A 139,614-nucleotide genomic window follows, 5' to 3' on the forward strand; every position below is an offset into this window, starting at 1 on the left:
ATTCATTTTGAAACCTCTGGCATTGAATAAAATTTTTAAAATGGTAGACATCATTTGAATTCTTGGAACAACTTCTCCATCTGAGCAATCGACTAGTCATGGGAAAAGTAAATGCCCGCCTGGCCTTTTGGTGCAGTCACCCCTCCTCCACTCTTACCCTTCCTGGGTCCAGACATAGGGAGCCACAGTGCGGTGGGGTTCCTACCAGGCCCCATCAATCAGCCCAGCCTGGCAGGTGGGAGAGAAGGCTGAGCTGGGGCATTTTCTGTTTCCATTTTCAGACGATTTCACGCTCTGGGGAAAAGTGCTTTGAAAGGAAGCCTTCTCCTGGCAGCCCTTCGGCAGGTTCGTTTAGCTTCGTAATTAGCAATCACAATATGAGCTGGTATAATTATCCCCCAAAGTCCAAAGAGAAACACAGATGTTTTCAAAGCTGCACAAGTGGAGAGCTTGCCTTCCGATGGTCATAATTGAGCACGCAGTGTGAATGCAACGCCGGCTTTTCCTGAAACTTCATTTCCCAGGTAGGTGAAGGAGAGTCCTGCCGTTTTTCACAAGCAACAGTCTTGGATGGGAGTGGGGCTGGCGGTCTCCAGACCCGCAGGACAATGTTCGAGATTTTGCAAAGAACGAGGGAGGTCGGACTGGGGAGCTTGGTGAGTGTTGGCCCTTGGAATTTGAGTTATAGCTCTCTCACAATAGAAGTCCTGAGAGATGCTACCCTGGGTGGTAATGCAAGCCTGCAGGTGTGTGCTCGTGGCTTGGCACGGGCACGTGGCATCCAGGGCAAGGACTCTGAGTGAGCTGGGTCTGAAAAGAATGAATGGCTCCCATCCACTTGGCGAAGGCTCAGGGGCTGTCTGCTCTCCCTCCCAGGCCTTCCCTGCAGGTGCCACTCCTTGTTGCTCATCACCATTCCTCCGAAGTGATGTAGAAATATGTATCAGAGACAACTATGCCACCAGCCCATCCCTAGAATGCAACCAAAGGAATCAAACGTCTTTGGGGAGGCAGGGGAGCTGGACCAGCGTGTGGGGAGGGCTCTCGTGGTGTTGGGTCAGCCTTCAGTCTGCCTGTGGTCTTCCTGGAGGTGCCATGCTGTGCTGCCCAGGTGGGACTTTAGTAGGTGGCTTCATCGCCCTGAGGGCTCAGGTTAGGGATGTGGCCCCCAGTTACAGACTCACTGCTGACTTCATTGGGTGCTGTGGGTAGACCCTGTCCATTCAACCTCTTGGTTCATCCAGCTCTTAAATGGATTTTTAAAAAGAGATTTACTTTATTTTTACTGGAAAGTCAGATATACAGAGAGAAGAGACAGAGAGATCTTCAGTCCATTGATTCACTCCCCAAGCAGCTGCAACATCCAGAGCTGAGCCAACCTGAAACCAAGAGCTTCTTCTAGATTTCCCATACAGGTGCAGGGTCCCAAGGCCTTGGGCCGACCTTGACTGCTTTCCCAGGCTGCAAGCAGGGAGCTGGATGGGATGAGGGCTGCCAGGATTAGAACTGGTGTTCATATGTGATCCCTGCATGTGCAAGGTGAGGACTTTAGCTACTAGGCTACTGTGCTGGGCCGTAGATGTGGGCTTTTGTTCATTTTCCCAATCTGTGTGCTGTGGAACTCCGGGTCCAAGAGGTGTTAACAGGGGTTACCGTAAGACACCGAGAGGACCTGATGGACAGCGCCCTTCTATGGGGCAGAGAGGCTCACTTGGACTGCCTTTGTTTGGATTTTCACTTAAAGCTGCTCCGCATGAACCCTAGCTGCTGGCACCACAGTGGCAAGCATAGGGGTCCTGGCTCTGGAGGAGAGGAGAGGAGAGCCCCGTGGGTAGGCAAGGAGCTGACAAGGCTGCGGCCTCTTCCAGGGATTGACTGTCGAGGAGCTCTGGGCTTGACTTGCAGCAGCGCTGTTGTCTCTGGCGGCAGGAGGCTGGGCCCCTGTGCCCACCTCAGAGTCCACCCAACAGCAGCCATGGAGTTTCCTGGAGGTAGGGACGCCTGTGCCTGTTGGCAGCCAACATGTGCTGCTTCTAAGCAGGCTGCGTGGGCAAGTGGAGAGGGCCTAGGTCAGAACCAACAGCCTCTGCTACTGTGTATTGTGGTGTGCAGGTCCTCTGGCGTCTCAGGAGGCAGGAGCAAGGAGTGCTCTGGATTTCCGTGGCCTGCTTGGATCACAGGGGACCCCTTTATTAGAACCTAGTAGGGGTCTGGCGGGTGAGCCACGCGCTCTTTCCTGGAGCTCTCTGAGAGTTCCTGGGAAGTGTGCCACCAGCAGGTGTCTTTTTGCTTCTTTTAGTCACTACTTGGGCATTGAAAACTTCCCTCCCCAGCTTTCTGCCATGTTGCAGCTACAGGTGGATCATGGGAGACCATGGGCATCAGGCCATGCTGGGGAAGATCCTGAGAAGAAAGCCACCTGCTGAGCATCCGTGTGGGCCAAACCCCAGACCCGTGGCTGCCTCTTAGGAGCTGCTCATGGTCGCAGAGAATCAGGCATTCTGTCCTTTGCACTCTTCCTCAGATGGCCAGATGCCCCCATCCAGGTGGAGGGAGGGGCAGGTGGCAGAGTAAACAGGTGAAATATGCAAAGACATATTATTTAAATAGCCTTATACTCGAAAACATGTGGCTTTGATTTGGAGGCCAAGGGAACATTCTGTCCCTTAAGCCCTGGTCTTCCTCCCAGCCTGAGCCCTGTGCCGCCTTGCAGCATCTTAGGGGTGTCAGCTATAGTCTCCCCATTGCCACCCCATGCCAACTGCGAGCTGGGAAAGCAGTGCTGCCTTCCGACAGACCAGGGAAGCAGGCACTGACTGAGAGTCAGACTTGGGCTTCTATGGGGCTTCTGGAAGCAGCTTAAGCCCCTCCACATTCTCTCCTTTCTGTGAGCAGCAATGGATTGTCAGCCACGTAGGGTAGTCCCCATCCCCAGGCTTTCTAAAATGATAAATAGCAAGGAGCATCTGAATATTTAGCTCTGCCTACCTTCTGAAATGGGATAAAGTCTTAATGTTTGTGTCAGATTTCTTTTTTAAAAGCTTTATTTATTTATTTGAAAATCAGAGTTACAGGGTGAAGGGGACACACACACACACACACACACACACACACACACACAAGATCTTCCAACCACTGGCTCACTGCCCAAATGGCTGCAATGGCCAGGGCTGAGTCAAGCTGATGCCAGCAGCCAGGAGCTTCATCCAGGTCTCCCATGTGGGTGCAGGATCCCAAGGCCTTGGGTCATCCTCGACTGCTTTCCCAGGCCACAAGCAGGGAGCTGACTGGGAAGTGGAGCAGCCAGGACATGAACTGGTGCCATGTGGGATCCTGGCACTTGCAAGGGGAGGATTATCCAATTGAGCCACCGTACCAGGCCTGGGTGGTGCTGGTTTAAAACCCAATGTTTATGAACGTTCGCCTAGATGAGGTAACGTTTTTTGCCAATCTATTAGAAGAAAAATGATTTATTTGTTTATTGGTGTTTCAAAGCAAAACATCAATAGATAGCTTATACCTTGACTTGGCTGTGATGAGCAAGGAATAGGGGCTCTGAGATGCAGAGCAGAGGGGTGGGGTGTGGCAGCAGGAGAGAGCAAAACAGGAGCAGGCAGCAGACAGGGTGGGGAGTGGGGCCTGCAGGGCCAGTGCAGAGGAATGCCTCCTCCTGCCAGCTCACCCTGCCGGCTCACCCTGGGCTGCTGGGCCTGGGTCTGGCAGGCCCCTCGCGCTGGACTCCCGGAAGGACACAGGGCACCTTAGTTTCAGCTGGTTCATGTGCAACTTGAGTGCGAGTGACTGTTCTGGCTTCATCTGCTTGGAGATTGGGAGCTCCCCACAAGTTTCCTGCAGGAACTGGGAAGACTGAGTGTGAGCCCCCCAGTAACTGCCCCTTCCTGGGGAGCCCCGCCTGTGCCTTGGAAACACTGCTTTCATTAGGGGCACTAGCTCTTCCCATCTTCCGACGCCCTGGCCAAACACTCGAGCTGCCTGCCTACCCAGCCTGTTCTCCGCACAGGTTTCACTGTTTAGGCAGTGGGTTTTCAAATTCTGATTCCCTGATAGGGATGAGGAAGGAACCCACCTCCTCCCAGCCGGACTGGACTGCACTGGTCTAAGGCACCATCTCCTGCCCTCTCCTGTCCCTGCTTCTAAAAAATTTCCAGCTCAGCTAAACACCAAGAGTTCATCAGGGAAGAAGTTCAAGGGGTCGGAGCCTAATGTGTTCCTCATTTCACAAATCACACTGCTAATTGCTCAATTTAGAGTGATTTGGTGGCAGCCCTTGGCAGCCGGATGTGAATTGCTTCACACACAAAGACAGCTGGGGATGTTTTCCTTCAGTGGGGCGTGCTCACAGGAAGTCCCCATCACCCCCACGGGGGCACCAGGGGCTTGGGACACGGCCTGGGGGCGCTCTTGACCGCGGTTGCCCTTTCAGCCCTGTGTATGTGTGTGTCCCAGTCCTCGTTGTCAGCAAATGCAGAGGACAAGCCCGCAGTGCTGGGCTTTCATTTCCTGTCCCACACAAAATGGAATTGTTTGCCACAGTGCTGGGTGCTAGGTACATGGCCTCCACGGCCCCCAGCTTTCTGGGTTCTCTCTGCACAGGACTCGGGGTCCAGAACCCCGTGGGAACGCTGCTGGCTGTAAGTGCACAAAGGACTCTCCCTGGCTCTCCACACTGCCATTGCCTTGCCTACAGAAAGCAGAAAAGTGACCCAAAGGCCTTTATCTCTGATCCGTCTATGCTTTTATTGCAATGGCTGACAGCTGCCACGCATTCTGGGCGCCAGGCTTGTCTGGGCACTGCTGGCTTAGGCTCCGCGCACATGTGAATGTCCATGTGGTGGCCACCCAGCTGGTCTTCGGCAGGTCTCCTGGGGGAGGAGCCCAATGCCTACTGTCCCAGGTGCCAGCCACGTGCCCTTTCTGGGCTTCTGCTGTGATTGAGGGTGTCATGGCTTATGTGGCTACAGGGCACCGACCACACCCATGAAGGGGTGGGGAATGGGCATTTTGAGCAGCGGCTGCCAGGCCAAGATCAAACATGCAGGCGGGAATGTCTGTGGAATGATGCTATTTATTGCTCTCTGGGCTTTAGAACTAAACCTCAGAAGCAGAAGCCGCAGAGTTCTGCAGCCCCCAAAGATTGCTTTCCAACCATGACAGCTGGTCCAGGGCTGGCACCTTCTCCCACTGGACACCACTCATCTGCCATGAAACAGGGCTGGGGCTCCGGACAGACACCTGTGGGCCTCCGATTGCAGCCGAGGCAAAGCCCACAGACGGCTGAAACCACTGGGGGAATGAAAAGCTTTCAGAAACTTTGATTTCAAAATTTGCACAGAATCAGTGTCACCCTGGGTCCCCAACCCTCTCAGACTTTGGATGACATTGGCGCTGGTAACAAGTCACCATTGGACGCCAGCATTTCCTTGGATGTCATGGAGGAGGCCATGTCCGTACCAAGCAGCTTGCCACCACAGATGGCCTAAGCAGGCCAGCGTGGACCTGGAGCCCTGTGCTCACAAGGCTCCCTGCCTTGTTTTCATGTTTGGCCACCACAGTGCTTGAACGAGGGACTCCACTGCAATATGACACATGTTGGATTTTAAAACCAAGACACAGGACAAGGAATACAAAAACTTGAGAAATCCACATTGATGCGTGAGCACACCTCTGCTGATGACGCAGGGGCCCAGGGAGTGCAGGTGTAGGATTTGTCGCCCTGTATGTAGTATACTTTAATAGATGTTTGGCACATGATAGACAGTTATAGAAATGTATTGCATAGTAAATTTTTAATACGGTCCTAACCGATACCAATGACTTCATACCCATTACTACAGCAATTCAACTGAAAGTTATCAGTAAAGTGATGAAGTTAGGTCTGGCCTGGAAATGGGTAGGGTCCTCATGTTGGTGTCTCCTTTCCACAAATTCACATGCTGAAATTCTGTCCCCTAAAGGTGATGGTATTGGGGGGTCACCAGGGCGGAGCCTGCAGAATACAGCTGAGATCCTTTTGAGAAATCCTTCACTGTTTCCGCTGGCTCAGGGCACAGCACAGAGCAGCTGCCTGATCGCACAGGAGGTCCTTCCCAGACACACATGTGGACTGCCTGGCTCTCTGTCAGTTGCTGTTTCTAAGCCACAACACTTCATGGAATTTTGTCACAGTAGTCTGATTGGACTGAGACATGTGGTTTGAGACGTTGTCAAGTGACTCGTACTGAAGAGAAAATCACGCCTGAGATCGTGAAAGTCAGAGCTAAACCAGAATGAAAGAATGCTGTGCAAAGCCTGCGGGGTGTGGAGAGGCAGCACTCGGACAAAATGCAAGCCTGAGCTGTAAAAGGTTAAGCGCATCTAGGAAAAGATGGGAGGAAATAGGAATAAGATAAAGGAAGAATGGAAATGATAACACAGGAGAATAAATTGATTTAAAAAGCAAATTATCATTACTTCATAAGCATATGAAGAGGGTTCTGCTCCCCTCATCCCCCTCCTCCACTGACAAGATTAAAAAACAAAAAATGTCAGCAAATGAATCATAAGCGTCATGTCTAGTGGGCATCTTCCCCTGAAGAACATACACCGCTATGATGCTGCTCATCGCCTATCCGCAGTCGGAGCCTTGAGGACTGCTCAGTAGGCACTTGCAAATCTAGTGAGAGGGGTCCTCACTCTGCCACCTACTTTGTGACTGAACAGATTGCTGGTTCAAGCCTCTCCTTCCCCACCTGTCAAATGGGAGCGCAAGGCCTCTGTCCGGGCTGCTGAAGGAGTGCTTCAGCTCAGCTGCTTTAAGCTCGTGCACAGTTCCTAGCCCAGATAAAAGGGTGATGGATGGAGCCAGGGGACCAGCGCAGGTGCTGGGATGCACCAGCTCTCCAAAAGGCAGCTTCCCTGTGCTGTGGAGGTCCACAGGGGGGCAGGCTGGAGAGGGAAGGAAACCCAGCTGGCCCAGGTGACCAGGGTAGAGACAAGGCCAGACTATGCAGAGGAGGCCAGCGTGCCCACTGTGCCCTATTCCTTAGGTGGAGTTCTCTCCCCTGCATCTTTGCATCTGTGTCTTGCCCCAGTCACTACGTTGAACTCAGGTGGTTTGCCTGCTTGCTGTAAGATATGCCTTCCACTTTTCCTGGCCCTCTGGGCATCACAGGGTGGCAAACAGTTTATATTTCCTTAGGAAAAATGCACTTTCCAGGCTTTCTGGTTAGATTCAGCTGGTGAGAGACGTTGATGGCAAGATGGAGGGCAGAAACCAGGGTATAGTCACTTCCCCTATTTGGGGGCCATCTCCAGCTGTGCACCATGGTTCCAGATTCTGCTGGGCTGTCCTGTCCTCCTTGGTGCTCCGGCCCTGGAGCCCACTGCTTCCCTTGTGTCTCCACCAGTCTGCCAGTGGCTACTGGTAATTGATCTGAGTGAACCCAGCGTGCTGTGGTGTTTTCTGCCCACCGGTGCTTTTATAACCAGATCTCTATCATGAAGCCCTTTCCTGAACTATCAGGTGTAGAGATGGCTCTTTCTTCCTTCCTTCCCTTCTTATTTTCAAGATTCATTTATTCATGTGAAAGGCAGGGTTACCAAAAGAGAGGGGTGGGGAGAAACAATGAGATCCCCTCCCTGCTGGTTCACTCCCTGAATGGCCTCAACAGCAGGGGCTGGGCCAGGCCTCATCTCCAGCCTGAGACTCCCCCTGAGTCTCCCACATGGTGGCAGGGGCCCCAGCACTCAGCTCATCTTCCACTACTTTCCGAGGTGCCTCAGCAGGGAGCTGGATCAGAAATGGAGCAGATGGGACCTGAACCTGTGCTGTTATGGGGTGCTGGCATTGCAGGCCATGGCTTAATGTGCTATACCACAGCACCGGTCCCACTGTCTGCTTTCTTGATGGGAGACTGCCTGAAGCTCTGAGGAACCAACCTTCCACATCCTGCAGGTGCCCATGTCAGGCCACCCCTCACTGTGCTTTGTCGCACTGGCCTGTCCCCCCCCAGCGAGCTCTAACACTGAATGGTTTACTTGCTCCTTGTCCTCCTTCCACAAGGAAACAGATCAACTCCCTGGAGGTAGGCAGGCATTGTTCCTCATGGCATCCCCAGCGCCTGGCATGATGGCATCCCTGCGGTGAGGGTTCATGGGGTTCACAGCCCGTCTACTGTAGACTAGCTTGGGCTAGTCCATCAGTTTCAGTCCCCAGTCCTGGCATTCTCATCAGGAAGAACTGGGCCTGTTGTTCCATAGCTGATGTTAAAGGTCTGGAATTCAGAGACTCTGCCTCGCGATTACTACCATAATTCAGCCAATTTGGAGATAAGTCAAAATGTCTAATGACTTTGCCCACAGTTGTCAGCTTGGCTAATAAGAGTCAGAAATCACAGAGTCCTCAAAGGGCTTTGTTCTGCGAGAGGGCTGTTCATCCAGGGATGCAAGGGGGGCAGCGGTGAAGCCATCCGTCAATGTGACCACACGGGCAGCCTGCACCAGCCGCTCCAAACGCCAGGAAATACGTGATTCAGGTGTCAGAGGCCTGTGGAGCGCAGTCAAGTTCCTGGGGCCTGTCACTCTCCACCGCCTTGTGTAGCACACGGGAAGGGCCAGAGCTGCTGTGCTGTGGGCTGGCTAGCAGTGGCGTGCTGAGTGGTCCGCTCCATGCGGGCGTCCTGCAGCACCAGAACGCTTTGAACAGAGTACCTGGGATTTCAGCAGTGCCCTCACTCCAGTCTAGACCCCTCCCAGCTTTCGGAAGCCCCTCTCTCCTGCCTCGTTCTTGAATCTTTCATACCTCCGTGGGATGCTGATAGGATTGAGCCACCCACCCAAAATTACCCCCCCAAAAGTCCTGTGGCTATGGGGGGAATGGCGTGGTCCCTCGCACGGCACCCTGGGCTGCTTTGTTTATGCCCAACAGTCTCTGCAGCCTTCACTCTAACCGCCCCTCCTGCTGGGCTGTAAGCCCCACACTCCGCTTGCTCTCCTCCTTCTGCCCTGGATCACCCCCACTGTCTTTGGCCACGCTCTCCCTCCCTCCTGAAATCTTCCTTCCTTCCTTCTGCTCCTGGTGAGAACTCAATACCTTTTTTTCCCTGTTCTCAAACTTTTAATAAAACATCTGGCACCCAAGAGATACAAAGAATATATAAGCAAGCTGAAGAAACGGGTTATATGAACACAGCCAAGGCTCTGCAGGCCCCTTCCTGGTTCTTTCTCTGCTTCACCCACATAACCCTTGTTCTGAATGGCTATTTGTCTTTTCTAGAAAGTTCTTTACCTATGGATGTGTGCGTTCATTTCTCAGCAATGTGCACTGTTCCAAAACGTGGCGTAATGATGCCATGCTTTGCATAGTCCCCTGTGGCTGGGTTTGTGATGTCAAATGTTGATGCGTGGAGCTCTGGCTGATTCGTTTTCCTGGTGCTGCAGCATTTCGGCACACATGCTTGCACTCTGTTCCCTATGTCGCTTCCCTGCTTTTGTGACCGGTGCTATGCACACCTGCTGGGCGCAGCTCCCCACGCCCAAGGGGGAGAGATGCTCCAGGAACCAGCGGAAGTGGTTTGAAAGTTGCAGGGCACGTTCACCTCCAAGTTCAGCAGATACTGCCCACTTGTGTGTCAGAGTGGTGGGGGCTGGCCACACAGCCTGTGCATTCTGTGGACGCAGTGGAAGTTTCCTGACCGCAGAGGGGTATCCAGGCCAAGGCAGTCCTCCGCTGTTCCTGCCTGGACCGGGCTCCTCCCCCAGGAAATGCCCATGTGGAACTTTTGCTCCTTCTATGTCTCATGATGTGAAGAAATTTTCAAAGATATCTTGGGTAAGCGGTATAAACATCTTTTCCCGGGTTTTGGTCTGCCCTTTTCTGTTATCAGATTGACAAGAGTTTTGCTTATCTAGTTAAATTGTTCTCTTTTTTCCTTCTGTTTTTCACTTCCTCTTCTCACAGAGCCTGCGATAGGAATCCCCTCCTTTCCATGTAGCTGGTGAATTTCCCTGGCACCATTTGTCTAATAGTCAGTCTTCCTTTTATATTATTCAGTTTTTTCTGTTGACTAGAAGCAATTATCTAAGAAAGCCTCCCCAGAAAGGAATGATGACTCATGATTCTGAAAGGAATGACTGAATGCTTGGCTGTCAAATTCATATTTGTATAGTCTTAGAAACTTGATTTTATGCCATATTAATTTCTACTTTTTCCCAACACCTGGGGATTTTTGTCATGATTGGGTGCTAAGGTTATCTAATGCTCTAGCCTGCTATTAATGAGATGCTAATGCTTTCTTTAATATCTGAAGATAGTGAAATTACCAATAATTTGCTTAATAGTAAACCACCTTCCAATGCAGCGGAACCCGCTGAGGTGATGATAAGCGCTATTGCATTCAAGCACTGGTAAATGAGACTTGTTAAGAGCCTGCTGGGGCGTTCGCTTCCTGCTGGGGAGAGCCGCCAGTCAGCCAGCCCCTTCCTGCCCCGCCCGGCTCTGGGATCCAGGTGAGGGAAGCCTGACAGTGTTCCCTCTCTCCTGCTCTCTGGAGGAGTTGCTGTAAAGCCGGGGTGAGGAGTTCAGCAGAGCTTCTCTGTGCTTGTCTGGGCCTCGCAGGTTTTAGTTGCCGATGAGTTCAAAGTATGCAATGGCTGTAGACCTGCCCAGTTACCTATTTCCTCTGTCAGTTTCTGAGTGAAATTGTTAGGACTTACGCTAGGCCCGGGTGTTATATCCTTCGGGAAGCCTTCCGTGACCACCCCACTTCACCATCCTATCAACTCCTACATAGCGCAGTTCAATCACTCATTGGCCCCTTCCAACGGCAGCTCTGGAGGGTCTGCCATCTGCGGTGTACCAGGGGTGGGGAGGACCCAGTGAGCACAATGGCTAGACTCCCTGTTCTCCCAGAATGTGCATCTTAGTGGGGGAGAGAGTCCACAAACAGTGCAGGTGGACGAGTCAGGCCATATCCTGGGGCACGCAACCAGCAGAGCAGGGGCCCGAGGAGTGCCAGGCCATGCAGGGGGCTACAGGCCCCAGTGCAGTCCTCAGCGGTGTCGCTGTGCACTCTCAGTTCAGAAACACTTCCTGAGTACCCACTGGGTGCCAGAGCCAGATTAAAGTGGAGAACAAAGGCAATCCCATTCCTGCGGTGGGGAGTTCATCTCTAGCGGGAAGACAATGGCGCACGATTTATCCATCATGGAGGAGACAACAGGTGCCGTGTGCACGGGCCGTCAGCCCTGTGTCCAGCTCTCTCAGTCACCACGGAGCTCACGCCCATAGCCCAGTGACAGCCACACATGCCTCGTGTCCAGGGGTTTGCAAGTGAGGGAATGTCCTCTCTGAGCTGTGTGTGGTGCTCCCCTCTCCTCACCTCCTGGCGAGACCCGTGGGACGTTTGTCACAGTCCTCAGTGGGGCAGGATTGGGATGAGGTTATACATTTTGCCTAATGCTTCACAAGAGAATTAAACATGTGCAGTCAGGAAATAAACTTTTTTTTTAAAAAGATTCATTTATTAAAGGCAAATTTGCAGAGTGAAGGAGAGACAGAAAGAGCTTCCACCCACTGGTTCACTCTCAAATGACCACAATGGCTGATGAGCTGATCCAAAGCTGGGAGCCAAGAGCTTCTTCCAGGTCTCCCGCGTGGGTGTAGGGTCCCCATGGACTTGGGCCATCCTCCACTGCTTTCCCCAGGCTATCAGCACGAGACTGGATGGGAAGTGGAGCAGCCAGGACATGTGGGTCCCATATGGGATGCCACACTTGGAGGTGGAGGATTAGCCATTTGAGCCATTGCACCAGCCCCAACAAACCTTTTGTTTTTATGGATTTATGTATTTATTTGAAAAGTAGGGTTAGAGATCGATCTTCTATTCACTGCCTCATTCCCCAAATGCCTGCAATGGCCAAGGCTGGACTAGGCTGAAGCCAGGAGCCTGGAGCTCTATCTGGGGTCTCCCACATGGTTGCAGGGGCACCTAGGACGTGGGCCATCCTCTGCTGCTTTTCCAAGTGCATCAGCAAAGAGCTGAGTCAGAAATGGAGCCACTGGGATTCCAACCTGAGCTCCACAAAGGAAGCTGGAGTAGTTAAGAGGCAGCTTCATATGGTGTGCCACAATGCAGGTCCCCATCCCAGAGAGGAATCTGTGACTTCCCTATGCTGCTTGCTGTCACTAGGTGCCCTCTCCTGCCAGCCCTGAGCAGAGGGGTCCAGTGTTGGCACTGGTCCTTACCCCCCCATCCTTGAATCTCAATACCCAGGCTGGCTCCGTCTAGGTATTTCCCACTGGAACGATGCTGTTGTTTTTCTCCTGAGACTCCAAATTGTGGGATTACACTAATCGGTGGTTTGGAAACAAGCAACTGTGAAAAAAATGTGAAAGTTCCAAAGCTGCTTTCAATGGTATTGCTATCTTCAGAACGAGGCCACGCACACAGGAGGAACTCAAGAAGCATTTACGCATGAATGAATGGAAAAAGTTAGCTCCTTTGATTATGGGGAAGGAAAAATGGCCATGCGGCAGGTGACTGTTTAAATATTCTGCTGTAGCTCATTCCTGTTTGAAGAGAAGTGCACGAGGCAATGTTAATTTTTAATGGGGAGGAACTTCCAAGTTTCCGCCTGAGGCTGGCAGGAGCTATCAGGGGTTCCCAGGAGAGCTAGCAAGAGTGACAGCGGAAGGCGGTGGGAATAGCTCCGGCTCTGAATCAGCAAGGGCTCCCATCCGGGGCTCCCATCCCGGCCATCCGGACCGGCTCCTGCTTTCACGCTTTGAGCTAACTCGTTTTTTTCATTCTGTTGCATGAAGTTTCCAATCTCCTGCCACCCCGATCATGTCCTGCTTTTCTGACTTTGTGTCTGTTTACATGGAACCAAAACATTTTTAAAAAGATTTATTTATTTATCTATTTTAAATTGCAAAGTCAGATATATAGAGAGGAGGAGAGACAGAGAGGAAGATCTTCCGTCTGATGATTCACTTCCCAAGTGACCTCAACGGCTGGAGCTGAGCCGATCTGAAGCCTGGAGCCAGGAGCGCTTCTGGGTCTCCCACATGGGTGCAGGGTCCCAAGGGTTTGGGCCGTCCTTGACTGCTTTCCCAGGCCACAAGCAGGGAGCTGGATGGAAAGCAGGGGCTGCTGGGATTAGAACCGGCATGCCCACATGGGATCCCGGCACGTTCAAGGCGAGGACTTTAGCACCTGCTGGGCTACCCTGAGCCTGGTGACTGTCCACGTTGGCCCATAGCCTGCCCATGCTCCCTCAGGGCTGTGATGCTCTGAGTCCCCACAGGGCTGCCTCAGTTCTCTTGCTCAGTCAACTGAGTCTGTACCATGTTGTGGACCCTACCCTTCAGTGCAGTCACTTCACCTGGACTCAGAGAGCCTTGCTCTAGCCTCTGCTATGGCTCCCATAGCCCCATCATGTCCCCCAATCCCCTCAAACTTTCCCCGGATCCCAGCAGATCACATCTGAAAGCAGAGTCTGCTGGGTGTTTACTGCAGAGAGGGGTGGACAGAGGAGGTTGGCATCCTCACCCCTGTCTCATACTGCCCCTCCAGGGAGCAATGGTACCTCCTCCAGCCAGTGAAAACGGCCGCCCCTCCCCATCTCTCAGTCTCTCTCCAGCAGGGCAGGCAGCAGATGAGCCTGATTGCAGCTCTTAGGTCAGAGGGGGAAGATGACATTTGAATAACGGCTCTGAGTGCTAGGTGGGACGTCCCCAGGTGTGACCTTGTGAGACTCTCTGGAGCTCTGGGATGCACTTAACACCTGCCTGTCCAGGCTGCCGGGAGGACAGGGGACTGGATGGGAATGGCCCTGGGTGGAGGGAACTGGCTGAATCGAGTTTGTGCTGCCTGCTTCCCTGGTCTTGGCTTTAAACAGTATGCTTTCATGCATGGGTACCCTTGGAGGCCAAGAATCACCTTGGAACAAGAGGAGGGGGCCCGGCTAGGGACCCAGGCCTGTGGGGGAAGCCAGGCAAGGCCCTTACGGGGGGCCGTGGTTGGGATCTGGGGGCTGCTTCCTTTACTCCCAGTCGCTGCACATGCCTGTACTCTACCTACATGATGTGTCTCTTTGGCAATGAGCAGAATAGGAGCAAGTGGGCTGCAAGGAGGGCACAGGCTCTAAAGGCCCGGGACTTCTGGAAGCATCTCAGGCAGATTTGCTGGGGATCAGAGCTGCCATGGGGATCGTAATCGGAGGCCTCTTTATTACATTAATTACCCCTCTTACAGCAGCGCTTCCCAGGAAGCTTTTAACATCCTGCATTATGGCCACGGCCCTCCCAGGGCTCCACAGGAGAGAAACAGATGCCCATCAATTATATATGGGCTATGCAGATGGGTGGCTAAGCCAGCACCCACCCCCAAGTGGCTCCCTTCTGGCAGGCAGTCCTCGCCATGGCGGTGCCTGGGCATGCAATGTCCCCCATGCCACTGGCTACACTCCCAGTGCCCAGCCGTCCTAACCTTGCCCCTTGCTCGTAGGTGTCAGGCCACTCCCCAGGAGTCCCTTGGCAGTGAACCCATCTGAGCAGGGAACGTTAAAAGGGGAAAACAAGGCACAGGATTGTGGCGGGCTCTGTGCGGACTGCGATAGGTAGGGCGTCCTTGTCCTCAGAGGAGGATGCACAGGAGGGAAATGCCGACCACCTGAGGTCACCCAGGGATTGTGTGGGTGCTGAGCTTCTCTGTGGGGTTGGCGGGGATGGAGGGGTGATGGCTCCCTGTGCGAGCTCTGACCCTTCCTCCCGAGGGTACATTTAGCTCACATCAGTCTGGGAAGTCCACCTTCCCCCAGAGAGGAAACCCTGGGCCATGGTCAGGTGGCAGTGGTTGGCCAAGCTGGCACTCAACCCCGGGGTGGCATCCCTAAGCTTTCCCTACACCTGCATGAAGCCCAATGACCCCTGATCTGTGCTTCGTTGGTTGTCACCACAAGTAACCTCAATTTCCCAGCTGCCTCTACTGCCGTGGGGCCAAGGTTCTGCGCACTGAGCACACGGGGTGGGATGGGGACTGGGCATCCTATCGTCTTGTCGTGAGGTCTATCAGGGTGGGTCGGGGGGCTTTGGAAGTTGGGGCTGGGCCCAATGCTGGCATGGGGGAGAAAGGGGTGTCAGAGCTGTTTCTGTGAACCCAGAAAATGGCCTCCTGACCCTGCAGTCCTACTTAAAACTTCCAGAAGCTTCTCATGAACATTGTCCTGGGGCCAGCAGCTGAGTCCCTGGCATGGCCTGGGGGCTGGCTGCAGGGCTGGCTGAGGGTGAGCCTCATCTTTGTCCTCCCTGACTCTCCTACTGGTCCTGGGTGCCAACCTGCCCCTGCTCCCCTGTGCCTCTCCTGTGCTGTGGGCCTCTGCATGCATGTATGGGTCTCTGCCTTGCTTTTCCAGCTGGACCCTTGTACCCTACGGGGCTCAGGGTCCCAGGAAGGAGGCGTCACCTCTGAGGAGGAACTTAAGAGCTGTGCAGGCTCCTCCTCTTTCACTATGGCGCAGACGCCCTCAGCAAGGCCTATGTCCAGCTTGGGCATCCTGCCAGCCGACAGACAGGAATGGGGACGGTGGCTGTACCCCAACAAGGAAATGACATGAAGAGGGCAGAGGTTGGGAGGGTAGGCATCGGGTGCCATGCTGAGTGCCCTGGGTCCCTGCAAGGCTGGAGTGTTGGCATGGGGGTGGTGTGTGCCCCGAGGGAGATGTTATAGGCCTGCTGGGTGTCTGCTGCAGAGTTGATAAATAATTCGGAGGTTTGCCACATTTCCCCATGGGCATCACCAGCTCCAGCCCTGGGCTTCTCTGGGTCTCCTGGGAGAGATGATCCCAGCCCTGACCTCTGCCTTCTGACAGGGGCTGTCCCTGGGTTCAGATGGAGCCTGGCCTGAAACACACACACACCTGGATTTCCTGTAGGCAAGGTGACTTGGGCCTCTCAACCAGGACCCAGGGTGGCTGGTGATAGGCCCAGGTCACTGAATGCCAGTTGGGGGGACTACAGAAAGTGACCACAAGGACCAGAGGGAGGGGCTACATGGACAGCAGAGTTGGGGGAATCTCTGTGGCCCGGCGCTGGTCCTCACAGATCCATGTCTGAGCCTAACTTGTTTCATCACTTTGTCCTGAGACCCGCCTGTGAGTTTCAGGCAGTTGGGTAAGGACAGGACTTAGATCAGAGCAAAGGGGGCAGGTAGGTAGGAGGTTCCTTCCTGAGAATCAATTGCACCCCAAGTTGGGAAGCCCCAGGCTGTGAGTTTCCTTTAGAATCATCTAGAACATACTAAAAGCCAGTGGAGCTCCCTGCTGAAAACTCAAGCTCTGCTCCAGAGGGAGTCCAGTGGATGACTTCCAATAGCACAGAGGAGTGGCGGGGTTCTGGGCAAAGACTTGGTCCTGGGCAGGGAGGAGTGGCTGTCCACAGCTGCTCTGGCTCTCTGTGAACTCGTCTCAGTGCGTGATACCTGGCACACGAGGAAGGAACCTGCATGCTCGGCTCCAGGGCAGGTGGACCCTGAGAGTGTGTGCTCTAGTCATGGGCTCTGTGTTTCCCTTTCTAAGATTGTGTGGCTGTCCCAAATTCCACGAGGATCTGGCGACAGGGCTGCCGGGAGGTAACAGGTAGTCGAGGTGCTGTGGGTAAAGTCTCCTCAGTGGGATTGGTCACTTGCAAGCAGAGATATCGGAGAGCTCACGTCCTCTCTGTCCTTCATGCGAGGACATAGCATAAAGCAGCTGTGTGCAAGCCAGCCAGAGAGCTTCACCAGAACCCCCCACATGACCGTGCTGACCTTGGACCTCAGGCTGCGCTGCTGTTGGAATCCTTACTCATTCAGCTAGCCAGCTGACAGCATCTTGTAACTGAGTGGAGCAGCAGCTGCCTGGTCTTCACTGATCTCCAAAGTGCTTCGCATCGTACACAACCTATCTCAGAGACAAAAATACACTGGCCACTGATATTTGGGTTGACCCAGCACGCAGCCCCAGGCCTCCTTTTTCTTGGAGGAGGTTTTCTCCTGTTAGAAGCCCTGAGGAGCCAAGCTGACCAGAGAGTCCGTTCCTAGAAGCATAATAGTGGTAGACACTCTCAAGCGTCATCCACAGACAGGGGTTTTTGGATACAGTAAATCCCAGTGGAGTCCACTGTCCGCTGTTCTCCACTGTCCGCTCCCTTGCCCACCGCCTCAAGATGGCCAGGATGCCAGGAGCTGGACTAGGCCTACAGAAAGTGTCTGGTGAATACAGAACAAAGAAGATAGTGGGGCACTAGTGGGAGAAACCTCTGAAGTTCAGGCTTTGCAGCTGATCTGCTCAAAGCCTCTCCCTGGACCTCCAGCTCTTCTCCTCCAGCCTGCTTGCTTGTGAGTGTTCCTAGTTATAGGCATTTCTTGCCATCCCAGAGTGCATTGGCTGCATCATCAGGCATCTCGGGAGCCTACAGGATGGCCTGATGTGTGGAATCCCACACATGCATGGGATTCCAACAAGACACCCCATTGGCTCACTCTAGGAAAGAGCTGCTGGGCCCTGATGATCCACCAACAAGCTCAGTGCGGCAACAGAAAGAAGATGAGGGTTCATGGGACTGCCTGAATCACCAGCATCCAACAGAGGTGCCAGTTAGAGGCCAATGTAGCTCCCTGCTGATGTGCCTCGGAAAGCACCGAAAGATGGTCCAAGTGCTTTCCACCCATGCGGCAGACCTGGAGGAAGCTCCTGGCTCCTGGCTTAGTCCTGACCCAGCCTTGGAGGTCATGGCCAGCTGGGGAATGAACCAGTGGCTGGATGATTCTCTTTCTCCCCATCTCTTTCTCTGTAATTCTGGTTTTCAGATAAACAAATCTTAAGAGCAAAAGATGAGAGTTTTGAGCTCAGAGGGTAAAAAGCTCAACTCAAAATGAGAATGGATTTGGTGTCTGGCAAAGATACAGTATTAAGGAGTAATTTTTTTCAGTTATAAACCCATTAGGAAATTAAAAACATCAGCTGTTTCTTTAAATTATGGAACGCAATTTTCTTCCAAGCCCCCTAGGTAATTTTTTTTTACATGATAAATGCAGAAATCTGGTGAATCTAAATCTGCTCATTGAGGGTAATGTTCCCAGAGGCCCCTGTTGTGCTCTGCCCACTGACTTGCAGCTAAGATCATATTTTTAGGAAAAGTTAGCAGAAAGTCTGACAGCATTGGTCCTAGTCTGGGGCTTGCAGCCGTGGTGGTTCACAGATATGAGGAGATCCCTACTGTGCGCATGGCACTCAGGTGCTGAGCATCAGCAGAGAGCAGATGCAGCAGGCGGACTCACAGCCCTTGGCATCCCACAGCTTGATCTGGGAGACCCAGCTGAGAGAGGAAGAGTATGGAGATGGCTTGACAGAGGCACACACCACCCATGGCCAGGGGACAGAGCGCATTACAGACCATCAGGCCTGCCCCACAGCCAGGCAAATTAGAGGGCCTCCAATGTGTGAATGTACACAATCAGATGTTCAGCAAAGCTGGGTCTGGATTTGGAGCAGAGCAAGTCTCTGCCAAGCTGGCCCTTCCCTGGGTGGGAAGGACACCCCAGTTCTGCTAAGGCCCAAGCAGGAAGGGCTGAGCTCTCAGGCAGCGTTCAGAGGAGGGAACGCGTGGCAGGGCCAACACCCAGCACAGGTGCAGTGGCATTTCCCAGTCATGTCCCCGGGGAGGATCATGAATCATCCAGAAAACAAAGTGTCCTGTACTGGAGGGAGAACCGCAGAAGCACACAAAGCCTGCTGCCAACCAGGGTGTTGGCCAGATGTGGCCCGAGAGGGACAGCCCAACATGGCTGAATCAGTTTGCTACACATTTGCAGCCGTGCTGGGAGCAGGGTGGGCCTGACTTTGGCTAGGATCTGCTGAGCTCTCAAAGAGTGCAAGTGCGGGGATAGAAGGAACTTCGAGATGGCAAAGAAGGGATGTTGTAAGAGGGAGAAGCACAAACAAATTTGACTCCCAGAATCAGACAACAGTGCTATCAGAAATACCTTTGCATAATGTGGTTTCATTTAAGTCCTATCAACAAAATGGCATTTTCCTGGTAAAAGCCCCAGTTGGACTGTTGGAGATTGAAAATGTCACAGGACTGGTAGATGTGGTCCCCCAAACCTATATTGTGATCAGTGGGCTGTGGGGTGGCCCAAGGTCGAGTCCTCTCTGCACCTGACTGGTTGTGTGATTTTGTAATGATGACCTTGGAGGGGCTCCATCTCTATAAAATCTAGAGGTTTGGTGAAGGGGTACCAGGATCTCCCAGCATGTTTGGTGGAGAAGCGCACTCCCCATAGCTACCAGCTCAGGACATCTGTGGTAGAACTCAGGGGTGTCACAGAAGCACCCCCCATGACTGCAGTATGAGTTGATAATGGTCAATAAGTGTAGTTTCTTTGCTTTTTAAAAAGATTTATTTATTTGTTTATTTGAAAGGTAGAGCGGGAGAGAGAGAGAGAGAGAGATCTTCTCTCCACTGGCTCGCTCCCTAAATGATTGCAATGGCCAGGGCAGGGCTAGATCAGGATCAGAAGTGAGGATCAGAAGTGAGTCTCCTGGGTGGCAGGCGCTCAAGTGCTCTGACCACCTTCTGCTGCCTTCGCATAGACATTCTCAGGAAACTGGACTGGAAATGGGAAAACTGAGACACTAACCAGTGTTCCTACAGCATGCCCGCAATGCAGGTGGTGGCTTAACCCAGCGTGCATCAATGCCACTTCTGATGATTCTGGCTCTTAGGATACACAGTGTTGCAGATCTCAGTGGGTCAGCATGATCGGTTAGTTAGTTCCCATCCATGTAACAGTGCAGGCCAATGTCCCAGCGGCCACCCTCCATGTGTGATTTGGTTTTACTGCTTCTCTGTGTCTCTGTCATCTGTAACCGGATTCCAGGTCTCCCTGGGGGTGGGGCTCCTCCATTCCAGTGAGCAGAAAGGGAAAGTGCCTGGAAGACGCCCTACAGATCTTCATGGGCCAGGCCTGGAAGTGGTGCATAGTATGTCCGCTTACACCCCGTCACAGGGCCACGGGGCAAGGACAGGTGGCCCTAACAGGTGGTGACCCCAGTGTGAACTGTCTGTGTGGTCCTCAGTGGCAGGAAAGTACATGACTTTACCTCGTATTGCAACCCCAGTGAGGCTGCAGAGTGAGTGTCTTCCTGTTTGCTCCATGAGTGTCTATCTCTGTCAGAACCCACGACCCGGGGACTTCCCCGGGGACAAGGACAACATTTTATTCGTCATGTTTTCTGCTCCCCAAAACACCCAGCTCACTAATTTGCATAGACTGTAAACCCAAACAGGTCAATGGTTCAAATACATGATTTTTTTTTAAGCTCCTTAGTCTGGGTAGGAGGTCAGTAGCTGAGGTGTCTGCAGACCCAGGTCCTATCCTGGCAGCTCTGGGTGGCAGTGGAATCAGTCCATCAGAGAACCAAGCTTGTTTGGTTTTTAGGAGTAAGTCCCACATGCAGTGTCTGTCACAACTCAAGAGCCCCATGTTGATCCCGTTCAAAGCCAGACGGGCCTGGCCAGAAGTGGTCTGATCAGAGCCACCCAGGTTGTATTTACAGATGGCTGGCAAGCTCAGCACCCTGGAAGACAGCTACCAGGAAGTTTGGCGTTCTAGTCCGGGGTCTAGCTGATGTGTAAAATCCTGGAAGAGCAAGACTTTTGCCATTGTCACCGCAATTCCTTACAATCATGCAGCACTCAGAGGGACTCATGGATCGCTCACAGCCGCTGTCCTGGTTCAAGGTTTGGCAAACTCGGTGATGTTGGCTTTACAGGCCAAGTAACTGCAGCCCAGCCTGGCGGCTCTGCTGGGTTTGGGCAGGAACAGCCAGGGACACAGGGGAGGAAACCGTGTGGTTGAGTTAGTTCCCTTGGGCTTCCCTTGCACCTGACAGCTTGTAGACTAGCTAAAGGTTTACATGGAGTCCTGGCATTGGGGGTTTCTGGGTGCAGCAGCTGATCGGACCAGGGTGGCATCCTTTGGCCACTGGCCAACTGAGCTCTTCCCCCTCCAGCATTGAAAATGCCAAGTAAGGTCCAGGGGCCAGCATGCTCTGCTCTTCCTCAATGCCAGGCTTGTGGTTGGCACCTTAATGAGTGGACCCTCAACAACTGAAGGACTGGACTATTTGGACAGCAGGAGTGGGGGGCACTGATACTGCATCACCACCCACCCTGGGGGTGGCTAAGGAGAGGACTGTGGTGACCACGTAGGTCACAGAACAGAGAGAGCTCTAATGACCACCCCACTTGGCTTGAACCCCGTCCCCTGGGGCCTTGAGACCCCCTCACTGAGCTCTCCTGACAGGTTCTCCTCTAGGTCAAGGCGTGGGTGGCAAAGGGCAGGATGTAGGCCTCCACGACTCTCCCTGGCCACATCTAAAACCCTGGCCTGCCCCGCAGTGGAAGCAGAAACCAGCTTTCCTAAGAGAGCTGGCAGTGGCCTGCACACCCTGGCCTCACAGTGTGTTCCTCACAGCCGCCTCCCCATCCCAAGGTGCCCCCTGTCTGCAGACCCCAGGGATGCTCTCTGACCCCATTCCCATCCGTGGATGGAGCACATTCCACGGCCTGTCCACGGGCACCACACACCAACACACACACCACACCATATATACATCAACACACACAATATACTCTATACATGTCAACACACACCCTACACAGCATACATATCACACACCACACTACATAGTACACAGATACACAACACATGCCGCACACTACACACATCAGCACACACCATACCCTACACACACATATACCCCACATATATCAACACACACACCACACCCTACACACACATTGCACACCATGCTACATGGAACACAGAAACATCGCACATATGCCACACACATCACACACTACATACCACATACTACATACCACCACATACCACACAACACCTCTCATACACATTACACAATACACCCCACATACACCAACAGAAACACATCAGACACAGCACACACACCATATACTATACACGGGTGCTTAGCACAAGTCACAGGCACAGCACACACTACAACATATACCATGCATACTGATACATACATACTAGTCAACACATAGGTACACCACAATACCGTGCACCAGGCATACTACACAGCACAAATCACACACATATATCATACATCACCCAGACACACCACACCCCGCAATACACACACACTACACATACCACAGCATACACACGCTACGTACCATACAACAATTACATGCCTGCCACACAATATCACATGACATGCATGCAAAACATACAACACAGACACCTGGCCACACACACCAAAGCGCACTCCCCACAGACTCCACAGCACCACAGGCACTTGTGCTGCTCCCTGCTTTGCTTCCTGATGGAGTCCCTCCCACTGCCTCCTCCTGCCCAGCGGCTTGGGAGCAAGGGCTGGGGAGATGCGGGCAGCAGCCTCAGCCCCCCTCATTTTATCCTACTGTTTGGGGAAACAAGTCAGGGACGTGCCTGTGGCAGGAAATGGCTGCAGAATGGCTTGCTTGTCAGTTATGTCAGGCCGGATGGTTGCCTTGTGTCCTGAAGGAAGTGGGTGGCGGCTCCCCTGGGAGACTCTTGCAGGCATTTGTGGCTCACCCCTCTGTGCCAAGCACCAGGAGGTGCTGGAAGCATGAGAGGGCCCTGGGCGTGGCCCGAGTCCAGGAGGCACAGACCATGGGCAGGTGGGGGATGGCACCGTGTGCCTGGGGCTGTGACACCAAGTCTTTCCTTCCTGCAGCCCTCCCGGTATGTTCTGTTCCACACCACGGTGGGGATAAGGAAGTCGAAGCTCTTCAGGACCAGCACAGCTGGCTGAGGAGGGGACAGCGGACTGTGAACCCAGGCCCTTAGTGGCCGGGCCACCAAGCAAAACCAGCAAGACACATTGGCTGCTCACAGGCATGAGCTGGGTGCACACCAGGGCTTAGGGGGCTCCTGGCCAAGGCAGGCGTGAGGGAGGTGGAGAAGGAGCTGGACCTGCGTTGGAGGATGCGCATTCCCACAAGGAGCTCTCAGGGCCGGTGGCCACACATCTGGCTGTGCAACAGGGACCATCCTTCTAGCTCAGAAGGGGGCGAGGCCTTTCACTGACTCTGGCACTCCTGGCCTTTGCCTCTGGGTCTCCCCAGTTCCTAGGCCTCGTCTTCCTGTCTCCTTGCAGGCAGAGCAGGTAGGTATTGCCATGCAGGGTCTCTTGAGTTCTGGGTTGGCTCAGACATGAATCCGATTCTGCAGAGAATTGTGAATTTTATAGTAAGGAGAGAGTCACCTTTCTCAGGTGTATGGAGCCAGGTCTTAACTGCCATCCATCAGGGTGCCTGTGGGTAGGAGCAACTGACTTGCCCATGCACCCGCTCACCTGCTCACCCAAACGTGGGAAAGCAGAGGGATCTGGGTGGGTGGAATCCTAGCGTGGGCACCAGCTCAGTGACTAAGTGGGCTGAAGGTTGTGGCCTTGGCAGAGCCCTTGATGTGGCTGCCCTATCCCAGCAGCTCCGCACAGAAGCCGGGGTCCTGCTGGGCTCTGAGGTGAGCTCACCATGCCATCTTGGCACAGCACTCCACCTCACCTCTGTGCCTCAGTTTCCCCACTAGGGAGGTCTGTGAGGCATGTGGACAAGCCAGGGGCTGAACAGTAGCACGCCTCGGGAGCTTGGCACCGCAACCAAGTCCAGCTCCAGCCCCAGCGACTCTGATTTCATTTGCTAGGGGACGGGACATGGCTGCTGGCATGTCTGTACATGTCCCCAGCAGATCCTATTGTGTGGCTGGCCATATTGTGAGACTAGGTGAGTGCACTGATCCCCTCGCAGGTTCACATGTGCAAAGCACACCCGCTTGGGGATCAGAACTCTACTCTTGCTCTTGTTTCTTGGCTTTGTGGGTCAACCTGTGAGTGAGCAGGTGGCTCCACTGAGATCCTCGTCTGATTCTGGGGCATGGGCCATGGAAGCACTGGCAGCCAGAGGCTAGTAGTGTGGTTACTGGTCAGTGTGTGCCCACTCAACTTTAAATAGGAAGAATTAATGGGATAAAAAACCCACATTACATGCCCACAATGTGACTGGACAGCACAGCTCTGCTGTGTGGTGAGCCAGGCAGTGCAGTCTACTGGATGCTGCTAAAGTGCCCATTTTACAGATGAGGAAGTACAGGCTTAAAGAGGCTAAGCAGCCACCCTGGGATCTCAGTTTGGGAGTCTTGGGGTCCTCGTGTTCTGGGCCAGAGAGGAGCTGGGGCCCTCCTGGCACCTGATGGGAGCCCAGGTGTTTACTGACTGAGCAAAAAAAGAACAGAAAAAGGGGAGTGCCTGGAGTGAGCGGGGAGGGACCACAGGCAGAGCAGCATAGGAAGGGGCAGCCACAATGCAAGGAGGCCAACCTGGGGACTCACAGCACACTGGGACCTGCGGATCCTGGCGACATCCTGCGGCACAGAGCCGAGCACTGTGGGATGCTCTGCTGTGTTTGGGGCAGGACATGTCTGCCCAGACCCTGGCATGGCATCTGCTGCATTCATGTGCTTGTGGAGGTTTCTGTGTGTCCCGGAGGACTCACCCACCCGGTTTCCTGGCAGGCTGGAAACCTGGAAGAGTGGGCTCCCCTCTGCTGAGCAAGGATTCACAGAGCAGGGAGCAGCTGTGTTGTGGATCCGGTGAGTGTTGTGTGTCAGGTGTGTGTTCCGTGTCAGGCGTGTGTTGTGGGTCAGGTGTGTGTTGTGTGTCAGGCGTGTGTTCTGTGTCAGGTGTGTGTTATGGGTCAGGTGTGTGTTGTGTGTCAGGTGTGTGTTGTGTGTCAGGTGTGTGTTGTGGGTCAGGTGTGTGTTCTGGGTCAGGTGTGTTGTGTGTCAGGTGTGTGTTGTGGGTCAGGTGTGTGTTCTCTGTCATGTGTGTTGTGTGTCAGGTGTGTGTTCTGGGTCAGGTGTGTTGTGTGTCAGGTGTGTGTTGTGGGTCAGGCGTGTGTTGTGTGTCAGGTGTGTGTTCTGGGTCAGGTGTGTGTTGTGTGTCAGGTGTGTGTTGTGTGTCAGGTGTATGTTGTGTGTCAGGTGTGTGTTCTGGGTCAGGTGTGTGTTCTCTGTCAGGTGTGTGTTGTGTGTCGGGTGTGTGTTGTGGGTCAGGCGTGTGTTCTGTGTCAGGCGTGTGTTCTGGGTCAGGTGTGTGTTGTGTGTCAGGTGTGTTATGGGTCAGGTGTGTGTTGTGTGTCAGGTGTGTGTTGTGGGTCAGGCGTGTGTTCTGTGTCAGGCGTGTGTTCTGTGTCAGGTGTGTGTTCTGTGTCAGATATGTTTTCCTGGTCAGGTGTGGAGCAGGTGGCTGCTTCCCCTCTTTCCCCTCCTCCAACAGCCCCTAGCCTTGTCTTGGCCCCAGAACATGCAGCCTGGCAGCATCTTCACACGAGATGCTTGATGCTGTCAAGTGTGGCTGCCCTGGCCAACTGCTGGGCAGCCTGTCGCTAGGTTCCCTCCCCTCCAACAGGTCTCCTCGGGGAGCCTTTGGGCCTGGTCTTCAGGTTGCTTGGGAAGCTTTGATGGAGAGTGCATCATTAGCATAACCTTAACATTTTTAAAGTGTGACTTCAATTTCTTTTTTCCTTTGAAATCTCTGGGGAACATATGACTATTAACTTTTTTCTCTCTTGATATTCTGGGAGCTGAGCAAGACAATTACAGCAGTCACTTAGAAGGCTCCACCCCTTGCTATGAAAATGCTGCATTAATGGCAGTGAAATGAGAAGCTCTGGAAGCTTCCTGCTGGAGGGAGAGAAACAAGGCAACCGACTGGCTGAGCCTGGCTCTGATCTGTGGCAGGCAGCCGCCTTGGTGCCTGCACGGTCAGGAGGTCATGGGCAGTGAGGCAGAGCTGTGCCTTGCATCCTTGAGTCCGTTTTGGCCTCAGCATCTGCTGAGATCCAACCCTTGGGGCCACATGCCTTCTCTTCTCTCACAGGTCTAAGATGCTGTTCTAATAATTTCCACCTCCTTTTCCAGCGGCAAGGTTTTCTTTCTCTTTTTTATTCCCACCATATCTAGAATGCTGTGCTTTCTCCTGGTAAAGCAAACCTCCACCTGTGACTTCTTCGACCTTCACTCAGCTCCCGGCCGCCACAGTTGCCCCAAGGGAGACCCTTGTCCACCCTTCCTGACTCCACTCTCCTCCCATTCTTTCATTTTATCCTTCCCCTGGTTGCTTTTCCCTCCTTGGCTTTGCTATAAGCATGTTGCACATTTCACAATCGTCCCCCCAGTGTCCGAGGGCATCATTTCTAGTGTCTCCCAAAGACGGCAAAAATCTGCACTCAAGTCCTTGATGTCAAATGGCTTGGTATTTTCAAATAACTTACGTTCATCCTTTTGTCTGTTGTAAATCACTCCCAGATTACTTATAACTCCCAGTGTAGCATAGATGTTACATAAGTCATTATTTTGTGTTGTACAGAATATAAGTACAAGAAAAACTGTATAGGTTTGGTGCAGAAGCGATATTTTAAAATACTTGCTCTTAAGAATTATTTATTTGAGGGGAGGGTAGACCAACAGAGAGAGAGAGAAAGAGCTCCCAGCCACTGATGAATGCCCCAAATGCCCAGGTTGGGATCTGGGAATGCAGTGTTACCCGCTCCATGGGAGGCAGGAACCCTGCTCTGGGGTCAGCACCACTGCCCCCCGACTGGGGTCTGCTAGGGTCGGGAGCCAGCTCTCAGATACAGGCTCTCTGCTGTGGGATGTGGGCGTCTGTAGCCTGTATCTTGTCTATCAGGACCAAGTCCTGGATATTTTAGAATAGAGAGTGCTGGAATTGACAGCTGTGAGACTGGTAGCCATGCAGAGCCAGCTGCACCTTCTACTCGTCTGCATTATCTTCGCCCATCCCACTAGCCAGCAGCTGCTGAAGGCAGGACGCCTGTCCCCCAGGACCTGGAACAGAGCTGGTGGAGGCAGGGTCTGTGTAGCCAGGCCTTAACCCCTCATGGCTGACTGGCTGCCCTGGGTGTCCACAGCCATCAGGGAAGTCGGGGTCCTCGTACAGAGGCCTGCAGGCTGATGAACTCCCCATGGTCACAGACTCTGGAGGTTAATGAACACAGCTCTGACTCAGTGCTTTGCCCTTCACCCACAGCTGTCTGCACAGAAAAGTCTCCCCACTTGTGTTTGCTGAAGCCCCCTCGTTGCGAGAGGATGCCTGTCCGCTGTCTAGGAGTGAGAACAGAATGGGGCCCCGTGAGCCTCCAGGAACCCTCCTGCACAACGGCCAGGTGCCACCTTCGCCACCCAAGGCTGATGTCCTGTCCCCTTTGGACTCTCCCTCATGCAGCAAAACATCGACTGCATGATACGTGGGGTAAGATGTTACATTTGGGGGTGTAATAAATTCAAAGGCAATTAGGTATTCAATATTTCTTATTCTGCCTGCCAAGAGGAATTAATAAAAAAAATCTTTCAATCAGCAACAACCGCTCAACAGTCTCTAGCCCCCAAGATAATCAATTTAACCCAGGAGAATGTTCTTCTGTCTTGGCAACCTATTCATTCCTGGAGATTTCAAAACCAGAGGACCTCGCTGTCCATGTGCAGCTGTGGCAGAAGCCCTGGCCTTTCCCTCACCGCCAACTTCAGCAGGACTCATGCAGTGGCTTTGCTGGACGTCTGGTTCCATGACAAGTGCCTGGCACCAGGAGGCTCCGCAGGGCACCCTGTGGGGAGGAGGTGAGTGATGTGTAGCCTTGGGTGCTGCCTGCCCTGAGCCTTATGTCCACAATTGCTAGGGCAGTGATGGGAACCTAAAAGTAAGGCACCATTCACCGTTCCCCTTGGGATACGTCCTGCAGCCTCCCTGGGCCAGTGCACCTGGCATCCTCTCGGGAGCACTTCTGGGCAGTTGTTAGCACCTTTCTTCCCTTCTGCCATTCCAACCCAGCCCCGGGGCTGATCTCTGCTTGTTTTCCTACCATCCCAAAGATGAGCATCCTGCTTACTCAACAAGTTCCTGACATCCTGTCTGGGCCTTGTCAAGCCCCTCTCCCAGGAGGGGACCATGAGGGTCAGCACATGGAATAAAGATCCTACTTTCTGTGTGCAGCCACCCCCTTCTCTGTGTCTCCACTGATTCTGTTCTTAAGCCTGCAGGGGTTAGGAGAGGGGCTCATGAGCTGTGTCCATGATGGGAAGAGAAGAGATTTTTTTTATTATTATTATTTTTTTTTATTGGAAAGGCGGATATACAGAGAGGAGAGACAGAGAGGAAGATCCTCCGTCCGATGATTCACTCCCCAAGTGAGCGCAACGGGCCGATGCTATGCCAATCCGAAGCCAGGAGACTCTTCCGGGTCTCCCACACAGGTGCAGGGTCCCAAAGCTTTGGGCCGTCCTCAACTGCCTTCCCAGGCCACAGGCAGGGAGCTGGAAGGGAAGCGGGGCTGCCGGGATAGAACCGGCGTTCCCATATGGGATCCTGGGCGTGCAAGGTGAGGACCTTAACCACTGTGCCACCGTGCCAGGCCCAGAGAAGAGATTTTATTAGTGAGTAGGGACAGCTGGTCTCAGATCCCCACTTACCTACAGCATGGCAGGAGAGAAAGAGGCCAATCGAATAACAGAGAAGCCAAGAATATTCTAGAACAAAGGCATCTTTTGTGCTGATGTCTTGGCTGGGGGAATCCAGGAACCATAGTCATTTCTGATCTTTTAGGCTTTACCCTCTGTTCATGAAGACTCCAGTGCCCAGGGCTTCATTGGGATGCTGGCTGAGTAGACAGCTGTCTTAGAGACACCCATGGGAGTTTTGAAAGCTGCTGGGAAAATTGCTACCTAAACACCTTTCACCAAGGGAGACCTTCCCACCTGCCCCAACTGCTGCATGAAGGAAGAGACATACACAGGGCTTCAGAAGGTTTGAAGCTGGGCGTGAAGGATGAGGGTGTCTCTGTGCCCAGGGGAGTTGCTGTGAGTGCTAGTGGGCACTCCCACTCCCTGGCTGGGAGGAGGCCGGTCCAGGAGAGTCTGCACAGCTGGGGCCCATGCTGGCCGGGGGGCTCTGTTACATGCTCACAGCTGAGCCAGGTCTCCGTGGGGCTCACACCCCACCAGGGCCACACCCAGGGATTCTCTATTTCCATCTCTGAAAGAGAACGAGATGTCAGGAGGCGGAAAGTCTTGTGTACCACCATTCCTTCTGATGGCCGCCCCACATCCCCTCACTCCATCTATACCCCCTGCTTGCCCCGCTCCTCCCCATTCCCCGACTGTCTCTGAGAAATGGGGAGACTGACGTGTGAGGAATCCAAGGCCCCCTGCAGGGCTTTCAGTCCTGGAATGACCAGGACTGTGGGATTCCTGGTGCCTCCCAACAGGGATCCTAGGCCACTTTGGATCCACTTCCCAGGAGCAGGCTGGTCCCTAAGCACCCGGGGTAGTCACTTGGTCATCTATTCACCAAGCACTTCAGGAGCTCCTGGGGATCCGGCCACTGCCCGAGCAGGAGGAGCTGAGCAGCTGCCGCCCTGTGGCCTGCTGGGCTCTCCATGCTGACATCCCTCGGCCTCAGATCTGAGAGCCCTGCTCCTGTTTCTCAGGGAAGGGAGGTGATCCCTGTGTTTATGCTGTTGCGTTTTCAATTAAACACTCTCTGAGGACTGTGTTGACACAGCCAGATGCTGGCCTTGTCTCTGTGAGTGGGGAAATGTGGGGGGAAGTTGTGACTCCTGTCAGCAGGGCTGCACTTGTGGGGTTCAGACTGCATAGGCTGTCAGACACTTCTAGCTTCTGGTTCAGACTCTGCTGCTGGATGGTCGGAGGCACAGGAGTGGCTTTGCAAAAGTGTGGAGATGGCATGAGCCACTGGTCCCCAGCTTTTACTGCCTTCCAATTCTTCCTCCTCCTGACTTTGAACCTCCTTCTGAAAGACTGTTTTCTTTACAGCAAACTTGTGCTTTCTGCTCAGGCAGTAGCCTTCCTTCTATCCATCAATCCACCTGTCCATCCTCCCATCCATCCACCCATCCATCCTCCCATCCATCCATCCATCCACATGTCTTTCTGACCATCCACCCACCCATCCATTCATCCTTCGTTCCTTCCTTCCTTCCATCCATCCATCCATCCATCCACGTGTCTTTCTGTCCATCCATCCATCCATCCATCCATCCATCCATCCATCCATCCATCCTTCCTTCCTTCCATCCATCCATCCACCCATCCACCTATCCATCCTCCCATCCAACCATCCATGTGTTTTTCTGTCCATCCATCCACCCACCCATCCATTCATCTATTCACCGACCAGCACTCACTCCTCCCCATTAACCCCAGGATAAGTCTCAGGTACCTGGGGCACCAAGCTGGGGTGGTTTTGTACTAAGGGATAGAAGGCCTGTACTCCAACTCGGTTCAGCTCTGAGGACACTTACCATCTCACAGTCCCAGAGCTCACTCCAGAGAAGGTGGATCTGCTCATTCTCACCCTGGGTTCACTTTTCCTTTGGCCTAGGAAGGAAAGCAAGTGATGTCATGGCTCCCTTGTGTGAACTATGATATCAGAGACAGGGCTGCTGGGATTGGCCTCCAAGCTCCTTTCTCCACTCCTGCTCTGCATTCACGACTCAGGGGCCTCCTCAGCATGTTGTCGAAGGGATGTGAGCTCTCAGTCCCACATTTAGCCAGGGGCATCGTGAGGAAGTGATGTGGGCATGCCAATGGACGTTAGCCAGACCTCTGCTTTGGCCACTTGTACCCTCCTGCCCCAGTATCTGACACACGTGGGCTTTGTCTGTCCATACACAGGCCACATGTGATGCCAGGTTCACTTCCTGCGGAGTTTGCGGTGACCTTGTCCCTGAGGGGCAGCCAGAGGTATTTGGAGAGCTCCTGCCTGCTGGGCCAGGCCTCAGCCTGCCAGACACAGCCAGTGGCAGGGCCAGGAGGTCTCCAGCTGGCTTCCCTGCAAGGTGGCCCAGAGGTGCCTGTGAGCAGCTGGGTGTTCCAGGAGCAGGGAGTGTGTGCCACGGCATGTGGGGGTAGAGAGGGCAGGCACAAGAAGAAGGCCATTAGGGTGGGGACGTAGAACAGTTCAGATTCTTGCAGAGATGAGAGCAAGGAAGGGGTACAGTGTAAGAACCCAGAGCCAGGAGAAGACAGTGGCTGGGGCTGGGGTGGGGAGCAGGTGGCACTCTGGGAAGATGACAGATGTGGGTGGGAGCAGGTAGGCTGGCCTTCTGCCCACTGGCCCCCGTGCCCCACTGTCTGCAGAATTCCCACTGCAGGAGGCTCTGCCACCTTCCTCTCCCTTCTGTTCCCCCAAGCTGAGGTCTGCACTAGACAGTCCCTCCAGACGGGCCCCAGCCTCAGGAAGTGTGTGTTATCCCACAGTGGTGGTCCTGGAGCAGGTAACCGGATCCCAGTGCTGGCAGACTCAGGCCTGGTGGTGCTTGGGTGCCATGAGGCACATCACGTGAGTAGCACATCACGTGGGGTTTATGCTTGCAGCAGTCAAGGCCTTAGAAATGTCATGAACCCCTCTGGTCTTTGGAATTTGGAATTCAGCGTGTTGTAAACAACTCTCTCTTTTTAAAATGTTCTTCCTTTTAAAAAGATCATTCAAAAAGAAGAAGGGAGAGAGAATATGAGCGAGAGTAAGAGAGAGAAAAACCTTCCATCCCTTGCTTCACTCCCCAAATGCCTGCAGCAGCCAGCTCTGGCCCAGGCTGAAGCCAGGAGCTCCATCTGTTTCTTCTCTATGGGCGCAGGGACCCAAGCACTTGGGCCATCTTCTGCTTCTTTTTGCAGGAAAGCTGAATCTGATGTAGAGCAGCTGGGACTTGAACTGGTGCCCACCTGGGGTGTTGGCATGGCAAGGGGTGGCATGGGGTGTTGGCATGGTAGTTTAACCAGAGCCTCTGCTGCTATGCTCTGTGCTGGCTCTCTGGCCTGGCTGACAGACGAGATGGTCATGGTAGAATGCCTCCTGCCAGGCAGGGCCAGGGGTGAGCAGAGGGCTCCCTGTGTGTCCTGCGATCCTTTGCCCATCTTTGTGGGGCTTCGGTTTTGCAGAATCTACTCTTACAATCACCTCAGCCACGTTTGAGTCCCAAAGAGGGAGTCCCAGCAACCACTGGCCTCACTTCTGGAAAGAACTGAGCTCCTTGGAGATGAACTACAGGGTGCGCTCTGCCCTCAGCCAGGCCTGCGTTTCCTTGTAGCCATTTTGCAGGTGTGCAAGCTGAGGCATGGAAATGTTGACTCACTCACCTCTTTGACCCAGCAAAACCACAGGAGGGTGAGAATAGGAACTGCAAGTCCCATTGTGGTTGATTAGGTTTCACCCCCTTTCTGCAAACCAGCAGCTGGGGAAGAGGCCCCGAGGAGCCCCCAGGCTCCACTGCGAGGCCCAGTGTGTTTTACTAAACAGAGGACGAGTCAGCAATCAATATCTCTCCTGCAAGGCCTGAGAACTTAGCACAATTGGCTGCTTCCCAGCCTGGCTGAGTCAGCAGGAAGTTAGCCAACGTGCAAAAAACCTTGTATCAGTGGTCTTGGTGTGTTGATGTTTCTTAACACACGGGGCCGGCAAACCTCAAGGCCAAACAACATATGTGAAGGAACCACTTTCGTGGGTGCTTGACCCTGGGGTGCTGCAGAGCTGCAGCCAGGGACTGAGGGGGGCCCTGAGGAGGTGGGGCATTGTCACAACGAAGCCCTTGTGCCCTACAGTGTCCCTACGGATAGGATCAAATCGTGGCTATCACTTGGCGAGGTTAGGGCTCTGTGGTTTTCTAAGCGCACAGGAGCATGGACAGCTTGGATCTACTTATTTATTTGGAAAATACATGTGTCATTTATTTAAAATGCAGAGAGAAGGAGACAGAGCTCTCCATCCGCTGGCTTACTCCCCAAACACCCACACACAGCCAGGCCAGAGCCGGGAGCCACAGCTCAATCCAGGTCTTCAGTGTGAGCTGGCAGGGCCCCACGTCCCAGACCCATCACCTGCTGCCGCCGAGGAACACTTTAACAGGAAGTTGGAGTCAGGAGCGTGAGTTGGGACTTGAACCAGGCTCTTTGATTCGTGATGCGGATGTTCCAAGCAGAGGCTTCATTGCTAGACGCAGTGGCTGCCCCTGAACTTGGATTTCGATCCTTCTGTGTCAGCCACGACTGGAGCCGAGAGTCCCATTTCTCAGCCTACTGTGTTGTTTGGAAAACATGGCATTCAGATTTCCTCTAGGAGTCTTTTGGAGGCGGGAGCCAGGCCCAGAGGGGTGTCTGTCGGGAAGTCCCAGGGGTATGGCAGCTGGGAGCGATTACGCAGCCACTGTGACCCTGTGACCGCAGCACCTGGGCTGGGTGGGGGTGGGCTGCTGTGAGACCTGGTTTATTTGGGCTCTACGCTTTCATGTGTCCCACAGGCGGTCTGTGTGGAGTTTGCTGGAGAGGATGGCTCTGTGGGTCCCCACACCAGATGAACACTTCCAGGAAGGATCATACAAGTGGGTTTGTAGTCGACTATCTGATTCCTCGACTGTCAACTGAACTGAAAGAAAAATTCAGTCTTGTTGCCATGACTTGCACTGGGCTGGATCGCAGCCTGAGTGAGGACAGGAAGCTGAGGTCCCTGTCTCATCGTTGGTGGCTGCTGAAGGGACACCAGAGCTCCATTGGGGATGAATCCTAAAGGAACCAGCAGCTTGGCTGTGCAGTGGCATAGGGTGTTCGCCCCAGAGCTGGTTTCAAAGGTTTCCCACCTGGAAGGCGTGGGGTGAGTGCTGGACACCCCAGCATGGGGGTGGCAGCAGCAATGGACCACTTGGCATCATTCCAGCACCCCCACGTTTCCAGGGAGAGTGATCCTGGTCCCGAGATAAAGATGAACCTGTGAAAGGCATGCTGTGAGCATCCAGACATCTGTCTTCTGGAATCTCTGATGTGTGTGGCCACTCCCAGGGAGGGGCCTCCAAACCAAATTAGAGCAAAGGACCTCAGGGTGTCAACTGCTCCTCCGTGCCTGCGTGGGGAGATCCTGGGACTGGGGACCCTCTCTTTGGCCAGGTTCTCACGGATACAGGAGCAGCATGCGCCCGCTGAGCTGGCTTCTCCACGTCCTGGTCAGGTGTGGCTCCTGGCGCTCAGCTGTCTGGGTCTTTTCAGCTGGTGGGCTCTGGGGGTGAGAGCTGGGCAGATCCTGCGGGCTTCCAAGTGGCAGCCCTGGAGCCTGCTCAGCAAGTGAAGAAGTGGAGTGAGCTAGCTAGGTGGATGGGAACAGATGCTGGGTTTTAAGCAGCCTCTGGAGTGGTTGTTATTATAGGGTAACCTGACAGGGCCATAAGTCAGCTGGGTCCTGGCAAATGTCACTCTGAGGTGTGTCTGTGAGGTGTCTTTGGGGGAGAATAGCATTTGAATCAGGAGATTGAGTCACACAGAGCATGCATCCCCGTGTGGGTGGGGCCCTCTGATGCTTTGAGAGTCAGAGCAAATGGCCAAGGGAGGGAATTCTCTCTCTCCCCCCCCCCCCTCTCATCTCCATCTGTACCCTGACTCTGTCTCTTCTGCCTGGCTGCCCTCCAGCAGGCACATCGTCTCCTGCTTTTGGAGCTGGGCTTGGGGCTTGGACCCAGGCCCATTCCACTGGCCCTCCTGGGTCCAAATTTCTGTCTCCATAGCCACTCCAGGTGATTCCTTGCCAAGCACCCACCCATGCATGCACATTTCCGGGGAATTCTGGCCATTCACACTCGACACTTGTGACATGCCTGTGAAACTTGGCAGATGGAATGCAGGTTGCTAGTCAGGGGACCTTGAGGGACACGATCCTGACTTTTCCCAGCTGGGATGGAGCAAGGACAGGTCAGTGGAGGGCAAGGGCCGCGGTCCAAGGCTGAGAGGACCCAGGTGCAAACTTCTCTGGGCCTGTGGATTGTGGGTGGGTGGTGATGCTTGCTGAAAGTCAGATTTCCAGGCACCACCCTCTACTATCTGATCCCTGCTTCCAGCCTAAATTCATCAAAACAGAATCTTTTAGTAGGGACTTGGAAATTTGCATTTAAAAAAATTCCTCAGTGTTTTTCCAGGCTTGGTAGGAGGATGGTTGTTAACTGGAGCTGGGGCCCTCACAGGGCTGGGGCTGTGGGATGGAGCAGGCCTGGGGCTGTGGGATGGAGCAGGCCTGGGGCTGTGGGATGGAGCAGGCCTGGGGCTGTGGGATGGAGCAGGCCTGGGCTGTGGAATGGAGCAGGCCTGGGGCTGTGGGATGGAGCAGGCCTGGGGCTGTGGGATGGAGCAGGCCTGGGCTGTGGGATGGAGCAGGCCTGGGCTGTGGGATGGAGCAGGCCTGGGGCTGTGGAATGGAGCAGGCCTGGGCTGTGGGATGGAGCAGGCCTGGGCTGTGGGATGGAGCAGGCCTGGGCTGGACCCAGAAGGGAGGAAGTAAATTGCATGACTGGCATGTGCCCTTCCTCGCGGCTGTCATCCTTGCCAGCACGGCTTTGTGACATCTGACTGCGTGGAAGCTTGAATCAGAATGGGATGCACTGAGAAGGCTCAGGTATTGCACATCTAGGACTAAAGTTACGGAGCCACCAGCTCATTTAGCTGTGGGGTGGGTTGCAGCGAGTGGAAATGCTACCAGCTGTAAGCTTCGCCTTATTGGCAAAAGGTCTGCAGCTTAAAACAGCCAGTCAACAGGCACTGTCCTTTAATATCCGGTAGCAACAGCCTCGGGAGGGGTAACTGAGGTTTGGTCTCTTTTATCACCCACTGATTCGTTCGCTCCTGGTTTCAGAGACTGTCGCAGAAGCAGGTGCATCCTTCTGCACTTTCAGGAACCCTGTTAGATCAGCTAGCGTTCAAGCGTGCATGAGCTGGACGTTTACTTACAACCTGGCACCACGCAACTGTCCACTGAAGATTTCAACGCAGAACCCCGGTCCCAGCCTCGAGGAGCAGCTGGCTGTTTTTCTCCAAACTCTGGTAGATGGTATAGACTGGAGGTAGGAAATTTTCACATGGACCCAAGATTTCATGTCGATTTGTGATGGATTAGCATTCCAAAATTGCTTCAGGTGCACTTAGTGGATGCATTACTGTAGAAGGGATCCGCCTAAGCAGAGTATTTCTGAATTTATGCAATTGAAATACTCTTCAAGTTTCCAAGCAGTCTAAATCTGTCAGTCATGGGGTGGGAACAGGTCGGTGCTGGTGGCAGAGGTGCTGGAAACAACAGTGTCTAGGCCTCGCTGGCACTCAGGCACAGCCTTTCCCAGTGGCAGAAGCAGAGCCTGGATCTTCTGAGCGCTCCTAGCCTCCTGCACAAATGGGTGAATGAATGCCTGCAGGCTGCAGGCAGGCCCTGGTCTTCTCACTCTCTGATATAGCCTTCACTTGTCTTCCATGGTATCTTAATTACAGGCACATTTGTTCACTGAATCAATGAGTCCATTAGCAAACACCATGTGATGCTCATCGTGACATGATTTTCAACAGGGTTACTACCAGAAACTTTTCCGCTCTTGTTGTCATCCAGATGTTGTCTCCAGTTCTCAAAGCACCCACCGAGGCCACATGCCTGTCAGTGGCTGCCCTAGGAGTGCTGAGGCCGCGACCCCAGTCTTCAGTGGCCCAGGAGCACACGCCTTCCTGGTCCCCCTGTTTAAGCCTCTGCAGGTGGGCGGCAGCCACTGTGAGTGCGGGGGCAGGTTGAGTTCGAATCTATCCTGCGTGTGCGCATGTGTGAGCCCGAGAGGCAGCTGCGCCTCCAAAATGCGTGCAGGCAAGTTCAGTCCTGCAAGCACATTTCATGCCTCTGACCCACTTCCAATCTGTGATGGCTCAGGGTCTAAGGCAAGTTCAAAGCTAAGGGGTGGGGGAAGTAGAGCCGGCACAGCTGGAGGCTGTGCGGGTCGTGGATGTGCCACAAAGCCAGGGGAGGAAGAATTCCATCCACCAGGGCAAGCACAGAGCTGTTCTGCCCAAGGCAGAAGCAGGATTTGAACCCAGGAGATTGAATTCCATGGTGATGGGGTGTCAGAGTGCCATACATGCCTGCGCATGCATGCACACACGAGGGGGAACTATTTGGCTTCCTAGATTATCCACATACTTTCCCGACTCACCTCCACGAGTCACCTTGCCCTGTTGGCCTCTGCCTCTCTAGCCCGTCTGCAGGCTCCTGGACATTTCAGCTCTTACTATTCACATGCCCCTGGACGACTCCAGGGTCATCTTTCGCAGTTCACGTCCAGGGGCGCTTGGCAGTGGGGATGATCCTCTGGGTGACCTCGGGCACGGGGAGGAAGACACCAGGCAGTCCCCAGTAGAATCCCAATTTAGGCAACACTGTGATTTTTCTTCCAAACAATGTGCCCCACGTCAGCTGCCATTTCCGACACCTGTGCAGGACACCAACCCAAGGCTCCCCGCGCCCGGCTCTAGGACAGGCATGTGTCTGTGGGAGGGAGAGGGAGGAGGCGAGCAGGAACTAGGGCCCTTACCCCTCTCGGGCATGGGATTTCCTTCTCCCTGCAGCCACAGACCCGGCCCTGTGTTTACCCGGGGCACACTGGGGTCTGACAGCTGCCTGGCCCAGGGCCTTGCTCGCAGACGCGTGGACAGCCTGGCCTCCTGAACAGCAGCCTGCACTGTGTCTCCCTGTGCCATTACTCCCGCATATAAACCTCACTGAAAGGCAGGCTTTTCTGGGGGAAACTCATAAATAAGCCCCAAGCCACAACGTGGGTGAGACCTTGAAAAATGGCGTCGACATCTATCGGGGATTGTGAACCTTGCAAAAAGCAGTTCATTGTATTTGCAGAAGAAGGTTTTTGTTTAAAGAAATAATAAAGGACAAAACCCGCCAAGTGGAGTCTATGTGGAAAAAAAGCAAGCTGGGCTGGGCCTCCAGGGCTGGCCTCTTTGCCGTGCAGTCTTTCCTTGCAGGTTTTCTGTAAAGGGGCATTCTTTGCAGGGAAACGCTGAAGCTTCAGGGAAGGCAGGGAAGGCCCCTCCGGTGAGTGCTCCCATCTGCAGTCAACAACCTCTGATTGTGGTCTCTACAACAGATGGTCGGAATGGATGCTCAGCTCAAGTTGAGGGCCTTGGGGTGGCTTTTGCATTCTGGGAGTAGAAGGAGTCGCCAGCCGTACAGGGGAGAAAGGGAGAGGCAGCGCCAAGCGTCACCATTCACACCATGGAGCCGTCGAGCCATCGAGACCAGCACTTTACCTTAGCCAGTTTTGAGTTCCACTGCCTGAAGCTTTGAGGCTCTGGCTGTGGCAATGTCGTCAAGGGGCTGCAGGCTCTTTGCCTGTCCTTCTGATCTGTTAACTAAAGGCGGGTGTCTGTGTTTGTGTGGGTAGGAGGGGTGTGCTGCAAGCACCCTTCCCGCCCCAACCCTCTAGGGTGGGAAGTGTCTCTCTTTAACTCATTCCTGGCTGGAGCAGGCCGCCTCCTGGCCAATGCGACAGGCTCTGGCGCTTGGGGTCTCGCAGGCACCAACAAGAAGCCAGGCCAGCCTCCCAGGGATACAAAAATGCAACAGAGGGCGCCCAACATCCCCCGCCCCCGCCCGCGCCGTGGCCTTGAATCTCAAGGTATAGGATGGCTCCAGACCGCCAAGTTCCTTAAAAATGTCCCCGGTGCGTGGTCCCTGCCAGGCCGGAGGGCTTTCGGTTTGCCTGTTTGCAGCGCACCGCACCCCACCAGCCGCCTTTCCTAGGAAGGGGAGGGGGCGGGGTCCTGGCCTCGCATTCCATGCGCGGGACGCTGTGTGGCCGCGCGACACAGGCGGGGGGGCGGGTTCTCCTCGGACGCTGCGTTCGCCATCTGCACGTCACTCCCAAACTTTTCCAGCCTGCGCTCCGGGAGCAGGTTGACGCGCCTTGGATGCGGGGCTCCAGGCGCGGGGCTGGGCGCGCTCCCGCGGAGCCGGAGCCGCAGAGGCTCGCGGGCTGGAGTCGGGCTATCCAGGTACGCGTTGGGTGCCAGGTGCCGGGGCGGGGGTGGCGAGGGGCTGGCTTCGGGCTCGCGGGTCCCGGGCCCCTCCGGTTCCGGGGGAGCGGTGTGGCTGGCGGCCGGCGCAGCGAGTCCAGCGGAGACTGCGCGCAGCCTCACTTCCCGCGGCGCTGCCGGCGCGGCGGCAGAAGCAGCGGCGGCGACGGCGGCCCAGGCAGACAATGAACTTGCGAGCGCGCTGAGCCCGGCAGGTCTGGGCCCCGTGCCCCTCGGCCCGGCTTCCCCGAGGCTTTCGCCGTCCCCGGCGGCTGGAGTCCCCTCGCGGCGGGTCCAGGCCGAGTTCCGGGCGCCCAACGCGATTGGGGACCCTGCTGGAACGGCTGCCCGGAGGCGGCGCCGCCGCTGGGGCTCACACGCCCCCCTCCCAAGCCCTGGAGAACGCGGCCGGAGCTCGGGCACAGCGGGCCGGGCGATGGCGTGGTGGCGCTGTGGATAGCTGGAGACTGGCGAGGGACGCACGCCGCCGGCACGCACCGGCCCGCTGTCTCGCACAACAGCCCCGGGAGTCGCAATCCCGCGCCCCCGCACCACCCGGTCCCAGGAGCTGCAGGTGGGAGCCCGCAGACCCCGTTGTCTTCACCGTGTGGGAGAGAGATTCGCCTTGGTCGTGCGTCCTCACCCCCGCGCACTTCGGGGAAGTTCCCAGGCGTGGTTCCAGGCAGGTAGGGGGCATCTGGCACGCTCTTCCGGGGCGCGGGCTCAGTGCCGCCTCGGGAACCCTACCCCGGTCCTACGGCCTCCCTGGCAGGGAAGGAGAGGGGTCTGGGGTGCGCATGGCTGGGGGTCCGGTTCCGGGAGCGGAGCCCGGGGGGGACGAGGTGCGGCCGAGCCTGGAGCGCCCTGAACTTTTGCTCCCCGCCTCCTTGTCCACCCTCCTCCGGGTCCCCCATCCCAGTCCCCTCCTCGCGCCCCGCCGCGTCTCCTGAGGCAGCGAGACTCGGGAGTTGCACGCTTCTCCGAGGCGTCCCCAGGCTGCCTGGGCGCGGCGAGCCGAGCAAGGCAGGTCTGAACCGCGCTCGGGGGGGCGGCGCTGGGGAGGCGGGCTGTGGGTGGGGGAGCTGTGGGGAGTTGGGGCTGCGGCGGCCCCCGACCTGGCTGTGTGTGCCGGTGGAGAGGACGCAGGGGCTTGGGCGACGGGTGGCGATCGTGGTGCAGTTGGTCCGGGTGGGGCCCCCTGGAATCGCGGGTAGGCGGCCCCGGGGCGAAGGGAACCTGGCGCGGGGGGCAATGAATGGAGCGCTACGGCGGCGTCTCCGACTCCTCTGGGGAACCGATTGGCCGGCCCGTGCGCGCCTCTCTGCGTGCCGAGCCTTTGCAGCCGCCTGCCTCCAGGCAGCGCTGCGTGGCCACCCGGTCTCGGTCCCAGTGCCCACGCTGCCTGCTCGCTCTGCGCTCCGAGTCCCCGGCGGGGCGGCTGGAGCAGCACGTGTAGACGTGGACTCTGTGTTCCTGCTGGCCCCTGGAGGCTCCTGGAGCAGCACTCTCCCCGACCCTGCCGTCCCTGAATTCCTGCTGGTGGGCCCAAACCGCTGGGTCAGTTGGGTTTCTTGGGGTGCTGAGGTTTCAGGAATGAAGTTTTGGTTCTGGAAGCATCTCGCTGAGGCTGCACGTGGGGGCTCAGTCCCGTCTCCCAGTAGGGGTCCCTGAATGATGGGAAATACCTCTCAGGTGTGGGTTGGCACCCTCCCGAGGGCGCTGGAAGGAAACTGAGGCCTAGGGATTTGGGGCAGAATTTCTGTCGGTCCTTACACATTATTCATCTCCATCTCATCCCTTTCCTAGTTGCAGAAGCAGGACTCCTTCTTTTCAGAACGCTTATTAATTTTGCAAACTGTGTAGAACCAGGATCTCTTGATTGATAGGTGAAAGTGTCGAGAATATCTGCGACTTTGTTTCAAACAGCCAGGGACTGGAAACCCCTTTTAGTTGGATTGTTTTAAGAAAATGAGTTTCTCTCTGTGAGGCTCATCAGAGAGTTGGCAGAGGATTTTTTTTTTTTCTTTCCTAGTCACCTCCTGGCTGGGAGACTGAGCAGGTTCATTGACGTGGCCTGCCAGGCGTCTATCTGCCAGGTGAGCTGGGAGTGGAGCCCCCGGCCTGACTTGCCCTGCAAGGTTGCTGGCTGTTGGAGGGAGCAGGTGCCAGGGTCCCTGAAGGAGACGGGCAGTGTCTTTGCTGCTTGTGGGTTAATCCACCTGGGCCCTTGTACAGGGTGTGGGGAAGCAGGTGTGCCCTGCTTTGCTTCGATGATCAGAAGGCTGGTGCTGGAACCGTGGACCTGGCCAGGCGGTAGTGAGCAACCTGGGAGGAGAACAGTATGGAAGGAAAACAGCTGCTGCGCCAGAAGCTCGAGTGACAATGCTGGGTCCCTGGCCAGGAGAGGTGGGGGCCTGTCAGACCCGTGCCAGAAGGCGTGGGGAAGAGGCCAGGCTGGGGCTTGACAGGGAGTGCTGCTTGATTAGACAAAGTGCAGAGGAGAAACTCCGCATTGGTCCTGGGCTTTGTGAACCTGACCTGGGGAAACCATCACTTAGTGTTGGGTTGGGTACTGCCTGAAGCTGGCAGGTGCCCTGCAGATGGAGGGGCTTGGGGAAGAGGCTGGCCTGGGGCTTTCTGGAACTGACTGCCACCTGCAGGGGCGGCTTGCACTCAGCTCTGGGCCTGTTGGAAACAAATGGACAAGTCTGGTTAAAGTGCAAGAGAATTTTGCAGCTTGTATATGTCAGCATGGGCCAAAATTTTAATAAGGGGTTGGGGTGACAGCCTTCTGGGGTTGTCTGCAATGTTCCATCTGGCCTGGAAGGATATGCTGGGCACTGGAATCACAGTCCCACAGGCCCAGGGACTAAGCCAGAACGGGCACTGATGGTGCCTGGTCTCGGCTGGAGGCAAGAGATCAGGCCTTCTAGATTTCCTCTCACCCTTGGCTCCTTCCGCAGCTCCTCCGTAAATTCCTGCTGTGTGCGCCAAACTTTTATGGATTTTGCCAATTAACCCCACAGTTGAGCCTCCTGAGTTAGGTTTGATGGCATCCCAACGCTGGGTGCAGAGTGGCTGAGAAGGCTGGTAGCAGACCATGGACAGGTGGACAAGGGCGTGACGCACGGTGCAGGGGGAGTGGGAGGAGCCTCCTTTTGTAGATGTGGAACTGGTAGCTCAGCGCATGGAGCCTGGTGTCCAGGTTCCCCGCTGGCTAAGTGGAAAGTGGGTGCAGTCATTGGCTGTAGAAGGTCTGCTCCTTTGTCTCCGCCACATTGGCCTGGGCCTCTGAGAAGCTGCTTAGAGGGCTGCACACTCCCTATGGCTGGGCAGCTGTCCCCAAGGTCAGATGCTGAGCCTCCCCAGGCATCTGCAAAGCACCATGGCAAAGGTGCCCTTTGGAGGCTGGGGAGGTCCAGCTCTAAAAACCAAATTTCAAGTCGTGGCTGACCTGGGAGTGCTATTGTGGGGGACTATCAGTGTAGCCACATAGAGTCCCACCCCCAGGTCTATCTCTGGGGTGATGATGTTACCTCCAAGGCTAACTCTGTTGTCCCTAACTGTTAGGGTCTGCTGCTTTGTGGAATGGAGTCTCCTGTAGCAGCTGGCCTCGGGGTGAAGTGACTGGTATGTCCTCCTGGCTTGCGGTGAGGCATAGAGGCAGCAGTTGGCTGGAGTGGGAATGTCCTGCAGGAAGACGCTGGGTGTTGTGCTGCTCCAGGCCAGGATGCAGCTCTTCCTGTGGAAGTGTGGGTGTTGGGGGAGGAAGACAGCATTATGTGCTGTGGCGCTTCCTGTTTGCAGCTGAGCGTGTGCTGGGCTTGCACAGGTGTGTCCCTGGCGTCCCGTAGAGGTGGGGTGGGGGATGCTGTCGGAGATGGTAGCAGGAAGACTCCAAGACCCACACTGTAGGAAGGGGGGGAATGAGAGGCGGGTGGGCGGCAGAGAGCAATTTTGGCTTCTCAAGGGAGGAGGCAGGCATGAATCAGCAAGTGGTTGAGTTAGGGGGAGGAGGCAAGTGGGAAGCGGTTTCTCATCCTAATGCCTTTTGGAAGAGGTGCGGAGGAACGGGCAAAGCAGCGGCAATGTTTCTGGGTCTCCCCGGGAGCCCACGGGGCAGAGAGCAGATCCCCCTGCACAGAGCATAGAGCTCAGATTTGTGGGCGGGGTTGGGTTGGTGCAAGTCACAGTTACATAACACGGCTGCCAGGCGCCTTCCAGGGGCCTCCGGGGAGCCCTCCGGGCACCTGGGGTGGCGACTTCACCCCGTCCCTGGCGCTGGGAGCACTGCCGGACAGTTGGTTCCTGGGCTGTCCTTCAGCCCTGGAGCTCATGGCTAGCAATGGAGGGTAGCGTCCAGGCCAGAGATTGTATGCAGTTTATATATAAAATAGTACTTCCAAAAGTTCGCGGAGATGGAATTGAAAGATGGATGTGTTTTGCTGCAAAGAATTTTGAAGTCCAGGCGTGGGTCTTTGTAGCAGATTTTTTTCACGAACTCTTGGGAGGCTCCTCCCACAGGCATGTCTTTAGGAGGGAGGCACCGCTCTCAGCACACCTACAAGGGTATAAGGTGGGAAGCCCCTGGGTGCTGGGACTGCAGCTGGGTCAGCTGGGCTGGTAACTTCCCCTGTCTGGCCACCCATGCGTGAAAGGCGGTGGTGGACCAGCAGCTGCCACCCCCTCTGCTCAGTGGATGGTACAGGTGGGCCATGGGGGTTAGCCGTGTTCCACATGAGCTGCTAAGCAGTAAGCCGAGTGGGCAGAGACATGTTGGGGGCTCCTGTCTGAATGTCTCATTCCGAATGCCTCTCTGAGCTTGAAAGGAGTTCTGAGCTGAGTGTGGTGGGAGTGGGGTTGGGGGCTCTTGGCTGGGGCAGGTGCTCCCAGACACCCTCTCTTAGAATTTCTAGAACTCCTCCTGGTGCTGGCCTTTTAAGTTGCTGAAGAAAGCAGGGCTGGCAGCTCCTCAAAAGCAGGAGGTGTCATTATAATGGAGACTTGGAGCTTTTCCAGTTTGTGATGGAAATACTGAAGCCGGCAGCCCAGGCTCCCAGGTGCCTGCAAAACGCTGCGCCGCGGGTGGGACATTAGACCAGGCCGACCCTGTTGTGCTTGTCTTGTGGTCTGCTGCTGGCTTCACGTTTTCTCTTAAAACGGGATCTGTGTCAACCAATCTGGCTTTGTTCCCTGTGGTTAAAATGAGGACAGTGGTTGTGCCCAGGTTGGGGGGCACCCAGGACGGGTGGTGGTTCTGTCTCTCCCGGGGGTGGCCACAGGGCCCAGGGCAGTTCCTTTCTGCTCTGCCATGGTCCTGTGGGGAGCTGCCTGCTGAGTGGTTGTAGAAGGCATCGGATGTAGCATTGACCCAGGCGTTATTGCGAGTGGCCTTTCTTCCCCTCAGTTCCTGTGCACTGCAGGACAAGCCGCCAGCCCCTCCATGTTCTACGCAGCTGTGTGCTGGGTGAACAAGGCCTCTTTTAGCCCAAATGTTGGATCCTGTGGGCACTTAAAGGAGCTTCACACTGGCATGGATTCAAGTCTTCTTTCCACTCTTGAGACTTTGGATACTAAAGTGACTTGTGCCTCAGTTTCCCCATCTGAGAAATGAGACAAATAAACTCTACCTGGTCAGGTCATTTGAGTGGTAGAATGGACACAATTCAGGACTCCAGGGAGCTACCCAAACTGAACTATGTCTTCTGGCTGTGTGAGGGGAGCCCAGTGGGGTCCATTGTGTTGGTTCCTGGTTGAAGCTGATGGCAGTCAATGTGACTGACCCAATGCATCAGGTGCGGGACCTCACAGACTGTTGGGCAAATTATTCCATGTAGCCAGGAGAAATGGGCTGGGCTCCGTGTGTCCATGGCCTCTCCCCACCCCTTAGGGCAGTGTTGGTGCCCCCAGGTGTAGACCACGGAGTTTTGCAGGCAGAGCATCATCCACGTGAAAGGAGCCCTAAGGGGGGCGCTAGGAGGATCCCCCCATGGTGAAGATGGAGACTTCAGCTGGGTCCCGGCCGAGTAGGGGCTGATGGACCATTAGGGGTGCAGGGGCAGCTGTGTTCTGCTGTGGGAAACTGCTCTCAGGCCAAGGGGAAGTGGTTTCCTTACTCTCTGAGCACCGCACTCCTTAGGCGGGCTCAGTCCTCATGCTGCGTGGAACCCAGCCTACCTGGAGCAGAGGAAAGGACTGACTTCACCCCTGGGCCTGGACAGTCTCACCTGGGGCTCCTTGAGGTCACTTCTGGTCTGCGCTTGTGCCAGCCCAGGTCAGCTGGGCCCTGGCAATGGTGATCCCACTCTGGTTCTGCAGCCGCTGCAGGGGGAGCTGTCCCTTGTACCCCTGCTTGTACCCCTGCTTCCTTGTGCACTCCCATGGTTGTAGGTCACTCCAGGCATATCCCCACCCCCGTCCAAGACTGACAACCTCCTGGAAGTACCTGCGGTTCTGTGAGGTGTAACCCTGAACTGGCCTGTGTGGTTCTGGGTTCTGGTTATCTAGGCATGGTCTGCTGCCCTGGCAGGACAGTCTCTAGGGCTCGTAGCCGGAGCTGCTCAGAGCTGCGCAGGAATCAAGTGTGCTGAGTCAAAAGGCACGTGGGTTCATCCAGGCCTCAGGGCATGCACACAGCAGACAGAGGACCCTAAATGTGGCAGTGTTGATCCTTACCCCTGAGTTTCAAAAGGAGTCATGACCCTGGTTTCTTTGGGCGTTAGGCTCTGGGTCAATTAAAAAGGCAGTTGCCATAGCTTTTTATGTCTGAAGAGTCTTATGGAAACCGACTCTGGAAATTTGGTTAGTGTTGGAGGACTGTGAGCAGGAGCTCTCTACTGAGGTGAGAAATGTGGAGGCCGTTAGGGTTTCCTATGGTGGTTATAAATAGTGTGTCTTTATGCGCCATGAGTCTTTGTTTGGAATGTAAATATTTGCATTGAAAGTATAACTTGCATCCTGTGCATGTTTTTACAGACCGGAATTTCCAAACCCACCGTCAGACTATTGGCCTGTCGGGGATTGCTCTCTGCTGTGTGATTCTGTTTGTGTGAATTCTGCCTACTGTCCATGCGGCCACCCAGGCTTGCTTTATCCGCCCCGGCCGGGTCTCCCTCATGAACAGGAAGTGGGAGGTGTCCTGACACGCACCTCTGACTTCCAAGTGGCAGCGATGCAGTGCTGGGGGACAGAGGGTTGTAAGGGTTGCCACCTGAGGGGCTGCAGGGTCATCTGGCCACCCTGGGGACCCTCATGTCTTGTAGCCAGATGCTGGATTTCTGCCAGGATGGTTCTTTCTGCAGCCTGGTGGATGGAGCAAAAAGTTCTGGAATGCCAAACCCGGGGCCCCTTTGCTGGTGGGGACAGCTCCTCCTCCACCCACTGAGTGCTGAGCTCTGAGGACAGGACCCCTCAGGCCTTCTGTCCTCCGTCTGCCATCTGCAGCCTACCAAGGACAGGTGCGTGTCTGGTATCTGCTTGTGGGGGGGCCTTTGCTACCCAGTGGTCCTGGGGGTGCTGAGCCCCCCCGAAAGAAGAGGAAACAAAGGAGGGAAATGGCCCAAGGGGAGAGGAGTGGAGAGAGTCCTGGGGTCCCCAAGCTATGCCTTCCAGTGTCGGGCTCGGGGTTTCCCAGGGGACCCTGAGACCAGGCAGAGACCGAGCCTTGTCTAAAAGGAAACTTGTCTTGGCGTAGTCGTGGAGAGCTGCATGCTGCGTGTTCTGGGTGTTGCCAAATCGTGGAAATACACCATGGTTCTTTCTGTGCCGTGCCACCACCCCACCAGCCCGACATGTGATGGCATGACCCTGCTTATTTTCGTAAAGATGATGTGCTCCAGAAAGTCCCCATCCAGGACCCCCTTTGGGCCAGTAGCCCTGGAGGGCACGATGTTGAAAGTCAGAGGACTGCTTTGAGGTTCTTGGGGCTTGCTTGAGGAAGTTTTCGGCAAGGAGGCACGAGGACAGACAGGTATGATCAGAATGAGAGAGGCACTGACCTGGCCCTGTGGATTGTCCGACTCTGCGAAGCTGTTTGTAACGGCTCAGCAGCAGGTGCAATGCGAAATGAGATGGGGGATGAGATGGCTGAGTACAGGGGCGAGAGCTTAGCAAATGTGACCTCATCAGAAACACGGAGCGGGAAGAGTGTTTGCTCGTGGGTGGGCAGTGTGTCTGCAGAGTCTGTGGGCCCTGCGAGGTGGGCAGGCTGGACTCTGAGAATAAAAACGATGCTTTGAAAATCAAACAACACTGCAGGTGGAGGGTGAGAAGACAAATTTGTTCTCAGCCGTTAAAACGGAAACAAATTGATTGGAGGACGCCCGTCTGCCCACTCTGGAGTCAGCGTTTTTGCTTATAGACAGGGAAGCAGCTTTGCTTGCTCAGAATCCTCTCTGGGTCCCAAGTGAGGCCGTAGAACTGTCCACATCCTTCTCTCTGAAAAAACATTCACACGACAGACTTTGTTTTTTTTTAACCTCTTCAACCTGTTTTTTAAACAGCCCTAGTGAGGACGATGCAAAATGCACCCAGTGAAAATACGCCCACCGTGTTGTTAGTTATCACAGGTCCACTTTCCACCTTGGCAGTGCCCAGCCGTGAGGAGGACCCTGTACCACGTGGTCCTTGTGGCCAGCTTCCTCTTTCCAGTTCAGTGTTTCCTGGTTCATCTGTGTTGAAGCATGCGCCACGGTTCCTCTCTTTTCATGGCCAAGTAATGTTCCAAGGGTTCGATCACAGTTGTGCCGATTCCCGGTCGTTCACACCATTGCCTCCTTGTTTGGTTCCTGGGAGTAATGCCAGCCGGCCTTCGCATGCGCACGTTTGCTGTGACGGCTTACGAGATGTCTGTGCCGTCTTCCCCTGGACGTGTATTTGATTGATTTATTTTTGCATGCTTGTTCCCTGGCCCTGGAGAAGGCTTGGTGCTCTGCTGGGGTCCTGGTCCCCCTTTTCACTTCCTTGGCCGAGATCTTGAATAGTCCTGGTTGCTCAGCCCCATTTGGTAGATGGGGGAACTGAGGTCCAGAGAGGCCACTTATAGGCAGGATGGAATTCGGGTAGTTGGAATCACAAATCAGTTACTGCTAGTGTTTTCCCAACTCTCGGTAAAAACCCAGGTTCGCTTCTTGCTGGACATGGTGCAATGCATGCAGGCTGGCTGGCGGACAGAGGGCCATGGCCTTGCCCTGATCCCAGCCCAAGGTCCGAGCCTCCTGTGACTCAGCAGAGACCCCCTGCCTCATCCTCCAGGAGCTGCCAGTGAGAGCCCCTGCCTGTGGTGCCAGCAGCCTTCCAGTTCTCCTTCCCCGCAGCAATGGAGGCTGACTCGTTTATCCAGGGGATAATTCAATTAGGAACCAATTCGGAGAATGAAATTTTATCTGATCTGGCCCTACTCATAAGCAAGGGACTGGGACTGTGACTCCGGGCTATATGATGGCGTTGTTTTTAAAAGAATCATGCTGGGCTGCGGCAGGAGCTCTGCAGGGGCGGGTCTGGAGACCCCCTGGAGCTGGGTTGCAGGCTCTGGGGTTGCAGTCTTGGGGTTCAGCTCAGTCCCAGGCCAGCTTTGCCACCACCATGTCCTGAGTGGGCTCCAGCAAGGGAGACAGGGTTTGCCTGCTCTCTCTGCTTAGCAATGCTCTTCTGTTCAGCTTCTCAAGGTCTCACAGTTGAGGTGTTTTTGGGTTTCCAGGCCCATCTGGGATCCCCACATCTGAGGCTGCTGAAGTCTCCCCTGTAATGCAGTGTTTCCAGGAGCCTCTTGTGTGCTTAACTATTTTCTAAAAGATTTTGTTTACTTGAAAGGCAGAGAGGGAGAGAGACAGAAAGTTAGCCACTGGTTCACTCTCCAAATGGCTGCACTCAGGAGCCTGAAACTGCATCCGGATCTCCTAAGTGAGTGCAGGGCCTAAGCCCTAGGGATGTCTTTTATGGCTTTCCTGTGCATGTTAGCAGGGAGCTGGATCCGAAGTGGAGCAGCCAGGACTTGAACCAGCACTCCCAACTGGGATGCTGGCATCACAAGGGACTGTGCCCCAAATGCCGACCACTCCTGCTTGCTTTAAATTGTCCTTAGATGACATTCTATCTGATCCCATGAAGACGTGGCAGAAATCGTCATTCGGGTGTGTGGTTTGGGGAATTGTGACGGGGAAGCAAGTCTGTATGTGTTCAGTGCAGTTTGTGGGCTCCGCGGTCGGCTGGACCTGTGGGTCCAAGGCTGGCTGTCTCGGCGGTTGGCACACACATCCTTTGCAGGAACGAAGGCAGACAGGAAGCTCAGTGTCCCTGAGTTGGAGTGCTGGTGGGGGAGCCGCTGGGGACTTTTGGAGGAAGCACTCTGTGGGCCTGCTTCACTTGTGCTGCGGGAGGCCTTCTGGGTGTGTGCACCCATGTGTGTACGAGTGTGCACTTGAGTGCATGTGTGTGTGTGTGCATACCTACATGTGTGCTGAGGGGCACTGGTGAGGCTCGGCCGTGCTTGGAACCCCTGGAGGTGTGCTTCCAGCTCTGCCCTGGCCAGCACTGCGGACAGAACAACCAGCCCAGTGCCCCTGCAGGCAGCCTCGTTTCTTCTCAGTCTGTGCTGAGGCTTCAAGAATGCTGCCTTTGCGTTGCAAGTTTGGATCCCCCAGAGGGGGCTGACTTATGTTTTCCTCATTCTGTGGCAGATGGGGGCCTGTGCACCTGCTTTCCTGTTCCCTGAGGACGGCCTAGCCTCACCTCACTCCCGCCTCCCCAGGCCGGAGGCTCAGGTATCCTCTCCTTGCCCTCTGTCCCTTGCACAGAGCAGGTGTGTCTCTCAGGGCCTTCGCCATGGGACACAAGGGTTGGATGAGTGGCTGTATGGATGGGAAGAGGAAAGGCAGGTGGGGGCCGAGGTGTGCTGATCATAAAGAATCTTGACTCATGGTGCTGGGAAGGCAAGGGGCTTCCATATCACGCCGTTTGCTTCTCCACCTGCTCACCCTGTGCTAGAGCAGGGAACACAGAGACCTGCAGAGTGGGGGTGACATGTCCTTATCTCTCAGCCTTGTCCACAGGCGCAGGTGGGAGCCTGGCCCTTCTCCTTTGTCTCTGCCCCATACTGCTCTTCCCGGAGCTGGGAGCCACGCAGGGAACTGGACAGTTATGGGGTCTCAGAGTGTGCATGGGCTGTGGGGTTGAACTTGCTGATGCTTCTCAGACTCCTGGCTCCATGTGAGGCCCTGGCACTGGAAATGCCAGCCCTGGGCTGGCACTGCTTTCTTGAGTGTTGCCCGTCTGCCTGGCCCTTCCTTGGGACTTGATTTGCCTCAAGTCTACTTAAGGGCAGTGCCTTCTCCTGCCCTTGCTGCTTCCAGATCTTTCTCCTGTTGCCCTTTTCTTGCCGTTACCTGCCTGTCTCCTGTTGGGTGGGCTCCTGTGTTGTCCCCGCTGCCCAGGTGCTGCTGTCACCTGGGCACTGCAGTCACCCTGGGGTGTGCCCTGCTCTCCCATGTCCTCCATTGGGATGCCCTGGATGGCGTCCATAGCTGGTAAGCGCGGCACAGCCTCTGACTCATCCACAGTCATTGCCCCTTAATCCCAGCCTTTCCTCCATGGGCACATCATGCCTGGCACCCGTGGTAGAGTCTGCCCTTCTCTCCTGTATTGGGCAGCCCTATCTGGGATGAAACCTCGCCACATTTTCCACTCGGTGTGTATCAGTGGTTGGAGCCATGGGACACGGTTTTCCATCTTGGATCTATTGAGTAATTTTCCAACTGTGGGAAAGACATACATTTCCCTATGTTTTAGTAAAGGAGGAGATAAGAGGAAAATGTTTTCCGAGCACTTGTCTAGAGACTCCTCCCCGCTGTTCATTCAGCATCAACTGCATCTAGACAAGGCCACACTGCCTGCCAGCTGGGACTGTGCTGACAGGCTCAGAACCGGCTGGGAGCTCCCTCCAGCTTCTGGGGCTCCCTGAGGCTCCTCAGATTTCGTTCCTATTATTCTGAGATAATAGACTCACAGGGGGTTGGAAAATAGCTGAGTTCCTGTACCTTTCACCCAGCTTCCTGCTGATATTGCTTCTTGGGCCACCCCAGCACATTGTCCAGCTTAATTGACAACACAGTGAACCAAGCCACAGGCTGTTTTTTCTGCTGCATGCTGATTTGACCACATCCAGGGGTCCACAGCATATTGGGATGCATTTGACAATCTCCCCCATTTTAGTTTAGGTTAGCACTTAGGCCTGTCCCATTGGCTGTCAGTTAAAATGCATCTCCCTCCCATGTCAGCAAACACTGAAAGACCTGTTGCATTCCCTGCACCTGCTCTGGGGCCCACACACCCTGGGTAGGTGCCCCATGCCTGGTGTGTGCACACAGCTTTCCTCCCCAGATCTGGAGCTGTGAACACTTCGGCAGAACAGAACAGTAAGCGGGGAAATGACAGCTCCAGTTCTGAGGATAGTCAGTAGCAAGCAGGGGCTTCAAAACCTGGGATGAAGAGATGAGTCTGCGTTGGTACAAACGGGTTTTGAAGCCCATGCGAGCTTTCATAACACATGGTTTCCCTGAACCTTGTATCCATGGGTTTCGAAGTTTCATGTGCCAAAATAGACATCTCATGCCACATTCCAGGACCTTTTCCAAATACGCCTTCTGTGGAGACCCCAGCGTGTGCTCCGTTTTGTCAGCTTTATCTCAGTTCATATTCCCAGCAACCTCTGAGGTGGATACAATCAGTAGTTCCGTTTTATAGAGGAGAAGACTGACCCACCTCCACCCCCAAAGCGCCTGCAACGCAGTGGAAGAGTTGGACCTTGAACCCAGGCATTCTGGAGCTGGCTCTTGCTTGCTCTGGCCAGCCGTTGCAGCCTCGCAGGCTTCCTACTTGGCCCAGGCCTGTGCCGCTCTGGCCCTCGTTCTCCCTGGCTGCTCTGCATTCTTGGGCTGCTCACCTGCCATCTCTGTTTCTTTTCCTGCCATTCCAGACATTGTCTAGGGCTGCCTGTCTTGTCTCATATCTGGTGCAGTTGGCTTTCTGGGTAGAGACCCGGTTTGTGCCCGCAGAGCTGGACATGCTTGAGATGCACATGGAACCTCTCGCCTGCCCACACAGCTGCCTGGAAGCCTGAGGAGATTGCTGCAGCTCATCGGGCTCCACGGGAGCCTTGGTTCCATACCAAGTGTGTTTTGGTGCATTTTAATGAACCCCCTACAGACTGATTTCTCAAAGATGCAAAGGCCGCAGGTAGCTCGTGCATCTGCTGTGGGATCCAGACATGCTCCTGTGAGGCCCCCTGGGCAGCCCTGCAGGGAGACATCCCTGGGACAAGAACATTCAGCATGTGTGTAAATGGTGTTTAAATTGTGCAGGCTTGGGATGAATTATAAAAACTAGCAGAGCAGGGCACCTTGGAGGGGTGCAGCTGTTTCCTCTGGTTGCACTGAGTGTCTCACCTGGTCCAGGCAAAGCTTTCCCCATTTACAGGGGCCGGAAGAGAGTGAGCCTCAACTCGTAAATGTTCCTGATGGGGCCGTCCGCCTGAGCTGGCTTGGACTCCGGGGATGAAAGTATAATCACATTAGCTTGATAAATTAAAGGGTCCCGGATTTTTGAAATCAGCAGATACTGTTACAGATCTAAGGACACAGGCTTGAGAAAATGGCTTTTGCTAACCTCACTCCTGGAACAGTGGAAGCTTCTGCTCTTCTCCCTGGAAGCGCTAGCTCTTGGCGTCTGCTCCTGGCTGTGGCGTGGACAGGGATGAGAGGAGCATTGTCCCACCTGTGCGACCCTGGAGGTGTTTCCAGGACCAGCGATGTAATTTCCAAGGGCCAGGGCAATATGAAAATGTGAGCACCTTATTAAAAAATCATTAAGAATTTCAAACTGGAGACAGCAGAGAATTAAACCAAGTGTGGGACAGCTCAGAGCAGGGGCCCTGCGTGACTACATGGACCACACCACAGGCGGGGCTGGCTCTGGGATCTTGGGCTCATCCTAGCTGCTTGTACCAGCAGTGGGTTTGTAAGTGTCCAAGGGCAGGAGGACTGCCATTGCTGCGTCCCTGGGTGTGCTTCTAGGAGCCTGGCAAGGTGCCTGATCCAAGGACACAGCTAGGAGACAGTGCTGAGCTGGACCCACCCGGAGGTGAACATCCCTGTTGGCAGAAGGGTTTTCTTGGGGCTTGTTTAGTTTTCCAATCAGCCAACAGTCTAGCTCTGAATCCTTCAGAATCCATGGGGGAGAGAGAGAGAGACAGAGAGAGAGAGAGAAAGAGAGAGAGAGAGGATAAAGATGAATTGAGTCTACTAAACTTCAAGTCTGGTCCTTTGCAAGAGGCTGGCCCTTGGGCATTGCCCACCACCCTCGAGAGTTGCTCAACTGTGTGTGTCTGTGTCCTAGTGTCTGCATGCTGAGTGGGGGAGACTCACTCCCAGTGGCCCCTGCTCCTCCAAGCCCAATGGAAAGTCCCAGGATGGGAGAGCCTGGGGTTTTGGAGGATGCCATGGGTCACAGAGGTCATTCCTGGGTCATGGAGAATGCCAACATTTGAGTGTGGGGACGGGGGCCCCATGCATCTTGGGGATGGAACAGCATGCTTCTCAGGGTGCCCACCTCTTAGTGTGCTGCGTCTCTGTTCTCTCCCAGCGTGGTGAGCCTGGCCGTGTCCATGTGCCCTTTGCTGCTGGTAGCATGCTGGGCCAGCAGCCAAAGCCAGGGGCGGGGGTCCAGGCCTGGCGAGCCAGGACTGGGCAGGTTTTAAATGGGAGCCAGGACTGCTGAATGAGGATTAAGGTTACCTTTCCCAGCGTGAGGAGGGAGGGTGCTGGAACTGTGCCCAGAACACAAGCAGGGAGCCAGGTCTGTGCGGGGAAGGGTCTCAGGGGAGTGAGCTGCCCAGAGACTGGATTGTCCTCGCTTTGTCCTCGTTTAGTGCTGGAGATGCAGGCTCACTCGAGCCAGGAGGCTCTTTTCCTCTCATTGTCCCGAACCCATGGCTCTCAATGGGGCTGTGACATTCAAAGAAAGAAAGAAAAATTGGCTTTCCTACTCCAGGCTGGAGAGAGAAAGCGGGACAGGAAGTGGCCACCCTAGAGGCTTTGGAGCTGCCCAAGGCAGGTGTGGAGGACAGGGGGACGGGCAAGGGTGCTAGGGGGTGAGAAGGGGTCTGTGTTGCACCTCTGTGGTCTGGATCTGGAGCTTCTTGGGAAGTAGGAATATCATTCAGCCAGCGGTTAGCTCAGCGAGAGAACAAACCCAGCGAGCACCTAGCATACACAGGCAGAACAGATTGATCTCCTTGTTAGGATGGCCACCAGCCTTGTCTTCTATTTCAAAAGGGAGAATAATTCCACAGCACGCAACTGTTTTTGTGCTACCTAGGGTGGGAGTCTGAGAAGGTTTGGATAATGATTGTCATTCAAAACCTTCACCCAGAAATCTGTATGTGGGAGAGTGGGCAAGATGGTGCGCCTTGACCATCTGGCTCCCTCTGCAGGCCTCACGACGTGCCTGGTGGCAGCAATTGCGTGCTTCTCGGGGCCCCTCATTGCTACACACCTCCTGGAATCTGTTCATAAGCGCATGACTTGGGTGCCTATAGGGCCTGTGAGTTGGTGTTGTTAGTGTCCCTGCCATGGAAAGAACTGAGCAAGATCAGAGGGGGTGGGGCAGGCAGGAGACCTGGAAGGGCCACTTGAAGCTCAGAGATGTTGGCGAACTTGTCCAGGGCTGCCCAGCTAGCAGGGGCTGGCTTGGGGGTTTGACTTGAGGGCTGGCCCCATGGCTGTGCTCAGTTCTTTTTATGACTTGGGACAATCAGATGCGTGGGAAGCCCTGACTACAGAGGGACACAGACTGGGAGCTTAGCATTGGCTTCTCCGAATTGGGGTGAGCAGGCGTGCCCAGGCCCTGCCCTGGCAGAGCTTAGAGTCTGGGGGATAGAGTAGATGATGTGGAAAACTCCTTGTCAAGTGCTGGGTGATGGAGCTCCTGGGTGCAGGGAGCCCCATGTGGCCAGAGTGTGGGGCCTGTGGAGGGAAACACCAAAGCCAGAGCGGAGTGTAAGGGGTCCTGGGCAGCCTCCTGAAAAGGCCGAGCATGCAGCCAGGGGTGTCTGCCCTTGGTCCCAGTTCCCCAGTGAGGTGCCTGGGGCTGTGGTTCTCTTCTTTAAGGTTCAGAATGTGCTAGAATCCTTGTTCCTGGAGACTAAATCAATTTACACAGCTGGCAGACTCCTTCCTCTCTGACCCCAACACTTGCTTCCTTCTACCCCAAACTGTGCCCATTACAGTCAGGGAGCACATTTGAGGGGATGTCATGAAGTTCATGGAGAAATGGAATTAGATCAGTTTACGGACCAGCATTTTGGCACAGCCTGTGATGGTCCCACGTGGTCGCCAGCTTGAGTCCTGGCTGCTCTGCTTCCAGTGCAGTTCCCTGTTCATGTGCCTAGGAAAGCAGCAGAATTTGGCCGCAGTACTTGGGCTCGGCCACTTGTGTGGGAGACCCAGAAGGAGCTTCAGACTCTTGGCATAGATCTGGCCTGGGCCTGGCTGTTGCAGCCACTTGGGGAGTGAAGCAGTGGATAGAAGATCTCTTCTCTCTGTCAAATCTGCCTTTCCAATAAATAATTAAGCTTTTTTTTTTTAAATGATCAGTGTACTTAGGTGGAATAAAGTTTTTTGGGTTTTTTAAAAGATTTATTTTTACTATTTTTTTTTAATTGGAAAGGCAGATATAGAGAGAGGAGAGACAGAGAGGAAGATCTTCCGTCCGATGATTCACTCCCCAAGTGAGCACAACGGCTGATGCTATGCCAATCCAAAGCCAGGAGAATCCCACGCGGGTGCAGGGTCCCAAAGCTTTGGGCCGTCCTCAACTGCTTTCCCGGGCCACAGGCAGGGAGCTGGAAGGGAAGCGGGGCTGCCGGGATAGAACCGGCGCCCATATGGGATCCCGGGCGTGCAAGGCGAGGACTTTAACCACTTGTGCCACCGCGCCGGGCCCCGAAAAAGTTTTGAACTTGAATGCATAGTGTTTTCATAATACAGATTTCTGTGAACTTCTGGAAAGTCCTTTGCATGCTTGGGTTTCAAAGTTCTTTTTGAACTGAAATAAGTATATCTTGTGATTCCCTTCCCCCCACAAGCTCCTTGAAGTCTCCTTATGTGTTTAGTACCTGCTGGCTGTTGTCTCCACAGGAGCTGGGTCTCCCCAGCTAGCATTGAGGATTACAGGGTTTCTCCACCGGGGAATTTGGTCAGTTCTCTGGAAGCAGCTTGCAGAGCGGAGACTTGCTGATGGCTTCGGTGGCCAGCCTTCCAGCCCTAGCAGCTGTGATGTGCGGGGTTGTGGCAGGCACTGGCGCCTTCCTGTAGGAGTCTTCTACAGAGAGAGGCAGAGAAGACCACATGGACCTTGTCCCTTTCACAGCCCCACCTTGGCTCTGGGCCCTGCCCTGCACGTGCCCAGCCTGCAGGTGGCGGCTGCACACAAGGCCTTGGCTACAGCTTCCCGGCTGAGTCTGCTCGGATGGAGCCGTCAAGACGTCGTCGGCAGCTGGAGGTCATTAGCTGGCCGTCTGCAGGCTGGGTTGTAAAATAAACCCTAAGTGGTTTGGAACTCCCCGGGCCATTTTTAACTGCACGCATAGAGGAGTCTTTGCCTTGGCACCTCTGGCAGGAAATGGGCGTTGTTCTGGTGGGAGGACGTTGGCTTCATGGTCAAGGCCGAAGAGCTGGACTGCCCTGGCTCGGTCATGTTCGCACCCTTCCTTCTCCCTGGTGGCTTACTGGCAGAAGCTCAGCACAACTTGTCTTCTTTTTATGGGCTATTTGTAAATGGGGATGTAACACAGCTATGTTCAAGAACAGCCATGCAGTGTATGGTGTGATGTTTCCGCATGACCAGACCCACCTGTGCAGCCATCGCCCCCTCGCAGCCCCCACCCAAGGACCCACTGTCCTGTCTGCCTGTGCATCGCGCTGGGTGTAAATGGGCCCAGGCGGCCTCTGTACTCGTGTACTCCACCGCGTTCGTAGGGTTCTAGCCTGAATCGTGTTCGTCTCCTGCTGTGAATAGATGTGGTGTGATTTCCTGTTTTGGCTTTATAAACGGAACCGCTGAGATTTCCAGTTTGTGTCTTTAAAAAATTATTATTCAAGAGATACAGAGAGATTGATGATGTAAGCTCTCCTATTAACAGACTCATGCCCCAAGTGACAGGAAGAGCCGGGGGGACCCCTGGAATGCTCCTCAGCATTCATGCCCCCAAATGACAGGGAGCCAATCACTGGGACCATCACCTGTGCCTCCAGGGAAAGTGGCCCGGACAGGCTTTGTGCTGCAGGGGCAGGCGTCACCTCAAGGAGCCCAGTGCCCTCGTCCACAGCTTTTACTACGTGTTGGGACTTTTCTGCAGGGGACCGGACAAGCCCCCCGGCTGGCCTCAGCCATCTCTGATGGACCTGCAGACTTTACTTTGCACGAGGATACCTAATGCCAGGTGACCCATAGCTGGATTCTGGGCTCTGGGCTCCAGGGTGGCCAAATGGGCATCCAGCTTGCTTCTAAATGTCCGAGTTTTTCTTTTACAGATCTCCTCTCTGACATTGCATTTACAGGGTCACCTGCAGGCATTGGCTCCTGCAGGCATGCTGGTGATGTTGCCATTCTCAGATCTCCCAGGAAAGGGGGTTCCCTCGTGCCCAGTCCTCTCGTCTTCCGTTCAGGGGAATGTCGGGGTTGGGGCATCTTGTTTACCTCCACTGCGATCTTCATTTCCTGCCCCCTGATGTGTAAATCCTGGTTGGTCAAGCCTGGGGCACAGGAAATGTTGGCATCAGATAAGAGGAATGTCTGTGTCTATTGCTGCTCAGGAGAGCTGAGCTGGCTGACTGGCATGGCCAGGCCCCAGGTTGGCCTCTGTGCCCCGATGCCCCCGGCCATGGATTTTCTGTGCCACTGTGTCGCTGATGCCGATTTCAACATGAAACCAGGTACTCGCGACGTCTCAGCCGTCTTCTGCCTTCTGTCGGGCATAGTTTCTGCTGGTTCATCTTTTCCCTGCGTTGTCGTTTTGTGTTCAGTGACCTTGGTGTTGCCTCAGTGTGGGGGTGGCGGCCTTCTGAGATGAACCAGAGCCCCGGACACCCCTGCCACCTGGCCCAGGGCCAGCCTGATCCTCCCCATGGTGTTACCTCGGCCCTTTCTCATCCCTGGCTGCTGATGGGGTAGGGAAGCCTGAAAACAGGAGGGATGAACTTCAACTTTTGCAAGGCACTTGCATTTCCTGGCAGCATTTCTGGTCTGGGTGGCATCGATTTGTTCAAGAGCTGAACCTGCAGAATTCAGCTGGACACGGTTCTCTCTAAATTTGGGTACAGAATGTGGGCATGCAGTGGCCCGTTGGTTGGAGGGGGTTTGCCCCTCGGCCCGGTGGCTCCTGTGGCACAGTCTCGCCACTTCACCAGGCTGAGCGCTTGGGAGTCGGTGCAGTGGCAGGGCTGCTTTCTTCGCCACTGAGAGGCGGAGCCCCCCACAAGTCTGCATGCTCCCCCACCAGTGCTGCCCAGCTCACACCTGTCCCCTCCCAACCCGCCGGCCGAGCCCTGGGAACGCCCGTATCCTTGTCCCGGTCTGATTTTCTTTTTGAGCTCAGACCCCAAACATTCAGACCTTGACATTGTAAAATAGAAATGACCTGGTTTGGCGTTGACATGTGAGTTTCTTATAATCGAATGCTTTGCAGTGATTCATGAGACAAGATCTCACTTTAAAAGCAACTGTTCCCTCTGATTTTTCTTTCCTTTAAGGCACGTGATGAAAGGGGCATTTTTATATGCAATCCCCGTGATGCTTCTCTCGGCAGATGCAGGAGACATTTAGAGGCGTGCGTTTCGGTCTTTCTTGGGGCCAGAATGCAAAGGAGCAGTCCCGGTAATAGACGGCAAAGTCATTCATTTCTGATGCAGCTCCATAATGCTGGCATGAGAGGAAGCTGAGGCGCTCACAGTGGCGCTGTGCGGCCTGAGACAAACCCTGGAGCAGGTGGTGGGGTGAGTGAGTTACCCAGTGTTCTAAAGCACAAGGCCCCCTTCCATGCTTCTCTGGCCATCCTCGGTGTGGTTGCAGTAGACAACATGTTAGCATCTTCATCCTCATCTTTCAGATGAGAAACCGTGGTGGGTGTAATGTCAGGCCATGAAGCCCGGGCATGGTCCTTCCATGAGTCTGTGCCAGGTTGCCCCCACAGTGACCAGCCCGGGACTCAGGTCCCTCTGGGCTGTGGAGAGTGGACTGGGTCTGCCTGTCTGTCCCAGGGAGAAGGGGGAGTCTGGGGGAGCTATTCCCGGAACTGGCCATATGCTCAATTCCTTGCTTCAGTTCTTTCCCTAATTGAGGCACTGGTTCTGGGAGCTCTCATTCTAGGGGTCTGCATAATTGCTTCATTGTATCACTTCCACTTTACATGTTTGCATAAAACCTTTAATGCAGTTTGAATACCCAACCTGGCCCTGGGGGAAGTGATATTAATTTTTTTTTTTAGCTTTGTTTCCCTGCTGAGGTATTTGTTGGTGCAGGGTTGGAGTTTTGTCACTGAATGGCTCCACGCTTGTCCTGTGACTGAGACTTGAAATACAGCTTTGAGCTGAGGCAGATTGCCTGGGTCTGCTCCTTCTTGGCAGACTAGGGACTTGCAGTGAGATGGTCTCTCGGGCCTCCTGTGGGGGTCCGAGGTCATTCAGGTGGCTTCCTAGGAAGCTGGATGGATGTGTTGCTTCTTGGCGTTGCTCCTGATTGCTGAGCAAATTAGCCTGAGTAAGTCTGCAGGATGCCAGCGGTTTGAATGGTATGAATGTAAATTACTGGCCAGAGAATAACTGTAGCAAAGAGCAACATCGGACAGCTTCATGCTACTTCTGGACCGTGTTCCTGGGCGCCTGTCTGGGCTCCAGAGCTGACTTTAAGTGACTTGCAGGGCGCTGCCTGCGACCATCCATGAATCGCATCCTTCCACGCAAGTGCAGAGAGCGGGGTCTGGGGTGTGTTGTCCCTCCTCAGTTAGGGCTGCAGGGCCAGACCCTGAGAAGTCCAGCCCGAGAGTCTGGACCGTGTGCACTGCACCCACCTCCACCTGTGATGAGTCAGGGCAGTCCTTAGGGGAGGTGGGGGTAGAGGAGGCATCTTGAGAATGGGGTGACATACACCTGCTGTGCTGTCTCAGGAAGCCATGGCTGGGCTGGGCTGGGCTTGGTTGGTGGAGGCAGGACGCTGGCCCACACTGGGAGATGGGCTTGGTCCCAGCCCATGGGAATAAGGGGCTTGGCAGCTGAAGTCACGAAATGTCGCTTTAGGCCATTCTTGGGGGAAAAGGTTGTGTTCCAGGTTTTGGGTGTGAAAATTTCAGAGTCAACCAAGGAGCATCCCAGATGTCATCAGTGGTGACAAGGATCCCCTTTATCAGCTTTTGGAAAAACATCACCTTACATGGCTCCGTGACCATGCCAGCTTGCTTCTCAGACCCAGCTTCTTCAGGGGGAGAGCAGGTCTGCCCAGAAGGGGATGCTGGCACCACTGAGTTCTGGTGCCAGGCCCTCCACCTGTTACCTGGGAAGGCGCCATTTCTCTTCTTCCCACCTCAACTCCCCCCGCCTCTGCTGGAGGAGAGCTGGCAAGTCTCAAAGCGCAACCAGCCCAGTGGTCTCACGGGATGTACACTTGATTGAACATAAAAATCCAGCTCCTATCCCCTGGAAACTGGCAAAACCCCATGTTAATTGTACGAGGAGCTCCCTATTGCCTTGGAGATGCTGTTGTGTGTTTTCTGAAGCATGGAAGAGGAAAAAGTGGTTGAGGGGAGTGAAAACAAGAGAAAGAGAAAGAGAAAAATATTTGGGGTTTTGAAGTCGACTCTGGATTCTTGCTGTTTTTGAAGCATCTCCAAATTTCCTTTACAGGAAAGGAATGGAAGTGACCCAAGGAGAGGAGGGCTTGGTATTTTTCCTCTTCTTTCATCCTGAGCTCAGGACCCAGGGTGTGGCGATGTGGGGTGGAAAATGGAGTCAGTTGGCTTTATCCAGAAATTTACCTGAAGGGCTAGAGGAACTGAAAACGGGGCGGGACAAAGCAGAACAAACCGCAAACAGATGGGCCACAGATGGGACTCATGTAACTTGCTAAGGCGTGCCATTTCGATGTTTCCATAAGTGTGGACGCGAATGCAGGGAAGGCAGGAGGTGGCCTGAGGGCTGGCAGGAGGACACCCTCATGGGCCTTTGGGGGCCTTTGCTGCCAGCAGGACCCAGGTGAGGCGAGGTGCCAGGTGCCCTGAGGCCAGCCCACCGAGTCCCTTATGGGTGGTGGCAGTGGGCCCCTGAGACGTTGAGAAGGGGCAGCTCAGTGACCTGCACACCTCCCAGAAAGGCAGAGTAGAGTGTAGAACAGTGCAGAACTTTGATTTCTGCTTTAAATACCCAGTGATGAACCCTTCTGGAAAGTTCTCCATCTGTGATCACATTCTATCTTAATTGTGCTGCCTGCTTGCCTGTTAAATGGTCTGCCTGTAGGAGATTGTGTTCCAAGGCAACACCAGAGCTGCTGCAGCCTATGGCAGGGTGGTGGCTGGGCAGAGAAGGTTCCAGACTGGAGGGACGGGGCACAGGCAGGTCCTTAGCCTAAGTAGAGAGTGGGCAGGAGTGGTGGGGTGTTGGAAGTCAGGGAGTGTGGGAGTAAGTGGGTGGGGTGGGTAGGACTGGGAGGGGAGACAGAGGGACAAGTAGTACAGTGGGTCAGCTGCTGATGTTCTCCCTGGAGCCTGCAAGGCCTTTGACACATGTCCCCATTCACCTCCCAGCAAGGGTGGGGGTGCTGTCCAGGGTCACACTGTTGCTACTGGTGTCTCGTTCTCTTGTGAGTGTCCCTGCGCCAGGCATGGTCCTGCTCTGCTCGCCTCGAATCCCCCAGGACTCCAAACCCAGTGGCGTGTTGGTTCTGTGGCTTTGGAGTGGAGTGGAGGTGGGGACCCCCTGTAGGCGTGGGGACACCCTGTAGGCACGGGGACTGTGGGCAGAGATGGCTACTGGCTGAGCTGACAAACAGCCGTGCGCTTCGGCCAAATACTTGCTTTCTGAGATGCAGACCAGAGCAGCTCTTGATAGGGAATCAGCTACAAGGACTTCTTTAAGTTAATTTAAAAAAGACCTTGCGACTGGGGTGGAGGGAATCTGCTCTCTGCCAATGAGCCTTGATGTTTAGGAAGGAGATTCCATTCCTGGGGGTCACCGAGGGGGTTGCCAAGTTCCCATCTCCTACAGAGTCCACTGCATGCAAGACGGTTTCCTGGGGCCCAGACCCACTTAGTGCTTTTCCAACGAGACTTTTTTCAATGCATTGTTTACAGAAAGCTGAGCTTGCGGCCCGGCCCTGGAGCCCCACCCGTCCAGTGTTGTACATGTGAACACCCCCTCTCTGTCCCCTCCTCCCCTCTCAGGGTGCTCTGTCCTCGTCCGATGTGTGGGAGCAGAGCCTGTGCTGGGCTGGGGAGAGACACAGAGAGTGCTGGAGGGCAGATACCTGTTCCAACAGTTACCCAGAATTTATCCTGGCGCAGTGTCAGACGTGGAGAGGTTTAAAAGGGCTCGTGCTTCATCCAAGACCCAGTGAGTGCAGGAGAGAACGGAAGAAAACCACTCTGCCACGAAGTGGGCGTGGCCGTGGCCGCTGCCATGGGTGATAAGTGTGCAAACACATAATTGTTGGGTCTGAGAATCCAGATTTGGCTGGGGGTGTCAGATGTTGGGTCTGTTTTGTTTTTTAAAACACTTTATCTCACTCTTCCATTTTCTGGCACACTTCCTCGAATGCCGACAACAGCCAGGGCAGAGCCAGGCTGAAGCCAGGAGTCTGGCACTCAGTCTAGGTCTCCCACGTGGTGGCAGGGACCTGGATGGGAGGCGGGGCAGGTGGAATTTAAACCAATGCTCCGGGAAGAGGATGCCACAGTGCCGGCCGCAGTCCTGGTGGCTGGTGTGGGTGACAGCGTCTGCACACTCTGCAGAGGATGACGTCCTGCTGGGACTCATTCCCAGGCACCCTGTGCTGATCCATGTGAGAGCCAATTCTTGGATTATCCAGTGGCCGTTGAGCATGACACTGTGTCGGGGGGACGATGATGTCCTGAGTTCCAAGGTGAGTTGAGAGCCTGAGCCCCACTTCCCATTTCCCCTATGCCCTGCAGTCCCTTCCCTTGTATGCTGTGGCTTCACTTCTGTCCCCTGGACACCTGGTCTGATGGAGGAGCAAAGAGGCCACATGCGTTCAGCAAAGGGGGAAACTGAGGTTTGGATATGTTGCTCATCAGGCAGGTCCTGGAGTCCCGGGCCAGTCGGTTTGTTCTTGCCACACTTTTGCTCTTTCACACGTGCTGTGTGTCTCCTGTTGTTTCAAAAGAGACACCTGCTCTGAGTTCATACACTGGGCAGAGTTGTGACCCAGAGGCAAGGCCGCCAGGGGCTACAGGGTATGCTCCTGTCTCGTGCCACACCCGGTATGGCTGGTTCCCCTGTCTTGGGACTACAAGCATTCAGGGCGCATTGTCCTTTGGTCCAGCAGTGCAAAGGAAACGAACACCACGGAAGTGGTTTTCAGGAGGCTCTTCCCGTTCAAGGGTTAACCAGGCTCGTACTTTTGCTTATCTTTGGAAATCAAACAATGTCTCAAACGATCCAGATCCGCGAGACCATCTGGTGGGGAGCACACAGCTGCTCCCTCGCTTTGTACCGCCTCTAATTTATTCCCTCTGGGGTGCCACTGTGCATATGCAGAGCCAGGCTTGGCACTGGGTGCTACACGTGTGAGTGCTGGGTCTGTGTGGGACCATTCTTTTCGTCCGCCATGCTGGATGTTGGGTCCCGGCTGCTGCTGCAGAGCTAGGTCACAGTGGCCAGGAGAGATTTGGGGACGGAAGGATGGGCAAAGCTGTCCCACCACTTGGGAGCCTCATCCATGGTCTCTGTGTATTATACCCCGGGCTGCTGCCTTTCATCCTTCTTCCTGCTGTGGAAGGAAACGTGGGGAGACAATTGGCACGCACCCCTTGTCTGTGGGGCCTGCTTGTGCCACAACTAGAATGACCCCTGAGGGTGTCGCTTGGTTCTGACAGTCAAGATCTGATGGTGGCAACATGTGACAAGAGTAAGGAGAGTTTCTCGATGCCCTGGGGTCCTTGGGCATGTGTGGCATGGCTGAATCTTCCTGTCCGCTTGAAGGTGAGCGGAGTTTGCCTGCAGTCACGTGGCTAGCCAGGTGCTGGGGCTGCTGCTCCTGACATTCCTATGGGTCCTCCACCTGTCTCAGATCTTGTCTTCTGTTCTATGTAGGACATGTATGGCATTCGATTTTGAGGGCCATAGTTTACCCATCTGTAAAGTGGAGATGATGTCGGACTTTCCTCTTTACTGGGCTTTAACAGCATAATTCCCCTGTCACCCCCTGTCACAGGAAGCCCTTGGTGGTGTCTGTCACAGTGGCTGGAGCTCTGTCCTGGGCACCTGCTGAGCCTTCACACTGCCTTGCACTTAGAAGCTGTGGAGCCACCTGCCCCATGGGAGTCGCTGTTCAGGGTTGAGCATCACTAACCGGGTGCCTTTCCTGGATTTGCCATCGAGCTGCACCTCCTGGCCTGGGAGTCAGGTGGCTGGCAGGCTGGGCAGGGGCTGACTGCAGGCACCACTCTATGAGCCGGGGTTCCTGAGCAGGTGCCCCCAGTGCTGCCAGTAGTCCCTTTGTGCAGTCTCTGCAGCCCTCCTAGCCCACTGTAGCTGGCCACATGTTGCATGCTGCTGTGACTTGGTTTCTCATATGTAATGTGGGGGTTGCATTGTTGGCCTCAGAGGGCTGCCATCAGCAGGGACCTTGCCTGGTGTCCGGCTTCTGGTTGGCTGTGGGCCATTGTTTCTTGTCTTCTCCCTCCATTGCCTGTGGGCTTGGGTAGAATCCTCTGCATGTACCTCCCCGGGGTGCCTTATGCTGACCCGGCTGTGGTGGCTTTGTATGTATAGGTCCTTTCTAGCAGCTTAGCATATCTTGGTGGGTTTCACCCTGTTGGAAAGCAGAGCGATACGCTTACATGGTGAATTGAATCCCTACATCTGCTTGATTTGTTGTTGAAAGTAATAAAATGAGTGCTCTGAATTCATTTTCCCCCAATTGGTTTTAGAAAAAGAAAATTATGGGTTGTGTCACAAAGACCTGTAGAGTCTTTTGTGTGTGTTGAAATCCTGGATCGGGGGACAGCTGTGCCATGGGTGTTTCTGGAGTCTCCCGTCCACCCTGGGCAGAAAGCATCTCATTAGGTGTTGCTGTTTTGAGAGATGGTGGTGACTGGCAGGGCCTGGCCCCTGCCCAGGGCAGCTGCACGCAGGAGTTGGGGCAGACTGCCCTGTCATAGAGCGAGCTGCCCCAGAGAAAGAGAGACTGGCCTGCTGTCCTCGGCTGCTGGAGGCCTCCATGATCGCTGCTGTTACGACGCCTTCTCAGCTCCAGAGCTGGCTGGCTCTGCAGACCTGGGGGTTGGAGGCTGAAACAGGATATGGTGGTCTCACTGTGGGCTTTTTCCTGCAGCCTTTGGTCTGAAGCTGAATGCACCTTGCAGACTCGATCTGTGTGGGTTTTCACATCTGTAGCCCTAGGAGACCCTAGGAGCTTGATAAACTGTACCAGCAAGTACCCTGGCACCTAGCACAAGCTTTCTGGGCCTGACTGGCCAGCTCTTTGCCCAGTGAATACAGCCAGGACGGCCCCAGCTTCCCAGGGCTTGCTGTAAAGCTCAGACCTCAGAGCAGCCCTGGGAGTCAGACAGAGCCTGATGCTGGCCTTGGAGGAAGTTCACACATCCAGGAGCCTTGGGGCCCACAGGGGCAGCCTCATGTCACCTGGGGGGAGCTGTGGTCCCGGGGAGCTGGAGTGGCTTGCCCCAGGTTACCAGTCCAGGGGGTGATGGCGGAGACTAGGTCGGGGAGCTCAGGTCAGGGTGTTTGCTTTGTTGAGACACCCCCATCCTAGCCACTTGCAGGTGTCACAGTGCAAACTGTTCTGGAAGCCACCACCTGGTGCCTGTGCTTGGTCCTGCAGTGTCCAGGCTTGCCCCTTCGATGTGCAGCAGCGACAGCGGGTCAGGGCCATCTTCTGGGGACAGCCTTCAGCCTGGGGGACCCTTTTGTTCCTCCCTAGCGCCTCAGCCATGGCAGTCACTGCCTGTCTTACCTCATTCCCTGTCCCCCCACCCTCCATGTTCTCTGCCCCTCCTTCTCCCTGCCCCCTCCTTGACCGCAGGCCAGCCTCTCCACCCCCTCCCTTGGCTTGTCACCCGTCATGCTTCACAGGCCGCAGGAGACATGGCTGAGTGATGAGAGGAGTCTCGATTCAGGCACTTTCCGACTCAATGCCCGTGGCCGGCAAGGCACGTGGAGATGGTGGTAGTGTGGTCTGGCGTGTCTCCGCTCTTCCCTGTCTGACTGTGTGACACTGTAAACCTGTTCTTTAGGAAGAGGTTCCTGAAGGCAGCGGGATGGAGGGCAGCTGCTGGTCTGTTGGAGGCCAGGCCAGGATCACCCCTGGTAAGGTTAGGGGGCATGTGTGGGGGGAGGTGGGGGTCCTGAGTCTTGCTCCACCCTTCAGCAAAGAGCTGGGTGCCTGCCCTTGGAAACGATGGAGCATTCCTGGGTGAGCAGGTGCCTGTTGGTTGGACTGATACCCCTCAGGAGCCCACTCAGATCTGACCTGGGCTCTGGCTGCCTACAGTTACCTTGAAGATGGGACTTCCATCAGTGACTGTGCAGTGAGAAAACCCCAGGGAGACCCCACTTGTAAAGAGGCAGCCAGCTCTCCCCATGTTGGGGGGGTGGTGATGGGCACATTTCTGGGAAATTGTTCCCTTTCTCCTGTCCCCAGATGCATTGCAATAAGTCCAGGAGCTGGGCGCCTGATGGGGGTAGGCTGCCTGCTCCAGGTGCCAGTCGGCCTGCCTTGGGTCCCAGTCAGCCTACCAGGGGTCCCAGTTGGCCTTCCCTGAGTGCCAGCCGGCCTGTCCCAGGCCCCGGTTGGCCTTCCCTGAGTGCCAGTCGGCCTGTCCCGGGTGTCATTTGGCCTGTCCCGGGTCCCGGTTGGCCTGCCCCGGGTGCCAGTCGGCCTGTCCTCGGTCCCAGTCAGCCTGCCCGGGGTCCCAGTTGGCCTGCTCTGCTGCAGAACACAGGTATTGCTTCCTGCCACCAGTGCCCACCGCCTCTTCTGGTGCCTGGCTTTGGATCTATGGCAGACGGCAAGGCGGGGGTGCTGTGCCTGGGGTTCTGCCCACGTGGGAAGCAGGGTGCCCGGGAGTGCAGCTTGTTGTGGGGCTCCGCTGTTAGCTTGGCAGGGTGCCTCTCATTGATGGCGGCTTGCTGTGTCAGGGTGCACTCATTGTGCCTCGGAGGGCTTTTGAGAATGGCGGCAAAGGTCAGTGTGTTGAAGTGCTTGTTGTTTTGGAAATCAACGTGTGGTTTATTGAATAAATACGTGTATGTGTTTTCCATAAACTTTTTGAATCCCCTTCCTAGGCATGGGTGTACATCTGTTTTGGGCACCAGAAGAAATTGATCTTTTTGTTTCTTTTTTGTTTGTTTTCTTTTTTGCTCTGGGAGATGGATGTGTGTTTATGTCCATCCTACAGATGAGCAGACTGAGATGTAGGGAGGTCACGCTGTGACCTGGAATCCAGCAGCTCCCTGGGCAGGGTGCAGGGGAGGAGGTGGCTGCTTGTGGTAGAGGCCTCATCACAGGGGAACACATGTTCTAACAGATGTGGTTTGTGGCGTGAAGTGATAGGCAGAGCGCTTCTTCAAGGAGCCCGTTGGTAACAGGGATAACATCCAGGAGGAACTTAGCGTCCCCAGCATTGCTTTAACAGTTTATCTCTCTGGATGGCCTGGATTTGATTGTCACACCCTCCAGGCCAGCCAGGAAGACCTGGAAGGTCTTGGTGTCTGAGTCCTCCATGCAGACAAAGCCTGGATAAGGCATCCCAGGTGCCAGGAAAGGCCACCTGGCCAGGAAACCCCGAGGTGGCGGGGAGCAGATTACAGGATGGGTTTGCTCGGGCAGAGGAAGGAGGGGGGTCTCAGATGAGGGAGGAGGAAGCCCGAGACAAGGCAGCTGTGGCCGTGTTCAACGGGCAGCTGTGGCCGTGTTCAACGGGCAGCTGTGGCCGTGTTCAACGGGCAGCTGTGGCCGTGTTCAACAGGCAGCTGTGGCCGTGTTCAACAGGCAGCTGTGGCCGGCACAGATGCATGTCTTTGTGGCCATCACAAACGCACGGAGCTGTGACTGTCATAAACGTGTGTGTGCCAGGCAGCTGGGGAACAACTCCCTTCGTGGTTTCCATCTGCTGTGACCCGTGGGTTCTTGGGGGATGGCTCTAAGTCTGTGGGTTTCCTGGGGACCAGGGGGACTTGCCATGGCCCCAGTAGCTTGTGATTCCTGTTGCCAAGATACTTCTCAGAGCTGGTAAACCTACAACTCTTCATGTCTGATGTAGTCACAGCTTGGTCCCTCACCTGTGGAAGAATGTATCAGCTGGCTTTTGGTGTGTAACAAGCCACCCCCTAAAATGCAGTGGTGTCAGCAGCAGCCTGTGTCCCTGTGTGTTCAAGGGTTGGCTGGGGCTGGCTGCTCCATGTCAGGCTGGGCCAGGTGGCACTGTTCCACCTGCCTCATTCTTATCTCGCATGCTGTTCTTCCTGTGGCTGTGGCAAAGCAGGCCAGCAGATATGTGTGCACACACACGGTGTGTCTTATGGCTGGCTTGGGACCTTCATGTGGCACTGTAGCCTCACGCCATCGGCAAGACAATCCCTTAATTTACTGAAGGGCAGAAAATGATTTAACTCCTTTAGTTGTAGAGACTCAGGCGAGTCACACGGCCACGAGTGTGGAGGAAGAGTAGATTGAAGCCAGTGATGAAATTGGTCAGAATTAAACTGTTGGGCCTGGCTCAGTAGCCCAGCAGCTTAAGTTCTCACCTTGAATGTGCCGGGATCCCATATGCGCGCCAGTTCTAATCCTGGCAGCCCCGCTTCTCATCCAGCTCCCTGCTTGTGGCCTGGGAAAGCAGTTGAGGATGGCCCGAAGCCGTGGGATCCTGCACCTGCATGGGACACCCAGAAGAAGCTCCAGGCTCCTGGCTTTGGATCGGCTCAGCACCGGCCGTTGCTGCCACTTGCGGAGTGAATCATCGGATGGAAGAGTTTCTTCTTTGTCTCTCATCTTCTCTGCATATTTGTTCGGCCGATCCAAAGCCGGCAGCTTCTTCCAGGTCTCCCACATGGGTGCCGGGTCCCAAGGTTTTGGGCCATCCTTGACTGCCCTCCAGGGCTACAAACAGGGAGCTGGAAGGGAATTGCAGCTGCCGGGATACAAACTGGTGCCCATATGGGATCCTGGTGTACGCAAACTGAGGACTTTAGCCGCTAGTCTACCACGCTGGGCCCAAGCCAGACATTCCTTAAGAACTTTACAGAAGTTCATCCACTTGCTGCTCACAGTGGTGCTGTGATGCGGGGCCTGTAATTTACATTCTGCTTCAGAGGAAATGGGGGAGAAGAGATTCTGTATTTTGCTCCAGGTCAGACCCAGGCGCTGGGCTTCTCCCTCCAGCCCGCGGGAGATCTGGTGATGAGGGTTTCATCGGAGAACACCAAGTTCCAGGCACTTGTCTGAAGTTCCCACACGGACACGCGTGTGGAATCCCAAGCCGTGGACCAGTGGGCCCTGAGTGTCGGTCAAGGGGCCGACTTGGTGGTGTTCGCTGACCGTGACGGGGTGCACAGTGCACACGTCGGGGTGCACAGCTCCTCCGTCTTGGTGACAGCTGTGCTGAGCTTGCTGCGAAAGATGCCTCTCTCCCACTGGGTGACTGATATTCCTCAGGAGAAAAAAAAAGGGGGTATTTCCACATTCTTTGCCTGAAGAGAAGCGTCAGCGGTTAGACATACTAATCAAAAGAAGAAGGTTTCGTGTTTTAGTAAAGGTTAATTAGGGCCATCCTTTTTCCCCTCTGCAAGCTAAAATAATTAGCTATTTTTTTCTTTTTCTGCCCCCTCCCCCCGAGGGCAGATATGGACATTCTACCTAAATGAGGCTATTTATTGAAATCCACCCAAATTTCTTTTGAAGTTTGTATCTCCTTATTCTACCACATCAGCTTATAGCTGCCATAATTTAATAAGTTTTTCCTGGGGTGAAATCGGATGCCCTTTACCGAACTGGCACCCAGCAGGCATTCAATTACTTTATCTAAAGTGGGCTTTCTGGGTCTCTCAATTACAATTCTGTTACAAATGGCTGGCTGATGACGCGTGAGGTGCACAGGTTAATGGGGGTCTCTGAGCAAGGGCTGGGTAATGGAACACTTTCTATTTTGGGACCTGCTATCTGATCTCTGGCAGGGACAGCAGGTTCCCACAGGTCTGGCCCTGGGCATGGAGGGGAGGCTGGGTAGGACCAGAATTTTAGCTGAAATGCACACCCGAGGCCTGGAGTGGGTACGTGCACAAAAGTGCCCAGGGACCTGTCTGAGCAGTGTCGGCTGGCACCAAGGTGTGGGCGTTGCCGACAAGTGGAGCTCTTGCCTGGCTCTGAAGGAAGCACTCCTGAGGGTCGGGTTTCTCCGAGACCCTTCCTGGGGTGTTGTGTGGCACGTGGGAAAGGCCAGTGAAGGAACATGATAGCCCCCTCTTTGCTGTCAGCACAGTCATGGCACTGCTCTTGCCTGCCCTGCCGAGACGCCTTGGGGAGAATGTGAGTGTGCCTACAGATTTGCACGCTCCCCTCAACTCCGGACTTTGAGACCCTGTAAGGTCTGGTTCCTGCCTCCTGTCCCATCCGGTTCCTCCACCGCCCCCCTGCCCGGTGCCCCCCACCCAGGCCCCCCAAACCTTTGCCTCTCCCCAGCCTTGCTTTGGCTGGTTCTGGTGGAACAGTTGGGCTTCCTGATTCCCATTCGGCGTTCGTGTCGTCCCCTGTCCTCGTGTCCTCCCTCTAAGGCAGGGGTCCTCAGCTGCGGCAGTTCCTGCATCTCCCAGGGGACATCAGACCCCAAGGGAGTACTCCTGGCATCAGGGAACTGGAAGCCAGTGCCACCGCCAACCCCATGCTCGGTAGCCCTGGCATCTGAATCATGGCGTTGGAGAACCCTGCTCTGCCACTCTGGTTCTGCCCCTGGCCTTTCAGGGTGTGAGCTGCTCTGCCCTGAGCCTGGTGGGGAACCCCGTGGGAAACCGCTGCTCTCCCCTGACCACAGCTTTACCCATCTTGCCAGCTCCAGACAGGACTTATCTCTGCTGTTTTCCTGAGCACATTAGCAGGGTGCTGGATCAGAAATGAGCAGTCAGGACTTGAACCGGTGCCCATATGGGATGCTGGCACTTCAGGCAGTGATTGAACTTGCTATGTTATGACACTGGCTCCAAGTTGTTATTTTTAATCAACTCTGTTGAGGTGTGTTTTGCACCTGTATGTCTTGTTGGAACTTGTGCATGTGAGCGAGTTTGTTAATTTTCCCATAAGAGGGTCCACTCATGGAGGCTGTCCATCAGCAACAGCTGCCTCGACTTTCTGGACAGTTAGTGGGCCGTCTCATCCCGTCTCCCATGGTGTGAGGGCTCTGTCCTTCAAGCCTGTCCACTTGCAAGCTCGGGGACCCTATGGAATACCCCTGAACAAGCACCTCTGGTTAAGCCACGGGCCTCCCTTCTCTCATCTGAGCTGGGCTGCATCTCTCAGGTGGCCAGCCCCGTGCTGAAGCCAAGGGCCACCTCCTCAGCACCCTGGAAGGGGCGAGGCAGGACGCTCCTCTTGCCCTCATCTCTGTGGGTTCTGAAAGCTGGGTCCTAGCAACTGAGGCTGAGAACCAAACCTGTGTCCAGTTATTATCTTGTCAAGAGGGTACTGTAAAAAATGTGTTGGGAAAATAGAATTATAAAATAAACAGCTTATTTTGGTATAAAAAATGTTTGAAATGCATACTGCTCTTTCATAATACCCATATTCTGTGGTCTCTTTGAAGGTGTGTATTTCGAAATCATTTGGAACCCAAGCTTAGCTTTCATTGCATTTCCGCAAGAATTTCTGGAAGTACCCCTACTGGCTGTATAGGCCCCCGCACCTGGATGTGCCAGGGGCAGTCAGCATCGTGGAGGAAGATGTTGAAGGAATGAGTGAAGGAGTGATGCTGAGAATAAAGCAAGACAGGTTTCCCAAAACATGGTTGATGAGAGAACTCCGGGTCCCAGTGTCCCTGGGGCTGGCGAGTCACTTAAGTTTGTTCCTATGTTTTCCAGGTTTGAAGTATGAGATTGGAGTGATCTGGCTGGCCATGGGACCCCTGTCCAGCTCATGGAGGCTCTGGCCCCTTCCATGTCCCCGGCTGAGAGTCCCTCAGCTCCTGCCACCCATCCTCCCCTCCCTCCTCCCCTCCCTCCTCCCCTCCCTCCTCCCCTCCCTCCTTCCTTCTTTGCTGGAACTGCAGTGACATTTCTGCAGCTTGGGAAGGCTTGCCCTCTGTGCAGGACCCAGAGGATCCACATTCTTGTCTTGTGGCTTCCAGGTCATGTTTGTTTGTCTTGAAAACAAGACTCTGCTGAGACCTTGTGCAGCTGGGAGAGGGCGGGTGTACTCCCTCCCGCCGAGCCCCCAGCTGGAATCTCATTTTTAACCCCGGTTTGGCCTTGTCTCTGACGTGTGGAAAAAAAAATGTTTTCTTGGCTTTCCTGATGGAGTTTCCAAGTGGAGTTTCGTGCCCTTTTGTTGCTTTGGCTTGGAAGAACTGTTTGTACCAAGGGATAGGTTGGGGCCGTTGAGCAAGTAGAAGTAGAGGCTTGAGCTAGGGTCCTGCCCTGTGCTCTCAGCTGCCCTGGGGCTGGCTGGAGGGTCTGGCTTGGCCTCCAAGAGCTGCCATTCCCACGCCCCTTCCCTGGGTCTCCCCACCTACCCCAAGCCTGGGCCTGACCGTCCCAGCCGACACTGAGCAGCAGCGTTTCCAGGATCTTGTGATCTCCTTGAACATTTGCACATTTCATGTATCATAAATGTATTCCTCTCCTGTGGATTGCTGGGGCTTATTAGCATATTACGGAGGCCCAAACCCTCCCCCTCCTGCTCGTACAGTAAAGAATTCTGTGTGATTTTGTCCATCCTACCTTGCCTAATTTAAGCATTGTTGCTTACTGACAGCCTGCGGAACACGATGCGGGGGAAGATGTTTTGGGAAATGCTGCCTGGCTGTTTCTCGGCCAGCATGTTTCCAGAAAGCATGGGCTGTGTGGTCCAAGGGAAGTGAGTGTCTCTTCTGCTGAGCTCGGATGGTGCATCCTCCCACCCTGCACGGGGCGTGAATGAACAGGTAGTTAGCTCACCCTCCCTGCACACGTGTGTGCAAATATGTGTATGCAGGTGTGTGTGTGAGTTGGAAAGGCAGGGCAGTGTGGCAGAGGAGGTTCCCGTCTCTGACTCTGTCCCAGAGGTTCTTGGCATGACCTGACCGTTCAGATCAGAATACGGACTCCTGTGATCGGTGGCGTCTACCCTTCTGGGCTGCTGAACATCACACAAACTCTGCATGAGCTGACGGATCCAGTACTTGGTGCAAACTTGTTCTGGAGTGAGGGGCTTGCACCCCGATTCTGTTGGTGAGGAAGCCGAGCTCAGAGAAGCTGAGTGGCTTGCTTGAGATCACACAGCCAATCTCGGGCAAGTGCCACTGCCAGGAGCTAATGGCCTTCTTTTTGCTCCTCCATTGTTCTTTTTATGAAGCATTATTTGAGCAACAATACATTCTATAATCACAGGATTCTATTAATGGGTTTTTAAGAATCATATCTCCCAGAATGGTGAACATGAAAATCTCTCTCAAGGTCTGGAGTTTCATGCCCCTCAGGGGAATACTGTCCATGGGATTTAATTGCTTCATAACTTAATGTCAGATTTTTTAATTTGATAGTCTACTGAAAGGATCATTTTGTTGCTTCTCAATATTCGTTAATGTTTGTTTTCAAATCTTGTAATCAAAGTTAGTTTTCAGGGAGAGCTTAGCGAAGATGCTGTTGGGAGGGAAGGCATACCTTCTCTGCCCGGTCTGCTGCTTGTTATTCTCCAGGTTTTCTGTGGACGTGCAGATACTGGTCTTTGAGTTCATCTCTTGCATTCACACTCATGGCCAGTGCAGGAATCAGGCTGTGTGCAGGGTCCTGGAGTCAGGTGGAAGTAGGGGCTGCGAGGGATTGTGCATGCTGGGCCAGTGCTTAGCTGTGCTGCCGCTGTTGCTTCCTGGCAGCCACATTTGGTAGCAGGAGGTTCAAGTCCCGAGCCAAGCTCAAGTGCCTGGCCGCTCCGTCTGTCCTGTGTGGTTTCCTGTGACTTGTTGGTGACTGAGCAGACTTGGCAGACACTTGGCATCAGGATAGCAACACCAGAGCTCTCTTTCTCGCTCCTGGGCAGAGGGCACGCGGTTGTTACCGCCGTGTTGTAATCTGGCTTCTTTCCCTTTTGTTTAGGTAGTCGGACGTCCCCAAGGGTTTGCTCCCCACGCACAGGAAGCAGCTGCAAGGAATTTGGGATGTAAAATGGGAATCTCCTGCAGCGTCCCCACGGGCGGCCTGCCGGTCCACCCACCAGGGAGAAAACCGTGATGCCTCCTGACCCCTCGGGCGCTTAGAGCTTCTCGCACTTCCTTTTGTGCCATGGGAACAACCTGAGGTGCAGGCTGCATTGCTCCCACGCTTGGGGCTGTCAGGAGGCCCACTCGGGGGCCCCGTAGGTGGGGAGCTCACGTCCTCTGGGTCTGGTTCAGAAGCCCCCAGGAACGAGCCTCCTCCTCTCTCGGGCTCTGGGGACTCTCCAGCTCCACATTTGTGTGTGTTTGTTTGCCACCTTCTGCAATCCCGAGACTTCTGTTGAGTTACCCAACACAACTCCTCTTGCGCGTGCCTGCCCACTCCTCGCGGCCCACCTGGGGCTCAGCAGGCCGGCCGTGCCCAGCCTGGGCACTGTCATGAGCTGCTGCATCCACTGCTGCATACGATTGATTCCGGACTACAAAGAGGCGCACACTCAGCGGGTTGGCTGCCGTGGAGGCCCCGCCCACCATCACCAGGTGTGCCCCACGTGCCAGGGGGAGAACAAACTCCTGTTCCGTGTGGACGGTAAGCAGATGAACTTGCTTGCTGTGCTCGAAGTGAGGACCGAAGGGAACGAGAGCTGGGGTGGGCTTTTGCGCCTTCGGAAGGGGAAGCGATGGAGCCTCGTTGTCGGCCTGATCATAATGAGCTTGGTGATGGCATCGTACATCCTCTCGGGGGCTCACCAGGAGCTCCTGATCCCATCTCCGTTCCGTTACGGAGGATTCCCTAGCACACCAGGCTGGATGGACGGTGAGACTCCGGGAGACGCCAAGGAGCACGCCCACCAGCCTGCGGTGGCCAACGTGTCGTCCATGAGGGACTATCAGAGCGTCAGGTTCATCATCAACAGCATCGCGGCCAGGATCGAGTTCACCACCAGGCAGCTCCCGGACTTGGAAGACCTCAGGAAGCAGGAGGAGCATGTGAGTAGCCCTGGGTTGCCTGCCACCGTCCACGGGAACATAAAAGGGAGGGACTAGGTGTGACCCCACATGTACCCACCATCTCCAGGAACACAGGAGGGAGGGACTAGGTGTGGCCTTGCATGTAGGAAGGGACACATGGCCGCCCTGAGGATCAGAGCGGTGCACCTGCTGTCCTGAGGGGCACAGCCAGGTGAACCAGCCCCTCCTTTCAGCACACCTGTGACTTCCTGCTGGACACACAGTCCTGGTGGCTGCGGGTGCTCGAGCCCAGCAGCTGTGGCTGGCATCTTCATGCTGGACTCGGCTTTCTTGTTTCTCTTCTGCCTGGATCAGTGTCTGGGTTGCTATTGGCGATTTAAATTCACAACAGTTCCCTTCAATTAGATGGTGTGGGTAGACTTTTAGCCTCATGCGGGCCAAGGCGATCTCTATATTTTCTTTAACGTGGGAGACAGACAGTGTAGTCAGCAGCTGTCTACCAGGTTTTGCTCAATGTTTACAGTCACAGATCCAGCTGGAACCCTGGAGGCAGCGTAGTGCAGGATGGGGCCATCGACATGGGTTTGCTAAGTGTTCTCTCTCTGTTCTCCCTCTGGGGTTTTTCTGCGTAGATGTTCTCCGTCATCCCCAGCAAATTCCTCCCCAACAGTAAGAGCCCCTGCTGGTACGAGGAGTTCTCCGGCAGGAACACCACCGACCCCTACCTGACCAACTCCTACGTGCTCTACTCCAAGCGCTTCCGCTCCACCTTCGACGCCCTGCGCAAGGCCTTTTGGGGCCACCTGTCTCACGCCGACGGGAAGCACTTCCGCCTGCGCTGTCTGCCTCACTTCTACATCATTGGGCAGCCCAAGTGTGGCACCACTGACCTCTATGACCGCCTGCGCCTGCACCCAGAAGTCAAGTTCTCTGCCATCAAGGAGCCGCACTGGTGGACCCGGAAGCGGTTTGGTGAGGCTTGGCGCTTGCTCTGGGGCTGGCGGTGGGGTGTGGAGGGCCAGTGGCAGTGAAGGAGCCAGGGTGGGGCAGGGGTGGGGAGGGGATGAGCAGAGCTGCAGAGATGGGACGGTTTACTTGTCCCTAGGCTGAGCACTTCATAAAGGGGTTTATCTGGCTCCTGACTTTTCCCCCAAGATTTATTTATTTGAAAGGCAGAGTAAAAATCTTGTGTGGGCAGATGCACAACCCTGAAGCCAGGAGCCTGGAACTCTGTCCCATTTTTTTCTGAGGGTAGTAAGGGCCCAAGCATTGGGACCACCTTCAGCAGCGTTTTCAAGTGCATTGGCGGGGAGCTAAATGGGAAGTAGAGCAACTGGGATTCGAACCGATGTCCATGGGGGATGCTGTTCTCACAGCCCCTGGCTTAACCCTTCATGTGCCAATGCAGGCTGCCTGAGTCCTGGTCCTGGGGGGTCTGCAGTCTAGCACTGGCCCCTGGATATGTGGTAAGAAATGGAAATAAAACAGGCCAAATGTGCAAGAAGCCCAGTGTGTGGAGTGGCCTCGTCCGGTCAGAACTCACTCCCATGTTGAGCAGCGTGCTTTGCAAGATCTGCATTCACCCCTTTCAAAGCAGTGTCCTCACAACTGTCACCATCCGTCAGTACCTGCTTGGTCCCCCACCCCCAACCATCCCACCCCCTCTCCCCCTCCAGGAACCGAACTGGGACACACACTGATTGTCTCCCAACCGCAGCAGCCACAGCAGCCATTCACTGGCAGGGCCCAGCACGGCCTCGAGCCTTGTTCCCTGCCGGCCAGGCAGCGTTGTTTGACAGCCAGCTGAGTGCAGGGTGAAGGGGCAGGTCCTCTCATCCTGAGTGGCCGTGTCAGATGACCCCAGCAGGGAGAGCGGTAGGAGCTGGGGTGGGGAGTGGACTGGTCAGCAACAGCCGCTGACCTGGAGTCCTGGGCTCCCAGCCTTGTCCTGTGTCAAGGAGGTCCCACACCTGCCGGAGACAGAGCTTCTCTGAGCTGCCCTGTCTGCTCCTGGGTCCCCTGTGGAAAACCCTGCTCTCCACACCCCTTTGCCGTGGCGTTGGCCGTGAGCACTGCCTGTCCCTCGCTGCAGGCTGCCTCCAGCTCAGCCTGTCCAGGCACCCCGTGGGCCCCTGGTCACTGTTTCCTCTCAGTGACCTTTTTCCTCCTGCCAGGGACATTCGGTCACTAGGACTTGGAGGTGACCCACGGCCTGCAGTCTGCCAGAGCCGGGGCGGACCCCGAGGCCATGGCCCACGCAGGGTCCCCGGTGGCCAGGAGGGAATCTGAAAGGTTTCCTGTCTGCGTTTCCAGGGGAGCGTTCGCTTCCACCCTTTTGACGTTCACGCTGGGGTAGACATCAGTGCGAATGCTTCTTTTGTGGTGAGCAGTGGCCGCCTGAGAAGCCAGGACATTGGCAGACGTGTCTGGGTGTGCTGCCTGCACGGATGCGCTCCCCACGGCCTGTCCCGTAATGAAAACCAGCTTCCCCCGGACAGGAGAGCAGCAAGCACAAAGCTGGCCCTGGAGCCGGAGCCACACGTCACCCGGAGCGCCTGCTCTTTCCACTCTCTTAGCTTCAGTAGTCGGGATTGTCAGGCTGTTGTGAAAATGTTTGCAGTCTGCTCATGTTTAAGGGAAGGGGTGGGTTTGGACTAAACAAGCCCTGATCTGTGCAGGGTGTGGGCAGTGGACAGGGTGTTTGACTGAGTAGGTTAGAAGCTAAAACATCTGAGAGATGTAGGCTTGGGTGTGGTGCTGCCCTCCTGGCTGTCTGCCTTTTGCCCTTTTCCTGTTGGTTTCACCTTGGGCATCCCAGGTGGCACTTTGACTTGGCTACTCACTGGCCTTCCAGGCAGGCATGTCTGTGGCTCTTGTGCAGGTGTGACATCCCGTGATGGCTGCTGCCAGCTCCGTGGCAGTGTCTTCCACCTGTGAAGCAGGCATGCCTCAGCTGGCACAGTTCCTTACCCTGCCCTGCAGGTGCCCACCTCCTCCGTGGCTTAGCATTTCACCCGTTGCCCTGCTCCCTGGGGCCTTCCATTCCCGCCGCCCTGGTTATTCTGCGGGAGACCGGCCCTCGGAGCCCTGGTCCCTGTGCAGTAAGCAGCTCGTGCCTCTTGGTTCTCACAGGGATCGTGCGCCTGCGAGACGGTCTGCGGGACCGCTACCCTGTGGAAGATTACCTGGATCTCTTTGACCTGGCTGCACACCAGATCCATCAAGGGCTGCAGGCCAGTGCTGCAAAGGAGCAGAACAAGATGAATGAAATCATTGTTGGTATGTCTCTGGGCAGTGCCTCCCTGGGGCCGGCCCTGCTCCACCTGCAGGATCCATGCCAGCTCACACCGGCCCCAAGTCCCCCTCCCCCGCCACGGAAAGCCACATCCTTTAAGACAAGACCGCTTAGTCCAGTTTCACCCTTGGAGACTTGAGCTGAAATGCTGCTGTGTTTTAAGCATTGCCATTTCCTTGCTTCTACTAGAGTGGGCATCCTTGATGTTTGCGGGGACTACTCGTGTGTGGGGGCGGTGGGTCGCCACAGACTCCCTGCGCTGGTTGGTCATGGATTTCATCCTGGGGGCTGTTGGAGTCCCTGAGTTGGGGGTTGGGAGGAGGTGGACAGCTTCTGAAACAGACACAGCCCCCAGGCACCGTGGGGTATTTGTCCTGCATCAACAATGAGATGGTTGATATGTATTCATTCACTTTAAAAATTCACAAGAGTGTAGGTATAGATATCCTTTTAAGAGTGTTATTTATTTGGAAGGCAGACACACACACACACATACACACACCATGCAGAGCTTTTATCAGCTGCTGCATTCCGCAGATGCCTGTAACAAAGCGGGGACCTGGGAAAGCCATCTAGATTTTCCACGCACTCGGCAGGGACCCAAGTCCTAGAACCATCACAATTGCCTCCTGGGTGTGTGTTAGCACAGGCAGCTGAGTCAGAAGGAGATCTGGGACGCAAGCTCAGGGATCCTGGTGTGGAGTGTGGGCATTCCCAGGGCACCTCAACCCCCGTGTAAAATGTATTTTCCAGGACATAGTATACGTGGTGTGTGACACACATGTACAAGCAATGATACTGCTGATGTCCGCTATGGTGTGGCCAGCTGTAACCAGCGAGCCTTCCCTTCAACCCCTGGACTTCGTGCCCCTGGACTGCTGTTCTCGCCGAGCTCGGCTCACAGCAGGGTGTGCATCCACTCCCATGTACAACACACGTTACTGACATCTGACACTGGAGGCAGTGGTCTTATCCTGTAGAGTTTTCCTAGACCCGTTGCGTTTTGAGTCTCTTAGTTCAGTTGCTGTCGACTGAGGTGCCTGGTGAGACTGAAAGCTGGCCTTTGAGGTCACAAGGGGCGAATCTGCCAAAGCCCTGATTCACTTGCGTGATGGTTCAACTCAACATCAAGTTTCCGAGGTCGTATTCCCTCTCCCCGTGGTGCCACTCAGCTGCTAGCCGTTTCCCGTAAACCTGAGGGTCTTAACACTCAAAGAACCATTTCTGTTTCTCAGAGACTCCTGTGTTATCTGTCCCTGAGAAGGTCTCATGTGCCCAGATAATGCTCACCCAGGGCCTAGCAAGCAGGTCTAATGTATTGAATGAAGAAGTTAAGCCTTAGTTTCATTTCCTAACTCTACTGGTTTCTAGATTTAAACAAATACAAACAAACAAAATACTGAAATCTGTGCTGATATTTTAGGTCAGGCAGACTTGGTGAGGTTTGGTGGCCTCCTGGTGTGACCGGCAGGCAGCAGGTGGCATCTAGCCCTGCTGTGCCGGCAGCTGGCTCCAAGCCTTGTGACGAGTCTGTCCTGTCATTCCTGACCTCAGTCTGCTCATCTGCTCATCGTTTCTGGGCTTGTCCGAGTCCTGGATGGTGTCAGCTGTCCTCCAGCCAGACCTGTGCAGAGGCATGCTCGGCCTGCTCTCAGCCACCCCAGGGATGCCTGTCAGCTTCTCCGAGGGGGCGGGGATGCGTCTATCTCACTTCCCTTTTTGCTTGTTTGATCCCAGCACCAACCACATTTTGGGGCGCTAACCGAATGCCAAATGAATGTTTTCTGGGTGGGTGGAGGAGGGATGGTGGACACGTGGCTGGCCTGACAGGTGGCTGGACAGGCGCCCTGTGCTTCCAGGACCACTTTGCGGCTGGGATCTGCTGCGATCTGTACCCATGCGGTTTCAGATGCTTAACTCATCCTGATGAGTGGGATTTTGAAAGGGTTCCTGATTGGCTTGCTGAGAAGGGATAAAATGCCCAGGAGCAGACATGCCCAACTCTGCGCGATTACACATCCAGCACATTTTCTGTATGCTTGCCACGCGCTTGTCACGGACCAGAGGAACTTGCCTTCCTGGTTCTGATGTTTCCTGAGATATTCACGCAGCCCTATGCAACATGTCAGGAAGCGGGCCAGAACTGACTGATCTGCCTCCCTAGCTCCTGTTCCTCCTTTTAAAAAAGACTTATGATTTGTTTGAGAGACTGAAGGGCAGAAAACAGAAGAGACAGATAAAGAGAAAGAGAGCTCTTCCATCTGCTAGTTCACCGCCCCAATATGGCTGCCACAGCAGAGCTGAGCCAAGCTGAAGCCAAGAAGCTTGGAGTGCCATGCAGGCTTTGCACTGGGTGGCAGGTGCCCACACACTTGGGCATCTTCTGATGCTTTCCCAGGTGCATTAGCAAGGAGCTGAATCAAGCAGCATTCTCGTATTGGGATGCCAGCTTTGCCAGTGATGTGTGCCACAACACTGGCTCCAATTTGCTTTTCTTTCTAAGTCTCTGGTGACTGTCCTTAAAAAAAATCAGGGAATTGGGTCAGTGACTGAGAGAGTCTGTGTGTAGAAATGCCCGTTGTGGCCTCACCACTGACGTGGAATGCAGGCTTTGCATTTCCATCCTTGAATCCCATGGACCACAAGGAGCAGAAGGGTCTGGGACCAGCCCTGAGGGTGGTCCTGCCTTGTTCGGTGCAATGAGAGAGGAGGGTTGGACATGGGGCAGGAGGCCCTGAGGCCGAGGTCCTGAGAATTGTTGGCACAGTCTCCTCTCTGGATCCTAGGTGTGTGACATGCCGGACCCTGTTGCAAGGCCACACTGATGCACTTTGCATCCGATACCCTAATGAGAGAAGCTCGGCTGGACTTGTATTTTATCTCAGATGCATGTTAAAGAAGCCGTGCATTGAGCCAAGCATCTTGAGCAGAGCTAAATACAGAGAACCTTAGGTGCTAGTCAAGAAAGGTTTCATTTTTACCCACGCTGGAGAGGGGCTAGGATACTCATAGTCAGCTGTTTGCCTGGATTTCCAGACAGGCTGGGATCACTCTGCTGGGTGGGGTGAGGGGACATGCCTGGAGTCCCCCAGCCAGCGATGGGCTGACCACCTGCGGACTGGGGCTGATTCAGACACAGCGGCTGGGAGGCAGGTGCGGGCACCAGCTGTTATGAGCCCACCCTGAGTCACACACAGCTCCTGCCTTCTATTCCCAGGGGAGGCCAGCGCCTCCACCATGTGGGACAACAATGCCTGGAGTTTCTTCTATGACAACAGCACGGCTGGCGAGCCTCCGTTCCTGACGCAGGACTTCATCCATGCTTTCCAGCCAAACGCCAAGCTCATTGTCATGCTGAGGGACCCCGTGGAGAGGTGAGTGCATAGCTCTGTATGTGGAGCACAAAGGGAAGGCGCTTTTGAGGAGCTGTGTTCCTTCTTGTCACAAACAAGATTTTGCCTTGCTTGAAAAAAAAAATAAACAAACAGGCTTGCAGTTGCAGTGGGGCCGCTCTGTCTTGTGTAAATGTTACTCTTGGGACAATCTCCGCTGTGTTTAAACAAATCACAGATTGTTGGCTTAGCTACTCTGAGCCTGGTCTGGGCGCCTTGTAGCCTCCACTGGGGTTGCCCTGGGACCCGGGGTGGTTCCTTGTGTCCTGGCCCGGCTCGGGATGCACTCTGTGAATCAGGAGTGCTGTCTGACCCACGGGACTTGGCCCTTGGAGCTCTGGGTCTCCCGACTGGTGGGAAGCTTCTATGTTGGTCTGCCCTGACAGCAGCATTTCCAGCTTTCCTGCAGAGACCAAGAGGAAGAACCACAATGGACATGATGGCTCTGCGTTTCCCGCCAGGGCTGCCTGGCCCAGGTGAGACAGAGCCATCGTGACCCCCTGGCTGGTACATTGAGCCCTGTTTCCATCTTTGATGGTGCCCATGTAGATCACAGGACCTCAGAGCTGCCACATTCTTCCTCCAAATGACCGCTCCATCAGAGAGAGGAGAGAGCCTTCCAGCCCTTTGGGGACAGCAAGGTCTCTCCTGAGATGGCCCTTTGGGGACAGCAAGGTCTCCCCTGAGATGGCCAGACCAGGCCAGCTCTGTTTTTTGTACCCAGGTCTTTACAGGGAGCACCTACAGAGCCGCGCAGACAAAGCCCTACCCTGAAGTGGGTGGGGCCATCAGATTCTCAGAGGCAGGGCACAGACCTGCCTGTTAGCTTCTTGAAGTGGTATCTCGTTGGGGTTAAATTCTGCCACCCCAAAAGATAGGCTTGAGTTCTAGCCTCCTGTGTGTCGCTGAGACCTGGTTAGGAAGTAAGGTTTCTCAGATGCTGTCAAGTTGCAGCGAGGCCATCCCGGGTGAAGGTCGACCCTAGTCCACCCTGAGGGCCCAAGAGCAAGCTGTGCACAGAGACTGCAGTGAAGTAGCCACAAGCCGAGCCGTGCTCCGGACCGCTGGCAGCGCCGGGAGCTCGGGGAGAGGCGTCAGCCGACTCTGAGTCCCCGCAAGGCGCCAGCCCTCTGACCCTGGTGGCAGAGGACTGGCCTCCAAAACTGTGGGAGAGCAAATTCCCACAGCCCCAGGCCCTCCGCCACAGCTCTCCCTCCTGGCCCTGCAGCCTTCCAGTCAGAATACGCCTTGTTTGTTGTGTTTAAACGTTGGAAAACTCTGAAGAAAAGCTGTTTGTGAAAACACTGTTGTCTCCCATGCAAAGGCGTGCCACTTGTGTTTGGCGTATCTTCCTCCAGACTTCTATATTTTATGCTCTCTGTTCTCTATGTTGTACACTTTTCTGTGCAAATGAGGATGTGTAGTGTGAACTCAGCGAGGGAGGGAGGAAGAAGGAGGAGGAAGAGGAGAGCGCACTCCTGTGATGCAGCCATGTGACCATGTGGTCTCCTTGCCTGTTTGAGTATGGGAAAGTCCATCCTGGCCTGGTGGCCGGGGTGGTCCCGCACGCCCCTGGCAGATCCTGCTTCTCCAAGTGTTGGGGAGGGCAGGATTAATCTTGGCTCCTGACATCCTGGGCATCTGGCAGCCCCCAGGTGCCCCTGCAGGTGTGCCTGCCGGTCTCGGGGATCCATCCATCAGGGTCCAAGGCAGCCACTGACATTGTAGAATCAGGTCCCGGTCCCAATGAGGTTAGGAATCAGGCTCCTGTCCCCTATCTTGGCTTGGTGACACTCCACACAAACCGCTGGCATCAGGAGGGCAGGCCACAGAGGTGTTTTCTCAGCTGCTCTGCTTCTCCCTCCTGGCTGTGCCAGCTGGAGGTCCCAAGACGGAATGTTCCATCTGGAGTGTGCTGTCTACATCCCAGATACCTTCATTCTGAGACTATACCCCAACTTCAGGGTTGGAGGGAGGAGCCTGCTCAGAGCAGTGGGGAGCCGTGAGCCTGGCCCTGATCCCGTTTTCTAGTCCCATGCCCACTCCAGGGACATAGTGCTCCTGGTGTGGGCACAGGTGTGGCTGTGGCGTGTCAAACTCCTGCAGACTTGGGTCCTGCACCCACTGAGAGGAGGCGTGCTGGGCAGATGAGCTGGAAAAGCTGACATTGGGCGGGGTCCTAAGGGGTGAATAAGTTTGCCAAGTAAGCAGGAGGGGACTGGGCCAAGGGATGAAGTGCCCCCAGCAGAGAGGAAGGTGAGGATTGGGCTGACAAGGAGGAGGAAAATGGGGCCAGGCTCCCTGAGTGTGGCCTGTCCTGGCAGTTCAGCTCCACCTCTGAGGATAAGACAACCACAAAGGCAGCCTGGGGACAGGATGGGCAGTGGTAGTTGGCCAGGGGCAGGAGAGGCCAGCTGCAAAACCCACCCCAGACATGGCCCACAGCAGAGCATCGGCGCTGCCACTTTCTTGCGTTGTGGGTTCCTCACCTCATTGGTCATCAGCAGAATTCAAGCCTTTATCAGCCCTGCCACTTGCAAGATGTTGCTGGCTGGCTCCCTGGCTTATGCACAGTGGTGGATGGCAAAGGTGCCCCAGTTCAGTCCAGTGGAGCTGGTGCCTAGTCAGAGAAGTGGGCACTACCTGTGCTGGCGGAGGTGGGGCACGGGGTGACAGTGCCTGTCGGAGTGCACACTGCAGCCTTGCTGTGCGTGTTATTTGCTACTGTGTAGCAAGTTATCCCCAAGTCAGCGGCTTCAGACAGCACCTGTCAGTCCCGTACTTCCAGGACTTGGGCACGGCTCTGTAAGATTCTTTGTTATAGGGTCTCTGCTAGCCACGGTCAATGTAGACCAGGGCCAGGGTTTCATCCAAACCTCCAGGCCATGCCCAATGCCCTTGCCCCACTCCTTCCCGCCCCCGAGGACAGCTGGAAAGAGGACCCCTGTCTTTGTGGACTCTTGGCTGTCCTTGGTCCGTGTCTCAGGGTCTTTCCAGATGCCCACAGCCCCACCCAAGGAACAAGGGTGATTGGATATCATTATCTGCTGAGTCTCATCACATGGGTGACGTTATGTCACTATCACCACATCCTGTGAGTCACAAGGCCCAGGGTGGGGGCTGCTTGGCAGGGGAGCTTATGGGTGGCAATGCCGAGCCATGGGATGTAGAGACCACCCCTTGAAGCCAGCCACCTCGTGCACCGGCTTGCTCCAGTCCCACCTGGACATGGGACCCCACCCTGGCATCGTTCAGCTGCGTGCTGCCCACTTGGGCAGCAGAGGGAGCACCTGCTCTTGGCGGTGAGTTCCTGACAGCTTCCTCAACGTTTATAAAATATGCAACAATAGGGATTTCTTCTTTTTTAAATCCCATGACTCATGGCCCATCTGAAACAGCTGGCTCCTTCCCCACCCCAAGCAGAGAGGGTGATAAATATTATATGTTTATGTCTCTCTCGAAGAAGCAAACACTCAGGAGCCCAACTTCCCATTAGTCTGACTGCATCCCGGGCTCTGAGCCCACTCCAGTCGTCCGTGACCTTGCGCTCCTGCGTGCGGGAGATTCCCTGGGCTGCTCACTGCCAAGTTGGCTCGGACCACATCATTCTTTTCCCTCTGCAAATTGGCTTGGAAAGGTGGGAAAAGATGCCACTTTTCTTTCCAGCTGGAGATTCACATTTAGCCTTGATTTCTATAATTGGCAAAAGTAAGGGGCCTGGGAAATCAAATCACTTCCAAGTTTCCATAGGAAGGCACAGGCAAGGAGTCCATTTTCCCGCCGCGGGAGGAGAACAAAGGAAAAGGGGAAGAGGGATAGGATCCCTGTAGCCAAAGAGGCCAGGAATTTCTGCTCTGGGATTGTGTTGAGGGAGATGGCGACAGCTGAGAAGTCATGGGCCCCTGTCCTAGAAATCCAGGTTAAATGTCAATCTCCAGGCACGGGGAAGGCTGGTCATGAGCCGATCGCCATCCAGGCACTGAGCTGTCTGAGGAGCCTTGGCAACACCACAGAGCCTTAGCTTGTCCACATGGCAGCAAGTGGGAATGTCCTGGTTTGATGCTGGACACGGAGTATAGATCGGTTGTTGCTATGATTTTTGTGGTTGCTTGGGATGGTATCCATGAATGCACTGGCCTTTCCTGACAAACTCTCCTGTTGATCCTGAGCACTCATTGGCTACTATATTCCCTGACATCATCCGCTCTGGGTCTCTGTCTTAATGGTTCTGAACAGAAGTGACTTCAACTTCTCGATTTGTCTGTGCCTCTACTTATGCTCCCGAGATGTTGCAGGATAAACTCAACAGTGGCCTTGGGATAACCACTAGAATGGTGTCTGTGGGACCTTGAAGCTCGCCGCTAGCCACTCTGCTGTCCCCCAGGGGAGAGACATGGGCCACTTGCAAAGGTCCACATACAGAGTCACCAACACACTTCTACTCCCTCTGGACCCCATGGTCCCAGGACCCCTGCCTGCCACAGGGCAGAGGCCAAGCAGTGTCTGCCATGCTCTCGGGCCCAGTGGCACAGGCTCCACCACCCACCTTCTAAAATAACCACAGCACAGAAGGCCTGCAACACTTTGGGTCTTATATTTGGAATTGCCATTGGAAACGGGCCTGGCCAAATGTAGCACCCATCTGCTCAGGATGGTTTGTGAGGAAGGCAGGGAGGTGGTTACGCAGGAGGGGGCTGGGCAGGCCGAAGATTGGGGCACCAGAGTGGAGTGTCAGGTCTCCAGACCTCCATCATGGCCTGGGGCTGGCTGTTTGTGTTCTGGGACACACCCTCTCTGGGGCAACTTGGCCTGGTGGCAAGCCGGTCTTTGTTTCTGAGCCTCCTGCCTGCTTCTTTGGGAAACGGAAACACCAGCGTCAGGCTTTGTCTCTTTACACTTCAGCATGCTGGGCGTGGGTACCTGCTTTGACTGGCTGAGCTGTGCCATCCTGCCTAGTTTTGGCAGAGCGGCCTTCTTTCCTCCAAGGTCCTGAAGTTGCTCTGGCTTTCCGGAGCCACGTTAACCGTGGAATGATTGGGTTCTCTCGACTGATGCTCCCAGGAAAGCAATCAAGGATACGGTGGGAGGGAGAGGGGAGTGGGCAGGGGTTAGGGACAGGGCAGCGGGGGTGCCTTTCCTGCCTGTACTGTCCCTTTTTATCCAGTTTGTATTCAGAGCTTGAACTGAGGTGGGGTCCACATCCCCCTGGTCATAGCCCCCTGCTCCTGGGTCTCGGGGCGGTGGACAGATGCCAACACAAGTTCCGCCTGCCCTGGAATCCTGCTGTAGGCTCGGCTTTGCTTTCCTGGGGCTATTGTCAAGGGTGACCATCCACTCCGTGACTCAGAACAGAGTGGACACTTGTTCTCTGGAGACAAGAACCTGAACCTGGGAGGTCTGTTTGCAGGGTCAGGTCCCCCTGGGGGCTCTGTGGCAGGGGCTGCTCTGTGCCTCTCACTCCTGACTCCCGCCTCCTGGTCACAGGTGCACCGCTCCGACTTTGCCTCTCTCTGCTCCTGGCGTATGCGCCGTGTCTGGGTCCTCTCCTCTCCGGCCCATGGCTCCAGGGTTCCCCAGCCAAAGCCAGCACCTGACTGCATCTGCCAAAGACTCTATCCCCACACAAGCTCACCTTCACAGGCACTAGGAGTTAGGGCTTGGGCATGCTGGGGATGTGGACATTGTTGTCACAGGCAGAGTGTGGACAGGGTGTGGTGGCCCAAAGTCCTGCCCAGCTGTTTGCCGACAAAGTGCAGTGAGAAGCCCTCTGACCTTCCACTCCCCCATTTGCTTCAGGATGGCTTCAGGCAGTGGGGCCACAATGGATCCTTAAAGCCCATGACCTGACATACCGGTGTCCTTTGTGGGTACCCCAGTTCAAATCCTAGACGCTCCATTTTCTGATCCAGTTATGCCACCATGGCTCCTGGCTTCAACTGGCTGTTGTGGCCATTTGAGGAATGAGCCAAAGGATACAACATTCCCTTCACTCCCTCTTTGTCTGCAGCTCTGCCTCTGAAAACATAAAATAAATAAATAAAACAAAGGGTTTTGGCTGAATCAGTTGAGCAGGATCTGTGATGAGCAGACGTTGTAGTCTTAGGGTGGGGGCGGGGGTGGGTGATAAGGTATGAAAGGTGGAAGGTGAATTGGGGGGGGCGGAGTGTGGGAGCACAATCATTCAGTTAGGCTGGTATTCAACTAATTTGTGAACCAGAGGAGGGGTCTTTGCGGCTGGAGGAGTGTTGAGGGTTAGGGGCGATACTGGGAGAAAAGGCCACCCTTTGGAGTAACCGCTCGAGTGGGGATCAAGTAGGGGGGCCTCTCTGTCCAGCCTGCTCAGCCAGGTGGGGCCTGCTCTGTTGGTGCCGGAGTCTGTGTGTTTTGGGAAACTGGCCCTTTTCTAAGTTCAGTCTGAAAACATGGCACCTGCCCTGAACGACTCTTTGCTGGTCAGCTGGGGCCGGTGCGGGCATGGTCCAGAGCTCCATGTTACCCAGCAGCGGAATTCTTGCCAAAGTGGGGTGAGGCGAAGGGGATGCGGAAATTGAAAGTGGGATTTAGTCAGGAATGTGGGTCAGATCTTGTTACCTGTGGTTGGGGTGCGTCTGCCTGAACATTTCCTGCATGAGCAAACAGGAAGGTTGATGTGTGGGGCACACACACCTCTGCAGGTGCTCACGCATACGCGAGGGTGTTTTACGTTCTGTGTAAATAAGCTCTGGCCAATCTAGAACGAGGGCTTGAATGATGTTTTTTAAATGTCAGGAGTGTTCAGGGGGTGATGGCCAGGAACTTCCTGCGAGGCACATGTGCTTGTTCCCTCCACAGAGAACGGTGGGAAGTGTGCCCCCTCTGCTTGGTGTACAAGTTCTGTAACCGGGGGGTGTCTCAAAGCTGTGCGAACAGCCTGGGTCTGAGATGCCGAGAATGAGAATCCCGCCGGTGATGGTTTTCTTTGGCCAGAGTGGACATGTCTGAGTTTGGCAGAGCATGGATGGTGTGAGAAGGAAGGGTGGGAGTGAGGGGAGGACAGGACGGGCTCAACGGTAAAGCAAGAAAGAGAGAGGTGTGTTTTAATGAGCAGGACCGTGTAGCGTGATTGCATGTGGATTTTCTTCATCACCCCAGTGGCATGATGGCGCATCTGCAGGTGGTAAAATCATTTTTTGATTCACAGGTTGTACTCGGACTATCTCTACTTTGCGAGTTCGAATAAATCTGCCGATGACTTCCACGAGAAAGTGACAGAGGCGCTAAAGCTGTTTGAGGATTGTATGCTGGACTACTCCCTACGCGCCTGCGTCTACAACAACACCCTCAACAACGCCATGCCTGTGCGTACCCCGGCCGGCCCCTGCACACAGTGGGTTGTCGTGCAGTGGCAGTGTAGATGTTAGTGAGGGGACTCAGTGGAGTGCTTCAGTGTGCAGATGCTGGCTGCCGAGCCTTTGAGTGGTGCCTGATGCAGAGGCAGATAGAGGAGCCGGAGATGCTGGGCCCTTGCGCTGGCTCCCTGCTCTCGCCCCATCACCACTCTCTCCTCCCTGGCCATTCAGTGAGACCCCTACAACACACCTGTTGCTTTGGACCCACAGCCCTGGGCTGCCCAGCTGGCACGGCGCCCTGAGAGTGTACTTGAGAATGGTAGACTTGGTTGGCAGGCCTGGGGCTCTAAGTCAGATGCTGAGTGGGCGTGAGTGGAGAGAAGCCCATGTGCCCATGCTGTCTGTGCTCACCCTACCCCATGCGTGGACCCTCCTTGGCAGATGGGCACCGTGAGGGGCAAGGTACCTGGCCACCAGGGTCTGTTGGGTTTTGGGGGGCTGAGCCCTTCCCAGACCTGTTGGCCATGGAGTCTCTCCCAAGCAGGATCCTGAAGAAGACCCCAGAAGAGAGGGACAGGTGTAACTTTGGTATCAGGTGGACCCCTAGGAGCAGCTTAAGCCGTTCTGGGTCCAAGAGGGCAGGGGCAGGCAGGACAGAATGGAACTCTGTGTGATGGGGCCATTTTTGCTGTTGCTTTCAATTGTACTGTTTTACGTGAAAGTGGCATAAACACACACAGGGATGGCACCCCTTGTGTGGCATGGGCCCCAGTCCCTCCCCCTGGCATTGCTGATACCACTGGGCAGAGCCAGCTGGGTGTGCAGCCCCCTAGGGAGGCAGGATGTCCACAGCTACTTCCTCTGGGAGAGCGAGGGCGTGCTCCTCCCCTCCTGTACTCCAGCCGTGGACTTCAAAGTCATGAGTGTCCTCGAGGTGTCTCCCCCTCGTGTGTGCTTGAAGATTCTGATGAAGATTCTGGAAACTCTTGCCAGTGAGAGATAGGAGGGAACCACCCCAGGCACTTACTCAAACCATTTTGGCTCACCCCCATTTTACAGATGGGGGTGCCATGGCTCGCAGAGGGCAGCTCTGTGACAGGCAGCTCCTGTGGCGTTAGAACCCATTTTCCCTGGCTGGCTCCAAAAGCACACATTGCAAACTAGCAGGAAACATGCAGGATGACACAGGAGTTTAGCAAATGCTTAAAGGGGGAGTCCTGGGCAGGTATGGGCACAGGAGGGATGTGGCTTAGTGGGGCCTGTGTGGCTGTGGGCGGTCCCTGGGTAGGTCACGCTGAGGGGCAGGGGTAGGCAGGGTGCAGGGGGATCCCGCCTCCCCTCTTGTAGAGATGCCTCTTCCTGTCTGGGCTGGGAAGCCCCTTCCCTGGAGCCATGTTGGTGGAGGTGATGATGGGTGGGCTGCATAGGACACACATGGCCCCAGCATCCCCAGCCCAAACCCCGCCCCACCCCCACTGTGTATTGTCCTCCCCTCCCAGGTCCTCAGCTCCTCCCTGCAGGTGGGGCCTTACTTCACTGAGCAGGCCTGGCAGGGGGTGCTGCGGCCTCAGGTTTGGGAAGCCCCAAGGCCTTTCCCGGGTTCCCCCTGCACAAGGATTCCCAGTGGGGCCACTTCCTCTGTTTCTGTTGGGAGCCTCCTAGCTCCTGGCCTCCAGTTCTTTATGCAGATTAAAACACCTTATTAGTATCACAGTTACTCTACTTCACTGTGGAACTAGAGCTTACTGCTTCTTTGTTCAAAGATTATGAGAGAGAGGGGGAAGGAGGGAGGGAGGGAAGGGGAGGGGAGAGGAGGGGAGGAGAGGGGAGAGGAGGGAAGGAGAGGGGGAGGGGAGGGGAGGGAAGAGGAAGAGGAGGGGAAGAAAAGGGAAGTTGAGGCTGAGAGCTGGGATGCACCAGTCTCCCTTGGGGGTGGCCAGGACCTGTGTGCTTGAACACTATGGGAAATGCCCTAGAGTGTCCTGCCTCCTTTCTGGCTGTATTTTGGTGCCCACCATGCGTGATCCCTCTAGCCCCCTTCCCCACCCCTCCTAAATGCTAATCAACACTAAGCTAATTTGGATCTATTTCTTTTTAAGTGTGTAAGTGGGGGTGATGGTGGAGGGGGTGATGGTGGAGGGGGTGGCTCTCTGTGGCAGGAGGCGCCCTCCGGTGTTGGGCAATGACTCCTGAGCCCTGTGCTTCTGTGCTAGGTGAGGCTCCAGGTCGGCCTGTATGCCGTGTATCTGCTGGACTGGCTCACTGTGTTCAGTAAGGACCAATTCCTCATCCTGCGCCTGGAAGACCACGCGTCCAATGTCAAGTACACCATGCACAAGGTTTTCCGGTTTCTGAACCTAGGTATGCATCCTACTTCCTGCCGAGGGGTTCAGCGAGAGTTCCAGGGATGTGCTCTTCGGGGCACGCTCTGGGTCATGCCTGGACTCAATGAGCAGACTGGCCCAGGGACACCCCAGGGAGGCAGTTACTGCACGGGCTATGGATTCTCTGGGCAGGCAGGAGTTCACTGTCCGGGGGAGAAACTACAGTGCCACCCCCTGGGTGAGTGGCAGGTGGTACTGCTACAGTGGGACCTGCTGGCGACTTGGTGTCCCAGCAGCTGAGCACACTGGGAACAGAGTCTTATAAGGGATTGGGGGAGGGGAGGGGAGGGGCTGGCCACAACTGCTGGGCCTCTGACCTAGGGGAGCCTGCCTTCACCCTGAGGTGCCTGAGTCCCTGGGCGTACCTGGCTGTCACAACCCCACTGCCCACCTTGGCAGTAGTGGCCAAGGCTTGTGTGCTGGTGAGGGTACTGCCCATGTGAACAGGGCACCCAGGAAATGCCAGAGAGGGGTCCAGCTGGCTGGCTGCAGCTCGAGCGGTCTCTGGGTGGACGCAGGTGGCCTCCTCCCTGCCCACATCCCTGAGGCCACAGTACAGCCAAAGTGTAAAAGTGTCCAGTCATAGGCCCTGGCAGCAGCGCCGGAAGCAGGAAGGACTGGGCCGGAACGACAGCATGGCTGAACCCCTGGCCTGCTGGACCCTGGGGTGGGCACCGTTGTCCAGCACAGGCTGGTAGCCATGGGAAGTGCCTCCCTTTAGGGGCCTTGCTTATTGGTGGTGCTGTTTCCACCTCCTCGGTAGTGGCCAAGGGCCTGCAATCCTCCAGCGCTCCAAAAGGCAGCCCCTACAGGAAGCTGGCCGTGGTCCCTGTCCCCCTGCCTGCCTTCCTTCCTCACCTGGCTCTCCTCTCTCTCCAGGGCCCTTGAGCGAGAAGCAAGAGGCCTTGCTGACCAAGAGCCCTGCATCCAACGTGCGGCGGCCCGAGGACCGCAGCCTGGGGCCCATGTGGCCAGTTACCCAGAGGATCCTGCGGGACTTCTATGGGCCCTTCAACACCCGCCTGGCGCAGGTGCTCGCCGACGAAGCGTTTGCGTGGAAGACGCCGTGAGGGCGACCATGGCCCACATAGCTGTGGCTTTATGCAGCTCTCATGGTGGGGAGTTGGTTCAGCTCAGAGCGTGCAAACCCCCGTCTCTGTGGCTGGAACCTTCTCTTTCACAGCATTGTGGCATCTCTGTCGCGCCAAGTGCCCTGACTGCCCCTCCATACGAGAATGCCAAGGACTCCACCTTCGGCTCTACGGGTGCCTGGCACTACCCAGGCAGACCAGCTGACCCCATGCTGACTGCAGCGGGGACCTCAGCCCAGCCCAGCCTGCCTCCAGGACAGCCCTATCCATGGTGACCTTGACCGGATCCGACTCAGCATGCCCCAGGCCCTCCCCTGGGGCATGCCAGGACTTACACAGCACAGTCAGTTTGGAACTGCTCTGTCCAGGCTGTCAGCCTGACTGGGGAGAGGAGCGACAGTCCTTTGAGAATGGTCTCTCCCAGTTCTTCCTTCTGCTGCAGCACGGCCTGCCCTGTGACCTGTCTGGTAGGAGCCCCTGTGACCTCTTGCCAGTGGCAGCGTGCACGCCTCTCTTTGGCCCCTTGCCCTGCTGTGCAAACTTGACTTGGGATGCATTTGAGACAGGCCGCTGCCTGCGTTCGACAAGCCTGACTCTGTCCTCTGGCTCAGTGGATGTTTTCTCAAAGAATTTGGTCTCTAATTGGAAAGATTTTTTTTTTTTGTACTGTTAATGCCAGAGGGAGCAACCTCAACATTGGCCACCAGTGGCTACTTTAAGAGCTAGGCTGTCCTCCTGTGCGTCTGGTCGGCAGAGAGCTACAGGAGGGCTAGTGTCTGGAGTCTGGCCAGCAGCAGGCTACCCCGGTCCTCCCTCCCACTGGATGAGTTTGCTGTGTGTGCTCTCCACCAGGCATGGTCCACACACCGTATGCAGTCCTGGGACCACAAGATGTGTTTAGAAACCACGCAGACGCTAAACTTGGGCCATTCGAGGGGTGCGGAGTGAGCCTGCTAGAGCCATGCTCTCTGTGGAACTTTCCATGCCGTTTGGCAGCCTAGTGGATGCTTGGGTGGAAGAAGGTGCCAGAGCTCCCTTGGCACAGCCCTGCGGTGGAGGTGGCATCTGAGCACCCCTGGGACCAGCACCCACCAAGGCAGGACATGCAAGCCACAGTCACCCAGCTGGAGCTCGTGGGCGCGAGATCCAAGGGATTCTGGCGGCATGAGGATCCCACAGAGGCGTGGCCGTCACATCCGTGGCCGTCACATCCGGTGCCTGTGAACCCTGACACTGCTGCCAAGGGGGCCGTGTGTCCTGAGCACTCACTTTCACAGGCAGCGCCACTCTCTTGCAAAGCTGACACCTGCAGCAGCAGCTGGCAGGGAATCTGGCCTGAGCAAAAGGAGGTTTTGGGGAGTGGTCTCTGGTGTGTGTGTGTGAGTGTGTGTGTGTATTTATTTGCAGCTCAGAGCGGGCGTGTGCGGGGCCATTTTCCAAGCAGTTCCCTTCGGCCCTGCTGCTGCCTGCCAAGGCCCCGGGGCCCTGGACACAGCCCTTTTGTAGGGGGTCGTATTGCTCAGGCGTTGCTTCCAGGACGTGGGTGACTGTCCCACACCAGCTCCAGCGACAGCAAGGGACGTTTCTTGTGTAGCTCGGGTGCGTGCGGCTGACACGTGGTGTAATTCTGCTTCTTACAGAAGTTACTGCTCAAAGTATTATTCCCAATATTATTTGGTTTCTTACATGAATCTTTTTATAGACATGGGCCTGTCCCTTCTGTGCTGTCTTGTTCCCCGCCAGCGGCACCTTGGGTGTCGGCAGCGCGGGCTGTCATGAGGCCTGCCACCCCAAGCCAAAGTGAACCCACACCGCCCGGGGTGGGAGTTGGGCTGTGCCCTCGCAGGCTGGAGCCTACCATGCTCACTTGGTCATGCGAGGAGTGCTGAGGGCACACGTCAGTTACGCTGTCCTCTTGTTGGTATTTAACACAATAAAAGCCGAGCCCCTCTGACCTGTGGCTGTGTGGTGTGTGGCCTCCGTGTCCATCGCGGCCTTGGGCTGGGGACTGCTTTCCTGCCATGTCTGATGCTCACAAGCCATCAGGATGGAGACGGGCTGCTCGCTGTGACCTGTGGGGAGACAGGATGAGACCTGACTGTGCTCACACCCAGCAGGAAGAAACGCGAGGTCCCAGGCACGGGGTCTCGGCCGTGACCAGGGCCCCTGATGAGAGCAGTGTCTCCCAGGTGAGGGGGTGGTCCGGCCTGTTGCCCAGGGCTGGGATGTGAAGGTCGGGTGATTGCAGGCCTCACTGCTGTGCCCGCCCAGCTGCGCAGCTGTGTGCTGCAGAGCCCTGGGTGCATGCCCCATCACCCTCCACCACTGGCACTCATTTCCCTGGGGTGTGCCCTGGGACGGCCATGACAAGTCCCACAGGCCGGGGCTTCAGCACAGACTGGAGTCTCCCCTGCCCCTATCCGGTGTTGGCAGGTTTGCCGTGGTTTTTCCTAAGGATGTCCTCTTGCTGCCTCTTCCAGGCAGTCTGGGTATACAAGCATTGGCCCTGTCGCTGCTGTAAGGGTGCAGGTCAGGTGGAATGAGGATCCTCATGAACCCCAACACCCACCCAGAGCAGCTCCAAGTGCTGGGGGCTGGACTGGCAGTCTGGGGGCTGGAGGGCAACTCAGCAGCCCAGCCCGAGGCGGGGGCAGTGGGAAGAGCAGGTTACAGGTCAGTCCAGTCCATGAGGGCCGGGATCTGGGTCAACCCACTTTGGGAAATCCTCTTCTTCCATCCAGACCTAGGTGTGGAAGGACCCTGGGGTTGATCAGCAAGGATGTACCTGCACCAGGGAAGGGAAGCGGCAGCGTGGTGGGAGCTAGGGGTTCAGGACAAGATGGGGCACAGTGTGAACACTGGGGTGCACACACCTCCCTCTGCCAGCCCCCCTTCCTAACCCCTGTCTGCTCCGGGGCCGCCTCCTCTCCCACTCAGGCACCAGCTCTCAGTGGAGTCCCGAAATGATTGCCTCTCCCCATGGTCTGACTCCTTGGGGGCCAAAGCCAAGGTCGTGCCACTAGGGAGCACTTTAGCAGCCCAAGAAGGAACAGAGGGACTGAGGGGCAAGGCCTGTCCCTCTGAGAGATACAGCTTGGATGAGTTCTTCTGCCAAGAAGCCAGCCGGGGTCCTTGAAGCCCAGTTCTGCCACACGTCCAGGCCCCGGGCTCCTTCCCACCTGCCAGCAGTGGCCTCTGCTGCCATGGACACTCGGCTGGTTCATGTTCCACCTCCCTCTTGCAAGGGCCTGGTGATTGGTCTGGCACATGGGACCGCCCCCTTCTCAAGATAACCTCTGCCAAGTCCCTTTGCCACAGAAGCCCTGGGTTGGCCTGTGCCTCCCTGGTCTCCACGTCCTGCCTGCAACCGCCAGCAGCCTTGACCCTCACTGCCCTGACTCTCTCCTTGTGCTTTGGGGTGACCTGCTGCCAGCAGTCAGAACATGAGTGGGCAAGGAAGCCCTGTGGTGGGGGATGGAGGCTGCTCCCTGGGGAGCCTGCAGGGATCCAGCTGAGATACAGTGTCGCAGGTGAGTTCGGGCAGATGGGCAGATGGGCCAAGAGGGGCCCTGTTGCACCTGCACTGTGTGTCACTGCTGAGCCTGTGGCCAAGCCTGGAGGGGCACCATCAGTTCCTGGTTCTGTGGCTGGGATGCGGAGAGGAGCCCCTGGCTGGGGAGGCCAGACCCCTGGAGCGGTTCCCCCCCAAAGCACAGAAGTCACTGGGGCTCCAGCCGGGATGTGATCTGTCCTGTGCCAGGCTCCCCACTGCCCCTGGACCGCCAGGCCCTGGTCAGGCCTGCCAGTGGACAGATTTTTGTCCCTAGTGTCCTGATTCGTGGTGGGGGCCCGGCCCTGTGGCCCCCTGCAGCTTTCCTTCCCAACATAGCAGGGAGGGGCCAAGCCAGACAGGCTGGGTCCCAGGCCTGCTCACCTGAGGGAGCTCGTGTGAGGGCCGTAGTGTAGTCTGGGGACAGTTCTGGCTTTGCAGCCCAGGGGGGTCGTGCCAGTGAGTGTCCTGGTTCGCCAGCGTGTACAGTGTTGGCAGGCTGCATGCCTGCCTGAGGTCATGCAGCTCACAGCGAGTAGAATGTCCATGCAGGCTTCCCACCCAGCCTGTGCCGGGGCCTCTAACCCCAGCGCCACTGGCACCTGCCAGCCCAGCCCAGGAGCTGGCCGGGTCGGGCATCAGGACTTCATGTCTGCCCTGCAGTCTCCGTTTCCAGTGTTCGCAGGGAAGGGGAGCGGTGATTCTAGGTGTGTGTGTGTTGGGAGGAGCAGGACATCCCCGGTCTCTGCCCTGCCTTGCCCTGGCCTCGCGACACAGGTGGGTGGAGCAGCTGGCTGAGTTGAGGGGTCTCATGGGACCTGAGTTACATCACAAGTGGACTGCCGCATCTGCTGGCCTCAGCCCTGTCCTTCCTCCCAGGCATCTGGGGTACACGCCTGGTAGGAAGCACATGACAGACCCAAGTGGAATGTTCTCGGCTCGTATTTCCTGAACATCTACTTTGCGGAAAGTGCTGGGCCAGGTGTTGGGTCGGAAGTGGGAGCTGGATGTTTGCTCACCTACTGATTCCCTCCAGGGTCTTTCAACAGCAGTGTGGTGCCAGTGGTTTGGGTGCCAGGGAGAACAGATCTGCTCTCTGCCCGAGTTGTGCTGGGATCGAGTGCAATGAACAGATAGTGATAAGAAATGCAGATACTGACCAGCACCGACGGCACAGCCAAATGGGGCCGTCTCCTTCCCGGGTGGGGAGCTGCGGCCCCAGGTCACTTCCCCCCTCCTCCCGGAACGTTCTGGAGCCTCCCGTGTGGTTTCTGCACACCTGTACCACATTCATTTACATCAGTGTGTCCCAGGATGGTCCAGGAATCCTGGGGACCCCTGAGATTCATGGAGCCCACAAGTCTGTGATCGGGTCAAGAGGTCCCTTCTGTTTTCTCACGATCATAAACACAGATATCCCTGGAGGCCTGGCCCCACCTGACAGCTGAGGGTACACTTGTTAACCCCTGGAGGCTGGCATTGTGGCGCAGGGAGTTAAGACCGTGATGCCGGGATCCTACGTGAGCACAGGTGTGAGCCCTCGTCGCTCTGCCTCCTGTTCCGCCCCCTGTCACTGTACCTGGGAGGCGGCAGTGACGGCTCAAGGGCTCGGGCCCCTGCACCCATGTGGGAGACCTGGGCAGGCTCCAGGCTTCTGGCTTCTGCCTGACCCTGGCCTGGCTGTTGCAGCCGTTTGGGAGAGCGAATGGGCAGAGGGAAGGCCTCCCTCTTTTCCCAAATCTCTCTGTAATCCTGCTTCTCAAATAAACAAATCTTGGAAATAAAGAAACAGAAACCACACGGGTCTAGTTCTAATAGAGTAAACACAGGGGGGTGTGAACCACGTGGAACCAACAGGAGCTCTTTAGTCCTGGGTCACAGTGGAAGGGAGCTCCAAGAGTAAGCAGGTGGAGATGGCTGACCTGGCACGTGTGGCAGATCTAATACTTACGGCATCACCAGCCACCATGGTGGGAGCAGATACCACAGGCTTGGGGTGGACGCAGAACGGCCTGGAGGGCGTGTTCCCACACTTCAGGAATCCACTGGGGATCGTGGGCCTGGACAGGTAGCCACCTAGGTGGGTGTGACACGAGTGGCTGCTGCTGAGCAGGCGAGCACAGCGCTCACTGGTCCCGGCAGTACCCCAGGGGTGTGCTGGGTCTTCCTCGGGCTTTGTGCCATGCAGGCAGGAGACAGGGGCTCCCAGGGCACTGCTCCAGGTGCCCACCTCACGAGGGGTGGTGCTGGTTCTTGGGCTTAGCGCCTTAAACCAAATCCCTGCAGGAGTCAGGGCAGTGGCTGGGACAGTCTGTGCTGAGGGGCTGGCCTTGCTCGTGCAGGGGAGGGCCAACGCCAGGGTCAGATGGTGTCTTCTGGGTCCTTCCGGTGGAAAGAACAGAACAGGCAGCCACAGCAGAACCCCTATCCTGGCCGTCCCGGCCCCTCCGCTCCCTCCGTCATGAATAGCTGATGCCTGGATGGCAAGACACTGAACCGAAGGCACAGCTGTCCCCAGGGAATCTTCCCAGATTTTGGGGGCTGGGATGCCCCAATGCAAACGGGACCGGCTGCTCTGTGGGTCCTGGGTGGCTTAGTGGTGACAAGATTTGGTCAGAGCCCAGGCCTAGGGCTGGACCGACAGAACTGGCTACAGGGTCAGAGTGAGGCCAGCATGGGGCCGTGCAAGTCTGAGTCACCACAAGGAATGGGGTGTGGGTGCCGTCCGCACCGCCGCTGCCCCACCATGGCCGTGGTCAGCGTGGGCCTGCTCCCAGCAACCCATGAGATAATCATGAGTGCTCTGCCAAGTCCTGTCCTTCCAGCAGAGGAACGCAGAGGAATGCAGGGGAATTCCTAAGCGAGCCAGCCGCAGCCCTGGCCGGGCACCCAGGCGGGCCCTGGGATGTGAGAAAGGGCCTCCTCTAAGGAGGCCCGGGCTGGCTGTGCCCCAAGTCCTCTGCCCCCTGTTCCACACGGCTCCCCCAGGCAGCCTTCACCCCGCTCCACCCCATGGCCAGGTGCAGAAGCCACAACCTCCCTTAGGCTGCTGGGATGCCCCAATGCCAGCCTGCAGGCAGAACCAAGCAGGAGGCCAGCGAAGGAGCTGGGTGACTGCCAGCCTCAGTTTCCCCTGGCTCCGAGGGGTGGGAGGAGAACATGGGAGGTGTAGGGGGGTCCCTGGAGTGACTGTGTGTAGTGAGGTGGGAGGGCCTGGGAATGGCCGTCTTCTGCCCACACCCCTGGAATTCCACTGAGCAGGGCTGGGCAGGGTGACCTGGAGGGACCAAAAGGCAGCCCTGTGCCACCCCCTGGTGGCCATCCCTGGACTGCACCCAGGAAGGCTGTCAACTGCTGTCCCCTGGTCCTTCTGCCTGCGACCCTCACTGGTGTCTGGACATCACTCATCTGGGCCAGAGTGCTCCTGGAGGCCAAGGTGTTCCCAGCAAGAGGGAGTCTCAGAATGGAAAGGCTGTGGTCCAGGCTTGGGCTATTGAGACCATGGCTCCAGCTGTGTCCACTTGTGCCTCCTGCAGCAGCCACTCCAGCAGGCCAGGGCCAGGCAGTGTTCCTGGAGGAAGGTTCTCTCTGGGCCTGGGCCCCAGGGACACTTGCCTGCGTCCAGGCCAGCTCTCTGCCCTGCCCCCTCCCACAGCCTGTATGTGTGAGCTGAGCACCTGCTCACCTTAGCACAGAAACACGGGTCTGGGACCCCCCCACCATACACACACACACCCCTGGGCACATCTGAGGACAGACCTGGCCAGTCTATCCTCTATGTCTTCTGCTCCACCCTGCCCAGCCTCCATTCCCCTGCTCTTCCCTCCAGCAGTGAGGGCCAGGTTGGGCGGGGCTGGGATGGGAGAAGAGGCAGAAGCAGGGTAGGGCAGGGTGGGTCCTGAATCTCCTCGAGAAGCCGAGCTGGGTGCAGCACAGAGGAAGTCCCGTGTCTCCCAGTGGCAGCCACCAAAGCCGACGTCCCCAGCTCTGAGCCCTGGCTGACGTCATTCTGCGATGTGCAAACAGGTCCCTTACCGTTAGGGGGCGATCCTCCCCACCTCACCCCACCTCACAACACCGGGGAGCCCTGGACCCTCACGAGGGCACAGGACCCTGCGGGCTCCCAGGGTGGCCCCTGACCCCTGCATTCTCCGATGCCCACTCCCTTCCATTCATCTCCCAGGCACCAGTGCCACCTGCTCACACACCAGTTCTGCCACTTAAACTGTTAGAGTTGTATTTGTGTATCTTCATCTTATGAGGAGAGATAGAGATAGAGAGAGAGAGAGAGAGAGAGAGAGAGAGAGAGAGAGAAATAGAGACAGAATGAATAAGCTTCTACCTGAAGCTTCACTCCCTAAATGCCCACAGCAGGTGGAGCTGGGCCAGGCTAACGCCAGGCACCTAGAACTCCAGCCGGGTCACCCAGGTGGGTGGCAGGGACCTTAAGCCTGAACCGTCACCACTGCCATCCCTGGATGCTCACTGGCAGGAAGCTGGAAGGGGGTGGGGCAGCGGGGGCTCGGGCCACGCACTCTTACACAGAAAACAGACTCGGAGTGGGGCGTGACCTCTGCCCCCACACCTGCCCGCTGTTACATCTGTAAAGCACTGAATCCTTTTCAGCCCTTGAACTATGTTTTGCTTCATTTTCAAGTCTGGCGGTTATTTTTAATGATCTCTTGTTCTTTCAATCTGATTTTTATCCCCTTTTTATGTATTTAATCATTTTTAACCTATGAGGTTTTTAATTTGATCTGGTCTGGTGCCTGAGGCAATCTCATTATCCTGTCTGTCGTCCCAGCCAACTTGCTCTTTTTGTGGGTTATTTCCTCCCGGTGTCTGTGTCAGAATGCTGAAATTCTTGAGCTGGCGTGGGATTGTCTCGCCGCAGGTGTCTCTAGAAGGGCTTCCTGGCTTCAGCCACAGAGCCACAGACTTGCCCTTCACAAGTACCCAAGGTCACTTGGAGGGTTTGGGCTTGCCTCCCTCTGGGAGGGACACTGGAGGAGTCCACCCGGGGTGTGTTTCTGCAGGACAGTCTGGCTCTGTTCTGGAAGCTTCTCTGGGCGTCTCCCACTCTGGAGGGGCCCCACCTCTATGCAACCCCAGGCTCCCTCCTGCACGCACCTTGGACGCCAGCTCCAACCCAGGATTCAGTTCTGCATGTGACACCTGCGTGGCTTTCTGTGGCAGGCGTCCTGGTCCCTGCTCCAGCTTCTCGCCTCACGGGTTCTGGCTCCCAGCTCACCTGAGAACTGGGTGGGTGGGAAGCGCGAGCTTGGCTGCAGTGTGGGGAGGTGTGGCCTGTACCATGCAGGAAGCCATGCAGGTGGATGGCATTTCGATGCTTAGGAGTGGACAAGCCACTGGAAGGAGAGTGAGTGTGGACAGCCCAAAGAGGTTGGGGAGGGCAGGCTGTGCTGAGGGGACCAGGTGACACTTGCTAATTTCAGATGGCGGTGCCTGGCCCTGAAACATATGCTTGCTTTGCCACTGGACCCTGGCCGGGGGGAGACCTCACTGGCCTTGCTCCTCGCAATGCTGCAAGGCCTGCAGCTAGCCTGAGGCCAGTCCGATGGGGGGCTGCGGTGTGGCAAGTGGCGAGCGTGCAGAGGGGTGCCTTGGCACTGTATACCTGTTCCCAGGGGCCTGGGCGGGGCACACAGGGGAGTTGCATGGCTTAACCCACTGACTCCAGCCATTAAATTAACAGAGGCAATCATCCCAGGCTGGCATCCTTAGCACAATTGAAGCCCCCTGCTCCTGTTTGCTGAGCGCTTCCTAAGCGTTTCAGGCACCTGGCTTTGAGTACCACATGGCCAGCAGTCCAGCCTCTGCCTCTGGCCCCGAACTCCAGCCTGTCCATGGTCACAGGGGCCTGGCTTCCTGAGCAGAGGGAGCCTGAGTGGCTTTCACTGCAGGTGGGCTGATCTGGACCCCAGAGCTTTCACGCCCGGACCCTGAGCTCTCTCTCCGCCCTTCCTCTGGCTGTGACTTGAGGAGGCCTTTGGTCTTAGATCTGAATCTTGTAGGGGATGTTAGCTCCACGTTCCCAGTCCAGACACGTGGCTGGAGCACACGACACCTGCTACTTGTGTGAGCTGTCGCTGCTCGCTGTCTCAGCTTGGGCTGAGAACGGGCAGACCTTTGCCACGGGCAGGGTCAGGGTTTTCTGTTTCCTGGCATGGCCAGCAGAGGGCAGGCTGTCTCTGGGAATGTGGCTGGGATAACCTGAAGATTCCCCAAGAAGACCCCGTGGCTCTGCTCCCCAGGGGCCCTGCCAATCAAGGAGATTCTGCTGGGCCCCTGGTCCCCGCCTCAGCAAGGCCCTGGCTGGCCTGTGCCCCCAGGGCTCTGGAGTGGGGGTGCCCCCTTTCTCCTTCCCTCCTGCTGCCTTGGGCCCTGAAGCAGTGATGTCGCTCCGTGCCAGCCCAGGCTGGCAGCCCCCAGTTTTTTGCCAAACTGTCCCCAGTTTTTTGCCAAAGCCCCTGGCTCTGCCCACGGAGTGGAATGTGGTCTCCACCTTAGTCTGCTCATCCGTAAAATGGGCCAAATGAGTTAATGTTTGAGAAACAGATTCAGAAGAAAGCTAATAGTTAATTTGTGTAAGAGAGATGGTCTTCAGACTTTTCTCAAACAGCACAGAACTCTTCTGAGATTTTTGGCACTGTGGTGGGGCATGGCTGCTGGAGCCAGGCTGGGCCACTGGTCCGCTTGTGTCCTTGCCGGCCGGGGCAGTGCAGGTGATCCCAGGCCCCATCTCATCTCTTTGTTGGAGATGAGAAGCAGAGAGGCTGCCACCTGCTGGTTGACTCCCTGAATGCCCACAGAATGACTGGTTCGAGTCAAAGTTCCACCCAAGTCTCCCACTGGGTGGTCCGTGCCCTTCTCCACGGCCTGACCCAGGCCCTGGATGCCCAGCCAGGGCTCAGGTGAGGGCTGAGAGCTGACCAGGCACAGCAGGTGCAAGGGGCCCGAGGTTGGCACTGTCCTCGGTTGGATCACAGCATGGGCAGCGGGGTTTGAGCTCCTTGCTGTGCAGGCTGCTCTGTGGGCCTGGAAGTGCCCGGCCTGGGTCCACGTCCCAGGTTCCCTGCAGCCCCTGTGGAGGCAGGGTGTCCTTCACAGCCAAGGCCATTGGAAGCAGCCAGCGTTTCCTGCTCTGTGGGTACTGCGTATCAGCCTTCTGTTGATGTCTGTCTGAACTCGGAGCCTTTTTTTTTAGGGTGTGTGTTCCTCGTGCACATTCCAGGACAAGCCCTTTCTGCTTTCATCCTCCTCCTCATTGGGTTTGCCTTCCTCTGGGGCACAGCATCAGCCAACAACTCAAGTGTAGAAAGAAGGCTGGGGTGTCCAGGCGGGGGTGACTTGGGCTAGTGCAAGGGGAGCTGGGCCTGCGGGGACAGAGACTTGGGCCAGTTCACCCCAGCCATCCCCAGCCCTGCAGGGTCCCAGGCTTGTCGGTTTCTCTGCAAGTTGCAGTGGCTGTGACCCCAGGAAGCCACTGGTTGGCCTGGAGTAACTGCTTGTGGCGAGCGGCTGGTGGGGTGAGGCACCCCTAGTTGGCCCTGGGTGAGGGGGTGCAGGGTTCCTGCCTGAGTCATTCATTGTGTGGGGGTGCCCCTGACCAGCTGTGGTGAGGGGCGAAGTCAGGACGGGGAAGGGGGCAGGAGTCGTGGGGCAGAGCCTGTTTCCCCATCTTAGTCCCTGCTGGAGGCTGGGAAGGCCACGGTCAAGGCCCTAATGATTGGCCCTGTGAGGCCCGCTTGCTGTGGCTTCATGCCAGTGACAGAGAGAGGCCGAGAGGGAACTGATCCCGCAAGCTCAGCCTTACTCTCAAGGGACAGGTCCTTCCCCGAGGTCTGGGCTCCCACTTCCTTCCTTGGAGATGGGGCGTCACCAGGAGGCGTGCAGGGCACCCCATGTGCAAACCCAGCATTGCGTGTGAGGGGGCACAGGGTGGGGTACACTCAAGGCCAGCCAAGATCAAAGGCAGCCATGGGACCGTCAGAGGGGCCGTGGCCTTGGAAGCCAAGGGCAGTGGAAGGGCTCAGACCCTGCACCTGCTCTCCCAAGCCAGGGGTACAGCATGGGGGGCCTGCTGACGGGGGCAGCGAGGCACTGACCGTGGAGGCTGACTTAGGGGCCGGGTCTGGCCCTGTGATTTGAGTGGGGATGGTCTCTCCCACCCATACAGAGTTTATGTGTAAAGTTGGGGACTGGTGAAGGTGAGGGTGGGAGCTTAATCAATGCTGGGGATGTGAAATCGCCCCTCCCACAGGCTCCGCCCAGCCCCGGTATGGCCCCTCCTCCCACGGGCTCCGCCCAGCCCCGGGACGTCCCCTCCTCCCGCAGGCCCCGCCTAGCCCTGGGGCGGCCCCTCCTCCCGCAGGCTCCGCCCAGTCCCGGTATGGCCCCTCCTCCCACGGGCTCCGCCCAGCCCCGGGATGGCCCCTCCTCCCGCAGGCTCCGCCTAGCGCTGGGATGGCCCCTCCTCCCGCAGGCTCCATCTTTGCCAGTCTCCTCCCTGGGAGGCCCCGGGGCCAGTGGGCCACCTGGTCTTACGCTGGGAACCTTGTTCCTTCCTTGGGCGCCTCCTGGGCTTGCTGCAGAGGTGCAGGCCGACCATTGTAGCAGCAGGTGGCTATTCAACACCCTCCTCCCCCAGGAAGTAGCCGGGCAGTTCTATCCTGCACTCTGCGCTCTGCTGGGATTACGGCCCCTTTGGTCGCTCAGTCTGGAACAATAGGCTCTTGCCAGCAGGTGCACGAGGTATCACCAGGTAGTACAGTCTGTCGGGGAGGACACGACCAGGGTGACAGGGAGACAGAGGCCCTTGCCAGGGTGAGGTGGCCAGAGCAGACTGAGGCCCCCCCCCCTCGTGTTTCCATGGAACCCTTTGCTTCAGAGGCCTGGCCCTCCGAGGAGTTGTTCCCGGTTCCAGGAGCACAAGTGAGCTGGCGGGCTGGCGTTGCCCTTCCAGCTCTGAGTGTGGGCTGCGCAGGGACCAGGCCAGAGTGTGAGCTGCGCAGGGACCAGGCCAGAGTGTGGGCTGCGCAGGGACCAGGCCAGAGTGTGGGCTGCACAGGGACCAGGCCAGAGTGTGGGCTGCGCCGGGACCGGACGCTTCTGTGTGCGGAACTTCTCGGGCTCCGGCTGGGCTGGTGCCTGGCCACTTTTGACAAGCAGGCAAACAGGCCCAGCACCCCGCTGAGGCTGTTTGTTGAGAGCCCAGGGTCTGCCTAGCAGCTATGAGCAGCACTTTGCAAACCCAGGGCCTTCCTAAAACACTGACGTGACTTTTAGAGTCAGAGGCGTGAAGGGCGCAGCGTGGGCTTGGGGGACCCCTGGGCCCAGCGTGGACTTGGGGGCCCCCTGTGTGCTTCCCAGTCTGTTCCCACAGAGACCTGAAGGTCCACCTCCTCCGGGTGTGTGTGGGCAGTGGCCTCCCACCTGCAGGACAGAGTCTCTGCCAGCCCACAGAGCCTGTGGCTGGGCGCCTGGGACACATGGGCTCTCGGGCAGAGCCCCTGAAGCTGACCCCGGCCATGCTCTCGCCCCCTGAGCCTCTGCCCTCAGCTCTGGCTTGGTGCTGGGCTCCCCACTCCCCAGCTCAGGTGCTCTCCTGGCCTCCTCTCTAACCTGCCCCAGGTGCGTGGCTTCACTTGGTCTCCAGGGACAGGTGTGTGTGTGTGTGTGTGGTGGTGGGGGCTTTGGATGGAGGCGTCTCTGAGCTTTGGTTAGGGGTGCTAGACAATTTTCCAGATTCAGAAAGCAAACATGGGAGGATGAAGGTGCTGATGCTGGACAGTGTGGGCCGCAGCTCAGCTCACCTCTCGGAGCTGAGAGCTTGTAGCTGGGCCTTCCAGGTCACTGGCCTAATTGGCCAATGTGTGAACCTGGAGGGGCAGGTGCACCCGGAGGTGTGGTTTAGTCATCCACTCCCTTGGGTGGTGGCCCTGTGGAGCTGCTCCCAGGGCTTCAGCTTGGGAGCCCCATCTTGCCTGCCTCTGGCGGCGGCTGCATGCCAGCCGAGGAAGCTCCTGGTGGGTGCCTTGTTCTGTCTGCAGGCAGCAGAGGCGCTGTATGCATTGGAAGAATGTTCTAGAGTTCTTGGAAAACATGTATTGCAGAGCAACTATGCATGGTTTTCAAAAATGTTTTGCACTGAACTTATCTTCTAATTTATTTTAAAAAAAAATACCCAAACCGCGTATTTATCTGAAAAGGAGAGTTGCGGTGCGAGAGGGGGAGACAAAGAGAGATTTTCTACTGCCACTTCACTCCTCAAATGGCTGCGATGACTGGTGCTGGGCCAGACCAGAGTCAGGAGCCTGGAACTCCATCTGAGTTCCCCCATGGGTGTCAGGGGCTCAAGTATTAGGTCGTCTCCTGCTTCCTAGGCACATTGGCAGGGAGCTGCATCAGCAGTAAAGCGGCTGGCTCTTGAACCAGTGTCCAAAGGGGAGGCCAGCCTTGCAGGCAGCAGCTTAACCCACTGCACCAACACAGTGGCATTTTTCTACAGACTGCTGTGGTGCCCTGATGTTGGTTTGTTTTCACTTGAATCTTCACCTGAGGAAAGGACTCTGGAAAGCGAGGCTCTCGGCTTCGGGAAGTCCCAATGCCCAGGGGTTGCTCCTGGCTCTCTCATCTGCTGGTTCTGCAGGGAGCTCTCCTCCGTGGGCCGCCAGCAGGCCCAGTTTGGCCAGGCCAGTTGCTCACCAGCTCACATCTCACTGTGAGCTGTTTGTCTTGAGCAGGGCAGAGACACCATCCAGAATGTCCCCTCAGTGCAGCCGTGGTCAGAGGACAGTGGGCTCAGCACAGCCCTGGGTGGAGAAGGGCCGAGCGCCTCTCCTGCTGCTGGCTGGAGCAGAGTTGGCCTCGGCGTGCAGCCCCATGGGGCCCCAGGAGGTCAAGGTAGCTGAGGCTGCTGTGACAGATGACAGCTCAAAAGTAGGATTTCTCACTGCATCTCCTTGCCTGCTTTCTAAAGGGACCCGTTGAACCTTACCACGGTCCTGGGATTGGCATGTTTATAGAAGAGCTTCAGCCCACGCAGCCAAGGCCCGGCTTGGAGTGTGACCAGCAAGTCAGCAGCAAGGAGTGACTGGGATTAAAATAGCAGCCCCGCAGCAGGGAGAGGCTGGAGGCTTCAGAGGCCCTCGGGACAGCTGCGGAGCCTGGCCCGGGTCGCACCTCCCTGCCCCAGAAACACTGTTCTCTTCTAGAGAGGAGAGCTGGTGCATGTGTGATGTGGCAGGGTGTGCCCCCTGGGTAGCTGCTAGCACTGGTTCCTTGGGTGCACCTGCGGTGGACCGACCAGCAGCTGGGGGAAGGTGCAAGGGAGACTAAGTGGGTAACGGGAACTCAGGAAGCAGGGAAGTTCCTGTCGGCGTCCTGGGGAGGGTCCCCGGCTGGGCTCTGCACAGGAAGCACAGAGGGCATCTTGGGAGAGGTGGTGGGCCCTGCAGTGAGAGAACGGGCCGAAGCAGGTGCCTGAGTTGGGGTTTGGTGGTCAACTCAGGTGTCATGCTGGCTCTGGGAAGAAGGCCCACAGCCCAACCCCATGCCTGGCTTTCCAGAGGGAGGAGGGGCAGTGCTGCCAGGGTTGATGGTCAGGCTCCCTCGCAGGGCTGCAGGTTGGGGGCCTTCTAAAGCCATTCCCTCCCTCTCTCTGCGTTCCCCACTGGCTGCCTAGGGCTTGGCAACTGTGGGGCCTCTGTCAACAGGATGGCTTTGTGCTTTGGAGAAGTAATTTCCAAACATTGGCCTGGGTGGAAAAAAAATTGGGGATTGGCATCAAGTGTTTCCTGGTCTAGAGTGAAATGTGAAAAACAAAGGAAATGTAATGAGTTCTTCACAAAGCTAAGCTCCTTCCATTTACAGGCGATCACGTGGTTCCTGTAGTTCTGCTTGTCAGCTGGCTTGCTTTCGTGGAATTACGGTCCCCGCATTAACTGAAACACGGGCTGCTAAAATCACGAAGACTAAGACTCAGTGTAGCGATTGCTCAGGGACACCGTGTTGATAGGTCTGATGGTACAATGGGGAATTGTGCTGGAGCCACCAGCAGGACTCAGGGGACTGGCCACAGGCATCCAGGCTTGTTCTCTGGGAGACCCCACACTCTGTTGCTAACTTCCTGTTAATGCTGTGAGTAGCAGGTGCACTGAGTGGGATTTAGGAAACACAGTAGGGGAGGCCAGGCGCAGTGGCTCAATGGGCTAATCCCACCTCTTCAAGCACCAGCATTCCGTATGGACCCTGGCTCCTGTCCGGCTGCTCCACTACCCATCCTACCCCACCCGGGGCCTGAAAAAGCAGAAGGTGGTCCAAAGCCGTGGGTCCCTGTGCCCACATTGGAGATCCGGAAGAAGCTCCTGGCTTCACATCGGCTCAGCTTTGGCCATCGTGGCTACTTGAGGAGTGAACTAGTGGATGGAAAATCTTTCTCTCTTTCTCCTTCTCTCTGTAAATTTGATCTACCTTTCTAATAAAGAGAAGAAGAAGAATGGAAGAAAATGTGGTATAATTGGAAGCTGCAGAATCTTCTGGAAAGTTGGCTTCTTTTTTGTTGTCCTGGACATGGATGAGACCCCGAGAGCTGGCCACCTGGACATGTCCACGTCACCCTCCCTGACCTTTATCTGGCCATGTGCTTTTCCTAGGATCAAGGAGCCTGAGGGCAAGTTGGCACGCCCACTTGGAGCCCGTGTACCTGTAGGGGAGGATAAATCATCCTTTCCCCATTTTTTCTTGTTCTTGATTGGGAAACACCCCTAAAGCTTAGCATCATGGGAGATGCAGGAGGAACGAACAGAAGTCAGCAAAGGAGCTTGGAAGGCAGGTGTCCCCGGCGTGAAGAAAGCGGTCAAGCGAGGGCCCCGCAGAGGCCGCCTGGAGTGGCAGGGACAGCAGGGCAAGGCTCGTTGAGGACCTGTTGTGCCCATGTCTGCTCCACTGATTGACAGCAGTCTCTGGTGACACAGGCAGAGATCCAGGCGCACAGGGAGAGCGTCCGTGCACCGGTGTTAGATCCCGCACCAAAGGGCCCTTGCCAGCTTCAACGGCGTCTGTCGGAGCAAGAACAGCTCCGAGTCATCCTTCAGCCCCACCTGTGTATTTTGGGAGTGCATCTTCTGACATCTGCTGCCCCTTCTGGGCAAGATGCCAGCCCCTGGAGCTTGGATATCTTCAACCAAATCCAAACAGTCCCATGCTTGAGTGAGTCCTTCAAGGAGAGCCAACAGGTACGGACCACACCCTCTACTATGGAGAAAGATTTGTGTCTACGCTAAAGAAATGCTATGTAAGGAGCTTCATTATGGGACATCTACTCTAGGGAATTGGGGGCAGGCCGTCTCAGGGCTAGCAGGGGCAAGCTGGAGGCCTGGGTGAGTGATGGGCACCTGTCTGTGTGTCAGCCCACGGTGGGAGGAGGAGGGGGACCCTCTGCCAGTCAGGTGAAAGGGGAAATTCTCTCTCCCTCAGGCCCGCACGGGGTTGGGTGAGGTCACCCACACCCACGGGAGAGCACCTGCTTGGCTTGGTCCACACACTCAAATATTCATCTCACCCAAACACCCCGCAAGGCATACCCATAACTGTGTGTAACTAGACATGTGGCTGACATAAAGTGAACCATTTTAGGCGCGAGACCTCCCATTCTGGCCCCTTCTTGACCCCACTGTTTCCAGGTGGGCTACACCACTGATGAGCAGCTCAAGGTGCCAACTGTGGCCAAGGAAAGCTATTTGGGGGTGAACAGAAGGGGTATTGCCTGGCTGTGAAGGACTGGGCAGCAGTCCTAGGTGGGCATGTCTGGGGGTTCACAGGGAGCCAGGCATGAGGGGTAGAGCAGGGACAGGCTGTGGCCCACGGTCGTCACATACACGTCCGGGTGTAGAATTCCAAGTTTGAAGTTGATTTTCCAAGTTTGTCAGCGGAGGAGGGGGTGTGTCTCACAGCCGGTTTGCTTGCCTTCTAGCGTCTGTTTAAATGTAGGGTATGCGGATCGCCCCTCGAATGTTCATCCACATCTCCAATGTCTGTGGGAATAGAGTCTTAACAGTGTAAGATTGCAGCTCGGGTGGTGGCAGTAGGAGTTCAGAGAGGGCTAGGATTCCATCTGGGCTTGGCACGTGCCCCAAGGAGCAGTGAGGGTCGAGCAGGCGTGGCTGAGCTGACAGGGCAGACAGGGAAGGCCTGGAGGGACCTGTCAGGGCAGGGCAGGCACTGGGACCTGACTATGATGCACGTGTTGAAAACCAGAGGGCAATGGCACCAGTTATACAGGACAGACAAAACTCATAGGCTCCCTGAACTCCACCCCAGGTCCCTTCAAAAGACCAGGGCCAAAGGGGTCAGGGCAGAGGGGACACAGGCAGGTGACTGAGAGCCTTGCTGCTGTCCTTGAACCGGTGCTTCTCCAGACTGGGAAGTTTACAAGTAGCACTTAGCACGCCCCATGGGGAAGCTACTGTCCACCATCAACCTCAGGGTGTCTTTGGGTGACAGCCATATGCAGCTCTCTCAACATCAATCCCCTTTCATGGTATGGCACCCTCCTGATCTGTACGCCTGGGAGAAGCACCCCTTCAGCCAATGGCCCTGGATGCTGGGGTTCCATGTAAGAGCTGTGGAGTGACCAGCAAGAACAAGCTGGAAGAGCCCAGCACGGGTACCAGTGGGACCAAAGGCACGCCGTGGAGGTGGGCAGGAGGCCTTCATGGGGCACCGTCCCACCACAGGCCTGCAGAGACTGGGGGCTGCTCACTGAGAAGTGGGGTCCTGCCCTTGGACGTGGTGGGAGCAGTGGAAATGCTGTGGCAGTGGCAGTGTCCACACAACGAGATGGCAGTGGCCTCTCCAATCTGTCTGCAGGGGGTATGACCCTTGAAGGTCACCTCCGTGGGGAGAGATGTCAGCCTAGAGAAAGACCCCAGGAGGTGACTCTTCCCAGGCCCCAGGAAGCAGTTCCTGGCTGAGTGCCTGTGCTCCTGGGGTCTTGCCGAGTGCAGGTCCTGGCCGAGTACGCAGGCCTCGCCCCATGCAGGGAACTTGGCCGATTGCTCTGCACTCCCAGGGCCTCGCTGTGTGCAGTGAACTTGGGAGGCATCATTCTTTTTGGCTGTGATTGCAGTTAATGTCCGCATGACGCTGTTGAGGGATGGAGGTGGCCAGGCAATGAACTGGGGCACATGGGACTCAGGGGAAAGCAGACGATACAGGGACCAAAGAAACAGAATTCTTTTTCTTTTTTAAACATTTATTCACTTGAGTGGCAAAGAGAGGGAGAGAAAGAGGTCTTCCATCTTCTGGCTTATCCCCCAAATAATTGTCATAGGTGGGGCTGGGCCAGGCTGACCCCAGGAGTGTGGAGCTTCATCCAGGTCTTCCAAAGACTTGGGCATCTTCGCCTACTTTCTTGTGAGTGTTAATAGGGAGCAGAGTTGAAGTGGAATGGCTGGGACTTGAACCGGTGCTCACAGGGATGCTGACATGGAGGGCGGAGGCTTAGCCTGCTGTGCTTCATTGCTAGCCCTAAAAGTAGCGTTCTTGACATAATGCTTGAAGAAAGAGAACTTATAGATAAGCAAAGGACTCTGAGATTAAATATATGATAGTATATGCTTTAAAGATCAACAATGTGTCAAAGAATTAGAAAAAAATAAAAAGGAAGAATCAAAAAGATGACAAGGGGCTGATACATGCTGTGGGGCCATGTGTTAAGTAGTTGCACACAGTGCCGTGTATCAAAGTGCAGGGTTGAGTCCTGGCTCCAACCCAGCCTCCTGATAGCTTTCCTGGGAAGGCAGTGGGTGGTGATCCGAGTATTTGAGTCCTTGCCGGCTCCTGCTAGGGGACCTGGGTGAGTCCCTGGTCCAGCTCTGGCTCCTGCAGGCATTTGGAAAGTCAACCAGCAAAGGGACAATCTTTGTTACTCTGTTATTTTACCGTTTAAATAAGTAAGCAAATCATCTTAAAAAAAATAAAAGATGAAGTTCTGGTCTGGTGTTGAGATTGCAGACTTGCTCCTCGACGGTCAGAGAAGTAACCTGGCCAGGCAGGATCTTTTTGGTCCTTTTCGTAAATTGCTTGAGTTTATTTTTAATGCATATGCTTTTTAGAAAGAATATGAATAGCCATTATTCTTAAAATAATCCCTCCTTTTTTCCATCTGATTTGCTCCATGGAGAGAAGGAAAAAGGGAGAAGAGAGAGAGAGGGGGAGAGGCTCGGTGTAGACACTGCTCACACACAATACCGTCTCATTCAGATGAGCTTCAATCTCTGCCCGGGCATCTTCACATTGAATCCTTTTGTCCTTAGTTCCATTTTATAGATGAGTAAGTTGAGGTCAAAAAGGAGAAGTTCCCTGCCCCGCAGTAAACGGCAGTCTCTTGGGCCTGGGTCTTTCTAGTTCTACATCCCTTGCAACTACTTGATATCCACATCTGCTTTTCTGTGATGTGGCTAAGTATTGATTATGTGCCCCCTCCAGCTGATGCGGAATCAATTACACAAGGGAAGAACCAGTCGGCTCAAAGGAAAAGGAGAGAGAGGGCAGGGAGGAACGGAGCGTGTGGTCAGGACTGTGTTGGGAGAAATCTGCAAGAGCCGTTGGCCTTAATTAGGATTGTTCGAATACCCAGTGTCCCCCGCCCACCACGTGTTGGCAATATGGAAACTGGCGCCTGTCACAGCTCTGATCTCCTGCACACCGCTGGCACGTGTCACCGTTCTGATTTCCTGCATACCACTGGCATGTGGTATGGGTGTGAACCTGCACGCTGCTGGCACGTGTTACAGCTCTGAGCCCTTGCACACCAATGGCACGTGTCACAGCTCTGAGCCCCTGCACACTGCTGATGTGTGTCACAGCTCTGAGCCCTTGCAAACTGCTGGCGCGTGTCACAGCTCTGAGCCCTTGCACACAATGGCATGTGTCACAGCTCTGAGCCCCTGCACACAAGTCTGTGTTATGTTTGCCTTCTCCTTTGCTTTCTTGGGGTGCATCTGCATTTAGTCTCCATGACAGACAGAATGCCTCCACCATAGTCTGGCTCTCATCTATAGCAAGAACTGGATGCCCAGGATGGGAGCAAAAGCTTTTAACTCAACGTTTATTGTAGAGGGAGAAGTGGGGGCGGGGGGAGGGAAGAGGGAAGAGTGAGTGTCCACAGGCTGAGGTTGTCACGCCTGTGTCTATCCCTTCTCCCAGAGTCACCCCAGATGCCTGCCCCCTGTCCCCAGGCTCCTTGGCCTGGACTCTGGCGTGGGCACTTTGCTGTTAGCTGTTCAGGATGCTCATGTTCTCTCTAGAGCGAAGCCAGTACCGAGACCTTTCATTTCTGAGTCCCAGATGGGTCCATCATCACAGCTGTTCCTGTGAACGGAGGTCTCTCAGGGTGGCGTGTGATCGGCTGAGAGGGGACTCCACTTGTAACTTCAGGGGATTGAGAGGGAAGGGACCCTTTACCTGAGACCTGTCACCTGTGAATATGGCATTCTCAGTGGCGCCAGGCTTGCTGGGGCAGACCCCGGGCCTGCCTGCCTGCCTGGGGGACCTGCTCATAGCAAGCCTGGCCACTTTCAGGTCTGCCTGGCTCAGGGCGTTGGCCTTGGCCTCCCTCTCCCCCCCACGTGTTATCCTCAGGTCCCTTTCTCTGGCCGGTGTGGGGCTGTCTGTGCCTCTGCCTGGCTCAGTCCCTTGCCAGGGACATCCACAGCTCCTGAGACCTGTCACCAGGGACTGCTCTTTGCTGTCCCTGTTGGGGACTTAGGTGGTCCGGCAGGTGACAGGGCAGTCTCCTGAAAGGTAACTGCAGGATTCCGGGTGAGGGGGCATGGGGAGTTGTCTGAGGCAGAGGGGGCGCAATGCATGGGCTGGAGGAGAGGCTGGACAGGAAGTGTCTGTCGGAGATGGTGACAGGCGAGGCCAGGGTCTCTGTGGGACCTTCACGGGTGCTGGGTGCAGTTGTGCAAGTTGTGCACTGCACCACTCCAGGAGCATCTGTAAGCCTGCGCAGTGCTCAACTCAACAGGTGATGCTGCTCCCTAAGGGAAAATGAGCTTCATGCTGGGGACAAAGGGCGGACTTTGGAAGGTTACAAGTAGGAAAACGCTCTAAATATGAGTGGAAAAGATCATACTGGCTGTGGTCGGTGCGCTGGGAGAGGAAAAGCAGAGGCTGTGGCTGTCTGGGAGAGTGTACCAGGGCTGTGGGGCAGTGGTGGGGCGATGGAGTGAGGGTGGTTATTTGGGGGTGCAGAGTGCCCAGGCTCCCTAAAACCCCTCAGCAAAGGACAACAGCCATGCAGCATCGGCGCCTCCTGTCATTGCCTGTGCCACTGGGACGCACCAGGGCGGTCCTGCTCTAAAGTCTAGTGGTGCCAGAAGCTTATGGAATGTGTTTGTGCCGGGAGCTCCCTCTGCTTATGTTTGACAAATGTTCTTGCTCCTGCCTCCCACCTGCCCACTGGAGGCTGAGATGGAGACAAGTGTGTTGCCCAGGATGCCCAGGGCTACGCCCACCTGCCCATGCACGATGCCAGGTGATCTCAGCTGTGCCCACGCACCTCCAGCAGTGTGTAATGAAGCCACATCCCCCAAACGTCCTGCCTCCTGTCACCCCCAGCCAAGTCCCACCTTGGCCCCTGGGGCTCCTAGGAGCCCCTGAAAACAATTCCTCCTAATCTGGTCACCTTCTGGCAGGTTTGCTATGCATGACAGGGAAGATTCTGGAATCCCTGAGGGCGATTGGAGGGGTCAGTGTCGGGGAGGGAGGGAGGAGAGGACCTGGTGAGATGTGGAGGAGATGGAAAAGGCTCCTACCAGAAGCAGGATTCCAGGGCTGGAGTGAGTGCAGACCAGACCTCGGGGAACTCAAATGGAGACACGGGTGCTCTTGTCTGTGTGGGCTGCGGTGTCCATGATAAGATGGAAGGAGTTGGGTCAGCACGGGGAGCTCAGGGCTTGCTCACCTGAGTGTCCAGAGTCTCCCAGGGACCCAGGACACCAAGGGATAGAGCAGGCTCAGAATGAGAGGACAGTTGTACCAGGCCTGAAAATGCTGTACTATTTGTTTTTTTAAATAACTGGAGGATAGTTCCTACAATAGAGGTTACCCATTCTAGGTGTACAAGTAAAATTTGGGGGCAACTTTAGCAAGTGGTATCCATCACTCTGTTTGTAGACCATTTTCTTCTGCCTGATGAGACTCCTTGTGGTCCTGCCCTGTCATTCTGGGGCCATCCCCTAAGTGATCAACTGCTACCTTCTCTAGAGATTTGCCTACTTGGTCCCCTGTCTGGCTCCTGTCACTTCGCATCCTGTTTTGAGGCTTATGCTGGGTCAGTAGGTGCTTCCTGTCCACTGGCTGGAATGCCAGCCACAAGGGAGCCTGTCTAAGAGGTTGGGTGCACCCTTACCATCTCTAGTCCCTTTGTAAATGCAGGAATGCCATGCACGAGGCAGAGCAGTGTGTGTGTGTGTGTGTGTGTGTGTGTGTGTGTGTGTGTGTGTGTGTGTGTGTAAGTTGTGGAGTTCAGGGGTGGGAAGGAGGATCCTGGCACAACATGGCCCTTGCTCTCCTGAGCTATACACGTCTTCAGAACAGAGAACCTGCGGTGCATCCAGGTCCCCAGAGGCAGGGGCTGCCCATGGTCTGTGGGTTGAAAGGAGCTTCCCCTTGGAGCTGCATGGGATCGTGCTTTAGGAAGGCAATGCTCCCTGCACGCTTGGTGCAGTGTTTTGAAGGGGAAAGGCCCTCCAGCCCTCCAGCTGATGTGTAGGGGAGGGGAGGGACTGGTGCTCAGGGGCCTGTCCGGGGGCTGAGGCTGCAGCAAGGGTGAAAGTTAGGGGAGCCTCAGCCTGGGGAGTCATTTGAGGATGCATCGGCCTGGTTCCCTCTGATGCACAGCTGTGCTTTCTGCCTTAATCATCCCACAGATGAGAAGGTGAGCATTCAAAGCTAGAGAATTCCATCCTGGGAAGGAGAGGCCATGCTGCCCACACCCACTGCAGCTGGCTGGCTTCTGGGGCAGCAGAGGCCAGCACACCTGTTCCCTGGAGAGACAGAGAAGAAGGAGAGCCTTCAGGGCCAGAGAATTCCATCCCGGGAAGGAGCGGCCACGCTGCCCACACCCACTGCAGCTGGCTGGCTTCTGGGCAGCAGAGGCCAGCACACCTGTTCCCTGAAGGCTGCCCTCCAAACTTGGGTGCTGAGAAAGGGCATGGTCTTTGTGAGGGCTCCTTCATTTGGACACAGATGGTTGGAAATGTGGCTGGATCCTATCTGTTGTTCAGAAGCCAGAGTCAGGACCTAGGGGTGGGTGTCCCCCAAATTCCCAAAATAACTTGGGGAATTACCATAATTTGCTCTTGCTTTAGCAAAGCATCTTAGCTGGGAGAGGTCGGAGGGACAGGGAAGAGCTTGCCTTGACTTTGGAGCAAATACCTCCTGTTTCTCAGGCCCTGAAGGGTGGCGAGGATGCTGCTTTGTTACCTGGCTCACGCCTGGCATTTAAGGAGCTGCATGGAAGATGGGAGTGAGTTTGTGTCATAGATGGGAGTGGGTCCCGAGTCTTTTGACCCCCCCAGGGCTGGCAGGATCTTGTATGCTTTTCACAAAGAAGAGCAGGTGAGGGCAGAGTGTTACCTGCTCTGTGCCAGGTACTAGGGTCATTTTTTAATGAGTTCTTGGAAGGAAATTTTGAAGAGCCAGCCTTATTGTACAGTGAGCTGAGCCGACACTGCTTGAGCTGCTGCTTGTGAGGTCAGCATCCTATGCTGGGGTATTGGTTTGAGTCCTAGCTGCTCCATTTCCAATCCAGCTTCCTGTTAATGCAGCTGGGAAAGCAGCAGAGGACAGTCCAAGCATTTGAGTCCCTGCCACCCACATGGGAGATGGGGGTAGAGTTCCTAGCTCCCGGCTTTGTTTTGGTGAAGCCCTGGCTGTTGAAGCCGTTGGGGGCATGAACTAATGGGCGGAAGATCTCTCTCTCTCTCTCTCTCTCCCTTCATATTTATCTGTCACTTTGCCTTTCAAATAAGTAAAATAAATCTTCAAAGCTTATTCAAAAAGTGATAGAAGGAGAGAAAGAGACAACAGCAGGGTTAGGCCAAGCCAGGATTTCTATCTGGATTTCCCACATGGGCAGCAGGGGCTCAAATATTTGGGCCATCGTCTGCTATCTCCCATGCAAAGTAGCAAGAAACTGGATTAGAAGTGGAGATGGAATTCAATCCCAGGTACTCCTATATGGGCATGCAGAATGCGACAGCTTGAGCCATTGCATGTCTGTGCCCACCCCTGCACCAGGCCCTATTTCCAGCGTATCTGCTGTGTTCTTGGATGATCCCCACTTCTCACCAGTTTTGGACTCAGTACTTCTTATGAAATCATGGGGCTAAACGAGGAGATCTGGGACTTGAACCCTGGACGGCTCACACCTAGCTGGCTGGGCTCTTTATGTGACCTCTTCAACACTTGATGCTACTTTACCACTGAGAGCTGGTGGCATATCCCAACTCAAACTGTTGTCCTTGCAGGATAGCCCCGTCCCAGCCTCAGTGCTGGAGACACAAGAGCCTCTACTGCCCACTGCAGACAGACTTTCCTTCTAACCCAAGGAATAGGGGGGCCCTGTCTCCTCCATCTGGGATGAGACTAGGAGGGTGGAGCCCCCCAGGCCATGCTCGATTGTGCAGGTGCAGTCATGCATGGCCCACCGTAGCTTTGCCTGGGGACCTCTGTTCACCAGAGCTGCCAGCAAAACCTTGACACTCCAGCTCTGGCCAGCTGGAGAACATGTGGCAGCTGGTAGGTATAGCCAGCACCCATATGCTGATGGCTCTGTTTGGGATGTTTCAGACCTAACCTCATCACTCTGCAATTCAAAGGTTGATAATCAGCCCTCTGGGACCAGGGGAATCTGTCTGCCTTCCTGGAGCTTGCTGGCTGTCTGCAGGTTTGCCTCTTGCGAGTCTTCTACATCCTGCACAGCCGAGAAATCCCTCTGGAGACTCGAGATTCCTGCCAGGTGTTCAGTCCCGATATCATTATCGTCCCTGCTGTTATTTGTGACATGTTTTCCAACGTTGTGCACATTTGCATGTTCAGGTGCTCTGCCCCATTGCCCTGGTTAAAAGAGCAAACTTTGCAAGTAAAACCAGGAAATGTACACAGGTCATGTTTATTCATTGTCTGATGGGGAAACTGATCAGATGCTGTAAACCAATCCTAGGAGACTCTAGAGACCACACACTTGGGCAGTGCTGATGTGGACATGAGGCCAGCAGTAACACAGAGTGCTTGGCAGTTGCAATCTACTGGACAGAATTCACATGCATTGAACTAAATTGTCCATGATGGACAGAACTGCCCAGTTCCTCCAAGACATCGGAGGGTGGAGGCTCCTGGAACACCCAGGAACCCTCTCTGTGCACCCACCTTCGTTCACCCTCTCCTCAGATGCGACTCAAAGCGGCCATGGGGCTTGCCCAGGGTAGGTGGGGAACCCCAGCTTCAGGCCCCAGACTCTGCCTTTTGAGCTCTTTCTTCACGTGCCTCCCCGGAGATGGCGGAGAGGGAGGCATGTGGAGTTCACAGGGCACAGCTTTTGCAGGTGCTCAGGACTGAACTTTTCATTCACATGCATTTCACATTTCATTCCTTTGTATATCAAAATCGGGCTAAGCATCTAAACCATTTAAAATTGTGCACATTGTAATTTAACCATGTAAAATAGACCACTTCAAATTATAATTATAATAAATGACGTAAACTGAATCCATTCTTTTGGATTCAGCAATGTCCTCCAAAAAGTCATGTTTAAATCCTAACCCTAAGGACCTTGGACTGTGGCCTGATTTGAGATGGGGTTGGTGCAAATGGAATTAGCTTAGCTCTAACGATGCTCCCTGGGCTTTGGAGGAAGGTGGGACCCCTAACTAGTCAGGGTCCTTAGGGAGCCTGGAGACATAGAGGTGGAGCCAAGAGGGGGAGCTGGGGCAGAAGTGTTGCAACTGGGAGCTGGAGGGGATCAGGACAGATCTTCCCCAGGGATCCTCAGGGATCAGGGGAGCTCACCCTTAATCATGCCTTAATCTCAGACTTCTGGGTCCCAGCACTGCCTGATAACAGGTTTTGCCTGTTTTACACCACCCAGTTTGCTTGCTTTGTTACTGCAGCCCCTAAAAGCTCACACACTCATCATGGAGACCCCAGTGCAGTTCCGGGAAGCAACCCAGCCTACCTGTGGCTGCAAGGACCTCCCTGGCAGTCATGTCTTCCAGTGAGGGAACACTGTTGTAACCCATGACCCTGAAAAAGCACACGCCACTTGCTGTCCCCTCCAAGAACTCAGCATTGGCTGTAATGTTGGGGGTCAATGAAGCAGGAAAGCTGTGGGAATGTGCAGACTCCACTCTCAGGGCGTGCACAGGGGGATGGCCACTAGCTCCTGGGGGGCTGTGTGTGGGTGTGAGTATGCAAAGCCATGGGAAGTGGCAAGTGTGTCCCAGGCTGGGATGGATTGCTGGGTGCTACTAGGGCATCTCTGGGGACCACAGAACACTTGTCCATCATGGGATGATGGTCATGGGTGTGCGTGTGGGCAGAACAGTGTCTGGCTGTCTCCTCCCTGCTCTGATGGTAGGGCCAAGGCCTCCCAGCAGGACCCTGAGAGCAGGTGGCATGGGGGTTTGTGATTCTGTTGCAGTGGAAGGGAGGCAGGGAGCCTTGTGGCCAGGCCCTGGCATGTAGCCTGTCCCCTGCTGACTTCCAGGTCAGACTTCCAGGTCAGACTTCATGCTACAATGCTTTAGAAGCCAAGTCTCATCTCTGCTCCATCAACCTTGGATATCGTGGCGCATGCCCCACCTGCCCTCCTCCCATTTTAAAGATGTGGAAGCAGAGGCAGGGAGAGTTCAGCATTGCTGAAGGCCCAGGGCAGTCTGTAGCAGAGACAAGACGAGGATCCAGGCCCATCCTACCCCTGAACTGGGTCCTCCCCACGCTACGACTGAGATGGCTGACCACCGTGCCATGGGAGCAGAGACCTTCCGCCCTGCCTGCTGCCCTCTGCCTGGGATTGCTCTGGGCTACTTTTCTGGTCTGGATTGAAGCTGCTAGTCCTGTCTCCAACCTTATGCAGAGCAGGCCCAGGTAGCGAGCATCACCATGGTAACCCCTGCTATCCAGGGACAGTGCTATGCTTCTGGAAAAAGTGATCTCTCGGTTCCCAGCACTCAGTGCGCTGTGCCTGGGACACAGGTTTCCCCTGCCGGCTTGGCGGAGCTGTTCCTGGGCTCTGTGTCTCTCGCATGGTTTCCAGGATACCAGGAGGGGGAAGGAGAGGATGGGGAGGGGAGAGGCTGGCATTTTCATTTCCATTGGCTCCTGGGTGTCTGATTCATGGGGACTGGCAGGGCTGGGTTTCTGGCTGTCTGTGTCCCAGCCATGTCCTCAGATCCCCTGGGTCCACCCAAAGTCACCTGAGCTGTGTCCCACCTGCAGCCCCAGATGAGGGCTTCCTCATACCTCCACGTCCCTCTATTCCCTGTTGACCACTTAGCATGGCCCTTTCCTCTTCCTGTCTCCCAGGAGATCAGACATCAGAGTGGGGCTTCCAGGACCAAAGACATGGCTGGCCAGGTCCTCAACAGACATTCCCACTTCTTTCTGGGGATCTCTGCCATGGTGACCCTATTCCCCCTTGCTGCAGGCAGCTCTCCCAGGCTCCTGTGCAGTCACAGGTGCCCATGTGACTGGGTGTCGGCCAATGAGGGAGCATCTCTGGGGGACTTCTGGGGAAGCTATTTCCTTCCTACCAAAAAGAAAGAAACCCGGGCATTTGTGGGGGTGATTGGAATAGGAGTGTGGCACAGCAGGGTAAGCCACCACTTGGGATACCTGCCTTCCATATCCTGCTTCTGATTTGTAATCCCAGCTTCCTGCTAATGGGCACTCCAGGAGGCAGCAGATCATAGCTGGAGTCCTTGGGCCCTGCTGCCCTTGTGGATGGAGCTTCGAGCTCCTGGCTCTTGTCTGGCTCTTGTTTGGCTCTTGTCTGGCTCTGGCCTGGTATGGCCTGGCTCTGGCCTAGTTCCGACCTGGCATGGCCTGGCTCCGACCTGGCGTGGCCTGGCTCTGACCTGGCATGGCCTGGCTCCAGCCTGGTTCTGGCCTGGCTCCAGCCTGGCATGGCCTGGCTCTGGCTTGGCTCCAGCCTGGCATGACCTGGTATGGCCTGGCTCTGGCCTGGCTCTGGCCTGGCTCCGACCTGGCATGGCCTGGCTCTGGCTGCCATGTGAGGACTAACCAGCAGATGGAAGGCGGTGCTCTATTTCCTTTTCCATCTGTGGCTCTGCCTTTCAAGAATATTTTTTTTAAAAAGGAAGAAACACAGGAAAAAGTCCCTTTTCTCACCAGATATGGTCTCTGGGGGCCATCTCAGGAGCAGGAGAATGGCAGACACTGGCAAGCGCCCCCACAAGGTCAAGCAGCTCCCCAGGCAGCACAGGCCACCTCCAGCCCCACGCCCCCCCCCCCCCAGGCAGCACTGGCCACCTCCAGCCCCACGCCCCCCCCAGGCAGCACTGGCCACCTCCAGCCCCACGCCCCCCCCCCCCCCCAGGCAGCACAGGCCACCTCCAGCCCCACGCCCCCCCCAGGCAGCACTGGCCACCTCCAGCCCCACGCCCACCCCCCCCCCCAGGCAGCACAGGCCACCTCCAGCCCCACGCCCCCCCCCCAGGCAGCACAGGCCACCTCCAGCCCCACGCCCCCTCCCCCCCAGGCAGCACAGGCCACCTCCAGCCCCACGCCCACCCCCCCCAGGCAGCACTGGCCACTTCCAGCCCTCCCCCCCCCCCCAGGCAGCACTGGCCACTTCCATCCCCCACCCTCAACCCAGCCAGCATTGGTTACCTCTAGTCCTCCCTCCCTTCTCTCCACCCCCAGTTAGCACTGGCCACTTCCAGCCTTCCCAGCTCCCCACCCCAGCCAGCACCTGCCACCTCCAGCCCCCTGACCCCTTACCCCAGCCAGCATTAGCTACCTCTAGCTCTCCCTCCTTACCTTTACACGCCCCCCTTCCCCAAAGTTAACACTGGTCACTTCCAGCCCTCCCCCCAGCCAGCACCTGCCACCTCCAGCACCTACTCTGTGCCAGGGCAGCGTGCGCTGTGTGGTCTGAGCCCTTACTGTCCCAGGTCAGCAGCCTTGGAGTTACCCAGGAACCTCAGACATGCCCAGCCAGGCCCCTGCCCAGATCTCCCTGCCCCCGACTCAGAGTCTATATCTTAGCACTACCCCGGACCCCCAGGTGACTTATACACACCTAAGGTGAGAGACAGGATCAGTAAGAACTGACAGCTTTCTGGCGTTTTTTTTGCTCGGAGGAGCGGTTGTATCTGAGCACAATGTGCACTTGGCACGTTGGAATCTTAATCCTCTTCAAAAGGAAGACACGGCGTCCTTCCCCGCCCCACCCAGAGGCTGGGGCTGCTTGCGGCTCCCCTGGGTCCACGCTGGTTGGTCACTGTGGGGCGTGGGGACGTTGGCCTTTGGCTTGGATCTTTCCTCATCTTCTCTCAAGTCTGGGCTGTAGGCTGGGAATGATCAAAACCTGCCCAAAACGGGGCCTGGAAAAACAAAAAAATCACACTGCCAAAGGCTTTTCTTTCAAAAGTTTGTTTTCCTTCTTCAGCAAGTAGCGAGATGCTTAGAAGAGGGAACGTGGTGTCGATTTTAGCTTCGAGGTCTCTTCAGCTTAGAGACTGACGAAAAGGCCAGCTCCATCCGAGGGACGGGGATTCGTCTCCTTGAAATGAACAAAGAGCTTGCACTTGTCGTGAATTTTGGTTGTTCTGTCTGGGGACCCGTGTTAGCTGACAGGCCGGTGTGGGGAGCTTCAAGGTTGCCAGATGTCAGCAGCTTTCCCAGGTCCCTGCAGGAAGACTATCCCTTGCCACACTGGTGACCATGTGGCATTTGTTTGATGGTTCCTCAAAGGCTCAGGAGTAGGAGCTTGGTCTGGATGTCTTATGTTAAAGATTCATGAGTTAACAATAATGATCAATAAACTAAGAGCCCAGACTTAATCCATCTGTGGTGCCTAGAAGGCCAGCCTGAAGCCAGGAAGAGCTATAGATAGATACTTCTGGAATCTTCTGAGAACTGGCTTAACTCCTGACCACCTGTCTCTGAGATCTCTGGTTGACCCTGAGGAGGCAGGTGGGTGACAAGACCAGCACCCTGTGACTTCCGTGGTTCTGTGGGCTTCCTGGCTAGGGCAGAGTCTTGCACCAGCAGAGCAGGGTGAGCTGGGGTTTAAGAACCAGATGCTGCCCAGCCCTGTGCCCTGAGCCCGGCTCTGACATGGGCAGGTGCTGTGTGGTCTCGGAGCCTCGCTGAGGCTTTGCTCTGTAGGTGCTCCTCAGTGCCCCCTGAGGGCTGAGATGTTGTTTGTCCCCTAGACAGTCATGTATTGGAAGCTTGGTCCCTGGTGTGGACAGGTGGACAGATGGTGGAGCCTTTAAGGGCAGGCCTAGTGGAAGGTGACAGGACACTGCCCTTGTAAGAGATGAGTATGGACCTTGGGAGGCTCTGGCTAGCTCCCACGGGAGTGCATTGGTGTGAAAGGATGTGATCTGGCCCTCCCCCTTCCTGACCAGCCACTTTGCCTGCAACCTCTAGGAAGACCCCTGCCCTCATGATGCCATCTGCAGTAAGGCCCTCTCCAGAGGCTGAGGCCTTGGGTTCACCTGGTTCCAGCCTTCACAACTGAATGAAGCAGTTCCCCGTCCTCTAGAATGTGCCCAGACGTGGGCATTCTGTTACAGAAACGGAAAGAGGACCAATGCATGCCCTGCTGCCCGTTGCAGGGCATCAGGCTCTGGTTGAGCTCACAAGGGTGGAGGCCACCAGCTCAGAGCTTTATTCATTACAAACGCACCTCTCCCTACAGGTTTCTGCCACACGCACCCTCTCTCTGTACAATAGCATGAATGGCTCATAGTTATGGGGTCGCAGGGAGCTGGCCTGTGACAGACCGTTTTGCCTCATGGTCTCAAGTTGCACACACCCCATCCCCTCTCCTGGGAAGTGGATGGTGACCTGAAGTTAAGCCACGTGTTTCTGGAGGATTGCCCGCGGCCCCTGCTCTGCTGCCTGGAGGGAGTGGCTTATGCCTAACCTTCCCCATGGCCTGAGGCACAGCACTCAGGCCTACACGTGAAGTGTGGCCTCCCCTAGAAGGTCAAGGGGAGTACACACCTGAACACGACCTCTGACATCATCGGAAGATCTAGGGAGATAGACGTGTCATTCAGCCAATCACAGCGTCTCTGGTGGGCGTGGCGTCTGCCGGAAGGCTTCCTCCTGCCCGCCCCTTCCTTACCCTTTAAAACCTGTAACCTATGCGTGGTAAAGCAGACATTCCTCACCAGCTAGTTTGCGAGGGCCACCATCTGCCTCACCCTCAGTGACCTCGGGGCCTACTGGTAGGTCTAAACCCCGAGATGTGTTAGCCAAGGTGTGGGCAGGAGGCGGCATGCAGCGTCCAATCATGCCTGCCCTACAGTTTTGGCCCGGCACGGCATGAGTTACTTTTAATGAAGATACCGATGGAATGAGGGCAGAGGCCCTTGTGCCTTGAAACACAGAGCCAGCGGGATGCTCTGGCAGGTGCAGGTGTCTGGTGAGGGATGCAGGGCAGCTGCAGGGGGCGTGGAGCCCATCTCCCTCCGTGTGGATGGGGCTGGGAACGGAAGAGAGACCTCCTGCAGAAGAGCAAAGAATGCTAGTCTTGCATCCAAGCTTTTTAATGTTAAAACTTACACACAACGTTACAACACACGCACATTGCTTGTGCTCGCTGGGCTCTAGTGGCTGCAGTGTTAGGGGTGGCTTGAGGTTCTTGCCTGTTGCGGAACTTGAGAACAGCAGTGCTGCCCTGGACGACACTGATGGACATCTTTGCAGGAAGCGGCCCACTCTCATTCGTCCGGCAAGTGTGGCTCCGGTGTGGTGAACCTGCGCCATTTGTGACTGTAGTTCTGTATTGACACGTGTAGGGTGGGAGGGGTTGATAAGCATGACTGTCCTTTTAGATGAAGTCTGACTTATCCGTCTTCTTCGAATGTCAGGGCTTTAAAAGTGAGCTTGGGAAAGCCCCTCTTCGTGGTGGAGAGACAGAGAAAAGCCAGACGTTTGTCCCTGCTCCTCTGCGAATCAACAGGTGGACGGCTGAGCTTCTTCTCGCCTCCCTCCGCTGGTCAGCCTGGAGCTGTGCTGACCAGTCCCTTCCGCAGATTCTCGGGACCCTGTGTGCCCAGGAGCTGTGTTTGTTTCTGCTCTCTGCCGGCGACATCTGTGGTGTGTGTCTTGGGTGTGGCTGGATGTGGGAGCCTGGGTCTTGGTATAGGGCACATCACCTCTGCCTGCTCAGATCTGCGTCTGTGGTACATGGATGATTTGCTAGCCCACTGCCGGGTGCCGGAGACTTGCCAGGCCTCTTGTCTCCTAAAGGAGTGAATGGGTTGAACTGTCCGATGAGAATTAATGTCAGGAAATGCCGTGGTGAGTTGTTTGGGAGCATACTTTTAGTGACTGGCTGGATCCACTCCCTGGGTGTCCTTTCCCCTGCTTTTACCGTAACAGGCAAATTAAAAGCACATGGCAGCCCGCAGACGTGTTTTGCATTTTTACATCCCGACTCCTGGCTCAGCTGGAGGCCTGGCAGCCTGGTCACAGCTCCTGGGCCTGCTGTCCTTGGGTTGTGTACACCTGGAGGTTTTGGCGGAAGTGGAAATCAGGGGGCTGCTTGAAGGCCATGCTGGGAGCCCGGCCCGAGTGCTCCCAGGAACCATGGCCGCCGCATTGTTTGCTTGGCCTCGTCTCTAGGCCTGTCCCTGGCAGGGGGAGGACTGCATGCCTTTGCAGTGTTCCAGGCCCAAGATAAACTAAGCCACAGCCACGGGGCTGCTGGAAGCTGCACACCCCAGGGTGTTTTTATTTTGCAGTCAGCACCTCAGCTCAGATGGTGGTGTAGGGGGCAAGCCAAAGGCTCCAGCATTGCTTTGAGGCAGGTCTGGGAGTTGAGCAGCAGAGGCAGGAACTGGGGTTGCTAAACAGGGGTCCTTGGGCTCCCCAGGAAAGCTAATGAAGCCATCAAGGTACATGGTTGGGGGCACCTATTCTTTTATTAATATTCATTTATTTAGTTGAAAGGCAGAGAGGCAGCCTTCCCAAATGCCTCAACAGCCAGGGCTGGGCAGAACAGAAGCCAGGACGGAAGCTCCATCTGGGTCTCCTGGTATTGCAGCCATCAACTGCTGTCTCCTGGGTGTGCATTTCAAGTCAGCTAGAATCAGGACTTGTACCTGGCTCTCCACTGACCTGCGGTGTGCGTGTCCCAAGTGGCATCTCGGCTGGTGTGCCCAGTGCTTCCCCTCGAGTCCACCTTCCCGTGTGCTCCATGTGTTGGTGTAGAGACCGCAGGTGAAGCTGCAGCAGGGAGAGGAGTCTGGGGGAGTCACAAAGGACAGCCAAGGAGGGTGGAGGAGAATACATGAGCAGTTTGCAAGCAGTCAGGTGCTGCTGGGAGCCCTAAGGCTGTGTGCGGCCTGAAGGAAGTGCGGGTGGCAGAGCTGCCTGCAGGGCTAAGTCCTGGCTCTGTCATTTGTCCGTTATTGGACCTGGGCAAGCTGCTACATCTTCCTGTACCTCCGTCTCTTTGGCTGTGGAGGGAGGCGGGGAAGGGGGAGACTCCAGGAGCTGCTGGAGTGTGCAGGGCGGAGAGCTGTGCCTGGCGCATGCTCAGCGTCGCGGAAGCCTGGAAGAACGAGCTGACTCAACACCCACAGCCTCTCCATCCTGCTGTCATGCCCATTTTAAGGATGAGAACATGGAGGCACTGGTGTGTTGTGCTGGTCTGTTATCATCTGAGGATGGAGCATAGGAGGCTGCCAGAGAAGGAGGCCTTGAAGAGCGTAAGGGGATGGGAGAGGGTGCTTCCTGTTTTGCAGAGACCTGTAAGGGATCTGGGGTGCAGGGTGCGTGATCAAATCGCTGTGGGGTGTGGCCAAAGCCAGGACTGCAAGAGGGGTGAGACAGAGATGAGCTGGGGGGCACAGAGGCCCATGCACAGACCCACATTTTCTGGGTTGCTGTTACGTGCCAGGCCCTGGATGGGCTGGGGGTGTAAGAGATTAGGTCTGTCCTTCCCCGAGAGGCTCAGGCAGTCCTAGGGTGTGTGATTGAGTCTGAAGAGCAGTGACTTAAGGAGGGACCAGGACAATTCCTCACATACAGGGTTGATGTAACACCTCAATTACCACCTGTCTTCCTGCTGCACCAACTTTGCCTCCAGCCCTCAGGTTTGAACGGCACCTGCACTTCCGGACATCACATCACATACCAGGCAGAAAAAAAAGGGTGGAAAGCAAAGAAGGAAAACACAGAGGAATCAGGGTAGCTGGGTCAATGCCCATTAGGAAAGCTCTGCAGGACGCCAACCTGCAAGAGACTGTGGGAAGGTGAATGGGTGTCATAGGACCTGTGGGCACTTTGTCCACTGCCTCAGATACAACTGGTGCTCTCTAGATTCTAAAGAATGGGAGAAAAGATATCTGGGAGGCAACCAGTGAAGTCTGTCCTGGGAGAGACAGGTGAGCAGATGATTCCAGCAGATTGTGTGAGGCACCACTATGTAGGTATGGCTGGGGGCAGCGGGGCCAGGGGTGTCCAGCCAAGGAGGAGGCTAGGGATGTCCAAGTCAGGTGCTAGGGATGGTGGGAGCTGGCAGAGTGAAGTGGGCTGCAGGCCCATGGCAAGGCTGCCGTTGGAGGTCTCTGTGGAACCTGCTAGTTCTGTGAAACTCCTTCCATTCAGGCACTGTGGGCATTTGCATATCACTGGAAATCTATGAAAACATGTCATGTGTGGGTCTGGGTACCTATTATATTAGAGAGATAGAGAAATCTTTTATGTTACTTGTTCAAATGCCTGTGGGCAGGGCTGCACCAGGCTGAATCCAGGAGCTCAGCACTCAGTCCAGGTCTCCCACACAGGTGGTAGGGACCCAACTCCTTGAGACTGGGTGCACATGGAAGGAGAGCTGGACTCAGTAGCTGTGGCTCAGACCTAGGCACTGCAGTACGGAACATGAGGACCCAGCATTTCTTAGCCGTGGTCTCAGACACCAGCCCAACGTGATGGCTCCTTTTTTACTATGTTAGGTTACCACCGTGGGTTATGGAAGCTCTGGAATGTTCACTGCTGTATGTCTGATTTTTAGAAGACAGCCTTAACATTTACTAGGTGGCCAGTAAATATTTGCTAAATGGACGATGGATGAGTGAAGAAGCACATGAGTCTCTCTGTCCAGAGGAGGAGCTGGACATCAGACAAACACATGGTGTGGGGTGCGGGCTGGGTGCAGGCTGGGTGCGGGAAGCCAGGCGCTGCGGGAGCATGGAGCTCATGGTGCTCTCCAGAGACGGGGGAATGCCCGTTGCCCAATATGTTGGCAGAGGCATAAGATTTCTGAGAGCATGTTTACATATGAGGATCATTTTAAACATCCATGCATTTCCCTTCAACCCGTTCTATTACGGGAAATTGTTGCTGAAGCTGCTCTTGCTCCCCACGCACTGATTAGCAATCGCGATGCAGATGTACTTTGCAGAGTTCGCCAAGGCTGACAAACAGGATCTTTGATTCACTGGAAAACAAAATTGATAAATGTGTGAGATTCTTTCTAATAATTACTGCTGCCTAATGAGGTCTGGAGTCTTGCCGCAGCGGTGGGCAGGTGCACAAGCCTGACCTCGCCATGCTTTTCTGAAATATCGCTGAGTGTTTCCACACGAGAGATGAGGCTGAGTTAAAGGAAGGAGCCTGTGGCTTGTTCCCCAGCCATCTCCCTGCCAGAGCCTCAGGTAGGAAGCTGTGGGAACAGGACCAGGGTTAGTGCTTAACTTGTGTCCAGAGCTCACACCATCCAAGCCCTCCACAGAGCTGAGCTTGGGGTCACCGGCCTCTTGTACAGTGCTGGGCTGTATACAGCAGGTGCCCATCTGCCATGTGCTGAGTGAATGTGCTCATGAGTTAGGATGGAATAGAGCCTCTCGCTTTTAAGAACATTGGTGAAATCTATAGAACATGGAAACCTTTGTTCTTCATTTATCATATGGTTATATTTAATTTCCCTGTGGGTACATATTATGTACATATTTTCAAATAATTTGTATATATAATATATTCATAATAAATCATTTGAAAATTAAGTCGCAAATACCATAAGAACTCTTTAACACCTATCTGCCGAGAAAAGGGACGTTTCCTTATTGTGACATAATTATATTATCTCTATATCTTTTTTAAAAAGATTTATTTCTTTTTATTGCAAAGTCATATATATATATAGAGAGAGAAGAGGAGACAGTTCCATCTGATGATTCACTTCCCAAGTGACTGCAGTGGCCGATTCTGCGCTGATCTGAAGACAGGAGCCAGGAGCTCTTCTGGGTCTCCCACATGGATGCAGGGTCCCAAGGGTTTGGGCTGTCCTCAACTGCTTTCCCAGGCCACAAGCAGGGAGCTGGATGGGAAGCGGGGCTGCTGGGATTAGAACCGGCGCCCATATGGGATCCTGGCGTGTTCAAGGTGAGGACTTTAGCCGCTAAAGCCCCACAGCGCCAGGCCCCATCTATGTATCTATCTATCCATCCATCTTCTGTCTTCCCCCATATTCTATCAGCCATTTATCTTTGGACTTTGTTCACACTTTCTTATACAAAACTCCTAACTCCTTGGAATCCCCTGGGTGGTCAGAGTGCCTGTGTTCTAATGAGATGACTCCTGATGGACTCTGGGGGTGAGGGCTGGTTACCAGAAAGGCTAGGCCATCAGCACAAGCTTGGAGCTCTCAGCAGACAGGGACTAGACATCGAGTGGATAGCAATCCTCTTCCCCAAACAAAGTCTGGCAGGGAACATTGGAAAAGCGTCTAGTTGGTGACCACACCCACATGTCAGGAGGCTCTGCAGATCTCACCTTAGGCGCTCCTCCACCTGACTCCGCACCTGTACCGCTAGGCGCTCCTCCACCTGGCTCCGCACCTGTACCCCTAGGCGCTCCTCCACCTGGCTCTGCACCTGTACCCCTAGGCGCTCCTCCACCTGGCTCCGCACCTGTACCCCTAGGCGCTCCTCCACCTGGCTCCGCACCTGTGTCTTCCCACGTAGTTACTGATAAAGCGTGTACTTGTCTCTCTGAGTCCTGCCATTCTATCAAATTACTGACCCTGAGGTGGGAGGTCGCAGGATCCCCCTATTTGCAGGAAGTTTGCAGTGTGAGTAATGAGGAACCTGCTGTTTGCGATTGGTGTCTGAAGTGGGGCAGCCTCGTGGGGTGGAGCCTGTCACTTGTGAAGTGTGCAGTAACTCCGAATGCTTAGTGTCATCCCTGCATTATAGAAAACAGTCCACCTCCAGAGGTTTGGAGAATGATGTGGGGGAAAACCCACATATATGATGCCTGACATGTGGAGTGAATGATGTGTGGAGGGAATAATCTTTTTCTGCTACAACCACAGTACGATTATTGAACTTGGAAACACAATCATTTGTACTTGTAATATCCAGTTGTGTTCATTTTTTCTCACTGCCCTCAGAATGTTTTATGTCTATTTTTTTTTTTTTTGTAAGAATTAGAATCGGAATCAAGCGCATGCCTCTCCCCTTTTGCTTCATTTCTAGATCATGACCTGCGCGAAGGCCGGGGGCTGGCTCTCACTAAGCATGCCCATGTCCTGGGTGTGTCTGACTGTGTCCTGGTGGTGCTCCCCACTCTCCATTCCCAGGTAGCAGCTCTGAGCTGGGAGGGATAGCCTGAAGCTTGATCTCATTTCTTAGGCAACAGGGATTTCCCAGGTAAGGATGGAGTTTTGTAGTCAAGCTGGGTTGATGGTGTGGCTAAGCTGCTAACTGGGAGGTCATGCCAGGCTGGGCTCCTTGGCCCTTTGGAGTGGGGCGAGGAGCTGGCACCCTCCACCCACCCTGTTTTCCACCAGCTCTCCACCCAGTGGTGCCTCTGCCCTGAGTCAATGATGACACTGGGGTTACCCAGTGGAGCTCCCTGGTTCTCTCTGCATTCCATAGCTGGTGGCAGCCCACCGAGGAGATCGTTTTCCTTATCATTCATTCCCAGCCACCTGGGAAAGGCCTCTCACACCTTGGAACTTGTTTTTCTTTGACAAGCTCAGTCTTAGCTCTGGCTTAGTTCGTAAGCCGTGGAGTTCTGTACTTAACTATGCAGGCTGGGAACAGAAGCTGGCCAGGCTGCCTGCTGTGAGCTCAGGACATTGGAGACTGAGCCCTTAATGCGTATTGCTCAAAGAACTGAGTAAATGGGCACCTACAACACAGGTGCTGCAGCTTGGAGATGGTACCCTGGGGCTCTGCTGGCAGCTTGATCCTCAGGAGGCAACAACAGGAGGTTGGAGCACTAAAAGGCAGGGTATAGAGGGGTTTGGTGAAGTTGTTGGTGATCCTGCCCCCGGAAGGTGCTCTCAGGAGATCTGAGTTAATTTGTGCAGAAGAGTGACACTGGCCCCTCCCATGTGTTCTGTGTTCCTATCTTACCATGTGACCTTGGCCTTCTTGGATGTGGTCACCCAGGAGGTGATGGGGTCAACAGAACCCATGCCATGCTGTATGGACTTCCAGCCTCCAGCACGGTGTGCTAAGCAACTCTCATCTCTGCGTGAAGCACCCCACACACTAGAACAACAGAAAATGGTCTAATTCAACAGGTATCAGACAGGGACAGCAGGTCCAGTTTTTTTTTTTTTTAAGATTTATTTTTATTGGAAAGGTAGATTTATGGACAGAAGGAGACAGAAAAATCTTTCATCTATTGTTCACTCCCCAGTTGGCTGCAGTGGCCAGAGCTGAACTGATCTGGTGCTAGGAGATTCTTCTGGGTCTCCCATGTGAGTACAGCGTCCCCAGGCTTTGGCCCAACCTCTGCTGCTTTCCCAGGCTGCAAGCAGGGAGCTTGATCAAAAGTAGAGCAGCCAAGATAGGCACAAATATCCATATGGGATACCTGTGTTTGGAGGTGGAGGATTAGCCAGTTGAACCAACAATGGCAGCCCCAGCAAGTCCACTTTTATTGTATTTGAGAGTGAGAGACAGATAAGAAATGAGACAGAGTAACAGGGTTTTCATATGCTGGCTCACTCCCCAGATGCCTGCAATGGCCTGGGCTTGGCTGTGGCTGAAGCTGTGGTCCAAGAACTCCACCAAGGACTGCCTCCTCAATGGTAAGAGCCCAATTTTTTGAGCCATTGCAGCTGCCTGGCAGGAAACTAGAGTTGGGAGCTGGAGCCGGGAATGGAAGCAGTACAGTATGCTACACTTTTCAGAACTAAAGAATCCTCCACATTGTATTTTGCAACCTTTTCCTGTGAGGCTCTGATGGGCTCAGCTGTCACCTATGTTAGGATGCTAGGCCCACCCACTGCTTCTTCAGAAGACATCAGCTGCGAAGCTTCCAAAATGGGAAGGCATGTGGCGAAGTCTGGAGCCCCTTTTGGCTGTCGTCGTGCAGAGTAAGGGCGCTACTGGTATTTCATGGGCTGGGGCCAGGAATGGTGCTGAGCACCTTCAAAGACACAGCATAGGTCCCCACGTTAAGAAGCATGCCCTCAAGTGTCCACAGTGCTCAGGGTGAGAAGTTCCAGCATCAAGCAAGAGGTGTTCTTGTTCAGGGTTGGGACAGATCCCGAGGAACATGTGGGGGAAGATGGGAGGAGTGGGGAGACTGCCTTTTTTGTGGCAGAAAAGAGTGGGGCATGGGGCAGGGAGCAGGTGCCTGATGCCATGCATTGCAGATTCCAAAGGGATGGGTCAGGAATTCGCTTTCCTCCCAGAGCTGGGAGCTGTCGGGTACAGCACACCTGGCTGCGCATCCTGGGATTCTGGCGACCTCCTGAATGTCTGCTCTCTGCTTGGCTCATAGGCTAACAGTGGTACATTTGGCTGTCTTGCTCGCGCCCTCATGCACTCAGCACACAGAACAAGCCCTGGTTCCCAGGCCCAGTGTCTGGCACACAAGCTCAGGCCCTTTTCTGAGTGGTTCTCACAGGCTGTGCTGGGATTGGTGGCCTCCTCCTGCTGCTGCTGGAAAGAATGCCTTATTAGCTTTTGAATCTGCCTCTACGATGCAAGGCTCCCTCCTCTCTGTCTTTGGGTTTCTCTTTCTTCTTGTTAGTTGAAGGTGTTATCAGTTGTGGGAAAGTGATCGCCATTTGCATCTGAGAAGATTCTTTCCCAGAAAGACCTCTGTGGAAACTGTATCAGGGTTGTCAGATGGACCAAACCTATCATGTTTTAATGACTTTGAACCTCAGGTGTATTTAAAATTTTTTAGTTATTGGAGATAATTGAAATTTCATGAAAATAGGTAAAAGCTGGGAGAGTCAGTCATTTTTGTTTACACGGCAGGCTCTGTATCTTAGCTTTTCTAAGAACAAATCTTAAGTGTTACATGTGAAACAAAATTGAGAAACCTACTCCATCCTTTACTCAACCATCCAACATATTCAGGTCTGGGCCAGGCTGAACCCAAGAGCCAGGAACTGCATCTGGGTCTCCCATGTGGGTGCAGGATCGCAGGCCATCTGCTGTTTTCCTAGGTACATTACCAGGGAGCTGGAAGGGAAATGGAGCACCCGGGATTCGAACAGGCACTCTGACACGGGCTGTTGGCATCACAAGTGGTGCCTTAACTGGCTGCCCCACAGAGCAGGCTCAGAACTCACATTTAATGTTTTAAAATAGTCAGTTATCCACTAAAATTTTGAGAAAGTACAGAAAAACCTTGCGAAGGATTTAAAACAGTTGTTTCTAGCAAAAGGAATAACTAGTAACATTTTTACTTCCATCTGACCTTTTCCCTTTGAATAGGATATAAGTGTAATCATATCTTTAATAGGATCACATTGTTTTGAATCATGATTTCTTTTAACATTAGGTCATAGGAATTTTCCAAAGATATTAGGAGCCATTTGTAAAAGAGTATTGTATTGTTGTTATTTTTTAAATTCATTTTTCAGTTCATACCATACTGGTGAGAAAATTCTCCTGGCTTTTCTTTGCTGGAAATGTCTGCATTTCACTCGTCCCTGCGGCGTGCTTTCTGCTAGACACAGGAGTCTGTCTTTGAGAACTGCAATGTTCAACTGTCTTCTGTTCTCCATGGTTTCTGATGAACAGTCTGCTGTCGTTCGACTTGTCCGGTCACTTCCGTCTGTCCTCCCTGGACCTGAGCTCTGAGTTTCTGCGTGTGTGCTCTGAGCCGGTGTCTTACAGGAGACCTTCAGGATGGGGGTCACTATGCTAGTGAGTGCTCCTGGAGCCATGTGCTTCCTGTTTGGGATGCTGTGCTCCTTTTGCCTGTGCATGGGTCCTCCATGTCATCCAGCTCCTCCGGGTGATCACTGACATAGCCTGGACCAGCTTACTTGGTTTTAACTTCTTCGTACTTCATTGGCTTCATGAGCCAGATATAATGCCACACTCTGCAGTTACTTACTGCTGTGTGCCCAGGGACCAGCACTATGCCTGGCCTGTGGTGCATGCTTGATTAGGATTTATGTAGCCTGGTGCCTGAGCAAATGTGCTCTCAGGTGCAGGTTCAAAGCTTGACTCAGACCCCGGTGTGAAAGGGTGTAAATGAAAAACGGTTGGCGTTCACTATGGGCTATCTTTATGTTGTTACCTCTGTCAAATGGGCTGGCAGTGCTCTTCAACACAGAATGTCTGCAGGAGTATTTGGTTACTACATGGAAAGGCACTATGAAAATCAGAGGCTCCCAACGATGCCTGTCGTTATGCTCACAGCACGGCAAGCAAACTACAGGTGGAGTGTGAAAGGCCATTGTTACCCTCTGGAAAACAGTGGGCAGTGACATCCAGGCTCTGCCCATGGACCCTTTTCACCTGCTGTGTTTACAATGCTCTGATATGAAAGCAGGCACTGGGAAGGCCTCCAGCCTGGGTGTAAGAAATGGCTATGCAATTCAGTGGTTATTAATAACATTGAAAATGTTAGCCGTTGAACTGTTTTCTGGTACCTGAGCACACCAAAGGGGGAGGAAGTTTTCCATGGACTTCCCTGAAGAGATACTCCAGGGAGACTCAGAATGTCGGAAGAGCTGGCGTCTGATGATATACCGCTATTTTCACCCTGTCTCCCTCTCTGCCTGGGCTCTTTCTGAGTGTCTAAGGGAGCCTTCTGCAGTTCCCTAAACAGCTCTTTAACCACCAAAGTCTTATGCTGATGGCTTAAAGACGGAGACTTGATCTGAAGAAAGCGTCTGGGAGGAGGAGGGGTGTGAACTGTCTGACCTCCCCCTGTCCCCAGGCCGTGAAAGACTCATGAAATCTGTTGGGCTGATGCTGCCAAGGCAACCATAGGCAGAAGTTAAAATTCAACAAATCTGCAGTGGACTAATTTTTAAGTTAATTATTTTATATGGCTCAAATGTCCCTTAATAGGAAAAAAAAAAAGGGTTCCCCAACATCCCCTCCCCAGCCTTGTAAGAGGTCTTTAGGTCACTGGAGGTGGGCCCACGGAAGGCTGTTCTCACTGGAGAGTTGTGTAACTGAATGTTCTTGCTGTGTCCCTGCCTCACAGGATGAGTCCTCCACCGTATCCATGCCTGAACCGATGTGGCCTGATCTTAGACTGTGAATCTGCAGAGCCGGAGGCAAATAAATCTTGCTGCCCGCAAAGCTCTGCTTGGGTATTTAGTTGCAGCAATGCAAGCCTAACTCTCACAGGATACCTTGGACTGCCTGCTCTTGCAGAGTGTCACTGTGGGGGATGCCAGGCACACACAGAGCAGCCAGTCAGTGTGCACCTCGTTGGGAGGGGAACTTGGCCTCAGTGCCTTGTTGGTATGACCATCTCAGATCAGGACACAGATGCTCACAGCAATTCTGAGTCTTATCTCAGTGTCTCATCTCATGCACAGCACTTATCTCTGAGTCTTGTCTCATTCGAAGCTCCTTGTTCAGAGTGGTCTGTCCAGCCCAGCATCTCCACCCTCAGCTCGACTCTACCTACCCAGTCCGCTCACACAGAATGCCATTTCATCCTATTCCCACCCCACACTCTGACCTGGGTGGCGGGGGTGGGATTCAAGCTCACAAGGACTAACATGCAGTGCTCCCTGGACTGGGATTGTGAACATCTGGAGTGGTCTTTTCCTGTAGCAGTTGGGCTTTGCACAAGTACTTTTCCTTTCCCATAGCATAAGATGATAGCATCAAGCTCCAAACCTGAGGAGAGGCTGGGCCTCATAGCTAGTGCCAGGAACCCACAAGTGTCCAGAGCTGGCAGCTGGTTTCCAGAAGATGTGAAAGTGGGGCAGGTCTGGGTCTAGGTGCTGGATGCTGAGGTTGCTCAAGGCTGGCGGGCTCACTGGAGCTCCAAGCCTGAGACACATGCCAGCTTCCTGCATGGCCATGGCATGCTGCTCAGGCAGCTGCACTGGACACTGTACAAGGCAACAGAGTCCCAGCACATCAGCAGCTGCGCCGAGTGCTGCTAGGAAGGAAGCAGCGTGGAGATGGGAGGAAGAGGAAATAGAATGAGGTGCCCATTCAGGTCAGCCTACCTTGGCAGCTCTTCCTTCATGTTGCACCAATGTCCCACATAGTGGGAGATGCCTGGGAAGAAAGCCACAAAGAGCCCCATGTTGCTGTGGATGGACCAGGTAGTGGATGGTCACGTGTAGCCACCTGGCTCCCATGAGTAGTAGTCTTGGTAAGAGCTTTTTTGAGCTCCTATGTGACCACCCTGGGTCCACAAGCAGGGCAGAGTCCCTTCCCGCTCACACGCACAGGCCAAGTGGCCGTGGGGTGGCTCCAGACTCTCAGGAGGGATTCCTGTTGGTCCCAGCCTGACTTGGGTACTCAACTACGTTCCTCAGCATGGCTGTGGACGGGGAACTGTGAAGTGTGTGGGATGAGGCCAGCTTCTGATCTGGCCAGACACTTGGACAGATGACCAGAGCCAGGCCATAGCATCTCCCAGAGCCTCGTGCCCACCAACCTGGGGCTACTGGTCACCATAGAAACTGAAGGGCTGTCACCACTCCCTCCCCGCTCCTTGCTGCTCCATCTCCTCCTCCTTTCCTCTCTCCTGTCCTTACACCCACTCGCTCCCTTCCCTCCACTTCCTGCTATTTTTATTCCTCATTTTCTATCTCACTTGCTCTCATTTCTTCATCTTTTTTTTTTTTTAAGTCCTATTCTGCAGCTTTGTTAGGCATCAGTAACGCCTTTGGAGGCATAGGGTAGGAACCCAGGCATGCCCATGTTCTGTGCAGCTTTAGTTTCCTACAGATACACTCACAGGAACACACACACACACACACAAAGGGCAGCCAGCTGGGGGTCTGGGGCTATGCTAGCTCCATTCCACCAGTTATTAGGAAAACAAGAAGACGTGGGGAAAATGCATTCCAGCCTTCTGCTCGCCTAGTGCTCCTTGGAGTGCAAGGATTTTTCTTCCTCTTTATTCTGAGATGCCGCATTTAGATAAGGCAGCTCTTCTTGGCTGTAGCTGTGTGTAACTTAAAGCAGCCAGCGTTGGATTGCCACTGTGTTAACAAACACAGCCATCAGTCATGTTCAGCTAAAAATACCCTCCACGCGCCTTTTGTTTTATGCAGACAGAGCTAATCCAGAATCTTCCAGGATTGCCTCTGCCAAACTGCAGGCTCATTAATCAAGTCAAGGGTGAGAGCAGGACAGCGCGCTGCCAGGAGTGCTCTCTGGGTCCACAGCCTGGGGACCAGTCTTACCATGCCAGCCAAGAACAGCCAGGGGGAGGGGCTTTGCTGTGGGCTCTGGGGAAGGCCATGGATACAGAAAAACCCACAGGACTGGCAGTGGTTTCAGCCAGTCTCCAAACAGCTAGTAAAAGCTGCTGGAGAATATCAAGTCACACTCTCTGGGCTTGGAGAGGCAAACCCCCTGGCGGGCACGGGCTGAGGAGCTTGGCAAACATGGGATAACAGGTTGTGCAAGTGAAAACCCAGGTGACTGGAAGGTGGTGCCGTACGAGGGTGCTTGGATGCCCTGCTGTGCCTTTGCAGTGGCTTGGGGTGGAATCTCCTGGGCTGTGCTCCTGGGCCCTCATGTGAGTGTCCTGGATGGAAAGAAGCCAGGTCACTAGTGAATTGTGGCCCCCCACATGAACCCCCACTTTGCTTTGCAAGGCCCAATTTATGGATGTGTGACTGACCTGGATAGGAACAGATTCCTTTTGTACAGCCCCTGCCTCCTGCTACGATGTGGGAAGAGAAATGCTTATACAGCAAGCCTCAATGTGCAGTGGACATGAGGTCAGCTCCGCTGAAGGACTGTCGAGGGGCTGCAGGAGATGGCGCAGCTCCATGAGCATTCTGGGTGCTGTGGGGGGCCTCTGGGGCCTTGGCACTTCCTTTCTCTAATGCTGATTCCTACAAACTGCTTCATGGATGCCCCAGGGTGGGATTGGAGCCCCACACAGCGGTTGCTTGAGGCATCCCCAGAGTCCTCCTGTCACATGTCACAGCAGCACCTCCTGCCTCATCCTCTGGACCCCCTTCAGGGGTGGAGTTCCTGGCACCAGAGAGTGCTCAATAGATTCTGTTGGATGAATTAGTGAACAAGAGTCACCCACTGGCTGCATGGAGGGATGCCCCAGATCTGCTGTGGGTTGAATTGTGCCTCCCCTCCCTGCAAAGAGGATATAGGGGACATCCCAGGCTATCTGCATGGGTGGTCTCTGCTTTGGAGGAATGTGTTGGTAGGGGGGATGTGTGGCTACACTGTCACTCATGCTTTTCCTCCTCTGGCTCATTGTCTCAGACCAGA

The 139,614-nt window shown here is 55.2% G+C and overlaps 1 protein-coding gene and 1 long non-coding RNA gene across 3 annotated transcripts; both read left to right on the top strand.

Moving 5' to 3' along the window:
• The first annotated feature begins 34,796 nt into the window (after positions 1-34,796).
• LOC121164081 lies at positions 34,797-36,367 on the top strand. Its single transcript, XR_005885008.1, has 3 exons — positions 34,797-34,874; positions 35,506-35,571; positions 35,811-36,367. It is a non-coding gene; the product is annotated as an uncharacterized LOC121164081 (long non-coding RNA).
• A 2,500-nt stretch (positions 36,368-38,867) lies between these two features.
• Positions 38,868-95,063, top strand: CHST15 (carbohydrate sulfotransferase 15). Of its 2 annotated transcripts, XM_040991971.1 has the most exons (8): positions 38,868-38,990; positions 74,585-75,633; positions 76,248-76,587; positions 78,748-78,894; positions 82,128-82,284; positions 89,483-89,639; positions 91,844-91,991; positions 92,894-95,063. In XM_040991971.1, the coding sequence occupies exons 2-8, from the start codon at positions 75,082-75,084 to the stop codon at positions 93,082-93,084; spliced, it is 1,692 nt and encodes a 563-aa protein (XP_040847905.1). In that variant the 5' UTR covers positions 38,868-38,990; positions 74,585-75,081; the 3' UTR covers positions 93,085-95,063. The 2 variants fall into 2 exon arrangements, with proteins under 2 accessions (XP_040847905.1, XP_040847904.1); XM_040991970.1 differs by lacking the exon at positions 38,868-38,990 and having other exon boundaries at positions 74,229-75,633.
• The last annotated feature ends 44,551 nt before the right edge of the window (positions 95,064-139,614 follow it).

The sequence above is a fragment of the Ochotona curzoniae genome, unplaced genomic scaffold (genome assembly GCF_017591425.1).
Source record: "Ochotona curzoniae isolate NIBS_2020 unplaced genomic scaffold, NIBS_Ocur_1.0 contig_66, whole genome shotgun sequence".
In the NCBI taxonomy this organism is placed as follows: Eukaryota; Metazoa; Chordata; class Mammalia; order Lagomorpha; family Ochotonidae; genus Ochotona; species Ochotona curzoniae.

Bases quoted from the DNA above. Each gene is read 5' to 3' on its own strand.
- CHST15 (XM_040991971.1), top strand. From the start codon at position 75,082: ATGAGCTGCTGCATCCACTGCTGCATACGATTGATTCCGGACTACAAA. The intron at 75,634-76,247 runs GTGAGTAGCCCT...TTTTCTGCGTAG, and splicing joins TCAGGAAGCAGGAGGAGCAT to ATGTTCTCCGTCATCCCCAG. The intron at 91,992-92,893 runs GTATGCATCCTA...CTCTCTCTCCAG, and splicing joins TTTCCGGTTTCTGAACCTAG to GGCCCTTGAGCGAGAAGCAA.